The sequence below is a fragment of the Lepeophtheirus salmonis genome, chromosome 14, assembly GCF_016086655.4.
Source record: "Lepeophtheirus salmonis chromosome 14, UVic_Lsal_1.4, whole genome shotgun sequence".
NCBI classification, from domain to species: domain Eukaryota; kingdom Metazoa; phylum Arthropoda; class Copepoda; order Siphonostomatoida; family Caligidae; genus Lepeophtheirus; species Lepeophtheirus salmonis.
Window position 1 is genome coordinate 41,262,792 of NC_052144.2, and position 144,179 is coordinate 41,406,970.

A 144,179-nucleotide genomic window follows, 5' to 3' on the forward strand; every position below is an offset into this window, starting at 1 on the left:
AATTTCAGGATAAAGAAATACTCCTATTAATTATTTGCGAATAAGTACTTAATCTTATAAAAAATCATCTATTTTTATATTTTTTCAATTATGACTGTTTTACTTTCCTCAAAAACAAAAATAAAAAAAAAATTAACGACTACAAATTATTTAATTTCATAAAAATTGATGATCTCAATCCATTTTAAACATTAATGATTGAAAATGTTATTACATCTAAAACAAAAACAAAATATTTATTAATTTGAGAGGTCATTATTGAAACGTCGAAGCCAATTTGGAGGTCATTCTAAGTTATTAAATAAAGCTACATATTGCGACTTTTTCTTGAATTTTTGCAATATCAATAGTTTAAACTCTCTAGAACATTATTAGGTTTTTTATTTAATGTTTTTAGGAAAAAGTCATCAAATTGATGATTTGAAGATGTACTTATTTATGGCGTTTTATGCATTAAGACACTTCTTATAGATCAGCTGTTCGAGCAATTTAATACGGGGGGGGGAGAGAAAAAAGATTGGAGCACCCCCTCTTTTAAAAATACCTATATTTAATTGGAGTTAATTATATATATGAAACATTCCTGCTAATATTCTCTCTTACGTCTAGTTGAGTACTTCTTCACGTTCCTCCCTTCTTCCTTCACTATAAATACTTCTACACACACACCCTCCCTGCCTCTCTTCTTTTATAAAGGGGGAAATTTGTAACTTATTATTAGTTTACTATAATGGTAGAGAATATGGAATATCCAGTCCAGTCAAATCCTATTTATTGGTCCTTACAGAAGGAAAAATCGATCCCTCGTGACGTCAATGAGGGTATTTTTCTGTTTTTTATTCTTTCAGTATATAATAGAATAAATTATATAACTAAGTAACAATATAATATGATCGTATTATATTGTATATTAATGACAATATGATATTTTTTGCAAGATATGTGCAATAATATGAATAAATAATTTCATATATCTTATTTTGCTTAATATACTACGATATTTTTATGCCAAGGACCGATAGAATTGGTCCTAAGACTGAAATGAACCGATTAAAAACTACCGACACTAAGCTATTGATCGAGGCAATATAGATAAGACGAAAATTATTTGCGTATTATGTAACTGTATTTCTACTGCAATATCTCTGTAACTCGACTCCCTTCTGTACGCATACATTTTGAGAAAAATGTTCCGGGGTCTTTTTCAAATTTACAGAAGAAACAATGTATCTCCACCGATGTTTTTCCATATCTTTTTCCAAAGGGTAAAGCATTTGTTATAGTTACGTAAATGAAGCAATGCATTGAAAATTACAGTTTTTTACAATTTACGACATGCAATATTCCCTAGAGGGTTTTGTATCTGGTCAGACTCTCAAGTAGTAATTGGAGCATGGCGTTCGATAGAGAAAAAGAGTTCTCTTGTCCGAGGTTCGAAAAATCTTTTGAGGTCATTAGCTAGTGAAGTCCTATTCTCACCCCCGCTGTAAAATAGGTAACTGTAATGGGGCAGGAAATAAAGTGGCTGATATGCTAGCCAAAGATGGATTTATCTCCTACCCAAATTGTTGGAATCCTGCGGGCATCTCTTAGGGAGAAGGTCTCTGTCCATTACAGCGACAAATGGCAGATGCCTTGTTCAGACCTTGACTATTACCGTCAAAGCCGTGCGATGCTCCCAAGAGTAAGACTTGGGAATGGAAGCATCTCTTGAGTTTTTCGAAAGTAAAACTGAACTCATTGGTTCAGTTTATCACTTGCCATTGTCTCTTAAACCGACACTCTCATCTCATGCACCCTGAAGTTAGCCCACTATGTTGTGGGTGTGGTTTAAGAGATGACGAACCACTTCATCCTTTTTAAGAATACCCTAAATTTATGAGTGAGAAGACACAGCTTTTAGACAATATTCAACCTTTTCCAGCCCATTCTGTCTCCAGCTTCTCAAGTTTTTTAACGAATTCTGATATAAGTGGCTGGTTGAACAATGTACCATCCCTAGAACTCGTTCAGCACAGAGTGCAGTAGGATACTGTTGTACTTTGACAAGATTGAAAGACACAAACTATTCAGTAACGTGAATCCAGGACGACCGAGAGAAACAAGAAGGATGCTTAGAGGATTGAGACTAATAGGAATATATTATACACATCATTGCTTCATTGCTACTAAACATTACTCTGATACATACATGAGAGTTACAGCTATTTATACTAATATGATAAAAGGTAAAACAGTACTTTACATATACACAAATTAAATAAGAACAAGAGGAGGGGAAGAAAGAAGGAAAGAAGAACCTTTATAGTTTCTAAACACACTACCGATACCTTATCCAGCAAAATATTGAAAGAGCACCAAAAGTTAAAGTTATTTTATATGTGCCGTACTGATTGTACCTTTTATTTGAGGTGTAGCAATAAATGTTTATTATTATTATTATTCCCTTAACAAAAGCCTTTTCGCCCATAGATTTCCGTTGTTATTTTTATTATTGGCCACTGGGGCATTAGGCTTATTCAACAATTTTCTAATACAGATTACATTAATATAATAATGTAGCAAGTAAAATATACAACAAAAATACGTGTTCCTTCTCATAAACATTGGTAATCATATATTACAATGTAGATTTACCTTTCAATCACCAAACACCCTCTATAGTTGCATGACAAAGAAATAATAACTAACAAATAATCTTCGTTAAAGTCCTAAAATTCAATTTTAACTTAAATAAAATGTCATTAAAGTTATCGTCTCTTGTAATGCTCAATTTGTATTATATATTGTGCTTCTGTAATTATTGCGTCGATTTTTACGTCGTTTGCTTCAATGATGATTTGTACCCCACTGTCGATTTGGGTGAATCTGCTACATTTCCACAGGATGTGGTCGGTTGTTTCTCTTGTTAAGCCGCAGAAAACGCAATCTGCTCGCCCGTATTTTTAGTATTTCCCAGCCGTTTCAAGAGTACCCAAAATTACTCTGTACTTAAACGATTTTTCAGGAGCAGTTAAATACTTATTTTTCATGGCTTCGATGCTTTGCTATGGAGTTCTTGGGATTGTTCGACGGCTTCAATAAGCAATGAAAGGAGTAAGTATAGGTTGTGTTAGACATATTTCTAGATACCAGCTGGAGAAAGTACGGATCTTGATTTTAAAAGGAAGTATTGGTCGCTGCACTGGTAAAAAATATCCTTAAACTTACTTATAGATGGGGAAAAACAATTGAATTACATGAGAATTTGACTCTTTTAAATCTGTAGCTACTTTCAATGTCAAATCTCTAGTAAAATTGTAGCTTATGCAAGTTTTTAGAGGCATTTCCCATCCCAAGGAGACTTCAAGTTTTTCCATTACTTCCCATGACCCATCCCGAAAACTTTATATTATACCCGAAAATCAGTCCAGTTTTTCGAAGACTTTGGATAGGCCCGAGTATGGCAGTCATTGTGTTTAATTTCTTTAGTAACCAGAAAGTGGTTCAATTGGGCGCTCCAAAAGTGTTGTGTGTCCCACAATTTCCTGATCCAGTAGGAGTTGAGTCATTTCCAAAACTTAACAAATTATATCATGTTTAGGGCATGAACATTTTTGTGTGATGTTGATACTAGATGGTAAAATGATCTCCCATCTTCTGGCAAAAAAATTTCACTAAATATTGATATGATTGTCATTCTTTGGAATTATTGTCAGTGTTCCCATGGTTATATGTTGCTCAAACTTCTTGCTACAAATGGCTTTACATATACCTCAACCAATATAAGTGACAACTTGCTGGAGTATTTAATACAGAATTTGTATGAAAAACCTTCCAACCTAGGAGCCTTATTATTTTTGTGGGGTAGAATTTGCTGTACTTTTCGTTTTCCCCTCTCTGACACGTCAACGTCTAATGCGGTCATAATTGAGCATGTTATTTTATGTAACCCCGAGCATCCTCCCTGAGTAAGTCAATCAAGTTAACACCACAGTATAAGCTCTTGCAAAAAATATTCATTTGTTCTACCCTGCACAACCAACAATCATACATTCTCTCAAAATAACCCTAACTATTTTCCAATAAATCTTCTCTCTTATCTAAATAAAACTGTTCAAACTTTCATTTCCATTTTGGAGATTCCACTATTTTCAAATTTCTTGACACATTGAAAATAATTTGCTCTCTCGGAATATTAGACATACTTGATATGACAAGTGTGTCCATATTAAGTGTTAAACTGATATTTTGGAGGTTCTCATTGTCTCTCAATTTAGTATCTTGTATTTCTATGACCTTAACTAAATCTATAATTCGTTTATTTTTTCATGATTTAGTCTTACACTAAGTTTTATATATATTGTTGTGTCCAGTCCAATATAAGTTTAAAAGGAAAAGATGTAGTTTCTATAACTCCTGATTTTAATTTTCATGTTATTTCTTCCTTGATGTTTTTGATACAAATCAATACCTTACTTGGGGTAAACGCTGCTCAGGTTGTGGAGAAAATAATCAATTTGTTAATGTTAGTTGAAGTAAAAAAGAGAAGAAGACTCATCTGGTCTCTTCGTTCCACACGGCTGTGGGTGTCAAAAGCAGAGTACTTGCCAACCTCGAAGATTACCTGTTAAATTTCTTTTGGATATAAGTTCCATTGTTAAAAAAAATACAAGTATGTATGTAAAAGTAGTACCCATGTTAGTTTATAGAGGATGTAAAATTAAGATAATAAGCTCTACTTATTTATCAGTCTCTTTCGAACGTTTTTTTTCAATATAGTGAGAATTTGTTGTCACCAAAATTGAGGAACTCGTACTGGGGTTCAAGGATTGCATCAAACTGGCCCTAATGCTGTCACAAAGCTTGTGAGAAACCCAGAAATGTACGAAGATATAATTAATCAAAAATAAAGAACTGCTATTTCAGAGTAACCAGGAGGCATAATCAAGATTTTGTAGCCAGAGTACATATCATTGATGAAGCTAGACCTAATTTATAAAATGTAATCCAGTTCCCCTAGCGCATTGAAATAACTTCAAAATCGAACTAATTGAATGAGATACAGTTGAACGTACTGAATCTTAAGAATGGGCATCCTCAATAGTCACAGTATTGAAATAATAAAAAAATCTGCAACTGAGTGGACTACACTCAGACAATATTGCCTATCGTGAATAAACAACTATTCCCTCTCCCTCATCTGGACAAACTATTTGCAGGGCTGGCTGGAGCTAGAACTCAAGTCAAGTTCTATTATATCGGACTAATGTTGCATTCATGTGGACTCAAAAACAAATGGACTCATATTTTACTCCAACTCGAAAATTATGGACTAGATTCAATTTTTTATTACATCTTTTTCATTTTGATAGACATGATTTTTGAAGAGTAAATGCAATTCCTGTGTTTTAATTTAATAAAACTTTCAGTAACAAATTAAAATACATCTCGAACAGTCCATTTAATTCATTCAGTAGGTATACAGATCTGTGAATCAAATTATAAACTTTCATAAAATGAAGTAGACCATCAATGATAATATTTACAAAAAATCGTGTCACGTATTTTTCCGTTTTTAATCATGACATATGAGGCAATATCTATCGATTAAGGTCAACATTTTAAAAAGTGCCGAGCTCCATTTAAGTATTAGATTCCCTCTTGAAAATATTTTGACAATATGGAATAACGAATTTAGGTAATACAATGTATTGCGTTGGTTTTAACATCAATGAATAAATGTTAATTCTTATCCAATAAATCAAATACATGAACATTTTATTGTAATTAAAATGATAGATTACAAGTAAAATAATATAATAAAAGAAACAAAATTTGATGGCCTTCAACTTGATTGCCTCTTCGGAGAAAAAAAATAGCAAATTATTCAAATTTGAAAAAATAAAACAAGATTTGTATCAAATAAAACTATTTAAACAGATTTTTTTTATGTTACTTTAGTTAGTAGCACAGATTAAGCATATGAAAATATTACAATTACTCTATTTAACATAGGAACTGTCTTTAAAGTACATATACATTAAGTATATTTCCTTTTTGGGACTGGAATAAGTTTTTGGACCAAGAGTTGCGTCTGGATGCAATTCGATAAGAAAACCATATTGGTGCACAAAGTTTTATTATAATAACAATAAGCATATTCAGTTGATAACTTGGTTTCAATATTGCTACATATACTACTCCACAATGTATTTTACTTGGTTACACAGAAAAAAAAACAAAAAAACAAGAGTTATAACTGAGTAAATTTAACATAGAAAGGCTGCAATCTAATTTTTTTTGTAATCTGTTGGAAATTTGGTAGGAAGACTTAAATATGTACAAAGAACAAGTCCTGAAAAGTGCGGGTTAAAAAAAAATCCCTGGTCCCTACTGCACATTCGGTAAGCGTAACAGAAGTGTATACCGCATTCTCAATCTTTAGGACCTTTATTTACAAAATATATTTCTTGATAATCTCACACACACACTTAAAAGCCACAGTTAGAATCACTGGACTAAGGAATATGTGGTAAAATCAAAGGTTGAAATTGACTTATTACTGGAAAGACTGCTATACTTAATTTACTTTAGATTTGATGAGTACAGGTTTCACTAAAATATAATTTTTGTACCTATATTACATTTTTAAAAACGATTTAAAAAAAATACATAGTCTTAAACAGTCCGATACACGAACGGAATTGATCGTCAGTTCAGAGGTACTAATGCAGATTTTGTGAGTCAAATAAATGACAAAATTAATATAGGGTTTTAAACTTTCATTGATGTCTTAATGTCATAAAAAGTTTATATACCTATGCATAGTTTTTTTTTTTTTTTTTTGCATACAATGTCGATTTTTCTATATAGCATAAATAATTTAATTCCCTTTGACATTGGTTTCCATTGATTCAATCAAAAAAAAAAAAAAAATGCAAGCAAAGAACTAATTTATATTAACATTCATGATGAATCAGAGAACAAATGAAATAATGAACATTTAATTTTTCCATTTACTACAAATGTTAATTTATATATTAACATCAAAATATTCTTTTATAAAGGCACAGGGAAGAAAATAATTTGTTTGATCCCTTTCCAGGAAGAAAAATAATGAATATATCCTCAAGAACACCATGCCACAAAAAATGACGATGCCATTGCATCAGAAGGATGATGGTGGTACTGGTAAATCTTGGTCGACAGCCTCCTTTCCACAGCTGAAAATATATGGGTCTTTCCTCACGGAAATGGCTCAAAATATACGACTATTAAAAAGAGCAGTGGATCAAGAATAATCACATTAATGCCATTAAGGAGCCTCACTAGTCTCCTGAATAATGTTAATGTGTTAAATAAATAAATATAGTTATTCTGACAATTGGAAGAATTTTTTGGAGTAGAGAAGTTACAATCCCCTGTGACAAAAGAAAAGGTTTGGAAGGAAATAAATAACGAGATAGGCAAGAATTACTCTGATGTTGATCCTCCATTCTACTCTGAGTCAAATAAGGACTTGCAAGTATAACTCTGCAACAAATCTTCAAGGTTAATCTCCGTCTTTCATGATCACAGATGAATGTTAAATCAGTTTTTGATTATTATTATTGAATATAGCAGAAAAGGAAGTCCTTTTCCTTTAGCAATCAACATAACCTTAGTATTTGAGTTTGTTTAATTTGAGAGGTACTGTTTATATAATTTTTTATATAAATATTAGCAAGAAGTATCAGTCAGTTACTTTGCATATACAAAATTTTCTCCTTGTATAATTCAAAATCTTTATTAAAAAATCAAAAAAATTGTTATGTGTAATATTATAAAACGCATTAATGTTCTGTTGGAAAAATGATGGAATCATGCTTTAAAATTTCAATGCTTACACCAAAAAAATCTCACAAGGTAATGAATTGGAAACAGAGACAAAGTAGTTTATAACATTACTAAAATATAAAACGGCAACAATTCCAATAGAAAAGTGCTAATCACTTCTCCGTTAGTTATTATCACTAGACATGATGGATTATTTATACTACAAAAGACTCATGGATTGACGAGACAAGAGCATAATTATTTTATTATTTCAACAGAAAAAAATATTCAATGCATTATACTCATCAATATTACATTAATTTGATTTAGAAAATTCAAAGGGAACACCATATGGAAAATAATCACGACATATAAATCTTATTAATTTATATTTAATATCCTATAGCGAAATGGTTTAACCAAAAATTATAACAAAATAATAATGTTGCCTATTGGCTAGTATACCCCCATAAAAAATTGAATAACAAGAAAATGGAACAAGAAACTATGGAAATACATATTTTTTTTGAATATAACTTTTTTTAATTATACATTAAATATTTTTCTATAATATAAGCTATGATATTAATCATCACTATGTATTATGAATAAGCTATAAGGGTCTAAATTACAGTGTTGTTTTCATCTTTTTTCCCCCTTAAAATGAGTTCGAAACAAGATACAGAGTCAATAAAAAAACTATATAATCATAAAAACATTTTTACATAAGTTTTATTTATCTTACTTTTTTTGGGGGGGATTTCTTTAATGTGGAACGATATTAGTCCCGAATTACTATAATCCCAGATATATCAGAATTCAGATGACTTAGATCAGTTTTGGATTTTGCATTCATAGATAAATTCGATTATTGCCTTCAAAAAATCCCCTCTCTAATTGTTTTCACGTGTAATAAGAGCTTACATTTTTTTAAAGTGTTCATCATCAAAAACAAATTAGTTATGCAATTTGTCTGTAATTTTCAATACTTAACAAATATTTTGATGTAAAGAATACCTCACATTCTTCAATTGGGTAGAAAAAAAAAACATAAAAAAAAAAATTAAGAAGTATTTGTTTTAAAATACTTTTTCTTATTTCTTAGAGTAGGATAATAATTTATAACAAGAGATTGATTTATTTCTGCCCCCCCCCTATTTGGGCAGATATATTAGTGCCAATTAGTTTACTTAATCTTTTACAAGTAGATTGTACTATTATATATTCGGATGCTTAAAAATACGCTCATTTTCACTCCTCTAGGAAAAGTAGACATTATGGTATTACGATTAATACGGCTGACCTTGGAATGGTCTTACACTCAATATTCATGACCAGAGCAAAAATATGAAATTTTAAGATCTGCCTCATTTTGTAACAGCAAGACGAATAGGATTTTTTAATTTTCCAATCTTGTCTTGGCATTATTTTACTCTTGAATAGAAAACAATATATACAGTAACCACTGGTGCATGGAAGACGAAGAGTAATTCTGCAGATTTTCTTTTTGGAGTTATAAGTGCATGTCTTTGTTGACTCGGTGTAGAAGATGTTGAAGATCGACATCTTAGTAGCTCCTGCTTAACCCACTGCTATGTACACAAAGTGGAAGCTGGTGTTTATTTCAATAATCAGATAGCTGTTCCAACCTAATTTAATGAACCGTCATGACAGCCAAGCTGATCTCTTCCAAAGCCTTTTTCAAAGTATCAGGATCACCATATTTTATTTTAAATTTCTTATTTTTTAACGAAGTGCGTTTCAAATTATTTGAATCTCTTTGAGAGTGCCCAGGATTAGAGTTTGGTTTTAACACATTCTTGCTGTCGATTGTGGACAAAATATTTAAGCTATGACAGGCATACCATTAAAAAATATTATATTATTGTATCAGCACCAACACTTCAAAAATATTACTATAATTTTTTTTTAGTTGAAATGCATGTGAGATCCAATACACTGTTTTCTACATCATCTGTTTATTCAGCTATAGGTCGCTGGTATCTTTCTCCTTTTTTGTTTGTTTGAGCTTGATCGAAGAGTAAATAATGTTTATAGTGACGTGCCACGAGCTAAATTTTGCTGCATGTGTATTTTTCATCTCTTTTTGGTTACAAAAACAGTTGCTATCTAAGTGAATGGAAAAATGTAAATAAAGTGATAGATATAACAAATAGCTAATAGACAACATGTGAAAGAGAAATCCCCAAAATGTAGAATCGAGGATATTTATATATCAGAGCCAATGTTAGGTTTAAAGAAAAAAATGGATAGAATGTCGTCAAACAGATTACTGGACCATTTCTTTCTCGAAGCCATCTTTGAGGAGGTAAACTAAAAAAAAAAGGATAATAGATTGAAGTTAAATAAGAAACTCTTAGATGGAGGTGACGTCCTAAAAAATCTGAAAGAATGTGTGTAAATGATATAGAAGGACTTGGAAGGTGGACGGAATAATAAGTTGGCTATAAATAGGTTCTACAAATGTGCACAAAATTTTTTTAAAATATGTCGAATGCCGAAAAGCTAATGAGAGATGGATAAATAAGCTCAAATTAGGTAGTTATTGCAGGATGGAAATGAGAGTGGTTTGCTGTAGGAATTGGATGAGATAATGGAATTTAAAATGCAGGGACCAAGAGTTTGTGCAAGAATTTTAAATAACAAAATCAATTCAAATGATTTAAATCTATTAAAACACCACAATAATGAAACAATAAAGATAAACAAGATACTAGTGAATGGACATAAGCAACAAAAAGAAAACGATCGCCCATGTCTTTCGTGACTGCAAGCAACTTCAATTCATATGGTCTGTAATGTCTCATAGACTCACTCACTATCTAGGGAGAGAAAAAAATTCTGAAGTCTGAAGGAACGTAGGAAACCAATAATGGAAAGAGTACTCCCATATACTCAGTTTGGCTTTACAAAGAACATGCATACAGAAGATGTAGTAATGTCTCTCCAATCGTTTGCAGAAGCAGAGAGTGGATTTTAAAAAAGCTTTTGCTTCTATAGAACATTTACTTCTATTAAGTAAGAGGAAAAGTATAGGAATTTTACAATTATATTGCAGCGTAATTAAAATATAATGTGTAACGCAACATCATTCACTGATTTCGAAGGAGGCACATGGGTAGAATTGCAAAGAGGAATGCGTCAAGGGAATTCCATAAGTCACAGTATCATTAGTAGTGATAGTTCTACAAAGAAAAATGGATATATCATTGGATGAAATGATCTTGGGAAACGGTATATTAACGACCCTGTTTTTTACAGACGAATGCATGGTTATACTAAGAAGCCCCACATTTCGAAGAAGAAAGAACTAGCCTGGATATGCTCCTGAAAGAATATGGAAAAGAGTTGGGGTTAGTAATCAATGATGAAAAAACATAATATTGACTCGTTCAAAAAGCATTGGTCCTTGGCATGGTTGTTTCAATGGAGAACTGGAGATCCCAGAACATACATCAGATAGATCAGAGAATATCTCACTCAATAATAGAAATCCAGAAGCACAAACTTGGGGTTTTAAATAAAATAAAATGTTGGTATATGACAATCATATCAGGAACTAATTACATTCTTCGATGCATCCCTTTTGAAAAATTGAAGGCCCAACACAGGAAAATAAAGACCACAGAGTTGGCTGGCACTCCTAATTCAATCAGTCATCGGAAAATATTCTTACCAAAGGCTAGAGTGGGACTCAGAATGTTGGACCTAGAGTTGCACAGGGAAATTTTGATTTTCTCTTGGTACAACATAGCACAACTTGTGGATTCTCCGTGGAAAACACTCTATATGGAAGCATGCTGAGATTCCATGACGAATAGGCTGAGATCATCTTCATGGAAAGAGCTAAAGCAATGCAACAACATTTTCAAGGTATATTAGATTAGAGGTCAGTGGGTGCGAATGGCCCAAAACCCAGAAACCTAGAGGTAAAAATTGGTCTTCCTAATAAGTTCATTGAGGTGTTGGGTCCTAACATCAAAAAAGATATCATTACAAGGATAAAATCAACCATCCGATTGCAAGTATGCTACGTAATCCCCTCCTAAGGGGCTTCCAACCAACCAACACAAAACACTTTTTCTAACAGTAGCATAAAATATTATAATAAAACAATTAAGGAGTAAGTGAGAAAAAAAGACCCTCCACACGACATTTGCAACACTCTAAAATGCACAGTAATGGATAGAATGATCCAGACACAATATGTCAGGTCATTGTTCGACTGATAGACCGTATCTCACTCCTAAGCAGTCCAACCTGAGATACCAGGTCGCCTTTGGAGTGTCTTATATAGAGAGAGAGTCGCCCTGCAACGACTGCAATATAAAAGTAAACTCTCGTCTATGTCTGTCGTAACTGCAAGTAAGTTCGATATATATGGTCAGTAATGTCTAATAGAATCGCTCACTATCTATGGAGAGGGCCTACCCAAGAGGAAAAAAGTATGGTTTTAACGACGTGACTGTTCCGTTCAGAATTGGATCAAAATGTATTATAAAACATAGATGCAAGGTTCAATTACAAAAAATATTGAACTCCACACAAATATAGCCTACGCTGCCTTGAACAAACTTAGTTTTTTAAATCTGTTTTGTGATTGTTTTAATTAGACAATTACTTCACTAATTTGTCAAATCATGTTTTTTTATGTAATGTTTTTTATTTCTTTTCTCGTCTCCCTTTTTTCTTTTTGTCAATGTCTTATTTATAACATGTAGTGTTGTATCTTGGAAGGATCGCTTTCAGAAATGTTCTTTTGCAATTTCTGTTGCGATATAAAGATGAGGACCATTTGCGATACTGCAATCAGTGTTATAGAATATCGCCATTTCACAATTGTTGGCCGATCAGAAAAAACTCCAATCAACAATCCTGAATATATCACAATATCAATTAATTTCAATTCCTCCATCTTCATTAATTATTCAATTACTAAGTGTTCAGATTTTAATGGACAACCCAATATATTATTATACAATTGTGATGTAAACTTTGGTGCTATTAGTTGTTTGACGTTAGAGAATATATACCAGCTGTAACACTTCCATCCTGTAACTCTCCTGATCTCCCCATCTTCTTATACATCCTATTTAAGAATTCTAATAATCATTGAAAACTTTCTTGATGCATCACATGTTATTAATTACCATCAATGTTAAAAATAATTTAAACTTTTTGAGATGTAAGGTCTTTATACATATTTTCCTTATAATTAAAAAAATAATGAATAAGTATTTATAGTTAGATGTGGCTCAACAAACTTTGGTTTGTTGAAGAAAGGTTTTTCCATATAATGTTTTTTAGAGTAGGGAGTTTCAAACTTTTTACATTGCGTATTATCTGAGAAAATTGAGAAGTCAAGTGCCACTATAGAAAGTTTGAGATAATATTATTAAGAAAATTATATGATATTTTTCTCAGTAAACACAAAAGATTTATTACATGTTTTGGTGTTCAATAAGACTATGTAGTCGGAATCTGCTAGGAAGGGTCTAATAACTCAATTGCAGAGGCAACTAACCCAAAAAAGGGATGGTGTTGAATAATTTCATTCATACTTAATCGTTGAATCGCTGGAATTAATTTTTTGGATCATGTTTTAAGGGCTAAGAAGGTTGCAGAAGTGGTGCTGAAGGTTCCAAGTGGAGTCTGCACAGATCTTGGTTGTAGTAGCGAATTCTTTAAAAAGCTACTCTAAAATGGCTTCGAGAAAGAAATGGTCTGACAGTCTGTTCGACTAGATTTCTATATAAATGTCATCAATTCTACTTTTTGTTGAGTTTTTGGCGTTTTCTCTTTCACATGTTGCCGTATAGTTATTATTTATATCTGCTATGGTCATCATTATTTACATTTTTCCATTCATTTAGATACCCACTGTTTTTGTAACCAAATAGGGATATGAAATCAAACATCGGTTTCTCAGTCAATAATTGCTCCATCCTGGACTCATGCCTTTGTCGTATTGGTTTCCTTAATTTTTTCCCCAGTTGACTCCGAGCGTGTAATAACCCCTATCGAGTCTATCTCTGCTATTATGCAATGTTTCGTACGTCGAAATCTCATATATTGCAAAAAAGTTTCTGCGATCTGTTTGTTTATTTACTTTTCACTTTTAGCACTTTCTTAAATACTTTATAGGCTTTGTTGGTGTTGAAGGGAGTTTGGTTAGTTTGTCGTTCGAACACTCTCCACACAACAAAAAATCTATCGGATTCCGATCCAGCAAATTTAGACACCAAGAGTCCAGTGAGATATAGTTCTCAAAATTGTCTTAGATCCATTTGAGACTTTTGTCCTGCTGCCACATGGAAGGCCTCTTATTGGCATCCATCTCAATCAAGGGCTTCCCTAGAGTTTGAGCAGTTGTTATGTTGTCCCTGCCGGCGTAGATTCCAAGGATAACTCCGTGCCTTTTTCAAATATTTTGGACAACGAAGTTGTCAATCGATTACGATTTTTTAACTAGTGCAAAACACAAAAATCAACTACCTAAGTAGCCTTTTTCTCCCCAAAGTGAACGCACCAAAGTGGCTGCATATTTATCTTGTGCACCATATATATGAGATACTAACTGAACTCATTGACTTTTCTCGTCTATTGTTGGTTTAATAATATAACAGTTCTAAAGCTTTCATTTTTATAAATTCCTAGCACTAGGGAATCTTTTAAATGTAAAAAAGTTCAATATAAATGCATTACGAGAATAAATAATGCCCAGTACTTAAGCCTTAAACCATAAAATTTTTGTTCACAGAAAGTGATAAGGATTATAATTTAAAAAAAATATTACAACGCATTAATATAGTCAGAGTGATTCGGTTACAAGGAGTTAAACAAATTAGTGTTCAAACAAGGACGTAGATAAAGTGGGGGTGGGATATAACAAATCACCTCCATTATTTCAATTGGCGCGAGGTAACTTTCCTTAAACCATTTCGCAATAGGAAGTTTTGCCTTAATATATCAACTAAAGAGATTTATATGTCATTTGTTTATTTTGGTTGAAATTCATGGTCCCATACAATTTTTAAATCAAACTATGCAATGGGTATTCGAATAAAACGCATTAAATTGTTGTTTTCTGTTGAAAAAATATGATGTAACTATGCTCAAGCCTTATATTATGCTTGTTCATCAATCTTTGAGTTATTTTTAGAATGAATAATGCGTCTCTGAAAGACCGTTTTTGGAAATTTGAGGATTTTTTTCTTGCCAAAATGATTAAACATTATAGTATTTATACACCTCATCATTATATATTTCTCCTTAATTTTGAAAGTGACACAGATGTATAAATCGACAAAACGATGCAAGCATTAGTTTTACTAAACTCTTAAGATTGATGACAACTAAAAATGTAAAATATCATTGATATACAAAAAAAAAATCGGGCATGGAATTTAAGAATAGTTTTTAACTTAATTGAGCATGTTCAATTCAACTCTTATCCTTTTTCTATCACATTACGTTTTGAACTATAGGTGTTTATTCCACTTTCATGAATTTCAAGATAATTTTTTTCTAATATTGAGTAGTTTAGTAAATGGGTCGGATTATATGGTTTATTTTTCGGAAAAAACCTAGCTTTTATTTAGATGACGGCTACTTATGCCTTGTCATTGTAAAAAGTTTTAATAACAAATATTTGTTTATTTGAAGTATCCCTTCAGTTTTTGGGCCAGTTACCCATAGTGAAGAAATATATATACCAATATTCACAGAGATTTCAAAAAATGATAGAACAGATCTCCACCCACCTACTCCCAGAGATGGAGAAAATATACCAAATCTGTGTATTCATTCGACTTTGAATGATTTTGTTTGATATTTTTATCGACCAATAGAGTTTACTAAGCTGAAGTCCTCAAGACTACATGAGAATCAAGAGCTGAAACCCGGTACAATTATCTCATTTTATCGTATCAGAGAAGCAGAAAGCGTTGGAATTTTAATCCTTATATCCAGCTTGTCTGATATAGGGTGATTGGATGCTTTTTATTGATAGTTCCAAAAGAAGTTTGAAATATGTTCTGTTACACAACATAAATAAGAATAAGTCAGTACCCATAAGTCATTTTTTCAAAATTTAAGAGGGAATATAATAGCATCAAGTTTATTCTAGAAAGTTTAAAAAAAACATGTTCATCTTTGGTTAATTTGTGTCGATCTGAAAATGGATAACTTTCTTATAGGTCAACAAGGAGGGTAGACAAAAAATTTATATTTTTGCTTTTATTGGGACTGTAGACTTACAACTGAGCATTGAGTGGAAAAAAGGCCTACACAACATACTTGGCATCTGGCAATAAGAATTTTATAATTGACTCCAATGATTATTTTCTTTCCTACCTTGCACATAAAACTTTGATTAATGAAGGAGTTCGTCAAAGCTCTTGATCACAGTGTAGAATTCTTCATATTTAATGTTAACTTCTCCTCGTCTTAATTTTCAGAAAAAAAAGGCTGTTATATTTGATGGACCTCAAATAAAAACCCCTATGAGTGATACACATTTTATCACGTCAATGAATGAGAGAGAAGATATTGCATTTTGTAATGCGCTGAAGAGTTATCCAGGGAATAAGAAAAGAGACAACTATGAGGATATTGTGAAAGTGCTATTAATGAGTCTATGAAATCTTGGATGTAGAATAATTACGTAGAATACATGATTACGTATATTCAATTATATTAGGTATTTAATTATCTTGCTTCTGTTATTTATGTCATACCATTTATTATTGAATTAACTCCGAGCAATGTATTATAATGTATATAGTATTCTCACAACTCTTACTAATATTTAAACTTTTAGTTTTTGAATTGAAAAAGTGTAATTCTAACTGTGTTTACCTCAAGAAAAATGAAAATGATCTATATACCCAGAAATTTCTGATTTTGTAACATACAGAGTGCAACAATTTTATATATGATCAATAAGCTTCAATTATCCAACAAAATCTGATTTTTTTTTATGCACAGGAACAACCAATGCTCAACTTAGTACAGTTTGATCCCCTGATTCCAAATATGATCTTATTTTTTTTCTCATAGCCTCCTAGCCTTCAAAAAAGGCCATACATTTTTTTGTTATATTTAAGGTTCAAAGCTGTTTTAAGCCCTCAGTGTTGAAGATAAAGATAAATTATGTTAATATATTTTAAAGCCGAATGTTAAAAAACTTTAAAACCATTTTTAAAATGTCTGCATCATACTTTTAACTCAAAATATCTGTGTGTAAAGTACAAAATATGTGATTTTTTTTCAGAGGCTTATAGCTTCAAGACAAATGGATTCAAAATATTTAAAAGTATTTCATTTGATAAAAAACGCACTATTTTGTTGTCAATTTAAGATAAGGCCAAAACATAATTTCAAGGATAAAACTAATTTTTGAATTGATCTCATAATGAAAGTCCACCCGGGGCCGCCAAAGCTGAAGTTAGCAAGAGTGACAGACTACATTATGAATAATTGAATGTAGCTTTCAAATAATAATAAAAAATATGGTTCCATATCACTTCGTTCGTTCGTTCGTTTGAAATTTTTTTATTGAGACTACAAAAACATAAATTTTGGATTATTTAGCTCATTTTCATATTTATTTAGGTAAATCAATCCGAAGGTAAAACCAAGTAAAAATTTGGTCGACTACTGTGATCAATGTCTTCATAAATTATAAGCTATGCATTTGATATCTTTTACTTCTCCTTACTGAATTTCCATCATGTATTTTCTTATTGAACCTTCCGTTTGTGAACTGGGATATAATACACCACCAGATATATGAAAAATCTTCTTTTTCTTTTGAATCTAAATTTTATCGCCAATATTTTAAAGTATGATCCTTAAAAATTCAATCTGTGTATATCCCATTCTTTATTTATCTTGATAATGTCTGGTTTAAGATTTATTCATATGCATATTCATTTTTTAATCGAGGTTTTGTAAATTTAATTAACTGTTAAAAAAAAATTCTTTTGTATTTCATTTGGACTTCTTGGATCCTTCTTTCACTGAATGTGAGAACTGAGTTGTCCAACATTACATAGTCACAAAATTATATTGTTGTGGTTATTATTTAACCATAAAACACGGAGCCTAATCAGAAACTGATGGGTTTTAATTTGATTCCCAAAATTAGCATGAAGTATTTAATCGTTCATAGAAATTATTATCAAAAGTACAAATTAATTTTTTTACAATAGGATATACAAATTAGATCAGAATTAGTGCAAAATAGAAAGAATGAATAAAAAAATTGATAGAAAATAAAAAAAATATACCATATGTGTATATTATAAAATTAAATACGTTTAAATATCTTTGAGCTTTAATTTTACTCAGTTTATAAACCGCATTATAAAAGGATGTACACAAACGGAAGTTAAATGGCTTTTTAAAATGTTGTTGGAAGAGGTGATCATGATTCATGATGAGAAATTGCTTTATAATTTTATAGTATAATGTCAATAAAAGAGGAGGAAAGGCAAAGCTAAATATGTAAATATTGTATTTTAATACTTCTTCAGAAAAAGTTTATTTCTTCTCTACAAAATATACAAGTGTTTGAGAGCACAAGAGGCTTTTTAAGCAAAAGAGTAAAAGCTTACTTTTTTTCCCTTTTATATAAATGAATGAATGAAAAGCCTTGGGAATGAAATGAAGATGTTAAATATGTAATAAACCAAACATTAGTTTAATAAATTAGGTTGAACTTTTTCAATATACTAAAGTTGTGTACTGGGTGGTTCATGGAAATCTGAACACTTACTAATTCAATAAACAATTAATGTTGAATGATTGAAATTAATTAAAAATTTGCATATATGATTAGACAAAAACAAGAAAAAACAAACCTGAGCACTTTTGCTTACGTACAAGCCGAGAAAGTGACGCTTGAACATGATCGACAAATCTCCATTTACGCACTCCAAGCAGTTTGGTGTCTCCAAGACCACCGTCTAACCCGTACAGCAAGTCAGAAACGTTAGAAAAGAAGAAGGGCTCAGTCAAAAAGGCCAAACTTGACTTAAAGGAGTCAAAGAAAACAGCCAGGCCTATCCCACCAAGTCTATGAGGGACAATGCAAATGCAAGAGATCTTGAAGTTTCACACCAAACTGTCTAGAGGGCAATCAAAAAAGTGAGTAAAAGAGCCTTGTGAAGGTGGAGAGGCCACTTTTAACGCCAACAATGTAAGAACACTATCTCCTCCGTTGCAAGACTCTTTTTTGACACTGATGGCCCCCTACAGCCCTGATTCTAGCCCCCACGACTTCACCTTTTGGGTACATGTTGAGTGGATGGCCTGCAGTGTCCGTCATCCAAACACCGATGCTCTCAATGCTACTGTCAGCCGCTACTGGGACGCCATGACATAGAAATACATCCGAAGCGAGTTTCAAGCCGTCCACCGTGAAGCAAACATTGTGGCTAGATTGATGATTAAGAGGGCTCAGAAACACATCCAGTCATAGTATTAATTTTATTAAAATTGATTGTTAATAAATAAATTATATCTTTGTTTTCAAACTTTAATGGACAGCTCGGAATGTGAGTTCTTAAATTTTGAGTTTTCCAATATTTGATTATTCGTTGACGTCAAAATGTAGAATTGTGTGAATAATATTTTGTCGAAAATTTGTGACATACAGTTTGTATGAATAAATGATAAACAGTTAACCCTATCATAATCAAATTATTTTCTAGAAAATTTAAAAATATAATTTTTATTATTAATATGTGTCATATATTATATGACTGGGGTAAAATTCAAAACAAAACACAAATGCATTTACTTTTTATTAAATTAGAATAGTTTGTGAAAAGATGATAAAAAAACTCCTTCGAAATGTTCATATCTAAAAACTAAAAAGTAAAATATTATTTATTTTTTAAATGCCATGTCATATCACCATAATAAGTCTTGTACATACTTATAATTTGCTTCATCCAATAAATATTCACTATTACAAGGTGACAAAAACAACAATATTGCTATATCTTTTTCTTTTCTGTTAAAGTAATGGCTTTAAAGTAAATAGGATCTATAAATATAAATAGCATTTCCCTGACATTTTCGCCCCTACATTCTTTCCGCTGGTAATTTTTCGTCGATGAGATTTGGTAGCATGACATCTTCGCCGCCTTTTATGTTTTTCTATTATCGTTGCGAACTTTATTGTTGTATCTCGATCAAATTAATTATATAGCTAGGAGAAAAAGAAAAAAGGAATAATGGTAAAGAAGTAATCTGGAATCTTGTGCTGTTTATATATTTAATACTAGGTATAAGGAAAAGGAGTGGGAAATCATGGATTTGGGATGCTGAGTCTATTACGGAAAGACTTATTGACTTTTGGCATGTTCATGAATTTTAATCTCATCCTTATTTGAGGCTTGAAGAAAGGAAAAAAAATCTATCGATAGAAAGAAAGAAATATTTATTTATATATCATACCTCTTGTTCAAAGATGGTGGGTCACCTCTTATTTTTCAACCGTATCTAATTTTACTATCAACGAGATTAAATAGCCAGGTGAGTTACGAACTTATCTCGCAGTTCAAATTTGTCAAAGGACATCCATTCCTTAACAATAAATAGAGCAGGTCAGTCAGCAAAAGCATGTATTGCTGTATTAAATAATTTCCCACATTCTTTGCAAGGAGCATTAAAAAATAGACATCCTGTGGAGATCTGAAATTGCGAATTAAAACTTTTTCCATGATTAATTTTCATAATTGAGCTCCTAATTCTCTTGTTCCATGGTATATGTATGTTTAAAACTTTTAAAAACTTGTTGCTTATTTCTTCTTTAGCGTCTTCCTTAAAATTTGATTTGAACAACATTCTCAAATGCCAAGGAACATTAGTAAGATAAGTTATCTTTTCTTTTCTATAATTCTCTCTGTAAACAAAACTTTAAATCTACATGAGGAGTATGACGATCAAAAAGATGCCAAATTGGACGTTGTCATCGATCCTCTGATGTACAACAGTTAACAGAAGAAGATTCTTGTAACAAATATCAAGAATATTTGCCTTCAAATTTGTCCAATAGGTGACTTTCTGGCCGAGCAGAAGAAATTTCAATATTTTGAAAGCGACATTGATAGTCCCCTTCCCACATGTAGCTCTTTGACAAAACTACATCAAAGACATTTATTTGGAAATGGAAAACGAATCAACAAATGCTGTATTATTATTTCTAATTATAAATTCGACTCTACCGAAAGTATTCCTACCTCGAGAGTTTTTCAAACTCTTTTTTGATAATGAATTGCTTTGCCTGATTGTAGAACAGTCAAATTTATATGCACATAAATATATATCAATTGAAACACCCATTACCAAAGAGGAGCTCAAATTGGTCATTGAAATTTTGATTATATCTGGTTACAACCCCCCACTAAGTAAATCAAGATATTACAAGAATGTAGATGACTTACGTAATTTTACTATCTTTAATTAAATGTGAAGAAATATTTTCGATTATGTTCTTAAAAACCTTTATTTTAGCGATAATAGTTTATTCTACATTAAATACATATGAATATTGTTAAATTCGACCACTAATAACCCATCTAAGAATAATGCATGATGTATTTATTTCACAGAATTTATATACCATGATGAATCCATGGTAAAGTATTTCGGAAAGTCTATAAGCTGTAAACACATTAGATTAAAAAAACATTAGACGACATTAGTGCTAAAAAAATCGGGGATATGACTGTATTAGAATTTTACGATCAAATCCCCGGTGAAATAATTGTCCATTGACGAGATTAGACGAAATGAAAAAGACAACTCGAGGTCATACATCTAAAGCTATTGCTCATCCTGTAAATAAAGTTACATCCGTAACAAGGTAGAACCATAATTCCATTGTAACTGTTGCTTGAACGCTTCATATGGAAGATGACAATTCAAGTTTCAAGCATTGAAGTAAAGGTGGGTGGGGGGGGGGAAGAAATTAAGTGTAAAAATTCCAAAAGTATTTCATAAATATAATATCAATATGTGAGGCCCTTATCTGATGAACCAAAATGTAAATCGGTACAGGATTCTAAAAAGTTCGACACCATTAGGATTATCAAGAAGATTACAAAAAGTTATTCTCCTATGTTAATATCATTTTTGCCCTAATTATTTCAATTATGAGTCGAGGGATTCAAATCCCAGGCGAAGGAAATCAAAGATGGGAAAGTGAAAAGTCCGGTTTTATAAAATACTGTTCCTTCCATTTACTCTAACTTAACCAACTACCTATCCACTCCGGCTATCTCAACATGAAGGACAACATTTGCATCTACAGTTACTTCGGGGTATCGCTTTGAGAAGGAATAAAATCGGGTTATAAAGCTTCTTTCAAGGGTGAAAAATCCTTCCGTTTGAAACTGTCAGCTCCTTATTCAAAAGTAATTCATCAATCCAATTACTAACTCTGTTCGAAGCCCCCTTTTGTTTGGGTTCACTTGGTGATTCAAAATGAAAATCAAGTTTTCTCTTTCTTCATTTCAGAAGGGAAAATTTATCTACACAGTATACTGCAAGTTATTTTATTCTGTTCAAGCCCAAAATATATTCTCTCATTTCGTGACGGTGAAAATTGAACCTTGAGAGGTCTTTCCCATTGTTTTTTATCTTAGCCACCTTGAAAATGAGGCTCCTTGAGCACTTCACAATGCCCATAATCTCTGCCACCTCAATTTTGGCATCCAAAAGGTCGAAGATCCTTTGCTTTTTGCTCACACATGATGAAAGATTTGAGAAATGTTTATTATTGTTTACTTATGTACCAAAGGACAGGTGATTCGTAATATGAGGGGGAAACACACAAAAACTCTCTATTTTATTTACATAATTAGTATTTTTTAATATTCCACGTTTTGCTTCCGAACCCTATACAAAGCACATTTTTCAGAATTTTTGACGAAACTCATACACTCAAATCCATCTATAACAATTAAATAACCACTGGATTGTTTTTTTTTACTGCAGTTCTTTTCCCAAGGACAAGGGAACAACAAAATTATCTAATATCTAAGAAATATATAATAATTATATTATTAAAGGTACCAAAATTCATAGGCTACAAATGGAAAAATGTCTTGAACCTACAGCATTAGAGAAAACATATCTGCAATTGAATAATAAGGTATTGATTGAGAGTACATTCACCGTGCAAAAGTGGAATGCAGATCATGTCTCCCCTCATTTTTGACAGGTTCTTACTTTTTTACACAATATTAGAGAATAGTGGAACTGTGAATTTTTTATTATTATTATTATTCATCCGAATGTTTCAGCCGTTTCTATAAAAAATATTTAAAAAAACAAAAAATGATTACTAATAAATAGGACATAAAATAGATGTAAACAATAAAGAGACGTGCACACTTCCTCCTTGGAATGATTCTGTACTGATTCTGGATTTCTTTGAACCAATTTATTGATCCTAAAAGACCCTTTGTAAAATTGGGTTGTCACGTAGGAACCATATCCCTTCATTAAAATATCCAATTGATATGAGGTAAAAAGCCAGTCGACTTTTCAGCGGCTCCAAAGGCCTTGTACATCCATCCATTTTATTAATCATTATTGACTTTTTAATTAAAACTAATAAATTTTTTTCCCTGCCTCCATCCATAGGTGCGAAGAGGAAATTCCATGCCCTTTCCCTTAATCTTAATTTCGGAAGGATCTTAGATGCAAGATGCCTTAAGTCTTTCATCATTTCAAACGACGTATAAATTTGAAGTTGCGTGTCGATTTCACCACAATTTAAATAGCAAAGCCTTTCCTCCTTGGTTCTTCCAATAAAATTATGACATAAAAGTGTCTTGCAGTTTATATGAGCTTGTAGGTTTCTACCAACTATATCAACACTTTTTAAAGATTGATAAATATTTAAGATTGTTTCCTTTCCTTCTTTCTCCTCAGTCCTATAAAGTGACAGACATGAGACAGTCTTATTATGGTAAAATCTTTTAAACTTTAAAAATCTCTCAGCCCTTGCTACAGCTCTTATTAAGAATATATTAATAGATGTTGCCCATTTTTTTTAAATATGGATATTCAGCTTGTTTAGCATTTTTGCAATTTGATAGGCTAGGAGTTTATTAGGCCCGTCTTCCTTTAATTCGGCCACAAGATCATCATATTTGATGATTCCTTCCACTGCCGCCGTCCTTTCAACTGCTGCCCTCTCATCTTCGCCAAAATCTCCTCCACCCTCACAAACAAAGGGGTATCGTCTTCCTGCTCTTTTTGGGCCATATAAAGGATTCTTCCAAAGTACAAAATGGCCTCCTCTTCCCATCTCAACGATAAAAAAAATCAGAACCAAATAAAATTAGTCTAAAATAAAGTTTGTTTTTGAAATTTGTCATCTAAGACCCATCCTCTTGTAAAATTCGCAGAACCATATTAGAAAAGATATTTGCAATTATTCTCTCCGGAGAATTGAGCCCGAAGCTGCCCCATAGTTTTAGGATGTTCCAAATTTTTTAATATTCTCTAGGAAATACATTTTTTCTTATACTTTGGAAACTTTTCCCAATATTGAGGATACATTTCCAGTATCCAAGTTAGGTAGTATATAAACTTGGAGTGAATGAAAAAGAGAAAATACCAATACTAAAAAAAAAGAAGAGGTTGAGAAAAGCAGTTTAATTGAACTGTTTAATAGAAGAGGATTTATTACCCCTTCAAACTTGCTCTTTTTGAAAATTCGTTACATCAACAATTTTCTAAATATAATTTTGGTTGGACCAGATTTTTTTGGGACAAGTTGTTCAACGCTTCAATTACTCACAATATTTTCAATTTAACAGTATTTCAAAGAATTAATGTTGATAAATATGCATTCCCACTTTAGGATAAGAAATGTCAATCTGGTAACAAATACCAGGATTTATTGATGAATATTTCATATAAAGTCAAAAATGTCAACATCAGGAACCTTTTTTTGTAAAAAAAATGATAAAATGCGTTTAAGTATGAAATAAAAAAAGATACGAAATCTTATTGTAAAAAAGGAAGCTGCAAAATTAGCTGCAAGTCTTCAGGGAAAAACTTTTTAAATATTCTATATTTTGAAATAATTATTATTTGTAATTCATTTTTTTATCAATAATAATGCACAATCATCACCTTATGTAGTTAAAACATAAAGGGAATATACAAAATACTTCTCAAATATCTATTTATTTTTCATATTTAATTATTCAAAATTTTTGGTATTATTTAAACACTAGTAACTGTATAATTTTTGTTATTTTTAGGTACTGCACGATTAATGTAATAAAAAAACTACGTTTACGCTCTTTTCCTTACAACAATGGCAACTCTAGTCATGCTATATGAACTAGTCTCCTTCATAACATTAATCTAATTCTCAGGATTACCATTTTGATTTTTGGGCATTTTTTTTCTTTTACATATTGACTGGTTATATTTTCTACTACTCTATGTATCCCTCTTGTCTGCTGATGAGAAGAGAAAAAGAAGCTAGTTAAAAAGAGTATGAATAGTTATCATAGTATACTTATGTTTTTCTTTTTCTTCATAGTATGGGTTTCTACTCATGTATTATAAACTATTATTTTATATTCTTCACGTAGTCTCATCAAAAGTGATCATTTCTAAGTTAATGTTATTAGAGACATTTAGTAATTTTTTTCTTTTCAATAATGAAATTCGGATATTTTAACTATTTGATATAACAAATTGTAAATATGTAACTGATATTCTCGAATAAATATTGTTAAAATTAACTTTTGAAAAAGGATGTTTCTTTTTTATCATGCCTTGAACTGAACATATATATATTTTTTTAAATTTTAATTGATATTTACAATGGCAAAATAAATGAAATAGTGAACAAAATTTTAGAAATTTAAAAACTGTATTATTTTAATGAAAAAATTGTTAATGTTTTTAGACACATTTGATTATATACGCGGTGCATCAACATTAAAACAATGTTTTTTAATAAACTATTTGATTTTTTTTTCTCCCCCTTCCCCCACTCTAAATCCTTATTATTTTTCATCTCTAAATTAAGGGTACCCCTCGCACATTCTGTATATATTGGTTGTGGCATCTAAAACTACGATCAACACCCAAAAATTGATCAAAAAGAAGATTCTGGAAATCTATTTCATGTTTTGATCAGATGAAGTAGATTTAAACGCTAGAAAAAGTTGCTTTAAAAAATTAATATGACACCTTGTAGTTTGTATCGCATTATTATAAAAATAATTTATTTTTAAGAAAGCTTGTCTAATATAAATCATCTGTAGTCAATGCATTGTTATAACTTTTGATATAAATTTTTTAAATACTATAATATATGAAGTATTTCATTCTTTACCTTTTAAAAAAAAGAGAAAAAAAGTTTATACAAAATTCATGTTACAATTGAAAAGATTTATTTGGAAAATATTTCGTATAAAACTAATAAATTATACTTTTTAACAAAGAAAAAGTATTTATTTAAGGATATATTTTTATAAAAGCTTTGTATAAAATATATACAAAGATAATTAGAAAGAAACAGATACATAATTAGAATTGTAAAATAGACGACTATTGACGAACATCAGGCTTTTTGCAAACAATCTTTAGTACTATCCAATCCTGCTACCCTTACTTTTTGTTGGAGAGTTATAAGTGTAAGGTTTCGAAAGATTCGAAGTAGAATTGAGGAGTGACATCGGAATAATTATTTTTTAATATTACTTTAATTAAGTGGTTCCCAACGTTTGGTTCTCGACCCCAATTCCAAGGGGCCGTTTATTTATTTTGGGGCAAATGTGTTTATTATATAAAACACTTTAAAAACATATTTAATATAATTTAAATCTAATATGAATTCTTATGACACTTAGTCTAACATTTCCCTAAGTCAGTCAATACAACTTCTGAGCCAGTATTAAACATTTTGGTTTCTGTTTTGTTTTGGTGACGCTACAGGTTTGGTTATTTCCATCAGTATATACAAAATTATCCGATATTGGACTAGATTAATCAAATTTTACAGCATATGACCGGTTTTTTATTTTTTTTATTTACTAAAAAAAGTAAGAATACCGTAGGCATGGTGTTCGAGGCTGCTGGAAGGAAGTAAAAGAGGTTTGAGGAGAGGCCATTTATGAATCAAAAGTATAAAGTGTCGTGGAAGTCTTATTAATTACTTCAAACACCACGGTGAACGGGTGATTTTCATCTTCGATACAGTAGTTACAGAATGAATAGTTATCTCTTGTACAAGAAAAGACTAAATATATTTAATATTTTTTGAATTGGAGTCGTTTCCTGATAGCTTGTTCTAAAATGGGTCGCTTTATTTGAAAGGTTGAGAGCCACTGCCTTAATTGGTGGAATAGAGTTGCACAGATTAAGTATAGATAAATATTATATTATTACAATAACTTCATCTGATCGACCAGTTGTCTTTGAAGTATTTCCTTCTGTAGGAATGATCGAGTCTTAAACCTACGTCGTTCCATTGGAGTAATTCCTGTCTATGCTTTTAGAAAATAACTAATGGAGTTCGTGATTATCCCCCAATCTTCATTTTCTAATAAAAATAATTAGTTTTTAGTATATTTTTATTAATTTTTTACATTCTGGCTGTTCATATTTTTTCAATCTTTATATACCACACTTTCGTATGTACCACTAAAAAAATTTGATATCAAAAGATAGATTGAATTCTAGTGTGCCAGTTATAAAAAAGTTGAAACAAAGGGAAAATCATTTGTTTGGATTTACATTCTTGAAAATATATGCTACTGGTATTAATTAATGTAAATTCCTAAGACGATAGTCTATGTAAATATTTTTTAATAGAAAGTAACTTTCATTTAATTTTTCTTTGCTTTCAGCATAAAAATACGAAAGTATTTTGGAGAAAAAAAGAACTTTTATAAAAATACTAATTTCCTAGTATTGATAAGCAAGAAAGTATAAACATAATATGTTTCATGTTCATTTTTTAACCATTTGTCTTAATATTTTTAGCATATTATGAAAATATAAAACAGCCTTAATTTGAAACAAGATTTTTTAACTTTCAAACTGTGTTATGAACACTCCATTACAATTATTTCTATCCTAATTCAAGTAATTGGGGTATATGCCACCTAAAATTAAGAATATTGTAGCAATATAAGACTTATCATTGTGTTATCAAGTCTTAGACTTAATACCAAAGACTTTTCCACTCTACTTGTACAGCCAATATAGAAGCTTTCTTTGTTTACTTGTTTCCAAAATGTAAGTACAGAGTTATATTTACTTATTTATACTAACGAAACAAAAGATTTAAATACAATCAAAATTATAAAAGTATTAATGAAACTTTCCAGGTTACTTTTATAACGTCAGTAATAAAATGCGGATTAAATATTTTTTTAATCCGTAAGTTTATGTACAACAACTTTATATATATTTAATATTACAATTAATTGGATCTACACTTTCAGGGATCTTACATATGTAGCCAACTTTTTTTAACAAAGCCTTCGTTTACGCACTAGTCTATTATATTAGAACCATAGAGACTATAGTAATCTGGAAATGAATATAAGAATAGAGCGCAAATGATGGCCTAGTATATTTTGAAAACGTGGTCTTCAAAGTAGTACTCTAGAGACTTTGATGGAATTATATTTGATTATGGGCTTTAAAATAACAGTAAAAATAAAATTGAAGTTAGTTGTCATCTATTTCCAATGAAGAATGCTAAAATTGTGGACAATGCCAAGCCCATATCTATGTGGACAAAAGCTCCAGAACTCAATTTCTTATCAATAACACAAAATGAGTTTTTTTATGTAAAGCTAACTCATAAGCTTTCACAAGGTGCTTTTAAATCTAACCAAATTTTAATCATAGGTATAACATTCTTATCTTACCGCCAAGGCATTGTTTTTAACTCGGGGGTCAGATGATACCTACCCTACAGCCCTGATACCAACTCCCTCAAATTTGCTTTTTGGGGTGAATTATGAGGGAAGGCCTGAAGTATCCGTCATCCAAACACTCAAGTACTGGTGATACAGAAATATGAAATGTAAATGGAGTAATTTTGAAGTTATGGAATGTATTATTAAAAATATATTGAGCCATTATCAGAGGAGAAAATAAAGGATGTATAAAAACAGGGGTTGGGAAATTATAGGGTAGTTCACCTTTATGTGTTATTCATATACCGTATACCACCTTTACATCCTAGTGTTGAATGAAATAAAAAAATACAGCATGCCACTAGTTTGGGTTAGATTATATTTTCTTAAGTTTTTTTTTGGGGTAACGCTAAAAAACGTTACCCGACCCTTGTCTTAAAATCTTGACAAAGGATTCGTGTATCATGAGTCATATTAAGTGTAATTTATTTTTATTTTATAGTTGCAGGAGCACAAGGCATTCCTAGGAATTATTAAGTGCTAAAATTAAGCAAAAATTTACGTGATAGCCCTGCCCATTCGAAGAATGTTTAGACTAAAGAGAAGTTGAGCTGTAATGATACTTTATTAGATTAGCTGTGAGCAACCCTAAGGGTGTTGGAAAGGAAGTAAATACTAGTCCTACTCTGTATATAGTAAAAATATTGCAAAGATTACTTTGAAGTCGATTCTAAAATCGAGTCATAATCCAACAAGGACTTTTTATCGTAACCACAATTATACCTTCCAACCAATATTGTATAACCAAGAATAGTTTAAATGTTAATCCTTTGTTTTATTGAGTTTTTATCAAGGTTGAATGACTTACCCGATCTTCAAATACCAGGCCGTGCAAAATTATTTACCGATGATGTAAATATACTTTTTAAGAGGTTTTGTGGCAACCAATCTGATTGTTTCGTATTTTTACTGTTAAAATAAACAAAAAACCTTCCTGTGAGAGTGTAACAACTTCCACACGTGAGACCATGTCCAATCAGGAAACAAAGAGGATCGAAATTGCAGCCCTTCTCCGAGCGGGAGTACCTCATAACAACATTAAGTAACAGGTTGGGGCCTCGTTGAAGACAATTTACAACGTTTCCAAGCGCTTAGAGGCTGGGGGTGATCTCAAGCATTCCCCTGGGGCTGGCAGGAAACCCACTGTCTCAACAAGGCAAGTAAAGGCAGTGTTCAAGAGGACTCCCAACAGGTCCATTGCCGACATGGCCAGAAAGATGGGAACGTCGACATCAACTGTTTCAAGGGCATTGAAAAGGGCTGGAGGAAAGTCCCTGAGGCGTACTGAACGCCCCCTGCTAACTAAACGTCAGCAAGAAGTCAGACTTGAGCGTGCCAAGAAAATCTTGAATGATATCAAGAGCTCATCTGGACGCATCATCATTTTTTCAGATGAGAAAACTTTTACGGTCGATCCTGTTTTCAACAGGCAAAATGACCGTGTTGTGAGCTTTGGAGATGTTTGGAGATCCAACAGGAAGGCCATGAAGCCGGTATGGTTCCCCACTGGCTCAGATTAACAGCAGATGATTATGTGAAGATTCTGGCGTCCAAGGTCCTTCCGTGGATCAAATCCATAGTCGACAACTCTCCTTGGGGTTTTCAACAAGATGGAGTACCTGCCCACGCTTCTAAGAAAGCTCAGGAGTGGCTGAATGACAACATGAACTTTTGGCCCAGGACTACTGGCCCCCTCAGAGCCCAAATCTTAACCCACTAGACTTCCCTATCTATGGCGCACGTGGAGACCAAGGCCTGCAAAAAACGACACAAGAACATAAATGCCTTAAAGGCTGCTGTCAACAAGGCCTGGGCCTCCATGGACGCCAATTACATCCAGCAAGTCTGTTGCAGCTTCAGACGTCGCCTGACCAGTGTCATTGAGTCAAATGGTGGCTACATTGATTAAATTTGATCACAAACTATTTTATTTTCTAAAAATGTATGAATAAATTGTTTCTCAAGTCATTCAAATGTCATTATTGTCCGCGATATGTTCTGAACAAAAATCGGTAAATAATTCTGCACGGCCCGGTATAAAGAAAAAGATAATTTCCTGTATCAATTTTGCCCTAATAAAGACATGGGAAGAGTTGACGCTATGGAAACTTGATATTACAATATTAAATTACTATGTCCTTTAAATATTTATATCATACTAGCTTCTTAATTTCAAAATTGATTTTGCCAAGATTCAGATTCGATATTATGTTGAACGTCAAATAATAATTCCATTCTCATCACGAAGATTCTAAAATGTAACCTAAATTGTATAATTTTGAAGGATATTACCAAAGTCTGATTGAAAATGAAACAAAAATTATGTACGATTTGAATATATAAACTTATGTTAATAAAATAGCGATGAAATTAAAAGAAAATATTTCCATTTGTATAAAATAATAATGCGGATATAATATGTAGGTAGTTTCATTTTTTAAATGTTTTTATTTGAAGACTAACTGTAATTACAATTCCAACATTTCTTACTTTTCTGATGAATAATTCATATTAACATTAAATTTCATTAAATAATTGAATTATAAAAATATTTTTTATTTCAATTCCTTTTTTGCCGATAATCAACAAAGAAAGGCTTAGATTTATGGCAAGGGTTCCAGATTTTTGTCACATGACCTTTTTTATTATAGGAGCCAACCCTTTACAAAATTTTAGCTTCCACTACATAAGAAAATACATATTCACCATAATAACTTGAATTTTAAGTCAAATAATATAATTTAATCAGTTCTAAGGCTTTTAATTTTATGTGGGGTATGAACCAAATGCATGTCTCCTTCAACGTTCCATTCCATATTGATAATTATCCAAATCTTGTAAAGATAATTGAATTTTATAATTAAAAAGCCCTTTTTTCTCACTATGCTATCGCAAAGTAAATTGAGTTCCAAAATAAATAAGTGTTTCCAAATATTAAGAAAGAACTTGCAGGAAATTTAATCGCCTTGTGTTAGACGAAAATAAGTTTATTGACTGCAGTATTGATTGGTCTTCTGCCCCGTCTTTGTTAGGCTGTCCTTTTTAAATAAATTTGGAAGATGTTAAGAAGGCTGACAACAAAAGAAAAAAAAACATATATCGAAGTAAAAAGTCTCAATAAACATTTTGGCTCCGATTTCTGAGGTGAAAAACTAAATTTTTTTATCATCGAAGGTAAAGCTTATTGTATTGTCAAAAACCTTACTTGCTATTTTCCAACAATTTCATTTGTCTCACTCATGGTCTGAACAGCTTTGTTTCAATTACTTCTAAAATACAAATCGGAAACAAATATTCTGTTATCTAATTCTAAACGATTGACTCCTACGTCGAGGACTTCAATTCAATTTTAATGGTATGGCTAAAAGCAGTGATATAACCAATAAATCGAGATAAATAATGTTATCCATTCCCCAAACATAATACCTTCGTTATATAGAAATTTGTACACACAACTTAATTGTGTATTCATAATTATTAATTTCGCACATTCATTATAGATCCTCGTCATATTCAATTAATAATTACTCATTTTAAATAGTAAATAATAAATAAATAAAGAATAGAGTAAAAATCTATTACGTCCAATACTCATAACTTTATTTGAGTCCACTTTCAGACAGAGTCCTCATGCTCTGGATCCAATGGGAAAATAAGTAATATCCTGATCTAGTTGTAGTCTCGTCTAAGGCAAGAAAAATATCATTTCCACACGTTCTCCCTTACTATTTGACAATATAATATTATAGTTCATAGTTACACAGTGTAATAATTTATATTATATTAATATAGTCGTATAGAGCTTTATCTAAAATATCGAAATCGTGTGTTTAACTACTCATATAAATCAGGGGATAAAAAAAGTTGTGGAAATCTAGTTTTCACAGATTCCCTAAGGATGAGTCCCTTAAAAGGCAAATTCATAATTAATTCTACAACTGGCATCTCAGCTATGAAGACATTTATCTTGCCTCATTATTTGATTTAGAGAGTGGATCCGAAACACTGAGAGGGCCAACTTTAAACCCTTTAAAACTGCAGTTATATGTTCAAGTCACTTTGAGGCTCATTGTTGTAAAACTCCCAGGACTGAGGGACATTGCCTAAAAGATGATGTTATTTAAACCATTTTCAATGGAATTACATAACTTTTTCAAAAATAAATCCAGCAAAGGAGTTCAAGACGTTCTGAACCAAAAAAGGTTTTTATTTCTACACAGTAATTCGGATTGGAAATTAAAATTTAATACCAATGGCAATAATCCATCTTAAAATGTAGATATTGTAATTTTAATTAAATCAATCATTAGGTCTGACGATTGGGGAAAAAATTTTGCTCAAATAAACTGGGACATGCAAAACGAGAAAATAAGTAATAAGAATTATTACAAAATCTTTAAAAAAATGTTGTTCTTGATCATTTTTATTCCTTTGGTGATATTAAGACACTCAAAAGGAAGGGCCTGGAAAATGATGAAAAAGTAGAGAACTTGCAATAAAAGCTAAAAGCCAAGACTTATCAATAAAAGAAAGAGGCGAATTCTATAAAGGTAAAAAAATAAATGACTAATACTAATAGAAACTTGAAGAACAAAATATTTATTACTTTAATTATTATTTTAGGAAGTAATGGACGACTTAAGAGAGTAAAAGTATGTCAAGCAAGGAGCTGAGGTAATTTTGCAAGAATTTAATGGAACTGCAATTCCAGATCTACTTTTCTGTCACACAAAACTTTAACCTCATCATTAGCAAATGCAGCATAGTTTCTGAATGAATATATTCTCCTGAAATACGAAAACTTGAACCCAACTCTTACCTTGCAAATAGCATGAACACATATGAATATAAAGTTGAATACCTTTAATTTTGCGTTGATTAAAACCAAAAGATTTAGGAGGCCTTCCACTTTACATTTCAAGGCTCCGAGATGCAATTGGTAATACATATTTTTTATGATACTGAATGAGTCTTTATTCAATTGATTTTAATGTATAAAGCTGCGATTCAACCTGCTTGATAAAAAAAAAAAATGAATAATTCATTTTCAATTTTAGCAAAGTATTAAAATTTTTAGTAAAAAAAACATCTTTCGGTTTTTAATGTTCTTAATGTTAACATATGTTAGATAGAAATACAACGGACAATCACATTTTTGTATTGATCAAGAAGTTGGCATAAACTTATTCCAGGATCCAACTTTTTCATCAAGGGAGAGTCGATAATCTTTGATTGCCCTTGGAATATGTGAGGAAGACAAATTGCAAGGCAGTTTTTTCCGTGGACAATAGTTATAATAATTTCATTAAATACGTTAAAAGCTTTAATTTTATTTAGATAATTTTATTTAATATTATAGAGCGAAAGTAGCCCTTATTACATAATACTTTAATAATAATATCATAGATAACGAAACAATAATTAATATTTTAACTAATAAATATGTTTATAGGACCACCATTTAAAAAATTATAACAAAAAATAAAAATAAATAATACTTGAATGTCAACACTTTACTATTTTATGCACGTAGATAATTTCTTCTTCATTTCTGTTTCTCTTACTCTTCACTAGGCAGACGCGTTGCTCTTCTAGTTCTCTTATATTTTCTTTGGGAAGAAGTCATTGATTCAGGTAACAACTGCAAATAGAAGTTATAGATATGTAATTATCTTTTCTTTTGTAATATGACACGCTCAGTATCCCCCACATTCGTTGCTACATTGCTATTTTTTAGATCACGCTATCACGCAATTTCAAAGTATTAAGAGTACATTGAAAAATGAGGTGTGTACAAAAAAAAAAATGCTTTATTAATTATTTATATGTTGTAGTTAATCTTAATGTTTTAATTATTATTTCTATAAATTTTGGAAATTTGTTGAAATAATCTAATTTTGTATATTAAATATGCTCAAAGTTAGAAACAGCCTAGAGACGACAATCTTAGGATAAACTTTACTATAACAAGGCCCCTTATACTAGTAAATTTTTAGTGGAGGCCCCCTTGATACGAAACATTTTTCCTTTGTATGTGTAAACTGAAAGTAATTCACAATTCTCTATCTTCCATAGACTTGGAGAAATTTGGATGCTGGAAGTATTACAACCCAGAGTTGGAAACTTTTGATGTAACGATTTGCCCACATATCAAATACCATAAATAAATCTTTCATCTTCACAGATTTTAGGAAGTTGTAAATCATTAATTGGTTGTTCGATTGCATTTTAATCATTATTTATATCTTCCTCAATTTCACCTTTAAGGATTTGAAGATAAATTATATTGTCAAAGTATTGATAAAATTCTATGTAATCTTCTGAACCTGCTTTGCTCAACATAGGACCTAAGAGGAGATACAGGATTAGTATCAATAAATTTCTGTATTGGTGATACTACAACCTGTAATTTGTTGAAACATAGAAACAAAACATTGCCCTCCTTTCAGATCTGACGGGAGCATTTTCAACAACCATTTCTTCTGAGCCACTTATTATGAGTATCTGAAATCGATCAATGTCCTTTATTGCATTAGGATGAGAGTGGGTTCGTCCAATAAAGATTATTTTTGATTTAAACGAGATGTCAATATATATGGAAGGCCAATGTTATTTTTATGTATGGAAACAATGATTTTAACGATTTTAAAGAAATACTTATGCCCTTTTGGTAGGGTTTAAAGCAGATGACTTAGGCAACAACCAGTTCACCATTTTTATTTCTCTTAATTGACTTCATTGTTCCAATCAATTTATCATGCTTTGGAAAATACCTTTTCTATATCCAAATTTACTCTATAGGCACATCCAAAGCCTTTTTTTGATATTGGTCGGATCTTCATCTCATCAAAGCACAAGACAGCTAAGTTTCCATTAGGAATTTCGTTGGATTTGATGTGTCCAGCGATATTTTTTTTATATTTGATTGTATTCCAGGAGCTGTTTTAAAATTTATGATCCACCGTTTGAGGGTTATTTCACTAGGAACCGGAAGTAGACCTCTGGATTGAATGTAACGGTAGACTTTTGAGAAAAGATAATTCAGTATGAGTACATTAACAAGATCTTTCTCTTTCTATTTTCCAAACCTCTTCCCCCTGATAATGAGTTTATATTGAGATTTAGTAAATCTCTTTTCCAGTTCTCTTTTCATCGCTTCCTTAAAATTAGATTCAGATTTTAATAATCTATTTTCCGATTGAAGGAGCTTTTTGGGGTAAATCTGCATAATGTTTCCTTAGTGACTTGAGTTCTAGAATGAGTGGATCTTTTCTGGTATTAGAAGCCCTACTAATATGTATAATCCCGGATACAAATGCTTGATTAGATGTGTTAACCTTTTCTAACACAAGTGTTTGAGTTGATTTTACGTTGGTTTGAGATGATTTGTCTGATGTTTCTAAATATATTTAATTAAAATCTTCATCAAAATGGTCCATTATCTTAATTAATTTCGTTTTCCTTGGAGCTTGCTCAAATCATTCTCCAGGTATGATACCTCTGGAAGGGATACCATCTTCTTTTAATTTTCTTTAAAAAGTAGTCCTATCAATTCACCTTTTAAATCCCTTTTATAAGCAATTTCCTCAAAATGATTCTCACAAATTTTAGGGTATTTTCCCAAGGGACCTTTCGATGACAAGCACTTTCACCTTTTTTCCTCCTTGAGGGATCCTTTGGAAAATGATGATAAATTATGTTGTTAGGTATATCAAAAATGGCAAATGCACAACAGACAATTTCATTGCGCAAATAGATTATACTTTTACGGAATGGTGAATATGTTTTATTATCGTAATAATAATAATCAATGAGTAATAATATATAGATTGTAAAATGAAAATAAGATATCTATATTGTATATATAAGAGAGACTGTGTGTTTGTGTAGATGCCCTTTATACGTTCCCACACCGTTGAACCTAGAGGGCTGAAATTTCGTAAGGGCCCCTCTTTTGAGATTGGGCGTGCTAAAACGGGGGGGGGTCATTTAAGCGGACCTTATGCATTGCCCAAAACATAAAAACCATTTTTTGCAGCACATGGAGACTTGATAGGGGGTTGAGTTATTTATCAAAAAGAGATTGGCGTTTCAAACGACAACTATACGCATAACCACGTTTTCTTAATTTATTCAAAATCCCAATAGTTATGGGCAAAAAAGACATTGGTGAAAATATCAATTTTTTTATTTAAGATGCAAAAAAATGAACTTCCAATGTAATATGGGATTATTAAATAAAATTAAGTTTGTGGAAATTTGTCTAGAGATTGGTTTGCTTATAAATTTGTCAAATAAAAACTGATGTTTAACTGAAATATCTGTAATTATCAGAATAATTTTTCAATTTTTTATTTCCCCCCTCCTTTTTAATCAAACATCAATTTTCAATATTTTTAAAAGAAATACAACAAAACGATACATTTGTGACATAAAATTTAGGGCTCTACATGTTGAATGAAATATTTTCAATTTCCAGAACATTTTATTCCATAACTTTTGCAATATTTGCAAAAATTAACTAGTTATCGAGGGTTATTTTTTCGACAATAATATTCTTAATAACTTTCTTGTTTTTGCAAGTACAAAAAAATATTGGTAGGTTTGTGTTTCTTTTACAATTCCAATAAATGCTATTAACTTCTTTTTTGGCAAAATTAGTGCAAAAAAGTTTTTGCAATTTACTTTGTGAATTTCGATTTGGAAATTTTTTGAAGAAAATAGAAAATTGACTTTTCATCTAGACCATTTTTTAGATGCATATATGTTAGTATGTTATTTAAAGTTTATAACACATTATTTTTTTTATATTCATAATAATAATACCAAGGTTACAAGAGGTAATAATAAAGGGGGGGGAAGTTTGCTATGATGAGACGTTGTAAATTACTTTGCTTGACCGGATATATATAGTTTGAAGAATCCAGAGAATTAGAATTAGAGTTAACAGGATCTTTTTCGACTACAACGAAAAATTCATCTTATAATTATTATTATATAAAAGTATTTTTTGAATATTTTTTTTATTTTCTAAATTAATTTGACCATTTTCAATGAGATTTCCTCCTCCCGCGTTGCTCCTTACCCGAGTAACGCCGAGTAATCCCTAGGTAGTAATATCATATTTTAAGGATTCTGAATTTCTCTCATTTGGCCCACTAGGTAGTCCCAGTTCTTAATTTTGGCTTTGTGAATTTATACTTGGTACAGCAAGTCGGTAGGATACATCAAATTGAAAATTCTAGCCAGCCCGTACCTTGTACTTCTATTAACCTTGGGCACTACGAACTCTGCATATAAGGCAGCAGCGCCTCTTTTTGTGTCTAATAATAATTTCCTGGGCCCAAATTTTCTAGGGAAGACCCTTGTTTTAAGTGACTGTTACCAAACTGAGGCTGAAAGTAAAATAAACGTAACCAAAGATAGGAATCAGGGCTGAAACTGTTGAAATAAAAGAACCGAGACCAGTACCGACAGATCTTTGAATTGGACCGGGAAAAACCTTGTCAGGATGTATTTTAAGTATTCCTTATATTGAAAATTTTAACTTTTTTCAAATATTCAATCTTCTGAAGTGTTATTTGAAATATTTCTTGAGCAGATATTCCAAAGATCTTCCAAAATCATAAGATAATAGGCAGCTGATTTAAAAAACAAGCTTAAATACAGAGTAAAATATATTTTTCTGCTCCCCTTCACCCGAATGTCCAGTCTTGTCCATATATCTAGTAATACATTTTCATTTTTATTACGTGAAGTTTGGAACTATTAAATCTTTTATTTTTTATTTCATGCTTAATCTTTGATGCCCCCTCTTTCCCGGAAGTTCGTTATTTATAAGGACTTGTACTCTTTTTAAATATTTATTCTACTATTTATAATTATGTTAAAGTTTTTCTTTTCCATAGAATATATATTTTTGCTTACTCCTTTTTGATTTAGTGAAACACAAAAAATATATTCTTATACCTTCCTTTATTAATAATTAAGTAACAAATCTAAGCTTAAACTTCTCTAAATTCGTTTTAGCTCCGTTTTACAATTAACTTCTTTATAAATTAATTCAAGTTGTTAATGATGTAAACAAAGTGATAAATTGTTATATGATTTTTAATCTTATTTTTTAATAACTTGTAGCTTCTAATTATACAAATAAATAAATAATAAAGAGTAAATATATAAATAACACTACGTGTTATTAAAGTTATGCTTGAAAAAAAAAACATTCTTGAAATAAACAACCTTGCTGGTTAGGGGGAAAAAAATAAGCATGAGAATAATTATTGATAAAAATTATAATGAAAAATATTTAAACAGGGGCCGTGGAACTTTTTAACTTTGTACTTTTTGAAAAATCATATCTTATTTATAAGTCGGTTTTTAGTGTTATCACAAAACTAAGCCTGTTTTACGATATTTTTTAGATCTCAGAGGTCATTAAGAGCCTATTTTTGACTGAAATAAAACGTCCTTGGATTTTACTCTTCTCTTCTCCTCCTGCCTCTTTCTGTCTCTCTTCTTCTTCCGTCATTCATTGTTTAAATTCCCCTATATTCATTCCTGCAATGCAGGCATTCTCTGGCAGTATATATATAACCTAAACCTATTTTTGTAAGTAACTGTAGAACGGTTCGGGATATTTTTTGGTCTAAGTGCGCAGAAAGTCCTTTTAAAAAATATATAATTGTTGTTTTAATCATAAATTATGAAGTAGGGAAGAACGAAGAAAATTTCAAAACTTTTTGTTTTTGACTTTATTGAAATACGGTTAAATTACTAATCCTGGTAGTATGAAAATTGATACCAAGCTTTTTGATTCTAACCTGTTAGCCTATTATCATAAGATATTGAAATTTTATGACTTTGTTTAAAGGACTATATCCATAGTATATCCACAAGTTCAGGGCATGCTCAGTAACATGTTTTTGAAGTTATGCTAAGTCAGTAACCACGTTTAAGGTCGACGTTGACAAATAATTAATAAGAAATATTCGTATAAGGACATAATATACTTTCAAGTCACTACAAGTATCCAGCTAAAGTATATATTAGTTATTATTTGTAATACGGGTTTCTTTTTATTTCAAATTTCAGTCATTTACTCTGTTTCTCATCACTCATCATGACATTAAACTTTTTTTCACAGTACTGTTCTGGATATGATAGAATATCCCACCCCTTCCTTTCACTCCGTTCATTCCTTCAAGATGAATCCCTTAAAGGTGCTGGATAAGAGCAATTCCACGGCAGTCCAAGTAGCGAAAGGTACCTTCTAAGTATTCAGGAGTGTGATCACTTCACTTTCAGGATGAGGATGTCCTGAGTAAGAGGGCTAAAAAACGGAGAGAGTTCCGGAGCAACCACCTCACAAGCGTTATTTGACACCTTCAACAGTTGTTGTGTGTGTATCTTCAAAATTTCCAAAATGTCTGTCAACGTCTATGTTTAGGTGTTGGGGATAATATGCACAAAAATTGAATATTATTATTTCCATTTTATGGATGATGCATTGGGTCATTTGCATCATTTTTTTAAATTTGGAGTCGGTAATATCTCGAATAATGCCCCCAACCTCAGCAAAAATACTAAATGGCATTTACTTTTTTATTCTCTTGAAGAAATAAAATCAAAAAAGTTATTTGTTATTTCGTTTTACGAGTTTATAGACTCATACATTCAATATGTTTTATATTATCAGCTTTGAATAGCACCATGGCAATCATATGGGTAGAATTGATTACAGATCTAGAGGGGTATCTCCCCCCACTTTTTATCGAATTATGTACTAATGAATATATATTATGTACATTGATATATAAGAATATTCATTTTTTTCCTCCCCCCTTTTAATTCCGCTGGAAGAGGAGCTCTACATGTTTAAAGGGGGTTGGGGGTTATCTATTTGAAATATGAAGTGCATCATTATAAAAATAATATTGAACAAAAAATCAAAATAATGGGGAAATCCTAATTTATTTATTAACTTCATATATATACAGACCAATTATCAATAACCTATTTAAGTCAATTATAGGGTTTGTATACAAACTTGCTAGATAAGTTAAGATACATTATAATTTTGGCTATAGTATAGAATCTTTATTTTCATTTAAAAATCTTATATAACCCAGATTTGAAGTTAACTCTATCATTTTATCATTCTTTCTTAGGACGATCAATTTGGGTTACTTTAAGTGAACTTAGCTTCGCCTCCAAATTGAAGATATTTTGTCTAAGATTATAAATGTAGTCCACACTAAATTTTGAGAAACATAACTCTAGTTTACTTTGAATCAAAATGAGAAAGAATGAGGAAAAATTATTCAACATCCATCGGTTAGTAACACCAAAAATAATGCAGCAAATTCTCGGTATAAGGACTTGATGTGGGGAGTGAAAGCCTATTTCCTCTACCTATTTTACCAATCCATCACAAAACCACAGAGGACTGAGCAGTGAAAACATGTTTGGGATTTGAATTCATTGCATCAGTGAAGGACATTTGTCTGGAAAATGTTTACAAGCTTGTCGATGAGCATATGACTGATAGCTCTGAGCATACTAAATGATTTTTAAAGCTCTTGGAAGAAATGTACAATTTCAAAACAGCACTGGACAGATCTTTTGTATCCTTCACACTACACTTGGCCTCATTAGTGTAACCAATAAAGTTATGCAGATCCTGGAGGTTGACATCAAAAGGGAGCAGATACTGTAGACTTTTATGTTAGTTTTAAATGTAGATAACAAGAACACTAGTGTGGCAGGACGAGATAAATCGGTGGCTACTGAATATAATCAGAAACCCTGAAAATCATCTAAAAAAGATCATATAGTTCCTTGAGTAAAGTTATATTTGCCTATACAAATAGCAGACATGGTTGTCTTTCCAGAGGAGCTACATTTTTTTCTTTTTGTATCAATATACAAATGCACTGCATTATTGCTGTTAAGGGTGGCTAGATTCATGATTAAGAGAGCACAGACACACATACATTTATAGTATTAATTTTGTTAAAATTCTATTGTTAATTAATAAATTATATCATGTTGAAGTTTCAAATTCAATGTATATTGAGTAAAACAACCCAAAAAAATAAAACATATTTCATTACATGTTAAATAATTGATCGATACTAATAATTAATTAGATAATTTTAATTTTGTGTATTTTTAACTATGCCATCCTTCTTGCAATCGTAAATATCAATTAAAAGGCTTATAGTATGACTATAAGAAAAAATCAAGAAAATTACTAACTTGTTTAAAAAAAATCTTGACAACATTATAATATTACACTTTTGTATTACCGTTTTACATCTCAATCCTCGCATTCAAAAAAATCAAAAATCATAAGGAAAGCCCAAGGAACGACTTCAGAACTAAACAGTTACTAAAATTCACTAAACCCCCGTTAATATTTCTAAATATATTAATACGTTCTAAAATAGGCATTATCAAGATAATTACAAAATTGAATATAATCAGATTAAATGTTTTAGGAGGGTGCTGAAAAGTCTTCATAATAAAATGAAATTCAAAGGATAAGAAGCATTTCTTATAAAGCTCGGTTTTATAATATTCCAGCGAACTATCCGAGGGTTCAACAAAAAAAAATTATTTCAAAAAACATTTTTTCAACCATATTTTAACGCTGTGAAATCCATGTGCGTTGACATAAAAAGAAATTAATTAAGGTTATTCTCCCAAAATTTGCATGAGGCTCATAAATAGTTTGTTTGTAATACTTTCCACCAAAAAAAACATAATGTAGTCTCTTTATATATTACAATTTTTTATGCACCTTTATCAAATATAATCTACAAATGATGCATTGGCAATAATATACTATAACTCATTTTAATGGAACATTACAAAATAGTAAGATTTAAAATTTGCAAAATCGCGATAAAAATTACTAGTGGTATCTTTTTTCAAATGAACATATATTGAAGTGATTAATCTAAAAAAGCATATGATGTTTTTTTATAGCAAGAACTACATGTAATTCTTGTACCTGTGAACTCGTAATGTTAAAAATACAATAAAAACATGTACCCTATGGATAATTATCATAAGTGTCATTGGTTGGCACGTATATATCTGTACGCTTGGGATAATATACCAAGTGGTCCATTAAAATCTGATCAATTTGAATTATAAATTTCCAACCAAATTTTATTTATTTATTGACTTTAGAATTGTTTAATTGATGAGCCGTAAAATTCTTCTAATTAAAGTTATTCCACTTATTACTTTGCCGAACTTAATCACTGGGTACCATCTAATACTTTAATATATCGAAATATGAATCAATTTCAATTCCTCAAATTGAATTAATTATTGAAATAGTAAGTGTTCAGATTTGAATGGGCAACCCGGTATTAGCAAAAGTGTAGATTCAAAACTAAACATTTTTTATAGGCAGTTTTGTTTTTTATTTTTTCAGTCAAATTTTGATATCCAAATAAATGGCAGTTGTTTGCAATTTACAAAATTAAGTTGTATACTCTGTAATCATAGACGGGTACAGTTTAGAAAAGTATTATAATAATTATTTATTGGCTGGTACCCTTTTTTTCCGGTTATTTGTCATATATCAATATTGACATGTATTTTTAGAATATTTCCCTTTTTGCATGTGTAAGAAGTTTAAAGTTATTTTGAGTACATATATTGAAAAATCGCCCAATTTTTTTAAGTTTACAAACTATCTTCTCCAGAAGTGAGATCAATAATAAAAAATTTTATTACTTGTGAGACAGGATAATGGAGGAGTGCAAGCACATGCATTTGTTCCTCAATCCCATTCCGATATTACTGAACTTTTTAACTGGACTCCGTGGCATTCATTTATGTAAACAATAAAAATAAACCCTGTAAGAAGTGTCTCAATCTTCATGTCTTCGTCAGCTTCTGAAAACATCAAGAAAAACCAGTCCCTCTCCTTCACTTTTACTCCGTAGCTTTCCTTAACTCTTTCCTTGAACATCCCTCGTAGCTCCGATTACTCCTGGTAATGTACAAAGAGGTGAGATAACGTTTCCTCTTTATCTTTACAGAAACTACCTTTTTTTTCTTTCAGGAGTGTTCTGAATTCGCAAAGAGAGAGTCCTTCGCAAATCGGTATCGAAACAGCTTCTGATGCAAGTTTGTGAAGGAGTTATTTAAGATACGTTTTGCATTATTTAGAATAGAGTCATCAAGAGCACTGTGACTAAAAAATTATACAATAACGAAATATGCTTTCTTCTTTTAAATTATATTCATCAAATCTTCCACCTCGATTTTCTGAGTAGTGGCAGTAGCAAAAAAGTATTGATTTTTTCTGAATTAATAATTCATTCTCTGAGAATACATTTTTTACAAATTTCTGCATTGAAATTGCTTAAAAATGAAACAAACATATAAATTTTTTTTGATTATGCAGAGAGATCGCCCATCTCTATTATATATTTAAAGAAGTTCACCACTAGAGATTTATGTTATTTGAAGGATAAGTCTAAAATCTAGCGTAACTTTTTTGATGGGCTTTATTTATTAGTCTCCCCCTGAGTCGATGGTAAATTATACAAACATTTGATGTTCCACGTTTTTTTATACCCCTGATGACATTCAGACAATACAACGATATGGCAGACTCATAAAAATATTTTTTAAAGAGTGAAACAAGTCTAAAAAATTTATACCCACTTATCCATTTATAGTACATTGAAGGAAATTAAGTTATAGAAAATATGTAGGGAATATTTTGACGACTAACACAAAGAAAAATATTTCCTTTATTCCTATCTTTATTTTGTGTTATGCAGGATATGGCATAGTAAATCATTTTTCGACAAAGGAAATAAAGATAAAATAAAAATATTTTTCTGAAATTTAAATTTTTAATTGCTATTTAATTTTAATGCACATAATGTCTAGTAATAAATACAACATGATATTTGTCAGGCGGCACATCAACATAAAAATACTCTTATTTTGTTTTTTCTTTTAATAAAAGTTATCATTTTTTTTCTTTACTACAATATTTTTCTAAAAAGATAATCAAACCCAGCACATTCTGTATACAGGGTTAAATGATTAACTGGTCCTGGTATTGTGGCGTTTGCCAGCAAATGAGAAACATAACACAAGCAGTGAAGAGTTAATTATCTTGCCTATGGTAAAGGAAGCATTTAAGACCTTTAAACCAGTAAACACATACTCTTGGAGCCCCGTTGGGACAGGGCAAAGATCGTTTGCTGCTGCACCCAGTATCCCATGAACTTTGAAATACATTCAATACTTCTTGTATCTTTAGTATGTGACAATGATCCAACTTTCACGAATCTTAGCTGGAGTAAATTATTCTTTAATTTCATAATCATTTTTTTTTTCAAGTGTTAATCAAATTTTGTTTTTTTTAATTCATATAAGTTGAAGTATTTGCTTCAATAATAAATGCATAATTAGTATTCAAGCCGTGAGTAATCGGGTAAAAAAAAATCCAGGACTGTTTTTCCGTTTAATATATCAGAAAATAATGAATTTATTATTTTGTCAAAAATATAAAAAACATTTAATTGTAATTGAATATGGTTGAAAAATACTTAAAGAAAAAGACAAAATCTTGGGCACAAAAAGTCCATTTTCGAAACTTTGAGCTACCTCTAAAAGTTATCAAAATTGTTTAAAATTTATCATCGTTTTAAGCCAAATGTATATAATATAAGCTAATGAGAGCTCAATATTTCAAAAAAGAAGAAGTTAGAAACGGACCAATCTGCTGTGTAACGTACTTCTTTAAAATATAGACAGTAATTTTGTTTTACTTTTAAAGGTTATTAAAAAAAATGGAGTGCATTTAAAAGAACACAATTGTTGTTGCATGTTGATTAACAATATCTTGATAGATTAAAAATATATTTGCATCAGAGGAAGCTACTATTAATAAATTTATAATAAATATTTAAAAGAGAAATTGAGAATATTAAAGTTTTTTGATAAAAAGCATTATAGCATAAGCGAGATTAATCTAATATAATACAAAATACCTATAAAAGTCATAGGGGAATAGCAAAAACAAAAAAATTATAGACTAATTTTATTTACGTGTTGATAGTTATAGGAGGTCCAAAGTCTATGCATTTTATTTTTTCCTCAAATTAAAATAAAGAACCAGTTGCTCAACAAGGATGAATCGTGTGTATTTTTTGGTTTCTAAGAGAATTTGCCTCAAACACGTTCACCTCGCACTCTTTTTGTAGATTGCACTCGCCGTCAAAATTGCTGTCATACATGTTGGCCGTGCTACATACTTGCCGCTCAGCACTTTCGCCGTTAGAAGATATACTATAGATCTTATACAGTAAATATTGACATGTTATTGGTGTTCTTCTTCGAGAAAAAAATACTTCTTTGTTCTAATTAATTGAAGTATGAAATAACGAAATGAATTCCATAATTCCAATAAAATAAATAAATATCTTTATAAGTTTGAATTTTCTTTTTTTACCGTTTCATCACTATTCCAAGATACTCTAAATTAAGTCTCTAAAGAAGACATCCGTAATGAGTTAGAAAATTGCAGAATATACTTGTAAATGCACGTATATAGTTTGAAGATCCATACTTGTTTGTGAATTTGTGATTTACTTGACGAGCCAGACTATTTACTGTATAAGATTTACTTTATACCTTTTGACGGTGAAAGTGCTGGGCGGCAAGTATATAGCATGGGAAGCATGTTGGAGGCAAGTATGTATGCCGGTAAAGAAAGACGGCGAGGGCGTTTGAGGCAAAATAGTGTGAGGCGAAAAAGTTTGAGGCTAAGTTGCGTGTCACAGTATTTTTAGCTCGCCCAAATTTTATTTTCCTCTACTGTTGTCGTTATTATTTAACTACTGAGTATTAACCTTCCTTTCCTACTACATTCAATTATAATTTTCAAAATGTTCAAAAATACAAAAGATTTTCATCACTAATTATAGATCATCTCCTTCTCACACACCATATGTCATGTCTCCGAAAAGAGGGAAGAAATAAGCTTCAGTTGGTAAGTTGCATGCTAATTTCAAATATATGTTGAAATAATATATGGGATCATCCAATCTCGAGAAAATACAATTTAAATGATAAAAATCTCCATATTGTATGTATTTTGTTTGGAAGGAAACCACGCCTCGGGGTTTGAACTGTTTTTGGCAGAGGAATTCCTTTAAGCCCTTTTAAACACTGATTTACATTTACAAAAGAGTATTTGATTTTAGAAGGTCTAATTTAGCCGTAGTATTGATTTATTTTATACTCTATTAAGAAAATATTAAAGAAGATATGACAATACAATATTTAAAAACTACATTGTTGAATTATTTATTTCCTTTTTATACATTATAATTCCTTATCAGGGTAATTTAACTTCAGCACTTAAGTTCAATGAATTTATGCTTCATAAAAAAAATCAATCAAAGCCCCTGCGTTACAATAGAATATTCCTGTTCCCCTGTTAGTTACAAATTACATATAGGAGAAACAATATTGAAATTAGACTTGTAAGCTTACTGAAGAAAAAAATTGAATTATTTAAACTAAATTCTTTGTAAATTTGGGAACTTATGTTACCCTACTTATTTTACAATTGGTTATATGTTTTGTAAATAAGTATATACGCTTTTAATGGGTCTCTTGAATTATTAGTTTTCATTCCATATACAAAGGTTCAACTGTATAAAATTAATGAAAATGAGAAAATTAAATTTTGGCACAACTTTTCAGATGCAAAATGATCTTTTAAGCACTATATAAAAAAATGTAGTGATCATTAAAACCTTTTTATTCTTAAAGAAATATACATATAACATTTAAGTTGATATAGTACAGTATATAGGTCGTATAAAAGGTCAAAGATCACAAATAAAGTCCACTTCTTTTAATTTTTTGTTTTAGCATCGATAATAGTGTGTCTTATTTTTAGGTTAATCCGTTAATTAGTCTTTTGTTGTCTTTAAATGAAAAAAATATGTTTGTTAAAGTTTTAATCTTCAAAGGGCATTTTTTGACCTCTATAGCTATTTGAAAATGACTTTTTTAACGACACTTTCTATATGTAAAGGGATTCAGAAGCTTCGATTTTAGAGTTATGTTGCTGAATTAATGTAGAAAAGTTATGGTAAAATTATATTTTTATTTTTTTAAGAGTGCTTTAAAGATCATTTTTCATCGGAAAAGATGAGTTAAAATGGAATTTGATTACCCTCCTCCCCCTCCCCCTAAGTAGAATACAGCCCCACTGGAAAACAATTTAAGTATTCTTAAAACAAAATTAGGAGGCGTGCCAGACTTCAACAAACTAAGATACGCCATGCATCTTTTTACTTTTTTTTCTCCCCTATTTGAAAAAATGACCAATAATTGATATTAAGCAAACTTTGTTCACAGTTAATCATAATAATTAATAATTTATCACAAATTTTTTTTGCAATGATACCTTAAAGCTCCTGTGAGTTATATAAATTAAATTTGAAGTGTACAGTACTTAGGGTCCACCCTGTATCTATTTCAATGGAAATTAACATATCCTTTTTTTTATAGTTATCAACATACTTTATATTAACGTTTTTTTGTACCACTATAATTATGAATTATTATCGTTGTTTCTAGGGAGAGTATAACGTGAAAAATAATAATTAGGGAAGGATAGAATAATTTCAAATAGTTTTTAAAGAATATAAAATATATTTCTACTTTAATTGAGAAATATTTGTACCTAAATGAATGTATTTTGTCAGTAAACTTGTACAAAGAAACGCCAGCCTAATACCATTCATTCTTAGAAAATTATGAAATTAAAATATTATTTAAAATATATCCACATAACCCTAAAATAGATGTATATCCTAAGGTTTCATTTAAAGAGAAATTGATTGATTTCATATTAGATACATATTCAAGCATTTTGTTTAATTCAATTGATTAACTTTCATAAAATAAGTATAAAATAGAAAATTAGGGAAATACTGTACATTAGTGATAAATGACATTAATAGTCATTTTTTTGCCTTAAAAGTAATTCCTTTTGATTTCATAGATTCTGTTTTTTTATATGTAAGAACTAAGGCGCGTAACGATAGCTACAAAATTATAATATTGTAGCTGTTATTTGATATAATACATACATACACCTCATTCAAAAACTGATAAGGACTAATTGGATTCCCAAAAAATGCAAAAAGTAAAGTATTTTTCTTAGAAATGTTTATTTGGACATCAAAAATTTTTTGCTATAGGAATAAAAAATTATCAAACCTCCAATTCATGTTGTTAAGATTATTTTAATATAAAGATTTAGTTTTTATTAATGCCATATATTCGTGCAAGTACTTGTATCATTTTAATTAAAATTTACAAGTGCAAAAGAGATAAAATAATTAAACAAACAGTATAAAATTAAATTACGTAATTATTAAAGTCGTTCAACCATTTATCGGGTAATTAAATACGCCTTATTTTCTTGATTTCTTATTTACTCAGTAAAGAAACAGCGTTATCAAATGGGTGTTCACTATTGGAGGTTTAATCGAAGTAACGACTCTTTAAATCATATTATAACAAATCGTTAGGGTGGTTACCTAATTTCCCAATACTAATTTAGTTACACTCTTTAATCCATCTGAACTATTAATGCTTTATAAACTATCCAAAACTTCATATTAGAACATCCTAGATCTTATATTTATGCTTATATCCTTGCAGTACTGTTATCATGGTTTTGTTATTATGGAGCCTAAAAAGAGTGACTATAGAATATTCATATTTAATAAGTCAATTTATTTAACTAATGAAACAATTATTAGAGCCCAAGACTAATTATGCATCTCTTTTAAATCTATTTAAAATAACCAAAGTTATTACTTATGAGTGCTTAATATAAATGTCATTGAATAATAAAAAAAAGTTATATCTACGAGCCCAAGAATTCAAATGTATAATGCTTGTGACTACTTAAGAAGTGCATTCATATTATTTTGAATAATATGTGACATAACTTTTAAGTAATTACTGAGAAACTTTAAAAATTAATTTAAAAATAAAAGAGATTAATCATTTCATCGTTGCGTATGCAATTTTTTCATCTTTTGAATTAAATTAAGATAATGAACTCACGGTGGTTGCATAGTTATTTATGAAGTTATTTGTATAAGGTTTCAATCAAATTATGGTAAGATGACTTAAAGGGGATGCAGTTGCACCCGGAATTAAAAATCCTTCTCAACATCAGCAAAGCCTAATTTTGGTACTGCAGCTAGATAAGTAGAACACAAATACAAAATTTACCTCTAGCACAATAATAATTTCTAAATATATATGAAGAAAAAAAAATTATGGTTTATTTTTAAAAAAATGATTAAGAATAAAATATGTTTATGAAAATAAAACATTATGATATTTAATAAATTTTTTGGTGACTCTAATTTCCTTGATTGTAGAGAACAATAAGTGATCATGCCTAGACTGTTTACAAGATATAATATCCATTATTCATCTTCAATACAGGAAATGAAAAAAGGAAAACATTTCTTTTTCTTTTTTTGTCTAATTAATTATACTTTTTATCTATTACAAATTTAAATTTAAAATCGAATATCGTATTTATATTGTAACGAGAAAAATAATTACATTACAATAACGACAGTTGTAGACAGATACAGGTACTAGTACATATGATAAATTTTACAACGTAGTAAATAAGTTTTCATTATTGTGTTTCAAGTAGGTATTACTGAATGACGAATTTGTATTCACAGGGTACACTTTGTTCATTAGTAGCATTGGTCAATATTTGAGGGTTGGTTAATCTATTCTTTAGCCAAAGTCATTATTTTGTTGTGATATCAAGGGCTTATTTTATCCATCTCTGGATGATAGACTAGAAAAGAAGAAGATATCCTTCAGTTTTGCAAAACGTTGTCCACTAAAACTTTTGTTAGAGGGGATTGTAAGGAACTGGTAATCTTGGTAATTATCTACATAATTGAGGGAAAGGAAAAAGATTTCGACAGTTCAACAAACCTGGTGCCTTACAGAAAGCAAGGGTTGATGCTGAGCTTTTTAATGCTCGACAAAGATATAGTTCAAAAATTACCTAAGGAGGACTATATTTGTGACTGGAATACAGCAGAAACTAAATTGTTCTGTGCACTTTTTAATTTTTGGTTACTTATCTTGGTGGTTTGTAGCTCAAATTCCTTCAGCAGTCCCTTTGAATGATCTCAACTAATCAATTACTTGATCAGTTATATTTAAAAATAAAAGAGATAATTCATTTCATCGTTGCGTATACAATTTTTTCATCTTTTGAATGGAATTAAAATAATGAACTCACGGTGGTTGCATAGTTAGTTATGAAGACAAACATATAAGGTTTCAATCAAATTATGGTAATATGACTTAAAGCGTGTTCATCACTCATTAATCTGTACAATATGAAGGTTCTTTATAATTGATACTAAATAACTACTCTCGAGTACCAAAGTACTCTGTTCAACTAGAGTCTGAAGTTCAATTAGCTGGAATTTGAATAAAAATATTCTGTGTCTGTTCAGCTTGAAAAAAAACTAAATAAGGAAACCTATTTCTAGTTTGGTTATATGTAATAACAAATAATAACTCGCTAAAATAAGCAAATAAGCTCTTTTTTTGTCAGTTGTGTACTTTTTTACTTGTGTTATATATGTTGATTAGTAAAACTCTTCAAGTAACGACGATATATTACTACTAATAAACAAGAGTAAAATAATTAGACACAATTGTCCAACTATAATTTGACACACCCTTACTTTCCTGGGCATTTATTCACCCAAGAGGATAAAATATTCTTTTAATATTGTGTATTTATGATATTTGTGCGATCTCTTTCTTGTAAATTGTAAATTTATCATATTTTTTTTTAAATTCCAATATAATTTTTAAATCATAAAAACATTCTGGAATAAATTATAATGGTTTCAAAGATTATTTTATTAGTTCCTCTTATTTTTTATGTACTCCACTGATGAATAAAAACATATCTTATTACCTCCGCCAACTAAGTTGATCGGAGGAGGTCATTTAATCGTCTACAGATCAAAGTCACGAAAAACGTTACAAACGCACATAATTGAACATAACTTTTTTATCGAAATTGAAGTACATAAATCAAATAAAGTATCATTTTGTTGTTATAATATAATAGGTACTTCAATTGTGTAGGTGGGGATTTGCACTCTACTAAATGCACATTCTAGTTCTGTATAGAATATGTCCTGTTTGATAATAATTTATTGATGTAGACAAAATATGTTCTTTACAGTCTACAAAATATGTTCCTTACAGTCTACAAAATATGTTCTTTACAGTTTTTACATTATATCATTATTTTCTCCAGCTCTTATTTTAAATTATGAATTTATATACACTAAAATATAATGGTAAAAAAGTTTTTATTTTGTTCATGGATCCATAAATATTACAATTACCATGCGTAAATAATCCTTTAGGTATATTTTTAGAATATACATTACCATATTGGAGTTGATAAATATCCCAAAAAATTAATTGCATTAGAATTTGAAGTGAAGTAACAGAGTGTAATGTGTTTTTTTAATTCTTCCCTCAGGAGGAAAGGTTGAAATGTATAATGAAAATCACATCATGAGTTATTGATCCATTTATTTCCAGACAAAGAAAATAAATGCATTGATTATCTATAATTCGTATATTAAACATACATCTCAAATCTGAGTAAGTCTGGATGGGTTGAAAAAGTAATTTAAGACATTCTGTCTATAAATTGAATTTATAAATAATATTTATTACTTCGTGCAAAATATATTTGATATTTTATAGGATTTAGTACCTTACATTATTTATAAATTTATTTTTGTAGAGGTCTTTTATTTTATATGATAGTTTTTCTTTAAAAATATTGAATAAATACAAGTTGTGGGTTTCGGTCTGGAAATCCTAGACCGATCTTCTTTTTTTATTTTTTTTTTAAAGAAAAAAATCGGTCTAGTTTGGTCGCGAAACAATCGGTCTAGACCAATTTTGTAAATAAATTTTTAATAACATGACATCATTTGTATTTTCAAGTACAATGACGTCATACCAAGTTTAAGCAGAGATAGCTCGGATGAATTTACCTAAAAAAAGGTAAATAATGAAAATGGTCAACATTTCATGTCATATAGTGGAGCTGTGAACTCAAATTTAAAAAAGGACTTACGATTGTCTTTTGAATATATATCAGATGGTATAGTTAATGACTTTAAAGGATGGAAACATTTCTGTCTATTTGCTCAGAGATAAAATAAGTCCGTTAAGTAAAAACCAAATGCATCCAGGCAATCTTGCTTTAATTGCAACAGAGGTTTTGAAATTCAACCCAAATGACCTCATCGAGATGATCTGTCATCCTCATCGTCCTCTCATTATAACTAGAGAAAAAAAATCCAATGGGGAGAATCACGAAAGAGATTAGATTACCGGTTGAGATTGATTTTAAAGACTAAAATGACAATCTGTTCAAAGTTGTGCTGGATTGCCGCAAATTCATCCTTGCTAGAGATAGAGACCACATTTTTGACATAAAACTCAAGTTCGGCTATGGAAAAGTGTATGAGAAGGCATTGCAAAATATGCTAGAACCTTTTGTGATGTCAACTCTTTTTGCATTGGAAAGTCATCCACTAATTAAAAGTCATATTTGTAATTTTTCATAATTTCAGCATTTATGTTTGGGGATTATAGGTTTGCTTGCGAGGAAAAAACGAAGTCTGTTGGCTACTATAAGTCGTGGATGATTTCAAAACTCGGAAGATCCGAACAACGAGATAAAATCTTGTTCACCAAAGACTATGAACAAAATGCTGATAGTGATACTTCGCCGTTACAGTTAGTTGGTAATGGAACTCAAGAAAGTTACATTATTGATGATAATTTGGAATTTTCATCAACAAAAACAAGTGAAGAAAACTCGCTTATAAACGAAGAATCAACCTACATTTCATATGGTCGGGATAAGGGGGAATCAGAAGGTATTGATGGGAAGGTTACCTCGTATGCTGATGAGCTAAAGTCCTCTACGAACTTTCAAGACCCAATTAAGCTTAATAACTATCTTTAAAGGAGTATGTGGTTTCTTTGGTTCGAACCAGATCTCAATCATTAAACAAAAGGAAAAAACTTGATTCCATCAAGAATCCAATTTCAAACCTCGATACTTCGAGCCAAAAGAAGAAGACGAGATACGATTCAACTCATTAGGTGACTGATATTCAAATGAAAGGTAACGAACAAAATATGTATAGAGATTTTATTTGAATATCCCATGCCGATAAAATTAAAATCGGCATCAAAAAATTATTTCTTTAAATACCAGAGATGGAAAAGAGAGAAGAAGCAGACATGCTATGATGAAGAGAATCATCAGAGTTGCACCCGGCATCGTATATCTACAGGAAATACGTTACAATGTATTTTCAACTTACTTCGAGCCTTCTTCAGATCATAAACGTGTTCAGTTACAATTTTTTTCTGTTTTTCGAAGAAAATTTTCAAAACCCCTAAATGGTTGTTGCTTTTGGATGATTTTAAGACTTCTCCAAAAAGTAAACTGGTTCAGTCATATAATCCAGAACTTTCCTGTGCAAAACTTTGTAATAAATTGTTGCATGAAAAATGGTTTCCCCATAGTCTGTCAACTTCCAGCCTATTTTAAATATATCAAAAGCTACCTTTAGTAATAGTTTGTGTACCTTCTGCAAATTGCCAGATTAGACTTTTCTCCACTTCTTCTACGATTATCATCGGTTAAAACCTTTTATTGGACAATTAATGAAAAAAAATTTGAAAGAATTTCAAATCTAACCTATAATTACAAACTGACTCATATTTTTCAAATCGAAGAGCTTCAATTTAGAACACAATATTTTAAAGTTCCTTGCACAATTTATGCAGCAAGATTCCGACTTTTTACCACCTACACTAATAGACTAGATAGAGCGGAATACAGCTCTTATCCAAATAGTATAATTATCTGAAAATAATTCTAAAAATGGTATTGTTTACGAGCAAGTCAGTCGTAGAGTCGATTTGTAAAGCAATGGTATTACTCACCGCTAATTTAAATACGAACATAATATGTTTAAAACAGTGTTTGATATTTTTATTTTGTTAATAGAGACCTTTGGTAATAATAATAAAAATGTTCAACTGTTAAAAAAAATAATAGGTGATGAATAGGCCCATTTTTGGTATTTTATAAATAATTAAATGGGGATTTCTTATTAAAATAAATAGTTCTCGCGAAATTCCATTGATTTCTGGGAAAATGGGATCCCTAGAGTGAACAATAGACATCATATTCAGACTTTTTTTAAAGTAATTATCATAAGACTTATTGTGATACTTTTAAAAACCCCAGAAAGTATTTACGTCAGGATTTAAAGGGGAATCCATGAAGAGTGTCAAATATTTATAATTAGTTTTTACGATATTAAACATGATATAAATCTAATTCATGTCCTAAAATATATATTAATTCACATGTACTGTATAGAATTACATTCTATAAAGTAAGTTACTCAGCCTTTTCATCTTTTGTTAATAGATGTTGCAAGTTCGGAAGACCTGAAGGTGAAACTTGATGGATTGATTTTTGTTTAACTTCTTGCAAATGCATCCTACAAAGGTATATAAAATAATTCTATTTTAAAAATCTTCTTTTTTACTTCCTTTACTCATTTACTAAATATATAAATTAGATATGATTATTACTTCTTCTCTTAACGACACCATCAATTATTCAAATAAGGATGATTAATGATGTCCAATATCTATTGGAATACATGATATTTTTATACATCTCCATAAATGGCTTAATGGTACTAACATTTAGGTGTAGAAATTAATATTCAATCAAAGGCTTGTTTAACCCTTTCATCAAGGGCTACATTTCAAACAGATTGATTGTAAATTAGATTAATTTAACCCTGTAACAATAAATATTGATTGATATATCTGTATTTGAGTCCTCAATTTGAGCAGTTTGAGGATTTTTTGGCTTGAAAAATCTCGTTGATGTAAATATCAAAATTTTATTCAGGGATCAGTAAACAAGAAAAAAAAATCAAACTTTTCTTATGAATAAGCTTAGCATAAATGTTATAAAATTCCTTCTTTTTTTTCAAAAAAACGTAAGGTTATCTTTTATTTTACGAATTGTTAAGTGGAGATATAATTTGGTAAAGGAAAAATTCATCATATTTTCTAACGAAAATTTCGAAGTTTTCGTTGTCCTTTTAATTATATATACACCCTATTTTCAAAAAGAAGTACATTTTTGGACTACACATCATAAGTGAAGTGTGTATTTATTATTTAGAGGCTTCAAGAACAATAAATCTCACCCCTAGCGGAAAAAATCCTCCATAGCTAAAGATCCTCCAGGACAAAGCCTCCCAAAATAGGCAACTAATCTGCATGTTACTGTAAATGGAAATCGCCATCACTCGATGATAACTGATTTTGTTGACGGGGTATTCCAGCAGGATGGTGCACCTGTCCACATGTCCAAAAAGTTCCAGAAGTGGTTAGAGGGCATGTCTTTCTAGCCAAAGAAAATGTGGCTCTGTAATAACCAAATGCCAAACCCTTTGGCTTCTCTTTTTAGGTGCATGTTGAGTCCAAGGTCTGCACTGTCCGTCACTCAAAGACACTGTCAACCAACACTGGGGTGCCATGTCTGAGGACTACATCAGCAATGGGTGCAAGGCCTTCCATAGCCACCTGGAAGCCATCATTGCTGCCAAAGAGGCTATATCGATATTAAGGTAGCCAAGACATCATATTTATTATTTTTATTTCATTGACTACCCTATTACGAATGGTTGCTAAAATACATGTTAATAAAGTTCTAGATTGAAAGTGTAAATATTTTTTCGCTGCACCCGGTATATCCTACATACAGAAGACTGGTCCTTATATTTATATATTTTTTTTCGAAATATTAATGGAAAATCATTAGTTTGATAAGAAGGAAAAAATATTAAGTTTGAGTAATATTACTCATTTTTTAAAAGTTAGAACAAAGTCTTTGAAGCTGTAAATTTTAAAATTTGATGGAAAAGATTCGAAATCTAAAGTCATTATATTTCAAAATAGAGAATTTTTTTTACCATGACATCAATTTTTTCGAAAAAAGCTAGGATTTTATTTTTATAGATCAAAGTAAATATAATAATTGAATATTTATCTTATGGCATAGTCCGGATTCGTTAAATTATACTCCTTGTTCTTGAGTTCACCCAAGAAAATCAGTTAATTAACAATTAAACCTGATAATCATTTAACCACGCTCCTAGTATCATGCAAATAATATTATATATTTTAATAAGATGTACCCATATAATATATTTTATTTTTAATTATTTTATAAATGCTTTAAATAATTCCAAAATTTACTCAAACTTGTCGATAGACAATCATTTGAAAATTTGCAATTTCTTTAGCCATTATAATTAGAGTAATTAAAAATATGTTTCTCTCGCAAGAACTATGAAGATACATACTAATACTAACTCGCTAATCATTTTCCTCATTCCCTTTCCTATTAGTAATCAATATAAGTTCTCCCAATTTCTGTTACTAAAATAATTTCTAATTTTTTGGTGCATTTTCGAATCGACAGCCCTTACCTTAAAAAAACTTTGAGACACGAGAAATCGATCTTGCTTTATGGAAAAAAAACATCATCTTATTAGAGAAAAAGCAAACTTGCCAGTCCAGAGTCCAGAAACCTGGTCTGATCGGAAAAAAGCATAACTTCAAGTATGTAGCTCAGAATTATTAAAAACATTTTATTGATGTCTTAAGTCTCTATTTGTCTCCGTTTTTAAAATAAATACCCTATACTTTTTATCAGTGGTACAACTAAAATATTATATTTTAGTGGATCTATGTACATTACATATTATTATGGATATCATATTTTTCCATTTGGATATCCTAGATAGTTTGTGATGAACGGTCTACGCGAATAATTATATAACCTGGAGACTTTAATCTCAAAACTTATTTCCCTATTACCTGTGAATCTCTTTTGTCATTGGAAAAGAAGTGGAAGATTATTTTAGACTCTTATAAGTATAATGTGCCTCTCTTTTATGGATATTTTTGTCTGCAAAGTATATTCTATTCTTCCAATTAGTATATTTATTTATATATAAAATTCTTGCATTTAATTTTTGTAGATAGGTATAATTTATGTTCTCTGCTAATAAACTGTTTTATTAAATGTTAATTACTTCTTTCTTGTATCATTTTTTATTTTTAATTTGTCTGATTTTCTGCATAAAACTTTTATTAAAAAAAACAACAACTTTTATTTATAGTTTTTTTTAATTTCATTTACCCAAACTTGATTAACTCATATTTAAACTTGATAATACTTTGATTATTAAATTCACTATTAATCTTCTACCATCGATAAAGTAATAGCCATAAGTTTTTGATATATAATTATATAAAATATCAAATTTGTGACTTATATAGAAGAAATTGAATTTTTTTCATTATTTCTATAACTATATCTATCATATAAAAGTAATTTTATGTGTTTTACGAAGTAAATCAAGTATTTTGAATATTAACCCGTTTAACTATTTTATTTTAACTCTCTTTTAATGTTATTTGAAATATTTCTTGAGCAGAAACACGTCAAATTCTATCTTCCAAAATCATATCATATGTTGTACCTATAATAAATGTACTCATACCTTTTAAAATTTGAGAACCACTGATCTAGTCATACATTTATAGATTAATATCTGCAATTTTTCATACGTGCGTACTTAGTCTCATCATTTGTTTCACTTACAAAATCAAGTTAGAAGAAACAAATCAACAAACTTTTCTTCATTTAATTCTTTAGATTAATTAGGACATATACATACTGTATGAGACGATTAAGTATGTAAATACACGTAGATATATTATAACCTAATAGTACATACGCATGTTATTTATATTCTACCTATGATACTATCTTTGTGTGTGTCTTTTTTTGAAAACGTGACATTTTTTTCAAAATCTTAGAATTACAATTGGAGAATTATTAATCATGTTCTTCGTCTACAAATGTGTTTACAATAAATAGAGTGGTCCTTAGTTTCCAAATGTTCCAATGTAATGTAAGTCAAAATTATAAATTATGTAAATAACAACTATTTATAGATAAATAAACGGTCTTTCTAAATCTTTAATACAATTTTCTACTGAAATGATTTTTTTGTAGTAAAAAATTCCGTACCGTGTAAATCCTAATGTCTAAACTTCATAAAAAAGCGTTTTCAAAATGAAAAGACGCATATTTTCCACACAAATTATAGTACTCAAATAGATCATAAATAATTTAATATTATTATATTAAATAATAAATTATATTATACAATAATAAAGGTGGGTCAATATAGATCCCATTAATTTCAATCCAGGTGTTAGACATTTTTAGAAGATATTTGAGTAATATCATCACTTAATTACTAATTTACAAATATGGTTATGTACACACTTTAGATATTTTATTAAAGAGATACATTATCACAACAATGATTTGACAAATTTATTTATTTATTTCGACTTGTTGCAATAAGTGCCAGTTAGTGTCGAATATGACTAATGAAATTTATTGTATAATTTGAATGTATAAAATAAATTTGTAGAAGTGCAGTTAGAGTGAGCTAAATTGACTTATAAAACATAAAAACTGAATAACATATAAAAATAATCAACGACAAGAATAAAATGCTATAAATTAAGAGGATGGGAGTGAGAGGTAATGATAATTAAATCAAAAACAAAGCTATGAATAAGGGTCTTGAATTCTTATTTTCTGAAGTATATCTATAATAATGTCTTTCAAACCCTTATCATTATTCACGGTGAGGCTATTACAATATTTCATTACCCAAAAGAAGAAATTCTCCTAGAGTTGAGCATTTATTGATTAGAAAAGGCTCTATTGACCTAATTAAGAGATACTCTAGACATATAAGTAGGTTTATCATGCATTGAGATCCAATCATACACGTTGACAAAAAACTTCCCTTGATATAAACGATGAAAATTTGAAATGTACTTTGAAGTACTTTGTGATTTTGGGGTTAAATGGCTAACCTTTCTGAGATTCTCTTCGTAGGAGTCTACAATATATATTAATTACACAAATTTCCTTCAAACTTTCTAAATTACATCGATTAAGTAAAATTGCATTGAGGTACACGTCACATCCATACATGACATAGTTTAGACATATATACAACCCAACCTGGTCAGAGTATCCGTGCAGCGCAGTTTGAAATTCCCCTTGATGACTTTTAATACTTTGTTAGCTTACTTGATGACTTTTAGTTAGTGCCTTGAAAATTGTAAGTCACAAAACTCCAAATTAATTATAGTCCTATATTATTTTTAGTACAGAAAAAAAGAGGGTTTCTTGAGAAAGAAACGGAATAGTTTTTTTCTAGATTGATAGGTAGTTTCCAGGTTTTGCTCCATGAAATGAATCTATGAAGCACTTCATTGGCTTCCTCTGCATTAGAACATATTATCTTGTTGTAATATGTATAGAAGTATACGACATTTTAAAGGGTAAGAGCTAAATCGTTAATATAGTTTGCAAACAGATTAGGGTACAGGACACTGTCCATAGGAACAGAGGAGGTAATTTGAGGGAGGGAGGACTTCACAGAGCACATTCCCATACTTTGCATCCTGCATTGCTGTCATAATTTCGAATTTTAGAGGTTTTTGGAGGGCACTTCAGGTGGAATAGATTTTGAATTGTCTAAAAGAACAAGATTTGTGGAACATTTCAGTACCTCTCCAGCTCATAGGACAGGATCATGTTAAAGATAGTCTACAACCAGTCATGTTATCAGTTGCAAATTTTTGAGTTCTCTTATTTGTGATGTGCAATGTACTCCACAGAAGCTTCAGTTATCTCTTGGTCAAAATATATATATCTGAGAGGCTCAACATTACAGGTTCCTAAGTCTTTTCGAAACATTCAAATTATTAGCACCGTAGGGGATCTTGAAAAATGTAACGGACTTTTGGCTAAGATGCAGTATAAAAAAATCATTTTTGACATGACTATGAATCCCAATAAATTACAACTGAAAAAAGAATTTACCTTCAGAATTGCTCTTTCCTTTTTGAGAGTATCAGATGTGAGGTCATTGTGGAAAAGATCAGAATTCAAATTATTTGAGTGTTGGGAGACTAAGAGTTTTGAATGTGGCTGGAACGTCGTTGCAAAGGAGGTAGAATCATCTTTTGGAGGAAAAATTCTGAGGGACAATTTTTTCGCTCTGACATCCCCCAAAAAGATCCTACATCATGCCTTTATAACAAAAGTACAATATTACCTTTATTCACTTAAAGCAATTAATGACACCACAAATGTTCTGTTGAAAAACCTTTTGAAAGGCTTTATTATATTTTTAATCCTTGTTTAAAAAAAATATATATATAGATTAAGCTTTTAGTTTTTTATTTTGTTGTTTTTATATGATTTTTTTTATCGCCACGTGTTTATCAAGGAGTATTGACTGTTCTTTAGGTTTGTAATATTTTTATTTTGTTAAAGTTGTACCGAAATAAATGGTTATTTAAAAGAAATAGTATTTATCAGCCTCGTATCCCTCTTCTATTAAGCTCAGTCAGAGGTTCCACGTGAGGAACCTTGTCAAACGCTTTGATAAAAATCAAAATATACGACCACAAATTCCATATCAGCATCAACCTTCTTATTAATTTCAGACTAAAACGATATAAAATAAATTATGCCACATTTATTTTTTCGAATGACATGTTAATATTGCATAATAAACTATTTGATTTCCGCAAATCATGAGTCCATTCATTAATTAATCTTTCCATCAGCTCCTCCACATGAATAATTAGAGTTATCGTATATGTAATAAGGAACAAAAAAAAAGTGGACACAACAACAATTTTTCGTTTTCTAATCTCAAAATAGTTATTTATCAATACTTTTTGCTCAGTCTTAAAAAAGTGTTACTACACCTATATCTGGACAAAACAGAATAGATATTTAAGGAATGATACAGTGTGCACCAATGTGTATAGTTTAAGAATCCCTGGTCTAGATAGTAAACGTTTCGCTTACATAGACATAAGTGCAATGTCGGCTATGATTGCAATTTTTTTTTCTGAGTAATATGCCAGCGTTATTTAGTCATTAGTTTACTTTTATCTGAAAGCTTTGATATTAAGAAAACAATGATTGATGTCTGTTTGAAAGTATTTATGAAAGCCTGAAGGTAAAAAAAAAAATTGAACGATTAACGAAAAAAATCTCTGAACAGTGATTATTTCTGCGTTTTTTATCCCACATTTTGTAAATTGTGTTAATTGTAATAAGTGTTGCGATTGTTCTCGTAATATTTTCACATGTATTTTAATATGATCTGGTTTAACTATCCGAATCTCTTATTCAAACATGATTATTTTAAAACTATTTGAGCCGTTCCCTGCTCAGGCAGTTGTAACATATGACAGGTCGTACTCAAACGTAATTTGTAGAACAACTACTGTCTGATATAATCTTGCAATAGATTCAAATAATAGATGATATAGTGTTGTGTCAGTCGTCATTTAGGACCGAGCACCGGGATACAGTCCCCACCAGACCAGTCCCACTTGTCGGTCCTTAAAGAAGGTAAAATCGATCCCTCAGGACATTAATGATTTAAAAGTGTTCTTCTTTTTTTATTATCTCGTTATATAATAAAATAAACTGTATTACTAAGTTACAATTAAATATGTTCGTATTGTATTGTATTATAATGAAAAATAATATATTTTGCAAGATATGTGCAATAATCTTAATACATATTTAATATATCTTAATAAACCATCGACATTTTCTTTGAAAAATTCCAAAGACTGATAGTTTTTTTCATAGCTTCAGGGCTAGCTAATATTGTAACAATTTGCAGGTTGGATTTGAGGGCAATGATTATATATGCCTCTTTCAGATATGTTGCTTTTTTCCTAAAGATCCAAAACTTGGTGGGTGGCTCATGGGACTAAGCCCTCGATTTCATTACGTATTGTATATCATATTTCTTTCCTTATTAGTCTACCTTGAAGTCCAACATCATTATATATTTTGTAACGAGAAAGTAACGTCGTAAATTGAATATTTTATTTCAGTCTTACAATATTTTATATTTTTTGTATTTGAATAAATTAAATATTTTAGACATTTTTATTGCTTTGTCTTAGTTAGATGGACTAATTGATAAATTACAATGTTTATTTTTTCTTCTCTTAACATAATTTTTCCTAACATTTTAGAATGTAGAAAATTATTGTGTACATATATCATCAACAATATAAATTTTACTTTAAAAAAAAATCTCATAACTTAATAATCATCAAAGTAAAACATAAAACAAAGACTTCTATTTCAATAAATAATTTTTCAATTTAAAACGATTTATGGAGACTTTTACAAAGAATTAAGTAATTTATTTATACTCTTTTGACTTCATGATTTATTCGGTACATTAATCATTTCTTAGAATCATTTATAGAATGAATCTTGTTTTAATAAATATATTCATTTTTTATAAATAACGAATTATTGTCAGGTCAACAATTTTCTTTTAATAAACTTGCTAGATTGATCAAAAGATCTTCACTTTTTTTTATCATATTTAAAATCTATAGTAATGAAATACCTACGATATAAACAATTTTAGATTGTTTTCAAATAAATGTATTAAATGAGAATATAATCAATAAATTACAAATCAGTGTCTTTGTTATTATTAGGGATTGGTTTTCAAGATTTTGTCATATTTTTGTTTTGGAAATATTTCGAAAATTATACATATTTTCTGAGAGTGCTTTACTCATTAAGAGTAAAGCAAAAATTGGTCTACCAATAGTCTTTGGAAAAAAATTTGAACAGACTTCTACATTCCCAATTGAAGCACTTTTTTCCGTTTACCCATATTTGTGTATATACATTTTGAATAATAATATTTATATTACCTTCAATATTACGGAATTTTTGTTTCCTTGTTAGGTGTGACAGCTAAGATGTCAAACTATACATCATAGTTTATAATGATTCACCAAAAGTGTGTTTTGAATATTTTGTAAGCCACTGAATATGATGATATTAATAAATTTAATTTTATTAAAACCTTTATAAATTTATTTAACAAAATAATATGTTAATTAAATATATGGATACACTTATGGTTAAAATATTGTTTAATTCTTAGGTTATAAATAAGAAATTATTCATGGTTTATTTTTTTGTCTATTTATGAACTGATATATTATAGTTTGTTTTTTTGTTGTGCTGATGATTTTTAAATACATTCTATTGAAGTAAATATAAGTGTTTAAAAACAACCGATAAAATTTATTTATTTAAAATATAATATATGGGGGTTTAAATTGTAGTGATTGGGCGATTAAAAAGAAAACCGATACTGATGCAATTCTTGTAAAATTTACCGATGCCGATTTTGATTCTTTAATATTTTGAATGATAGTCAAAAAATAACATTCTGCTATCATAGGCATCCACATGATTATATTATAGAGGGGGGCTTAGTTTTTGGAACTTTTTTGAAAAATTAAAGTTAAAATATAAAATTTTCAAACATACAATTTTATATTTACTTCTTTTTCAACACTCACAACTATTTACAAAAAATAAAATTTTTGAAAAAAAAAAAAAAAAAGAATTGAAAAATACAAATTATTCTTTAAAAATTAAATTATTTGAAAAAAAAAATTCACAGCTCTTTACAAAACATAAAATTTTATCGAAAAAAATTTCAAAAATCTCCGGCTGTTCTACAAAAAAAAAAAAAAAGAAATTGTAAAAAATTAAATTTCTTATATAGATTTCAAACACTAATTTTGTCTGAAACCAGATTTTTTTTTTTGGACCGAAAGAGATTGGTCCAACAAAAAACCTCGGTTTGGAGCGATATCATTTAAAAACTTGTCCAACATCGGTCCATGGGAAAAAATGGGTCTATTTGGTAGCTGTCAGATATCTAAATATATTTATTTTAAGTACTTTTTTTATATTTATTGTAAAAAAGTTGTCTTAATTTTCAAACTCATAAAATAAAATCGGTGTAGACCGATTTTATAGATAAGTTATTTATAACATGACATCATATGTTAAGTACAATGACGTTATACGAAGTTTAGACAGAGATAGCTCAGATTAATTTTGATCCCGCCGTCTCTTATATGTACACAGTATTTGTTCTAGAACTTATCGTGTACTTTTGAGATTTTTTTGGAAAAAAATGAATAACAGTTGATCTAAATAATGGTCGCTCATATTATAAGAGACCGAAAAAAATCTGTGCATAAATTGAGAACAAAAAAAAATAGATCCATTAGGTGGAACCAAATCAAAATCGGTCTACAAATTGAGACTGAAAAAAAACAGTGCACGGTAGGAAACCGCAGTCTGGACCGAAAAATCAGTTTTTTTATAACTTGGAAAAGTAATCACTACTTAAATACCAATAATAAATAAGAATCGGAATCGTAAGTTTAAAAATATTTTCCCCATGTCGATTCCAGAAAAACACCCGATTTGCGATTTCGAGTAATCGTCCCATCAGTACTAAATTGTACTCTTTTTAATTAATTGAATTCCGGAGATGAATTAGATATTGATAATTAATTTTATTAATGAATTTATTTTTGAGGAAGAGATTCCAGCAATAAAAACTACTGCATTAAATTCCCTTTGAAACACGGCGGCAAAAATTCAAATAATTTCGAAGAATAAAAACAAATTCCAAAATGAAACTTGATTTGAAGTGGACTAAACTTCTCAAACGAAACAACAACAGCACGGCTCACTTGAACAGACTATCTCAGGGTACATCAATGAAAATACAGCTTGTTTTATAATGTTCAAAATTGTTACTAAAATACTGGTTATTAGTATTGTGGCAGTTCTTATTTCTAAGAAATAAAAACTACAGTTCCTTCCAGTTTAGTTTCAGTCGAGTCCAGCTCTTTCTTGCATATCAGTTCTAAAATTTATAAAGTTCGTTCCTTTATGACGTCACTCCACACTATTTCTCCTTTTTTTAATCAGTTCTATTAATGAAAGTCCGAAAGACTGTTCCTCAAACTCGAGTGTTCCAAATATAAGAAAACCTGATACAACACTACTGGATAATAATGTTTATGTTCAACAAAATAGCCTATACTTAACACTATACCCAAACGAAATGTGTGTATTCTGGCAGAGAAGATAAAATAAATATAATTTAAGTACTTGCAAAAATTTTCAATAATTTATTAGAGAAAATGCTTGAACAAATACTACTAAATTGTGTGCAACAGTAAACTCCAAAGAAAAATTGTCAACTACAATATAAATTAAGAAAACTTAAAGATACAATAAATATAAAAAAAGACTATAAAATAAATATATTTAGATATCTAACAATAAAAAGCTACCTTCAAGCCCAAATAGACACAAGTGTCCTATAAAATTTTCGGTAACCTAGATGAGCTAGAAATTTTTTATTAATTTGAATAATGTTATTATGATCCTTTAGATAAAAAACAGTCAATATTTAACAAAAAAACTTTTAGTTATACCATGGTTTTGAAAGAATTTGAAGAAATACTTATTTTATAGGAATTTTTTAAAACGATTTTGATTGTTTCTTTAATTATTGAGGAGATAAATGAAAGTGTAAAGTGTAACCATGAGTCTGTTCTAATGAACAAAGCAGATGCCTTTGCTATATGGGGGGGGGCGGAACTTCTTTATTTCCTTCTACTCAGAGGGGTATTAGCTCAGAGGGGTATTAACCCTTTCTCTCATAACGTTGCCCTGGAGCAACACTTCAAAAAATAGTCTCTATTATCAAAAAAGTATGATTGCTAGAATAATTGGATTGATATTTGTTTATGGAGAAATATTCATGTAATTTAGCATCAGAAATACCAGAGTTTACCTGTTTCACGATTATTTAAATCCTTTCATTTTCAATAACCTTTATATAGTTCTGTCAAGAAAATTGTAAGTAAATTATGTATTACTAGAATAATAGTACAAATGATGTTTTATGAAATAAAATTCTTGGTAGCATTCTTAACTTGTAATAAATATATTTCTAACTTAGACTTTATATATCATTAATGTAATATTTACATTCATATATTGTGTTAATTATGAAAAAAAATTAAATAATATATTTTTTTTTGGAGAATGTTTCTCATACTCAAAACCTTGCAAAAAATTAATATAAAATTGTATACTTTACCTATTTTTAATTCATGAGAGAAAGGGTTAAATATAACCGCGGTAGCAGCTTTTTCTAGTTGACAATCTAAACATGATTTATACTTTCCAAAGCTGTTACCATTATTGGAACATTCTTGAAGACTAAACATCTAAATATCTTGAGTATATATATAGGAAAGTAACAATGAGGGTTTGATTCGGAGAATTAATTCCTTGATATATACGGAGTGGGATGTGTCTTTATTCCTTTCCTTTCACGTTCCTCCCAAACATTCATCAAATTGTCATTCCTTTTTACTTTATTTTATTCTTAAATACCCGCAGAATATGCTTTATTCATGTTCTGTCATAACAGCTAAGCTGATCTCCTCCAAAATATTTTTGAAATTGTCAGCGTTACCATTTTAATTTTTTTATTCTTTACCTTACATACCAAGAATGCTAATGATTTACAACTCAAAGCATCAACACAGCAGATCTATAAGTGTGAATATTTAAAATGCTATAGTATAATGCTTCATTTTGAATATGATTTTTCAAAAGATTCATATATCCCATAACTCTTTTCCATAAATAAATTTGAGTTGTATTAATTAATTATTTGCTATGCACTTGGATATTTACTAAAATGTAGGCCATAAACAAATAAATAGATCTCATATGTTTGCTGTCATAGATTTTGCCAAAACAAGATTTTGTATAATTTTCAATCTGTAATTTATTCATCTTGAAATATATGTACATTTGTTTGCATTGCAACAACAGCGAAATTTGCAAAATATTTTGAATAAATTCGTATATATATTTTTTTACGGACGTGTTTGCTAATAATATATAAGAAATGTAATGATTTATTTAATTTATAATAGTGTATTGAATAGATTGATACAAAGAAAACAACTATACATACGGCATCAAATGAGTGTCTTTTATTGTAATTTTTTCTCTATTTTGAAAGGGTTAGGTAATTAGGATAAATTGTATTTGTGAAAATCAGGGGTAAACAAAGGAGTAGAACTAAAAAAATCTATTTTCATAACTATGACACTAAAAACTTGCAAACGAAGGACTGCAATTTGGATACACATCGTGAAACAAGATAGAAAATTGAGTTATCACTTAAATTCAAATCTATAAATAACTATTTCTCTCCTAACTTATATAATTTTTTACTTACGCTGGGAATTTGTATTTCTTTCATCTCTATACCATTAAATTTTGCAAGGGATGGTACTATAGAAAAAATTTATTCGTCAAGACATTGACGTACCAACAAAAAGTAGTTAGCTGCATAAAGTTGGTAATCCCAGCTACATCTATCTTTTATAAAATCACTAGCAACCTTACCAAGAACGACAGGAATTACACGTTTTGTCATTCCTAATATACAAAATGAAAAACATATTTATTTTAACATTAATCAAATTGACCTCAAAAAATATATTTGTTGAGTTATGTATAGATTGCTAGAAGGAGCTAGTCCACTATTGTTCGCCCGCTAATGGATATACTTTGTAAATCAAGAAAAAATGTATATAGGTTATTTTACCATAAATACCCCAACAACAGCTGACGCATTATCGAGTCAATAACAAGTTATTTGATAAAACTTTGTCACTCTATATATTTTCTTTATAGTTCCAATAGACAATAAAAAGGAATAAATGCTTATATCGTTTTAAAATAAACATTATCTGGAAGTGTTTCATGATCAATCTTCATGCACAAGTTACTTAAATCGATATGTAACATTTATTTTTATAAAATGCATTAAATATTTATTTTCAGTTGGAATAAAGATGTAATTATGCTCTTGTCTCATATCATGCTTCTTCCTCAAAACATGAGTATTTTTTACTATGAATCTAGCATGTCTGTTGATAATTACTATTAGCAATTATTATTTTCGAATAATTGCTGTATCTTTTTACTGTTTGTTTTCCTTATCATGCTACTTTTATTAACTAATTTATTACGGGCTGAATTCATTACATATTCATATTGAAATTTGGTTGGTGTATGCATTGATGGGCATGATTTCATTGTCATTTTTTCATTCATTATTCAAAACAACAATGTAATAGGTTTTATAGCAATATGTACATACAGTTAAGAACGAAATTATCCGCCCCCTAATAAAAATGAGGATTTTTCTTTATAATTTCAAATAAATTTTCTGTAACTATTAATATATTTCTGAGTATCTCGGATAAATCATTGACTCAAAAACCTGGAGGAGTTATTATCATTTATTTATCACAAATTAAATATTATAAAATAAAATTGTAAAATGCAGTGCACATAAATATTCAACGTCTTTAAAATAATCATGATAATCCATAATAACCAATAATAAATTTTAAATCCTTTTACGGCGAGCAGAGCTTCGAGACTCTTTTTGTATTGAAGCACCAGATTGGCAAATGTATTCACAGAAAGCTTGTAACATTCCTACTTGGTCAATGTTTCCAATTCATTTCAATTTTTGGGACTGTTAGCATGGACACACATCTTCAATTTTCTCCACAAGTTTGAAATTGGGTCAAGATCTGGACTCTGTGCTGACCATGCAGGACCTTAACCCCATTGTCTAGCAACCAATTTGTCACAATTTTAACATTATGTTGCTGGAATAACCAATATGGACCAAGGTTAAGTTTAGTTCCACTCTCTTTTAGATTATTTGCTATAATGTCAATGTAATTATCATTTTTCATAGTCTCATGTACTCGAACGAGGTTGGCAGGGTCATGGCAGAGAAGCATTTTCATAGCATAATGTTACCACCTCCGGGAATTATTCTTCTAAATTCTATATTTCCATGGTCTCCACTATCGTCAAGTATATAGGTACTAATGACATATAGTTCAGAACTCCAAAATCGATAGACATTGTTTCCTAAACTAGATCCTTTTTTTCTTACATAAGTAATCAGAATAGAACCACGGCCACCACGTCATTCAGACCCTCAATGAGGATGGAAACAAGTTTCTTCAGCGTAGTAACATGAGGACAATTGGTGAAAGTATGCACTGCAGTACTATTTATTTTATAAACTGCAAGGGAACTATACTTAGTCGTTCTGAAATTCAACACTATTGGGTATGAATAACAATATTTATTTTATTGATGGAATTGCAAAAAAAGAAAAAAAAAAGTTTGTTTGATTGCTTATTTCTATTATATGGCATTTTAATTTTAATACGATGCTTCACATGAATTAATAAAAAAAAAGTTTTCTCTCACCTAACATTTTGTATGAAATTATGCATCAAAAGTTTTACTACATTCCTTTCAAGAATATATAAGAGTAAATGTACTTTCTGAACTCAATTACTCATGTAAAATGCAAGGAATAAATAATTTATTTGTTTGCTATCCTATTTTTTTAAAGAATATCATTTATAGCTTATAATGAAAAAATAATAATAATTTCAAATAATGGCTTTACCTATTGTAATTATGGGAAATGGTAATTTTTATAACTATTACAACAAAATGTCGAATCTGTGTGAAAACTATATTTAGCATTAACTGAAACAGTTGTAATTGTGACATATGATCAAGTTCATTTACGCTAATGACTAAATATAATCCCAAATTTTTATCTATTATCAATATCGGTTGCTCAGGGCAAAATTCTGCTTTTCAATCTTATAGTTTTTTTAAAGATTCATATAACATTCAGTAAGGATTTAGGATTCATTGTTTATATGACAAAGATCAGGGATCTGCTCAGATTTTTGTGCTCTTTGAAGTGGAAAACTGAAGTTTCTATTATTAAGCATTGCCCCATCTCTTGTGTCAGTAAGAGTAAAAAAACTTCTTTTGAGGGTAACTCTATTAAGCGTTATCGGATCTTTCATATTTTTTAAATTGGGTTTCTTTGAAATATTGTGAGGTTGATAGCAATCATTTAGAAAATGTCAAATAAAGCTTCTTTCTTTATTTCCAATTTGATTCCTTTGCTTAGAAAATATTGTGTTCCTTCTTTTCATTATGAATAAGGCAGTGAAAGGTCAAACCACCCATGCATGAGTCCTTCGCTCACGATGAATCATCCCCTTCAAGCTGTCTGTCTATGTGCCATTACCTGTCAATCAAAAGAGGCCTCCGTATTTTCATCGAATTAAAGGGTATAGTCACTCCACTTTCAGGTGGTGGATTTGGTCGGCAAGAGAAATAACAAATGGAGAGAGTTTTGGAAATTCAAGTAACAAAACAATCAACTTCATAAGCATTACTTGAAAACTACAGCTGTACTGTGTGTATTTGAAAATCCTCCAAAATATATATCGACTCAAAAGTTTAAAAAATCAACATTTATAACTGCTTCATTTGCTAAGATATACAATTGAAAATCAGCCAAAATTCAAACAAATTAAGATTTTTTCCAAGAAATATTTATATAGACTTTAGTAATTTATGCATGAGGATTGGTCATGAAACACTTCCAGACAATATTTATTTCAAAACGACCTGGACTTTATTTTCAGTTTGATTGTCTATTTGAACCATAAAAAATATATAGAGTGACAAAATATATATTAAATAAGTTGTTATTGACTCGAGAATGCGTCAGCTGTTGTTGGGGTATTTATGCTAAAATAACCTATATACTTATTTTCATTTTTTTTCTTGACTTTCAAAGAATGTATAAGTTATAATTCAGCGGAGAGAATTTACATTTGACTACCGCCTTCTAGGAGTCTATACTTATAACCGTACACAGAGTTTGATTCAGAAAATTAAGAAGAAACATCAATTTTGAACAAAAATAATCAAAAAAGACATTGATACCTCATTTATTAAGGTGAAATATCCTTGAGACAAAATAGTTTAATGCAAATTTACCGGGCACCATCAAAGATGTATGATATTTAAAAAAAAATGAATCATTATTCATTTTTTATTTTATACATTTATATTTTTGACAATACTTTTTTCATTTTACAATTTATAGATTTGTGTCAATGTTTCTACATAAAAATTTGAAACAAATATGATAGTTTTGTAGTATGTGTACATAATTATTTGAATTATTTATTATGGTATAAAGATGTAATTAATGTAAAAAAATCCTGAGTCATCATTATAAATGTATCGTTTATCAAGATGTGTATGGATCATTCCATGGAAAATTTACAGTCGTAAGCCACTTTACTGATGTATATGTTACCGGCAAACTATGAAATCCAGGCATTATATATAATAAATAGGTAATGGATATAATGCCTGATGATCACAGGTAAACTATATAATAAATGACAATTTATACATAACCTGGGTATTATATATAATTTCGTGGTCAGATGTCGGCAATGTATTTAATACATATAAGTTACAGACTGTAAATAACAATACATAGTCAAGCATACTGCATAGGTACTTGTGCATTGTACGCCTTAACTTATTTCCTGTAATCAAGAAACATACATATATCAATTAAATACTCATCAAGGTGGCATGAACTAAAGCATTTGAATTGGACAAAGAGGGATTACTTTCAAATATAATAATAATTGCCACAAACCTTAAGATCTAAAGCATTAGTCCGTTCAAGAAATCCTGAGTGGTCTCCCGCTCAGTTACTAATTTTGTGAGCGCTCTCTCGCTCTATTAAAAACGAGCGGCGCTCATTTTTCCGCTCGTATAGGAGTATTTAAAGTTGACAACTCTTTATGTTTGCAACTAACTTCTAGAAATGCATATACTCGTTTGATTTACTTCAAAAAAGAAGAAAAGTAACGTACAAGAATAAATAAAAATTAAAGATCTAAAATTATATTTAAAATTAAAAAATGTATAAAATAATTTGATGAATTAACAAGAGTTTTAGGTTTTTTTATTCAAATTTTCATCTTTTAAACTCTGACATCTATCCTTCAAAATAATTGACTACAATCAAAAAATACTATTTCAACGGTAGATGGGGACAGCAATGTATAATCAGAGAGTAACATTTGTATGTATAGTAAATTGTGTCTTGAGGCAAGTTCAAGTGTTCCGTACGATTTGTGAAAAATTAAATTTTTTAATATAATCTCATCAGATGCAGAAACGGAAAAAGTAATACACATTTTTGTAAATAAGCAAAAATTAAAATGATTTGATTACTCTTTTAAAATGGAGAGCACGCTTGCGCTCTCGTTTGTTAGTCAAATCAATGACCGTACTTTTGCTCAGGTTTAAGAACTTTGAGCGTCGCTCACTAATTCTTTGGATCTAAATATATTCGAAAATGCAAGAAGGTTTAGCGCACAAATTGAAGTTTTTATTTGACCTACCTAGAAAATTGGGGCTTAAATCTGCTTGATATTTTTATAAGTTATAACTTATAAGGACAGCTTTTGATGACATCATCAAAACGTGAACAACACGTGAAGAAGTATTTGATGAGTTTTAAAATGATGTCTATCATTTTCCATCACTAGAAAATACAAATCGAGTATAAATAAAGGTTTCTTTTGTTTGGCGTATCAGAAAAATAAGATAATGAAGATAATATCTATTTTGTAGGTTTATCATTTTAAATGATCATTTGATTCAAAATAAAGTGTTCTAATCCCATCCTGTTAACATTTAATACTTTGACTAAACAGTTACTGGTCATTATATATAATACCTAAGTATTACATAAAATACCTACAAAAAGTATAATAAAAATCATTTAATATATTTTTGTCCTGACACTATGCCAAATTATACATTAAGATGGACCGTTTTGAGGGGTTAAACCACTTTATTGGAAATTAATGAATAGCTAGTGATAAAAGTTGATACGTATTGTTGAAAAGCAGTATGCTAAATTTCATGTTTGAAAATATTTTTTTAGCTTCCTACACTCGATTGAAATTTCCTACGTTTTAATTTTGCTTAAATGTTTTATTATATCAAGAAATATTTAATACAAAAAGATAAGTATCCTTTTTATGGGTTATTGTTGATTATATTCATAAGTAGATTCTTACAAAATCGCATTTATGTGAGTAACAAATAGAATCGATAAGAATAACGGCTTAAAGCCCAAATTTATCTAAAAGCAAATATTTTTCAAACTTTATATCTTAATAACCTTATATTTGTCTTCACAAGCAGCATTTTAGTGTTTTTTTAATAACAATTACTACAGGCAGTGCTGGGTTTAAGATGGTACTTGCCGTAGGCCTCGCGTTTTACGTAATATATAGGAACCTAACATTTTAACTTTAATTAAAGTCCTATTTAATGCAAAACCAGCCCTTACGACAACCATTTTAATGAAAATCAATCAAAATTAACTTATTATTTGTACTTTTTCGCCATTATAAAGAATATTAATAGAATATTAGAGTATGAGTTATTAGCTTATAAAGCTAATAAGTCGTTTTTGGTAGTAAGAAGTCTTCGTCTCAGCTATTCCTTAAAATAGAAAATCTGGATTTGGCTTATAAATTCTAGGTAATTTTTGGAATGATTGGGAAATTAATTGTTCTTTTTTATATTTTTTATATTTATTATCATATTAGTAATTTTATTGTTGCACTATTTATTCAGAAGATATAATGCATCACGTTAATTAAGAGCATGTTCATCGTTCAATGTTCCAATCATAATCTCTTGTTAACAAAGGATAAAAGCTGGTTCTTTAAGTTTATAATAAGGATTTGTTCTATATGCGATCGATTTAAAATAATATAAAATTATTAAGTTATTATTTTGTACTTTCTTCTGACACTTTAAATATATTTTCACATGTATTTGCCTTACCTGAGTATACTTGGAGATGTATATAAATAGACAATAGTTCGATGTTAAATATCTTCAAAAATAAAATAATCAAGAATGAAAAAGTAAATTCAGAATTGTCTCATTTCTATAATACTATTTTTTCTTTATATATAGTTGGGGTTATACAAATATGTAGTAGAACTAATTTTAATTGTCTATAGCCCAATGATTCTCTAATGGGGGTACGTGGAAAATTTCCAATAGATAGGTGAGGTTTACCAAAAAAAAAATAATTTATATATTTACTAAAACTGTTAGCGCTGGGTAGGGAATACGTGGTTGAAAACATATTTGGAACAGGGTAAGTCAATTAAAAAAGTTTGAGAACAACTGTTTTAACCTTTTGAAATTCTTTTAAGTAAGATAGCAATTAATGATCTAATAATTTATTTACTATTAAACTTGAATTTATTGAATAACCATGCAATGTTGGCTAAAAAATGAGATACCATAAAATAATATGATACATTGATATTTCAATCCCGTTTCAGCAGCTAAAAACGTTTTCCAACCCATCTGGAATTTGGCATGTACGCTTATTTTTATATAAAACATTGAAATTAACAAGCCATTTCTTATCTTTTTGGTTTTTGGCCACCCTATTATACATATTACAGGTTAAATATATTTTTACAATAATTTTTTAGATATTTAATGAGCTATGCAACCAAATTCTTAGTAAGAATTTAAGTAGGAATTTAATTTATTAGTGTTATATCTCCAGAAACTATTCAATGTGAATTTTTATTTATGTGAAGAAATTAAATGTCTCATATCGGTTGGAAAGTATCTTCTATCATTAAATTATGCTGCATATATTGGGTAATAATTGAGTGGTGGTGGCAAAATTTTATAATTGGGTCTTATTAGTGCCAATAGTGTGTATAAACACCTAAGTATTCAAAGAAATATACTTCTAAATTTCTTCATAATATTTAATTTTTTTAAACTATTTTATGCAAGAGACGCTGATGATAAATAATATAATATCCCTTTTTATTCTTCTTTAGATAAAAAGATATTAAAAATTGATATTTATGGTAGTTATTAAAAAAAAATATTGTGGGCCTCAACGCGTAAAAATACTTTTTATTATTTTTGTATTTTTTTTAGACATACCTTTTTTCTATTTTATTACATTTTATATAAGAAAATCCAGGGAAATTGTGGACAAAATTTAAGGCTTATAGATTTATTAATGTATCTTTTTTTTTTTTTTTTCATTTCAATTTTATTAAACTTGGACAATAATTTTTATTTTTTAGAGATGTACTATATTTTTATGTTCCATACTAAAATAAAAACAATTGAGGAATATGTTTAAACATTTTGAGGCATATAAATTATATTTTATACAAAAAGTTCCATACAAAGAAGTGTTGAAATGTGTAAATAATTTGTCAGTCTCACCCATAATGGGTTTATACAACCAATGTTAAGAGAAATTATTAGCTTTGTGTTACCAATTATAAGAATGAATATTAGATGTGATTGAATTAGTTTAAAATCACAATATTTATCAAAGTTATGCAAATAGAAACCATTTAATCTGAAATTTTAATGGTAACAAATCAAACCTTTCATATCACCCAAGCGAATATAACTTCTAATATGATCTTCTTTTTTTTTACTTGTGATATTCTTTTTTTATCTTTTTCTGATAATTTTTTTAATCAAAATCAAAGGATATAATGTTTGAGATATTTCAACCAAAAAAATGTAGGAAAGGATCCACGTAGCTCAAACGACAACGCCCTTGGGAGAATTTATTCTCTTGATCTCGATATACGTAGGTTCGACACTTGAACGTTCCTAGCGAAATAAATATAAATAATATATATGTAATACTAAAATGTTTATTTTTACTTAATCAACTCTGTAACTTCAATTTATCAATTAAAATAACATTTAAAAAAATATATATGGTCAAGGTTATAAAAATATTTTAGCCTCATCAACAAAATTTTATATTTAATAGTTTCTATTGCTTATAAAGTATCTTTCAAAAACAAATTATTTTAATAGAATCCTTTTGCAAAGCTCAATAGATATTAAAAAATTTATTATAATGAGTCATCCGTTAAGTAGTTTACGAACTAAAATCTAAAGCACAACGGTCTTCAAGACGATTTTTGAGAGTAGTCATCATGGAAAAAAGCTCAGAGTAAGATTGAGTTATGGATGTTAAATTTAATTTTTAAGTTTCATCAAATAAGGTGATTTGATTAAATAAATTTTCTTGAAATGGGGTAAAAAAAAAAGTTTGTTTAAATTTTACAAGGAATGGCTCATTCAAAATGCTGCTCAGTCAGAACGTTGAAAGACGTACAAAATGTAGAATGGACAAAACATCGAACAATTATCAAAAATACAACTAATACAACGTTTGTTCAGGTTAAATCCATAATAGCAAGTTTGAAAATTAGCTTGTTGCAAAACACCCGAGTATGTGGTGGGGTGTGATCTTTTTGGCTTTGTTGAACTTGCTGTTGAAATTTGCATTGTCTGGTGTTGCATTTTTCCTATGCAAAACCTATCTATTGTTCCTTTTGAATATAGAATGTTTATATTTTTTTACAGTTAATGTCATGACAAAAAAAAGTAATTGTATATAATGTTAATATTTTATTATGCCACTCAATGTCTTTCAAAAGAAAAAGCTTAATAAGTAAGTGTTTATTAAACAATTTGGTCTTAAGAAGTCTATAAGTAAAATGTGTAAATCTTACTCACTTTTTTTAATGTATATGGATGTATACTTTGTTTCCTAGTACACATATCAAAAGGACCAATTATGGTAAAAATATCCATTACAAATTGATAAATATCCTATGGGATAGACCCTTCTTCCAAACTATGAAATTATTATTTTATAATTGTTGAGCATAATTCACAACTGACCAAAATCTCCTTTTAATTTAACCAATCAACATTCAGAACACAAAAAAGGCGTAAAAACCAAAAACTCCACAGTTATCAACAAAATTAAGTGTAAAGTATTGTGTTAGTGAGGTACCGCCGTTTAATGTTTACTAACTAGTCCTTCAATGTTAAACTGTTATATGTTGAATAGTTAAAAGTTTGATGTACAATAAACATGCATATAGCTAGTTTTTACAGTTATCTATTAGCGTTACATAATCTTTCGTTGACTCTATTCGCTTAGTATTTGTACACTGGCATTCATCCAGTCGATAATTTTTTCTCCTTTGCGTTTTAGCACAATTATGTAGATATTCATAAAGTAACTTCCAAAAGTTCCACCTACTTTAACAGGTTAGAAGCTAGCGTTGAATATTGAGATGAATGTTTGGTCGGGTAGTTGGACTTTATGGAGACAGTCTAAATAGAGACAACCAATCAAATCATTTTATAGTAGTCCTAAAAATATTAATAAAATTGGTAGTTCGAACTGTAACTTTTTTTAAAAGGAAGAATTGGGGTAATCTAAAGGACTCAAGAACTTAAGTCATGCAGCTGCAGGAAGAAAGAAAGAGAAAAGAAGCAAAACAATAATACAATAACAATAATTTGAAATCGTTCAATTCAAATCAAATATTTTGACGGATTTATTTTTGTAAATCGGAACAGTCGTCATGTGATAGGTGGATTACGGGTAGAAGAGAAGCCCACTTAATTTTCACAGTCACTTCACCAATCTCTAGATCGAGATCAATTCGTCAAGAGTTCCCTGGATGTATGGATGAATAATCATTGTTTACTGCCTACACATGCAAGTAGCATGTATTGCCAACAGATGAGTTATGAACACATTAGTAATTTTCTGATCAAATAGAAAAGTTCAAAAGCAAGTTTTACTCAAATGAATTTCTATCCTCTGTCTCATGTTCAATTCGGATTCGTCTCCATCGGAAGATGCTTTGTTATGGATTGCATTCAAGCAGAGTTTCTTTTTATGAACACTAACTAGTGTGGATATATTGCGATGTAAATCATTTTGTTCATACCTTTTATAGGCCCTTGTGTCAAGCTTTGAAGGACCTTCACACTGCCTCAGGTGTCCACAAGGTTTCCCCAAATTTCCCTGTGAGATTAAACTCCCTTTACAAATATATAGTTTCTATTAAAATATTTTATTTTCAAATGACTAGAGGTTACAAAAATGGCATTGGAAGTTTTCAAATAAATCTTTTTCATCAATACATAAAAGAAAATCAGATTACTGAAAAACGGTAAACCCCGGGTACATACGTTAAGATAAAAAACTTGAGAATATTAAATGAAAACCAAATAATAAGCATGAAAGTGAATATAAAAACATCATATAATTTGTAAGGAAAATTGTCTAATTGTTTCAAAATCATATATTTATTTTCAGTTTTTAAAATTATAATTTTACAATGAAAAAATAGAATCTCAAGCCAATCTATTGTTTTATATATCCAGATACATAGCCTCTTCCATTATTAAGTTTTTCCAAATTGAAAATTGTGAACCTTTTTGATTTCTGAGAAATCAATAACTCATGGTGTGTGAATTTTCTCACGAAGATCGACATCTCATCAAAACTTATCAAGATATTGTTAATAGGGCTTCAGATTGATTATTATATTTAACTACAGTACATGATAGTCAGCTTTACAGTATGATATTCTCAGCGAACAAACTCGATAAATTTTATTGACGTCGACAAATCGAAGACGATGTTTTACAAAGCTATTTGTTAATCTTTTTAGAAATGGGAGATTCCTATCATACTATTGGAATGAAGTGTAAAAAATAACATCATTTTGCTAATTATATTGCTAATGTTGGATTTAAACATTTTAATATATCTAGCAAAAATATCATAAACGAGGCTAATAGTAGCATACCCTCTGGTAAAAAAGGGTCGAATTCACATGATGCAAGTTTTTGATAAAAATTACTAAATTATCTTCTAAATTTTGAACTTTCATTTTGTTTTACTAAATAAAAAATTTACTCTAGAAAAATTGTTTAATTCAGATCTTAAAATAATAATAAATGTAGTAAAAATATAGGTATAAATTAAAAAAAAGCAGGATAAATTATAAATAGTCAACTTTTAATTTTGAAGGTCTGTATTAATGATGATATTATTAATTAGATTATATTATTGTATTATCTGTATTAATGAGTATTTTTAAACTAACTAATAATTAAATATAAAAACTGTTAAAGAAACATTTATTAATCATCTTTATTAATGTGGAGATTCTAAATATTCCTGGGGGTAATATTCCAAAGTGGTGATAAACAATTTAGTTTCTTTTTGAAAATGATTAAGACTAACTAAGTTTCAAAATTGAAAGAAGTTAGGAGGTGATAATTTCTTATCACATAATCACTTGGGACTCAACAATTCACAACATCTATTTATACAGATATTACCAAAATATAATATGTATTGCAGATAAAAAGTATCGAGAAAAAAAGGGTGCATATTCATTGAGAGTCAAAGATTGACTTCTACTTTTTTCCCAAGGGGTTTCTGCATTATATAAATCAAAATAACTGAAGGGTTCTTAACAATGAAATATTTTTCTCTGAATATGAGACAAAAAAAAGACGACTTTGGAAGAAACAGGATTTCAGAGTTTCATCGAAGGATCTGTGAATGAGAAATGAAATTCTTTGTTCCTCACTGGGTAATTCATTCGGGAATTATTTCTTTTTACTCTCCAGTTCTAAATAACTATTTATGTATAATATAAGAATAGAATATGCATTGTAGACCAAAATATCCAGAAAAGAGAAGCACATTATCTTTACGAGTCTAGAATTATCTTGCACTGGTTTTCCAATGACAAAAGAGACTCAGTAGCAATAAAAAAATCAGGCGTGAGATTGAAGTGTCCGGGCTTTATAATTCTCTGTTTAGACTGTATATAAAAAATTCCAACATATAAATGGAATTGATATAAATGTAATGGAGATGAGTAATTTCTGCGTTATATACATCAAGGACACTGAAGGACTCTTAATAGAATAGTTTTCTTAGAGTAAGAGATAAAGCAGAGTTGAATTTCAATAATTTAAAAGAAGGAACTGTGGATGGAGGATGATAACTCTCTATATTTCTCATCGTGTCTTTTTGTCGTTTAATGGAACTCCATAGTTTTTATGTGTAGAAGTATACGATGATTCCGTAGAGGATCTGAAGGAATTTATGTGTAGGGATAATGATTAACGAGATCAGAAGTCACTATCACAGACCTTGACATGAAAAGCCACTTGCACAATCAACGATCCTTCCATTAAAGTGTGCAAGATATACTGACCGAGTGAAGCACTTGTTCAAAGGATCTTGCTTGAAGAATCGAGATCCCTTGAAATGAATATCAGAAGACGTGTTAATTGGATATTCTTAGGAACAGGAATGATGGATGGATGTAGATCCCAATATCCGATTGTTCTGGAGGAGAGATCTGTCCAAATGACCATAAATTAAATTTCTTTCCATGCAGATCAAACTCCTTAATTCTCTCATCTCCCTCCTTCTGCTGTCAGTTCCCCTTTATATATTCTCAAGGCAAACACGTTACAAGGCGAAAACGTCACTAGAACCCATAAATTCATCTAGCAAGCTAATATCACGATGAGTTCGAACTAGTTGTTCTATTTAAATAATCTGCTGTCTCCATATAGTCCAAAAACGGAATATATGGAGCAGAAAAAATATAGATATAAACTGTCTCAATATAGTCCGCTGTCTCCATAAAGTCTGGGAACTGTTTGGTAGTAGTTTATATAAAAATAAACTAACAGATAACGTAAGTATTCATATTTTGTAAAACTGCTTACAAATATGCTGGCATAAAGGCAACATTCACAAACTTATACCTTTATACAATGGAATATTCAAATTGTAAGGATTCAATTGATTATAAGTTCCGGTAAAGATTATTCCTCCATATTCAGTGATATCAACAATAGTCTATAAATAGAAAACACAGATTCTGGGAGGGTTTGCACATATAAATTTAATATAATAATCTGTAAATGTTCAAATATGTCACTTAATAAGCAGCCACTCTCATCATTTTGCCAACAAAAAGTCTACTTTCTTTATTCTTATAATGGTAGAAATGGTGGGATGAGCCCCTGTCAGACCGTGTTATAATCAATCTTTAGACAGAGCAATATATTTATTTTATTACCTGTAAATAATCTCAATATTACCAAATCTTGACAAGTCCGAATCAAAAGCGTACTTCCGTACCGGTACAGAACCAAAAAATGGTACGGATATAAAGATATGGAATCGTTTGAAAAAATGGTACAGGCATATTATAGACACTTCATCCAAATCTAGTCTGTACCATGTACTTTTTTTAAATTAGAAACTTATAGCTCAGTTTTATTATGACGATCAATATATTTCCCTATATTCATTCATTACTGGACCTGGGGCGGGGTGAAGGAAGTTCACTTTTTAATCTGTTATGGTACTGGTACGCCTTTTTTTTCATATTAAGAAGGTATTATAAATCAAATTTAAATCAATTAGTTTTAGTTCTTGGGCGTATGGGCAATTTTTTATTCAAATTCCCATGGGAAGAAATGCCACTGCAAATAATGCATATGATCTCGTCGAGCCAATGGTCCGTAGGACAGCTATGTCCCTGAAACCCACCAAGGAAACAAAGAGGTTTTTTTAATATAGCCCCCACTTCTCTGTAATCGATATGTCAGCGACGTGTTCTAAGTGCAAATAAGATTGAATAGTGCGGCTCAACACCAGTTAATTCTCCTATTGCACTGTCGGAGAAAGCATCTCTATTTTTTCTTAGAGCTAAAAGCCGAGGCAGGAAAACCTCAGAGATTTGATTTTTTTTATCATTTTTCATTATCATATTTTATTTACGGTTTTATTTTATCAAATTGTCGAGAAGCTCAAACCGAGGATTATAGAACTCACGTATCAAATTTGATACTTGTATCGTTAAATAAGTAATATGGGAAATAAAATTGGTCCCGCTCTGTCCCTGTTATAGGTACTTGAAGAATGTGCCATATTTTAAAGCGCCTTCTTCTACATGGCATCAGTGTCACCTTATACAATACTAAAGTGTATATGTCGTTATTACAGAAGCTTACATTGCATATTAACTAAATATTGAACTAGAAAATTAAAAGTTAGAATGAAAAAATCAATCAAAATTTAACTTATTTTTACAGCCAATCGTTTTTATTTGTAATATAAGGTTAATTTTAGTATATGCAATTGAAAAAAAAAAAAATACAAATAATATTAGCTTTCATATACGATTCATCATTTTACTTGATTTGTGTGTGGTTAGAACATTTTAGTAGGAACTTTATTTAAGAGGATTGAACAAATATTTTATCATTTGAATGCTGGAATGTTTTTTATCAATTGTTATTACCTTTAAATTTTATTTATATAATAATTTCATTTGGAATCATGAATCTCTGAATCAAAATTAAACTCCAAAACGTGGTTTAAAAAAAAGGCTAAACCTACAGCAATTGAAGGTTTTAAAGATCATTTTCGTTTTTCATAGCTTAAATAACAATAATAACTGTGGGTTTAGCACGCAGGCAAAAATGCTATTATATAGTGTTATAATATGATAAATTAAGAAGTGGTAAAATAATTTAACCTAATACTTGAGTTTAGAAGAAAACTTATTAACATTAAAAAGATTACTCAAAGATTATTGATTCAGAACATTAGTATCAGTTCATAAATAGGTGTAGTCACCACCCTCAGAAACTTTTATCCAATGCATTACTAATCAGAGATAGGCAAGTCCGTATCAAAAGTGCACCTCCTAACTTCCACACTGGTAAGGAACCAAAAAATGGCGCAGACATACGGTACGGAATTCATCCAAATCTATTCCATATTGCGTACTTTTGTTCAATTAGAAACTTTGTAGATCATTGAAGTGACACTAGTTTCTATAGTTTAATTAAAAATTGGATCTACGAGTCTCAAAATGTGTACATATATTCCCTTGTTATTCTTCTGATATATTGCTCTCACAATTTTGAAAATTTAGTCTTTGATGGAGAACTTGGACTTGCATTTAAAAAAGAGAAGAGAAAGAAGATTAAATTGATAATTTGATTTCTTTATTCATCATTTCTCATTATATATATTCCTATGTCATATTTTATTCATATTTTGTTTATTATTATTTAAATATATTTATTATTATCAATTTATAATTTTATTTATTAAAAGATAATGCAAAAAAGATAATTTTTAATTATTATCCTACTAGTTATTTTAAGTCTTTTTTAATATTTATTACTAGAATATCTTTGATTTACATTAAATTAATTGGTTCAGTATGGAGGTACGTATACGAAACCACCGTTTTTCATAGTACAGAGTAGCCTTGTGGCGGTCCTAATTTATTCGGTCCAGTCTAGTCTTATGACCAGTCGTATTGGTCCTTAGGACTGTCTATAATTGGGACAGGTCCTTAAGACTGCCGTCCTTGGAACCGGTCCTTAACTGTCTATTCTAGATTTTTTCATAAAATATCGATGGATTATTGAGATTATTCAACATATCTTGTAAAATATATAATTTTCTCATTATAATAGGAACATATTACATTATTGTTACTTAATTATACAATTTGTTCTATTATATAGCGGAATAATTAAAGAAAGGAAAAACATCCTAATTGACGGCACGAGGGATCGATTTTACTTTTTTTAAGGACCGACAAGTGGGAATGGATGGCATCAGACTGGATTGTAGCCCTAAATAAGGACCAACAGATTACTAGTACAGAGCTAAGGATATGGAACCAAAAAATTGATAAACTGCCCAGCTCTGATGATTACAATTTATCAGTTTGTATATAGTTTCCCTAAAAATATCGTTAAATACTTTTTTCTTATACAGGGGCTGAGAAGGGGGGCAGATAGTACATTTCTACGCAACTTTTCAAGAATTTACAATTATCATATTATGTTAGAGTGTGCATATTTTAATTTACAAAAAGTATATGTGGCCCAATTATTGTCAGTTTTAGGGGGAAGGAGGGCTCAATATTTTGAAACTTAAAAATAAGTTTTGATCATTGCTCATCATCATGGTTTTTTTTAATAAAATTTTGATCTTTCATTAAATTTAAATTGACTTTTATTTGATATTTTTTATTTTTACTAAAAATTCATATTGTATATTAAATTAGAAAATCTGTCTTCTTTTTCAAAAACATTTACAATTTTTGCATCCATAAAATAAGACATAACCTATAACAAACAAGATTTTTAATAAATTTATAAAATAAGTGCACTGAATGTTCTGGACAATTTGTAAGTCCAGGAAAAAAAGGACAATTGAATAGCATTTCATTTATTTTCTTCTTTCAAATTACAGTTATTGACTTTTCCACATTTAAAAAATGGTCTGTGGAGGGTGTTATAAACAAATTTATTAAGCATGAACAGTAAGGAAAGGTATCTCTTTTTAGATTTTATTCAAATGAGCCTTTTCTAAATGTCTTGGTTACGTATGTCTAACAATTGTGTATTAACTAAATAAAGCTACTTTTGTATAACTTAAAACTATTTGATTTTTTTCAATTATAATGGACTATTTGATATACTCTTATATCGATATACAGTATTGGTATTAGTAGACCAAATCGGGCAAAGTAGGAAAATTGATCAGTTTTATTTCCATGTGAATAAATAATGACCATTAGCTAGGAAATTTAAATAACTTTAAAAAAAGTAAAATTTGATTACTAATATAATAAATGAAAAAGTTAAATTATAATTTAAAGTTGAGATTTCTAAAAATATATGTCTATATATATATTAATATTGGAACTCGTGAAAAATTGTATTTAATTTACAAAATAGTATTTGCTTCATGTAGCAATAGTTGATGAGAAACATCTATTTAATTTTAAATTTCATGATGCAGAAATTGTTTTGGATTGATTTAGTAAAAAAACTGTATTGTTTACATGTTAATTCTTTTTTATCATTATTTTTCTTTTTATACAATATAATTCATTATCACGTAATTTAAAAAAAAATGGCATTTCACCATAAGCAATTTCTGCATCAATTAATGTAATGTAAAATTAATATTGCTACTAAATAGGGCCTGAATGAAGCTAAAGTTAATCATAGGATAGCTCTGCCATGGAACTGGCAATATCCTTACTAATTTGTTTTTATATACAAAACGTTTTGTACACAATTGAAAACATAAGAATGTTGATATTGTTAAATTAATGTTAAAGGACTTTTGTATTCCACCCAATTTTTTATGACACATTGTCGCTGCATACATCAGTTCTGATACAAATTAAGTAGAATACCATTAAACTATGTGACATTACTACTTGGATTGACAAAACTTCGAGAAATTACGGCTATAGGTATCTCAAAAGCAATAGAGTGGATCCTAGATTATTTTAAAGACTAAACTTTAATTTTTTTTAAACATGTACTTTTACTACATGATGAATTAAAAATAAAAATACACCTTTGGTGTTTCCTCAAAGAATAATTAGTGCCCATTTGAGAGCTTATGATTATGTAATCCACCTCCGCTAAGACGTTTCGTCTCTTCATCAAATAAAAAGACATTATCGTTCTCAAAAAAACTTAATTGAAGAATGTTAAAAGAAAATAATATGGCTCTACAGGGTGGACCATAAATACATTCAAAATAAACTTCCAATTAAACTATTATAAGTCATAGGAGTTCAGCTAATGTATTGATGCTCTATACAACCTCAGAAATGATTGGATTTTAGTTTCTAAAAACTCTGATTCTCTCTGTAGGATCTATTGAATACAAAAACCAGATTCAGTGATGGGTATGTACCCATCAGCTGTTCTGATTAGGTTCATACTTATATTTTTGACTAAGGTGAGATAATTAACAGCATTATGTAAGTGGGGTACCATCCTGGAGTTTGCAGCCATGTGCCAATTCAGGTAAAGCATTTATACTTTTGAACAGGATAGTACTCACTCTCACACGTCTAATATCTTGCAGTATGTGTTATGAGACTCATTTCTGTAGCTATTGGAGCTATAACTTTTATCTTCCATCTAGTCTAAATTTGAATCCGATTTAAATTTGTTTCATTTTGTAAGACAGGTTTTGCAAGGAGCCCCATCCTCATTTGGATGCACTGAAAGCCTCCCTATTTGGGGAATGGGGCAAAGTTCCCATGGCGATGGTCCTTGCCTACTGTGATGCCTTACTTAAAAACTCATGGATGTAGTTTCTGCAAAAGGAGATCACCTTGACTTTTTTATAGCAATTATTGATATTATATTCAGTAACATTCATGCAAAATATTGGGTTACTTATTATAAATAAAAAAGTTATATTTGATTATTTATTTTACAGTATTTAGGGTCTCCCATGTCTAACAAAAATAAGATGAGTCACCTCAAAATACCAAAGGTGTAGCCGAGATTAGTGCTGCAAAAGTAAATATGTTATACATTTGGCTATTTCAAATCAGCTTACGACATCTATACGCCGGCATGTAATAGAAGGACAACAAATGGTAGCGTAAATCTGATATATTTGAGCTCAAGGTTTTGACAGCAGCGGTTAGTTGGTTTATTTTATGTAAAGCGTTTTTGTATGAGTGTATAGTCATTGAAACGTTATCGTTCACAACATAAGAGTGAATCAGCTCACAATACACTTTTGGCTTTCCTTTGGTTAAAAAATGTATTTTGGGCGGCGAATAGAGCTTTTGCTTACATTGAAACGGTATGCTATTAATTATTAAGGTATACCTATGTCGTTGCTTATTTACTTTTCTCGAAATAAATAATCAATTCAACAAATTGTATAGTTATACAAAATCAATCAAAAAAAAGCCTTTCTTCTTTAGAAAATTAATAAAAAATGACTGTGGAAATGTTATTTTCCAACATAATAGAATAATACTTTCTTCTTGTTGAATCTAGTACCTACCTATATATATGTACGTTTATACAATTTAAGTTAGAAGACAAACAGTATATATACAGGGTTGATTTTAGTAAGTGGTACACTTAATTTAAATTTAAATAAATCGGAAATTTATTTCCTGATTATCTTCAAACTTGGTGAAACATAGGTATTGTGGCTCAAAAAAGTTATGTAAAGTGTCTACTCAATTAAAAATAAAATAAACAAGAACGAGTAAAATGGATCAGCAACGAAGTGAAATTTTGAAGGCCATATCCAAGAAGCTCGGACAAGGCATAACACTTTTTATCGTGCCAGAGACTTATTCACTCCAACTATGGTCTTGAGCGTTGTGGACAGCACATGCGAAGTCTGCCTTCCCATTTTTGTGCAGAGGAAGGAGCGGCTCTATGCAGATGCTTACATCGAACTTGAGTATAAGAAAGTGCTACTTTAGGCTGAATAAAAATTTAGGGACAACTTCGTTTTCAATCAAGACGAAGCTTCGTGTCATCGCACAACTAATACACAAGCCTTCCTGAAAATACAACTATCTAGCCTTTTGAGACCTCAACATACCCTCCTCTCCAGACGTCAACCCCTTGGACTCCTCTGTCTAAGTGAGTCTGGAGAAGAGAATGTGTGTTACTCCTCACAGGATAACAATGGAAGTAAATCCATCATAAACTCTTTAATTGTTCTTCCTAAAAACATTGATAAATGATATAATAAATACATGTATTTGAATTTTTAGACAAGGATTGAGCTCCAAGTTTTACATTGGTATAACTTGTATGTAAAAAAGTAATGTAAATGTTATTTCATTAACATAAATATAACCAAGCCTGTTGCAATGGTGAGTAAGGCAAATTGAATCCATACCCACCAAAAAAAAAATATTGACGCCTCGTGGTTGGTCTAACTATAAGTCTCTGTATAACTATTCTATACAAGTTACTATAATTTTTGTTATGATAACAATATGGACACATCTTATTTGATTTAAAGAATCATATTTTACAAATGTTCCATAAATAAATTTAAAAAACCTCACCCATTTATTTGCTGAAATATTTTACGTTTGGAAAATGAGTTATTCTCCAAAAAAAACCCGGATAAACTTACTTCGTTTCAAGATCTTTGAACTGAATTAATATATTTGGAGAAATCTACAACAAAATTACCTATATAATTTAGCTCAACACCAAAAGAATATTAAAAATTGTTATTTATATCTGAACTTAAAGAAAAACTGGATTTGAATAGCGTGTCAAAAGCTATGAAGCTTAAACATGAATTTCAATTATAGTTCTTAGCAAAACATTTTTCAAATTGTCAAATTGTGCGTAAAACTACCAAAAAATAAAAAATATTGTAAAATAATAGTTATTTGTAGATTTCCATTAAAGTTAAAAATACGCCCCGACCACAGGTTCTACAATTGAAGTACTGAGCTCCAAGATAGTTTAAACTCTAGCACCTCGCGTTTCGAAACATCAAGGACCTATCTAATATGTTATCATCAAAGCTGGGCTGTTTGGTCAATTCCATTACTGTTTTGAAATTAGAAAAGGAAAACAGTTGGTAGAATTTCCTTTTTATTTATTTATTCATTCTTTCTCAAATTATTGCTGTGCTCACATCTCAAAGAATCTATTGTTTGCAATGTACCTTTGAGTTTGTACAATAAAATTAGTGAAATGCCGAAAAAAAATCTCCCTACGCCTGGATTGAAATTAATGGAAGTCATGCAATTTGGAGCTCCTTCAGGACGACAACAAAATATTTGGTCGAATATGCCGATGTAAGTACTCTTACAGCCTCCCATCCAGAGTCAAACAACACTTAATGTCCTTGTTCTATATCAAGAATAAGAAAGCATAAAAACTACATTTGACACATGTTGATTCTGACAACTTTAACACCAACCTCTTAAAGTTGCTAGTGTCCTGTAATATACCTTTTTGACCGTGGAAAACCCCATTTTCTCAAAGTTAATGAAGAAATATGCCAAACAGAACCGTCCATAGTTGAAGGACTCTACATAGTTTAATAGAGGTTGTCAGCAAGGACATAATCTTCAAAATTGGAGATAAGGATATTTTCATAACTGTTGATGAGACTAAAGACAACTGGGAACGATCAATGACAGCTATATTGATGGGTCCTTTGAATGGCCATTTCTTGGGTTGTCCTTATCTAATCAACATGCGAGACATAAAAGCTGCTAATGCCGTTAATGTTGCATATTTTGTCCTTCAGAGACCTCAAAAGAAGCTACCTCCAATTGAAACATATTATTTGTGTAGCTCATGGCCTCTATAACGTGGCTGAACTTACACGTAAAGAATTCCCAAAGACAAACAAGGTCCTTCCAGATTTTTTTTTTTTTTGAATGCCAGGCTAACAAAACATAACTTTTATGCTTCTTACCAAATTCCCTTACCTCTAACACCTATTGTCACACGCTAGGGAAAATGTTTGAAAGCAGTTGATTAAAATTTCAATAACTTCAAAGTAATCAGGGAACATTTAAACAACCTTAATGAATAAAACACCAACGGTGGTTAAAGCTAAGGGTATTATAAATGATGAGTTTATTTATAAGGATTTGTCAATAATTAATCATAATCTCAACCCAATTACCGAGGTCATTATTGCATTATAAAGAAGACTCTCTTTACTTGTTAGCTTGACTATTGTTGAAAATTTACGCGTCGATATCAAGCTACAGCCTTTCAAAACAAAATTAAATACATTTTTAGATGAAAATCTAGCGTACAACAATTTGCGAGACCTAGCCAATTCTTAGGAGACAATTTACAGAAGCACACTATTTTAAACTGTGACTTAGGAAGGATTTTCAACGTATATATTCATACAAAAATAAGATCCTGTTTGTCATGAAAAAGTGCCAAAAAAAAGTTAATTATAAAATTGAATATTGAAATATTAGATTCATAAGAGTAAGTATTATTCAAATAACATTTTTAAGAATCAATTACGTGTATTCCTAAATACAATAATATGGTCAAGAACAACTGCATGAATGGTCTCAAAGGGGGTCTTAGCTTCAAATGGGGTGTAAATAGTTTGTCTAACATCAGTTTCTTCTCGTACAGACTTGGGTAAGTTATTATTAACGTATTTAAATATTCAAAAATTAATTAAACAAATATTTCTTCAAATTTATGATTAGCATATAGCTAATTGTTCACAATCTCCGAGATAACATATTAAAGGGCTACAGTAATATGGTCAAGAACAACAGCATGAATGGTGCTAAAGGGAGTCTTAGCTTCAGATGGCGTGAAAATAGTTTGTCAAACATCATTTTTTCGAGTAATTAATTTGGTATGCTCCATAGATTCAAAGATGTTGAAGTACAATTTATTTCAGATAAGTATAAGTCGTTAAAAATACTGAACATATTAATTTTCTTTTTATTTTCTTAACTTTACAAATTACTTAAATGACGAAAAATGTGGATTCTACATGGAATTTGAAGTATGATAGGAAAATAAACGTTTTTTATTTTTACTTATAATTAGTATATTTTTTTCTATATAAAAATGTCTCATTATTTTTGAATATTTATAATTTACATTTGTCCCAAATAATTTGTTCAATCAATTCATAATATTTAATTTTAATTACTTCAATTTCGTTTCATTTGTCCATAATAATTGTTGAATCCATTTGTAATATTTAGTGTTAATCACTTCAATTTTGTATGATTTGTACATAATAATTTGTTGAATCCATTTATAATATTTAGTATTTTTTTTATAATTAATTTGTTTCACAATCTGTTTATAGCTACAATTAAAATTTATAATTAATATTAATACTTTTTGTTATAGTTAATCATTTTTTATTTTACCCATACTTCTTTAACTTAATATCACAAAAATATGTTATAATACATTTATTACTACACTTCATATATAACATACAATAAGTACGGGCACATGTAAAAATGAATTTAGCTTTTGGTGCCCTCCCAATAGTTTGCCAAATTAGGTATCCTATTACAGTCCGTCTTGAAGGGCTTCTAGGGATGGTGCATTGTTTAGCCAGCTTCCAATATCAGAATTCATTAAATAACTGTAGAGGCTGGAGACAGAATTTCTAAATTTTCTAGTAACCTACTGCTACGGGTTAAGTGATTATCATAAGTCTTTGACAACTCATTGTATAACATATCATATTAGCGACTTTTATTAATATTTGTTAATATATCTATAATAATATATAAGTTTTTTCATGATATTCACGAAGTAAATTAGGTATCGCTGAATTTGAAATTTTCAACTACTTTTTATATTCACTCTTCTAGTGTAATATGAAATATAGAAGATTTTCATTTTTATACCAGCATCACGTGGTTTTCTATCCTCAATTGCCGTAACTTTTAATCAATAGTACCATGTGTCTCGCTCCCACTTTTTACACGCACTTGCTCGATGCCGAGCCCTAGGTATAATACACCCAGACCCGGGGAACGTTCAGGTGAAGTGCTGGGCCCCAAGGCAGGTAAAATTCCCTCTCCGCTGTTTCCTTGTGCATCAAAGACGTATTGTAATATCTAAAAATACACGCCGACCCTAGGTTGTGAAAGTTATCTTAACTAATAATCATTTATTAACTAAAATGAAAACTTACATTAATAATGGGTTAACTAGAAGACAATTCATAAAGAAGTTATAGCATTATTCATACGATATATAAGTTTTAGGATATAAGGAATGTTGAACTGACAATTAAATTTTTGCATCAAGTTATCTAGAGAACTAAACTGTATTATGGGATATTAAAAGGGGTTCTTGTTGCTCAGAGAAGCGTTTCTCCAAGAGTTTAACCTGCCGGGGTCTTTAGTGTATAAGATGAAATTTTTTAATCATTCTATAGTTTGCTTGCCCGAATATTAGCTCGCAACGATATTAACCCAACCTTTGTACCACAATAGTTTTACAAGGCACCCTTTTTGGGGGCAGCCTCGACACCCTTCCATTTCTATTCAATAGCAACCCTAATTCTTATGCCTGGAAGGTAACATTATACTATCAAGTAGGGAGTTTTGGAACAAGCTTGGAGGTAGAAGAGACTAATTACCCAAGATTACGAAAAAAAGGGCCCAAGATCAAGATAATATTATATATTTTTTAATCTATAGAATAACATTAGGAAGAGGGTCTTAAAATCTCTCAAACGTGTTTCATCCCTTCAAATTCATGTTCAGTGAGGACATCCAATTTCGAATTAGTTAAAGCTTCACTTTACAATATTATAATGCCTCTTCAGATGGAAATTTAGAAGTTTGTCCTTTTGTAGCAGAATCTTTATTATCAAGTACTTCATAGCCCTTAGTCTGGTGGCACAGTAGACGGATTATTTATCCTAGACTTGAAGAATTAATGGAAAAAAGACTATACATTATTGTTACATCTGTCCCGTCGGAACGTGTATTTTGCAAGATAGAACAAATGATCTCTGAATGCAGAAATGGTTTAAGTCCAACTAAAGTCAGCCAACTTGTATTTCTTAATATTAATTTGGATTAAATGCAGTTCGATCCGAATGAATACCATAATGTAGTAATCAATGATCCACGATATTTTTTTGTGTATATTTTATATATATTTTTAATAAATTTATATCTAATAGTTAACCATTTTTCCCTTAAAAACTAATCTTTCAAAATTTTCTTATATTGATTCAATACAGGTTTTTAAATATCACATTGAATAATTTCTAAAAATAGTAGAAAATTATTTTTATTAGAGCAAAATCCAATTGTATATTCGATAAATTAGTAGTGTAATTATTAATTTATTGTAAGGAAAATTATTAACAGTTGACACATTATTCAATCTTGGAACTCCGATAACCTTATTTGAATATTCTACCAATTTACCACTTAGCCTATAAAACCAAAAAAAAAAAATTGATGACGAAACATACTGCAATACATTGTAGTTATGATTATTGTTGTGACGGCCATTAATTTGGACTGACGACTAACGCCCACTCCAGTCTCGGTATACATTACTAGAGCCATCTAATTGAACAATAATATATTTATTTTTTCTACACTTAATGTAAAAATGAGAAATACCTCTTTAGAATTATAGTGCCAGAGACATCCTTGGGAAAGATCTGTGTAGATGATGACTTGATCAGTTGTGTACATGTTACATGGTTCATATGTATTTATAAGTCTTATAAAATGTGTACATTTGAGCTACATATTGTACTATAGAATAATTATATTAAAGTAATTTGTATTAAAACAGTCAAAAATGATACCATTAATATATCGATTAATGATCAAGAGCGTCCATTGTAACCCCAAAAATATATGTTGTTTACAAGTTGCAAATGAGATGAATAATTTTAAATGAAGGATTTGCAGTATGTAATATTATTCAATGGATGAATCCTCTATTATGATCATCATCGGTTATGACCTTTTTTTAAAGAAAGGAAATCATAAAAACATACTCGAATTTTTTGTAAATAAAAAGTCTGTAATTTTTTTTTTAAAACATAAATTTCAAAGTTGTTTTATTCAATTATAGGAAGAAGATCTATTAGCCTGAACTTGTATGTCTTCTCAGTATGTAAAGATGCAAATTGTTTAGTTGTAATACATTGATTTTACATAAACTATATGTATTTAACAAATTTTTATTTGATATATCCTCGTTCACAAGCAATAACAGCATTACCACTGTGGAAAACCAATAGTCTGCTATTAACAATTAAGGCCATGCACATGGCATGCCACGCTCTCATAATGAAAGCTCGGTGCAAATTTCGATGAGAGGAGCGGCAGACATTTTTCCCCCAACTGCCAAGTCCATGGCTAGAAGTCAGGGATGGGGGCAGGCCAGAAGTTAGCTATATTTTTGCTTAAAGAAATGTAAGATAATTAGATTCAGAATACAAATTTAATACGATTTCCATCCTTAATAACCTTTTTGATTTTGTAGGGAATCCGGAGAGAGATGGTAATGGTCTCTACAGCCGGAGAAGATCGAACACGTGTTGCCTCCTTTGTTATTGTTCAAATATTTTTACACTTAGATAATCCAAAACTTGTTGCTTCACCTGTCGTTTGATTGAATAATTCAACATGGTTATTAAAAATAACAAGGATAAAATCGAACTTAAACGGCGACTACAAGTTTTGAGTCTCCACTCTGTGAAAGTTATGTATATTCAAAGTTTTATAGAAATAACAATTATTGTAATTTACACGTTTTTTGCAAAAAAATAAAATATAACTTGAATATTCGGTATAAATCTAAGGTTTTGATATTTCAAGTAATGTACTCGTTCCATTTTGGTTTTGCAAATATCAGTAACTTATATCATTGAAATCTTAGATAAAAAAAAACAACCACCATATGGAGAAAATTAAGATATATATTAGGAAATACATTATTGAGTATGTTATTTTCTGTGCCTACAGAAGCAGAACCTTTTGTCAAAAATCCAATTCACCATTTTGGGGAAGTTTTACATGAGTTCCTTGAACCCTATACCTGTTCAAGAAAGTAAACTATAAAATAAAAAGTATTTTTAATTGGATTTCACGTAAAGAAAGAAAGTTATAGAGGCGACAAGATATTTTTAATAATAGTTTGGCTTCGTATGGAAGACATCTTTGTGAATATACAGCTTGAGTAGAAAAGAGTTCCCATGCTATAGAAATAGAATGTGTGGGGATATTTTTGTTTGAATAACAAGTTTGATTATTCGACAATAACCCCAATCATTGTTTTTTTACATCAGCTTAGTTTATGGAATAGATTAAATGATTGGCAAAAACAATATCCCAAAAGGAAAAAAATGCTTAAAACAAATTGAATGTAACTGGTGTTGAGATATTCAATCAATTCTTCGAAAATCTCATTCAAAATTAGTCTTTTTGTCCGGATTTCAAACTTTGCAGTCTTTGCGAGATGTTGACTAGAACTCATTATTTTTCGAAATTATGAACTGTTGTATGTTTTTATCCTCCACTACGACTCCAGGTCTGTATTTTTGTAATGTTTAATCCTCATTTGCAATATGATCCCATCATTCAATACATATTACATTTTGATTTATAATTTGCATCGTTATTATTGTCACCAGGCGTTAGACTTCCTTATGGAGAGCTTTTCACACTTTAATTTCATTTTATATATTATCAACTAAATGACTTTAATCTAAAATGTATTGAACATTGATATTCATACTCTTATTCAAGGTCTTAACTGTAGTTCTATTTTTATTTTTTAAATATAATGTGTATTCATAGAAATTTAATACATTATCATTATCTGTTTGACATAAATTTCGGATACCTTATGCCTAGATATAGATAAATAATAAAGTTTTTGTAGAAAATACACCTACAGTGGAGTCGATAACGATTTTCTTTATGAATCAATATACATAAATGCTGAAGTGACCCAAGCACTTTTAACAGAAACCAGCTTCATTTAATTCTAATATGCGCTGTTGTAGTCAAATTCACCTTCTAGAATTTAAGTTATTTTAACGATTACGAGACTGCACAAAGTCTCTATGGTAGCTCCGGTAGTATCCATCTTCATAGGAATACCTAAATGAAGACGATATTTATCACTTTGCACACAAAAATATAACATATCATTCTTAGGATCGCAGTCACACATAGATCCTTCGTTGGCCATAGCACATACTTTTTCAGAGTCCATATTCTATTTCTCCAAAGCTGTGATTATTCCAAGTCTGAGCCAAGTTGTGACCGAATCAGATGTAAGCCCAAGTCCTCATACTCAGAGACAAGTCTTTGAAAATATTAATGGAGACGCTATCCCCTATTTGTTACTGAATTCAATAATGTTTATTTTTTTACTTTGATAGTCATAACTCATAGCATTAAAATAAATAATTAATTCATCATTCATGGGTCAAATCATTCAAACAAATGACTTATTCTTCAATAGACATTCTATGGGACCAAAGTAGTATCTATTGCTAAGAAACGTAGAGACAATAATCATGACCACAACTCAATTAACTCAGATTATGGCTCAACCAGTGATAAAATAAAGAGAAAACCAAAAGGATCTAGATATTTTTGCTAGTTAAAGTAAAATATTAATATTATAAATGTGTGGGTAAGAACTATGAGCTGACCTTACCCTTCTTTACACAACTGTACCTTTGAAATTTTGATCAATATATTTCCCAGCTTGTCCGTCTATATATATCTTTCTCTATGGGATTTCATGCCATATCTAAATACGATATTGACATAATTTTCACTCGGCAGTGTAAAATTCAACGAAACAAATTTTTAATCAAATATTTTTATTTTGTCGATTATTTTTTTTTTTTTATCTTCAGATATGTAGAAATATTTTTTTGTCACTAGGAATATTTTGTATCCAGCTTTCGATATTGAACATTCCCATAAAACATTTCCATGTTTGAAAATTTCCAGAATTTTGCAAGCCTAAGCATCATTACAGGGATCGATCTATAAGAAGAAAGGATTTTTGTAGCTGCTCATATTTGATCATATAACTATTTTTGAAAAAAAATTTCTCCAATTCATTAAAGCTTAGAATCTGGAGTAGAAATTAAATAGAAGCTATTGCATCCGAAAAACCAATATAGCTCTTAAAGATGACAATAGTGTAAATATGGTAATATGGATGAAAAACAAAAAATGCTATTGGTGGGATTCAGTTCTAACCCAGTTGATTCGAAATGACGTTCTTCATTTTATTATACTATTCAATCCTTACAGTTTCATGCCATTGTTATTAATATACAACAATTATACTATTTAATTATGTAATTATCTTTATCGTCATAATTTCCCCGATTTTTCTTAATCTGTTAAAGATATCTCTGATATCCGAACTTTGGAGTACGGAAACGTCTCATTTTATCATGTGGAAGAAGGACGTAGAATTAAAAGTTCCCTCGAAAATGATTATTCCTGTTCTGTATGACACTTACATTAAGAAACAAAGCTACGTGATTTAAGTGTTTGAACAAAATAAGTAGAACTTTCTTATCGGTGAGATAAATGCCTTGAAATGTCTTCTTTTTTTCTATATTGAGTAAGTATTATGTCTATATTGCCCTTGATGAGGAAGATAAAAAGATAAAGATCAAAATTAGTAAACGGAGAATTTCTTGAAAAATGTGTTCGCACAAAAACAACCCAAGTTTACTGGAAATGAATATAATAATTTTTTCTGGAAAATCTAATAAAGGATCATGATAGTTTTGATCGAGGAATAGTTATATATTCTTATGATCTAAAAGCACTTCTTTTCCACAAGTCATTTGGAAGGGGGAAGTTGTATATAATAAAAAATAATGTTTGTGATCAATGATAAAAATAATTATTGCATTATACCAGTGTTTCCAAAAGTGGGGGATTTGGGGGGGGGCTTGGCATGGATAAGGATGCAGATTTTAACGTTTATTGCAAAACACAGAAGTTGAATGGCTATCAAAGGGAAACTTCATGAAACTTTTTTATGCATTGTTTGACTCTAAACCTGACCTGAGTTATTCTAAAATGGAATCTTGTATAAAAATGAACAATTAAATTGAATTATATTATTTCTAAATTCCTATTTAGCTAAAAAGAACTTCAGGTCCTATCAACACTCATACCCATTGACAAGTCTACTATATATTAGCTACATTTATTAGTTTTAAGACAGCCATGTATATTTTCAGGTATGAGTGTTATTAAATTTTACATTTTCTATTATAATTAAATAGTTTTATTTGACACCATAAAGATCTCTTTGTCTCTTATTAGATTGAAACTCAAATTTGAAAGAAAAAGGAAAATTTCTTGAGCCGAATCACATTCAAGCGAGAACACGCGAAATAATAATTTTATCGTACAACAGGGGACATATCAAGTTGTGAACCCCAAACACAACGACTTATCTTTTATTAATTTGTTACAGAGTCGGGATTAAAAAGGTGTCTCACTCTCCAGATCCAAATACCCCAATGGAAGGGCCAAGGAAAAAAAACTTCCGAAATTCAACTAAACTAACGAAACGTTATTAATGGAGCTCACTTCCTTCACTCAAAAAGTAGAGTAAGGAAAGGGCAGTACAAAAATAATTTGAATTGAATTTGACTCTATTAAGAAGAAAATGGCTTCAGTAGCCCACCCTTCTCTTGAGAGGAGAGAGATCTGAAGAGTTTGATTGCCTTTTAACAACGGACGATTAAATATGATTTCGGAAATTAATACACATCCTCACTTATTCTAACTCGAATAAAACCCACGCCTGAGATGTCATCATTCTTATTTATAAATAAATATGGTAACTAATAAGTTGTAATAAATATGCTCACAAACAGTTTCTTCTTATGATCAAACGTTACATGAATGAAGAGTTGATGAGTAAGAATGTGGAAGTTGTCTTTATCAATGTGAGTATAAATGAAATTGAAAGAATCATTATTACAACTTTAGTGATCCTTGTTTCTAATACATTTGAATTTTATTAATATAGAGAAAAAAATTATACGAGCACTTATTTGCAGGTTACGTATTAATACTAATATGCTTAACCATTTTACATCCCTAACAATGAGGCCTCCTTTCCATTTCTACTCACATAATATATTTTGATATTTTGGTTATTTATCCATTAAAGGTGATAATTTCTTAGGGTTGGGAAAAAGTCGACGGTTAAGTTTATTTATCTATTATTCAAATGAGAGAGTTATATTTTTTACAATTTAAAATGACCAATGAGGCTCGAATAGTGACCGATTAATTAATAAAACTAATGCAAGTATAAGTTATATTTAGATATAAGAATATGTATATAGTTTGGAAAAAATCATTTATTGTTCTATGAAAAATTAAATAAAAACTTTCAGATAGATTGACTTTGTATTCACAAATAAAATTTCATGAAAAAATAATTAATATATAGTTATTCAAGGAAGTCTATAGCCAAGAGAAAGGGACATATTTATTCTTCTTTATTATTTTTTCATTTCCATTCCAACAGAGGTGAAAGATTAGCATCTTATAAATGAGTACGTTATATATGTTATAAATCCAGTGTGGAATGGGCATGTTAAGAAAAAAGAAATCGAAAATCAGCACGGTAACCCTAACAAATTGATAATTGTTTTGGAAGAAATAAAAAATAATCATGATGACGTTTCATTAGAGCAGCTACAATCAGCTGTACCAAAAGAGGAAGGAAAAAAGGATATATAAAAGGACATTTGCTAGAATGACTCCGATTTCATCCCCAATTCTACTTTAAGTCCAACAAGGACTTACAATATAACTCTGCAACAAATCTTTAGGGTCTTTTATTGGCACACACGAACGTTCAATCAGGTTTGGAATATAATTGAATATATTTTGAAAAATATATTCCATACTCAGGAAATAAATAATAGTGTTGGTTTCGGTCTGAAAATCCTAGACCGGTCTGAGATCGTCAATTTTTTTGTTTGACCGAATTAGATCGGTCCAACAACAAACGTCGGTCGGGACCGGTCTAATAAAAAAATTCGGTCCATTTCGGTCTATAGGAAAAAATCGTTTTAGTTTGGTGCCAAAATAATCGGTCAAGACCAATTTTACAGATAAATTGTTTATAACATGACGTCATTTGCTTTTTTCAAGTATAATGACGTTTTACGAAGTTTAAAAAGAGATAGTCCGGATTAATTTTGATCCTGCCGTCTCTTATACGTATACGGTATTTGTTTTATAACTTATCGTGTACTTTTAAGATTTTTTTTGGAAAAAAATGAATGACAGTTGATTTAAAAAAATAGTCTCTCCATATATATGAAACCAAAAAACCGATTAATAAATTGAGACCGAAAAAAATCGATCCATAAGGTGAGAACGAATCAAAATCGGTCTACGAAGTGAGACTGGAAAAAAATCGTTTCACGGTGTGAGACTGCGGTCTGGACCGAAAAATCGGTACAAATTGTTCTAGAAAAAATCACTTAAGACCGAACCGAGAAAAAAATTCGGTGCTAGACCGAGTCTCAACACTAATGTTAATCAAATTATTTGAAAAGAAACGTCACTCCTAATCGCGTGTCTTTCCTCGTGGGAAGATGATGATTTCTTAAAATTGTATGTTTTAGATGAAATGAAGAACATTAGTTTTTACTGTGCAGGGAATATTTCTCGTTCACTTTTATTAGGGAACAAATGCTTCAATTGCAAAAATCTTCATACAAGATAAGGATGTTGAGCTCTCTGAAGAAAGAGATAATTCTAATTTTCTTACAGATTTAAAAGATGGAGGAAGACATATATCTTGTATTTTTGACTTCTCATGCTCCTGTAAAATTAATAGAAGAAATATTTCGGGAAGTAGCCACTAAAGTATTATTTTTTTCTTTTCAAAATCCACCGAATATATTAATTAGGTTTTTCTCTAACAAGATTAAAGAACCTGACGGTTTACAATGTTAATTTTGTAAAGAAGGTTAATCTTTTTATTGAAAAAATCGCTAAGAAAAACTTTAAATCACATTGCCAAAAACTTTGTATCTTCTTTGAATGACAATGTATATGAGAAAAGGAAATACGGAGTATACGATCCAGCTGCCAAAAGGCGAATAACAAAAATATCTGAATAAACTTTTGAATAAATAGTTGGTGTCTTATATTTTAAAATATTTATTTTTTATTGTTAAAATATATTATCAATAAATAGATAAATATTTCAGTATATGTAGTTGTTTGATTGATAGTTAAAGTTCCATTAAAGCTATTCTGTGAAACATAAGTCTAATGGGCTCACCTTCCTGACTCAGGCTTATTTTATTCAATAACATGCCTACTTTAGTTTCTTTTAAAATATGCAAAGAGTAGAGGCGATAACGATTTTTTTCTTTAGTTTATACACAGAAATACTTAGAAGACAAAATCACATTTATCAGAAGACTCCTTCATGTGAATATAATATACCGTGTTTTAGAAGAATCCCCTTTTTCCGAACTTAAGTTCGTCTAACGATTCCGGGATTACTCGCAAGTCTTTATGCTATCTTGTCTTAGTTGAGTATGATTCATGAGACACTGAGTGGAAGTCTATAATAAAATGAGACTAATGGGACAGCCCAGATGGTATCCAACTCGATTAACATACATGGAGACGATATCTATCACTTTATATACAAAAAAAAACACTTCACTATTATGTAGTCATACCATAACAGAAAAATACTGAGTGAAATGTCTGTTACACCGCTCTGAGATAGTAATTATCTCCTTATTCAGGCAATACATCCTCCATCCCATGACACATATATTTTCAGACGTTTATAGCACATACTTTTTCAGAGTCCAATTCACAATACTCCAAGTTCGATATGAGTCCAAGTCATGATACCTCTGAGGCCTGATAAAAAAATAAGGAAAATACTAGGCTCAAGTGATTTTTAGATGTAGAATAGTATAAGAATCAAAAGCTGAACTTCTTCTTTTAACCTCCATAAGTCTTGAAATGTCCCTTCGTCTAACTATAGATTTCCTAGCGTTATTCTTATTTGAGAAAATTATAGAATCAATGTAGATGTAGCCAGTGCATCTAGGATACTCAAATTTTGCATTTTCCTTACACATTTGCAACGTCAGAGCTAAGAAATAGACCTGATAAAGCGGATACTATTGTTGCCTTTTTTAACTTTCGCAAGCTGTTCCTTTCAAAAATAAATGAACATTGGGTCTTTCTGCTTCATTATTGGTTAGTATCCAAGATATCAACACTTCCTACGACCCTTTTTTATATTTTGAAACTGCCAGGTTTACATACGACATACTTACATACAGAACATGTTATTAATATTTCCATTGTTTTATAAATCTATTGTTTAAAATGAGTAAATATATTTATCCCTTAAAAAAAAAAGTTTAGATACTGATTTTCAACTACATTCTATCAGGGTTTCCCAAACTTTTCCAGTCTGTAGCCCCCTTAGCTTCAATTTAAACTTCTAGTACCCCCTTTCCGTAAATACAATATAAGTTTTTAAACTATCCCTTGTCATTGTCTCCAATTTCAAGATAGAAAGAGAAAGTATGACGTGAGGGTAAACTTATACAATGTACTAAACAACTTCATCGAACATAGTCCATAGCTCCAGATATCATGCCAAGATTTTTGGCTTAAAAAAAAAAATTATTTGACCTCTACCCGGTATTATGAAATAAGGTGATAATATATTTTATTGCTTTTCCAACATCAAATTTGGTAGAATGGGCCTTCAATCACATGAAAAATCTTTGAATTACCAACCATTGGATTCTACGTCTTCTTTTTAGTAAGTTTAAGCATGATATGAAAGAACTAATATTACTATCCCTATACCACACCCATTATTTTCATTTTAGAAGGAAAACTTTGATGTATTTAGGGAGCTTGCTGAAATTATATTTTGTAGCGAAGGGGGGGGGGCGCCATCTTGAAAAAGTTTAGAAAACCTCGCATTAGACTAACCTTTATTTGTCATTGTAAGACTATGTCTTCCAAATTGGGTATAATGGTATGACTTAGTGACGTTTGCTATATTTTTTATGATCATTTTTAAAAATTGGTATCATTGCTTGGATCATCTTTACACACTAATAATTTGGGTCACATTCAACATCCATGACAGCATCAAGAAGCATTTTCACTATGTCCTAACTGAGCACAAAGATTATAATATGAGGATCAAATACGAACAAAATCTGATACACACAAAATATTGATTTTCCAGAAGCTAAATCTACTCTTTACAAAATTCAATACAAGTGAATTAGAGGTATTACAATTATCTTTATAAAGTTAATCATTTTGTTATTGAGAATAAGGGATTAAAGATATTAAAATATATATAATATGTTTGACAAGGCAAAACAAGTATATTTCTAATTCTTACTTTCTCAGTCTTTGTAGTCACATTAGTTTATCAATTTTATCTCCGTGGAAGATACTTTCTTATCATATTTGATTAATCTATTAGAAGGGATTACTCCAAAATTTCCTTTACTTAATTTTGTAAAGTTTTAATCTACTCTTTTGCTATAATAGGTAGTGATGAAAATCGTTTGTATCATGGTCATATAAAATAAAATAAAATAACATGGTAACCCTGTTGATTTGAGGAATATTTTGGAAGAGGTCAGCTACAATCAGCTTTTGACAAGGGAGGAGCTGGAGAAGAAAATATAGAACGCCATTTACAAGAATTACTCTGATATCGATCCCCAATTCTACTCTGAGTCCAATCAGAACTTATAATTTTAACTCCTTAATAAATCCTCATGGTATTATGAGCACAAGCGAATCAGGTTTTTGATATAATTGAATCTATTTAAGAAAGGATGTTCACTACTCAGATATTAAACAATAATAACAACTGCTAAGGAAAAGAAAATCCATTCTTCAGATAAACAGTTCCAAAAATAACGGCCAGCTAAAAAAATCACGGGTTTTACATCACTAATTATAAGGCACATTATGTAACTCTATTATTATAAACACCGATTTATTTACATACTTTGATCCGGAAAGAGGACTTCCAGATGAATTAGAAAAAAGTATGTGTTTAAATCACGATGAATATAAAAGAATAAGTATTTTTGACTATTTGAAAGTAATTTGATTATTAAATAAATAGAAAAAAGATACAAAAATCTATATATTGCAAAAGAGAAAAAAACAATATTAATCAATTCCAACTTTTTCACATGCGACTTGATTTAATGAAGATAGTCTTTCATATGAGGAAATTTATATTTGAAGAGTCATCTGAAAAAACAAATTTTCTCTATAATTTGAATATAACTTTATATAGTTAATTTATATTAAAGTAAATTTAATTTGCAAAAACATGGGTTAGTCTGATTGTGTGGCAGGTACTTCTATTGACATTATTTATTGATGGAAAACAAACTTTGAATTTGATTATCAATTCATAAGATCCAACAGGCTTATAAATCCTATAAATAAGTTTTTTAAATTATTTTTATTAGCAGACATAAGAAACGTATTCATTAGTTATTAATATCAAAGATAATCAATTATAAATTCATTTTTTTAGAGTACTGACAAGTAAATTTTCTTAAATCCATTTAGAGGAAAATATTTAAAGAAATCTTCTAACTTCGTTACATTAATCAAGATTATAGTAGAGTTTCTTAAATGAACTCTAAGACTCATTTCTTCTTTTCATTTTCCTTGTGATGCCAAAATTGTGATTAAAAAAACGAGCGCTTTTTGGATTGTAGAAATAAAACACATAAAATATTATTTTATGGTCAAAACTTTATTATGAACCTAAAAAACAATCCTTTATAATTATTTGTAGAAAATAATCCCCTTCATATGTTGGCCGCCACTGGCCTTTAAATAGTCCATTCTTTCGCGCCAATATTCGATGACGCGTTTGGGCAATGTGACCGGAATCTCATGAATAACTCGCTCAATATTTGCTTCCATTGCTTGAATCGTCACTGGTTTATCCACATAGACTTTTGGTTTTACGTAGCCCCAAAGAAAAAAGTCCAAAGATGTGATATCACACGATCTTGGTGACCAATTCACCGGGGCAAAAATGGAAAATTAATTGTTCACCAAAATGATGTACCAATAAGTCTATTGTTACGCGCACTGTGTGACAAGTGGCTTGTTGGAACCAAATATCGGGGAGACCATGTGCTTCAATTTGAGGTACCAAAAAGTATGTTACCATAGCGCAATAACGTTCGCCTTTGACGTCAACGTGTTGGACTGCAGCTAGCTGTACGTGGCCTACCAAACGACAGGACATCCAAGCAACTTGCTGCCCCTACAAATTTTTCGATTATTCTGCGAATTGTGGATTCTGAAGGTCGATTATGTGGACCATAAGTTCGGCGTAATTTCCAAAAACTTCTTTCACAAAACGCTGATTTTCATAGTACAATTGAACAATTTGAACACGTTGTTGTGGTGTCTATCTTTCCATGAAGAATTGTAAAACAATACTGAGTAAAAATGACGTATGAATTTGACAGAATTCGCGCGCACCTGTCAAAAAATCTCTACTGGAAAAAACCGCTCGTTTTGAATCACTCTTGAATTAAGGCTATGTATCTTATAAAATATTAAATAATAATAATGAGAAAATATTAATTTTTGGTTTATTTTTTAATTTATGAATAACTTTTGTTTCCACAAAAGAATATTTATTATTTATATTGAGATTTAAATATGTAATTTTACTCTGTACTTTAGTCTAGATTAGTTTAGTAATGGATTACTTAAAATATGGATAAACTATTAAGTTTTTTAAATCATGCAATCTTTCTAATATAACCATCTATGTTTTGATTCAATAAGTGGTTATCGTTAATTCAAAATACAGCAATGTAAGAATAGGGTAAGTAACATCAAGGCAAAAAATTTAGAAGCCTCTAAATTCTATACCGGAGGACGAACAAGGCTGAAATTTGGGATTTTGAGTTCATGACTAATATTAAAATACTATAAATGACACCATAAATATTTTAGTATATAATTATAGTGCTGTTTACGATTACTTAGTCAGATCTACGCGTTTATTGTGTCTGAAATCCCTGTACATAATGTATATTTCCTTCTCTAGGAGGTACAAAGTAACGAATCTACGCGCATAGAGTTCAAAAAAATAAATATGTAAATCGCATAGAAAGTGATTATTCTATACTATTATATAGCGTAGTTCTTTCATATTCAACTGGTAAACCATCTGGTTGAAAGCTATTTTATAAGTGAATTAGTCTACATCGAGTGATCATTGATCTATGTAGTAATTAGTTATTCCAATTAAAGAAGATTAAATTGCATTCACATCTAAATATTCATAATGTTATAAATAAATACGAGGAAGTAAAAGTCAAACTCTCTGTCACAATGAATTATCAAAACCAATTTGAAATGAAAATAATCTCAATCCAACTTCAGTATGTGTAGTTAAATACCACAGATGAAAATGAGTACGTAGGTGGAGCAAATATCTGAATTTATATACCAAATATTATATCCAGTTTTTGCAATATATATGCTTGGTTTTTGGCATGTAGTCATAAAAATGAATCAAATTCATTTCTAAAAACTTATGGTATATGTTTATAATTTATTACAAATTAATATGAACATTTTTCATTTTTTAAGTGAACATATTGACCTCGTGACCGTAAGGGTAAAACTCACTTTGTTGGTTATACAATAAAATACAACAAAAGGATCAAACAATGATCTATTAAATGGGGTTTAAAGTTGATTGATATCTTCAAAACCATTCAAAATACAGCGATGTAAGAATAGGGTAGGTAGGGTCAAGGAAAAATATTTAGAAGCCTCTAAATTCTATACCAGAGGACAAAAAAGGCAAAAATTAGGGATTTTGAGTTCTTGACTAATATTAAAATGCGCCAAATTTGAAAAAAAAATCGTAGATAGTGATGTGAAAACTGTCCTTCTTCTGATTGATTATAGTGCCGTTTACGATTACTCGGTCAGATGTACGAATTTATTGTTTTTGAAATCCCTTTACATAATGTATATTTCCTTCTCAAAGAGGTACAAAGTAACGAATCTACGCAGATAGAGCTCAAGAGAATGATTTCTGCCAAGTGCATTGTTCGTTGAGTTACGTAATTCCATTTTGTATTTTCAGAATAGCGAAAAGGATTTTTCACGTCAACTTCTACTTCAATGAATCATGAATTGTGAACGTTACTATTATTGGATTTTTAACAACTCTAAGTGAAAAAATACCAAAGAGTTATTTTAAAATTGAATCTTGTATCAAAATAAGTTTTTTATGTTTATATGTATTATTATTTCTAAACTCCTCTTTACTTTGATAAAAAAATTACTACAGTTCCTATCAACACTCAAACCAAGTCACAAATATAGTATATATCACACTGTTAATTGAAACCTGCAATAATTATAATTAACTTGATTATTAACCCATTAAAGGTGATTAATATTTAGAGTTACAAAGATTTGGAGGATATATATCACTCATTTACTATACTAAGAGGAGACGTATATTTTTTTTTAAACGTTAAAAGACCCCTGGGGTTCGGTTAATTAATTAATTTATCGCGAGTATCAGTAAAATTTCGATGTAAGAAGAGATGCATGATTTTGAGACACAACGATTTATGATTTTGATACATATTTGTTATTTAATTATTGAATTCAAACTTGAAAAATTGAATGAACCTATTTAGATAGAATGACTTTATATTAAAATTAATAAAATTTGAATACAAAAAAAAAAGTAATTAATATTGTAATTGCTATTATTTGAGATGATTATAGGAATTATATTGATGTAGTTTTATTTTGCATATGGAACACTCAAATTTCTCATTTTCCTTATTTCTGGAGTTTCTTTCAAACTACCTGTTTTACATTAATATACCTTGTCATTTTCAACATAACACTTTCATCAAAGTTATTATCTTTTATTTTATATGAAACAGAAGAGTTCAAAATTAGTTTTAATCTCTTAATGTCCCTGGCAACACCAGACAAACTTACTTTAGTAATTATTAAAAGGAAATTATAATGTTTTAATAATGATAACCTCAAATTTGATCTCGTTGATACAACAATCTAATAGTATTAAGATTAATTTAAAAAAAGTGTATTTTTGATTCATGTTTTAAATTTATAATAAGTACACTATGTATCACGAAATAATATTATTTTGGAGTAACATTTTACTCAATTGTTTTTTTTTCATTTTTATTTAAATGCATTTTTTGTGCCATGTCTACAAATTATATCAAACGGACCTCATCAAGGGCGTTGATAGGGTTCGTTCCCCCTAAAATCAATACTGGTTACAAGTCATGAAATGTTTTATTAACACATATAATTATATTGAGGGTTTCGAATTAACCGCATCATTTTAGAAGTGGGCAACCTTGATTAAGCATAAACCAGCAATTTAATTGCGCTAAAAGATCTTGTATAAATATTCTACTATTTCATGAGCTCCCTTCATTTTTTTAAAATTATTATTTATATGAATTTAAGATAGAGCTAGTTAAATAATTTGATAAATGAAGATGTACAATAATGCCAATCATTTTAGCCCAAAAAAGATTAAAAGATAATAACTTGTTTATAAAAAGTACTTATCAAAAAATAATAATTTGAGAAAAACTGTGAATAGTGTTGGATCATTTTCCATAGTCCTGGTCTTTTGGGGAATTGTCAGTGTTTACTAAATTTTTTGGAATATCTCTGAAAATCGTTGGAATAGAGTTTAAATAAATGTTTGTTATTTAGAGAAGGAAATATTTCAAAAATACTTATATCATGCTATTATTTTATTATTGTTGAAACATTCTAAAGACTTATTTACTAATCCTATTAATTGGTATTTGATACTTCCAAGATGAGTATTTATCAAATGAAATATTATTTACTTTGTTTTTTTTTTTTATTTGATTTAATAATTACTTAAATGTGACTGTTACTCGTACTTATAAACATAGATACAGACATTGAGTATCAAATTTTTCTCCTCCCCCATCCCCCCCAACAACCGTAACTAGGGGTATTGCAGGGAAAAGAAAAAACCTGTCATCAGATTGGGGGTCAAGATAAAAATTAAAACACTTTATTTTTAGCATTTGACAAATTAGTAAATAAATATTTAATTAAAAAAATAATCACAACAAACATGATAAAAAGCGAAATTCATTAAGAGCAGCGTATGTTATATGTTTATGAAGTTTAATGTTTTGTAATTGGACCTTGCAATCATGTTTTGCAATTTTGCAATGGATTTAGATCCAATTTTCAACGGAAGAACCATGTCGTTAAAGCCATAAATGTTTTCCTCTTGCGTGGTTCCTCTTCCAAGGTAGTGAGTGAGTCGTTCAGGCATTATAAACCATATTCCTTCTTGATATTCACAGTCACGAAAAACATGGACGAGCGTTTTGTTTTTGTTCCAGTCTTTGCAAGGCTTTTTTCTATATATTTATATAATACACTCCAAAGGCGAGCCGGTATCTCAAGAAGGACAGCGCAGATCCCTATAAGAAGAGTTATGTCAGAGATTTCAGCACCCCCTTGTGACAGATATCAAATGGCTTAAAAAGAACTTAATACAATGAGTGAATACTAAAAAAAATAATTTTATTGAGCTGAATTATTATGATGTAATGACTCTAATAATAATTTCTTTAACTTACTTAATTTCCCATACACATTCTTCTTCTTCCGAAAGTAGAAGAAGCTATTTTATTTTCTTTGGTAATCGCAGTTTGCATTCGAAAATGTATGTGCATTCTTATACTAACATACTTAGACATAGTAAAAAATAAAATTTTAGGACGTTTGGCGAAATTTATACACGACTTAATTAATGAAACAGCTATATCAGTTATTGAGTTTTACAATTTTTTTTCATTTTTTTAATTGATTTACATAAGATTTGACTAAAGTCTCTGTTTTTGCAAATTGATCCAAACGATTTTTGGCACAATAAATTAATTGGACAACATATCTTAACTGAAGTGAATTCTCAATAGTTTATTAGATCAAAGGCGAATTTTGGAATGTAAAGACGTGCAACTTAAAATTTTTAGATGGCTTGAATTGAATACCGAACAGAGGCGCATTTTTAAAGACTTAAACTTTGATTCTGCTTCCCAAATTTTGACATCTTTCTCCTTCAACTACTTCTTTAATTTCCTTATTTCTGTTTCATAGACTCCACGTTCGATTTGTATATTGGTATTTATTTCGTTTAGATGTTTTACCGCAGGAGAAATATGTGTAATTAAAAATACAATTGTTATTTATTAACTATAAAGTTACTAAAACAAAAAAAATATATATATATATATCATTATAAGAAGTTTCATCATTGATTGTTGATGAAATTAGATTTATGTCAACTAAGTCTATTTCTCTATTTTCGGAAGTAGGAGGTTCTTAATAAGGAGTGAAGTATGCATGATCCTGAAATTGTGGAGACCTTATTTTACCTAAAATTCAAATTAAAAAGTTGCTTTAGATTTCCTTAATTATTAAATTTTCTTAGTATCAGCATTGTTCTCCCGAATGAAAATGGGGTTGTTGGAGTTTTTGGTGAGTCTTGGAACTTTATGGCTAGATGCTTAAACAATGTTGGCATGTCTTGAGAATTAGAATTCCTTATTTTTTCAAAATGTTTAGCGCACAATGGAGAATTATATTATGGTTTTCAAAGATATCGTTTCGTTTTATAACCCATTGCCTTCCAAGGAATTTGTTCCTTGCAAATGAAAAAAGTATAATCCCCTGAGCTCAAGAACGATTCTTGTAATCCACAGCGCACGAAAAGATGGCATACTGGGGGTATTTTTTCAAAATATATCGCCTTTGTAGAGTTCTTAACCTAAAATATAGTATTAAATTTTGAATGTTTTGGGCCGTGACTCAAACACATGAGGAAATTAGCTATCTTCAAAGCAGATAGCCCGGTGACGTAACTCCACTTACAGGACTCTTGGACTGCTTAGGAGTGAGATATAGATCTAATAAAGACATCACATATTTTTTCTGGATCATTCTATATTTTGTTTGTATTTTAAAATTGTTGCGGAGATCGTATGTAAGGTGTATTTTTCTCACTCCCTCCTTAATTGCTTTAATATTAATATTGAGTGCTACTCTTAGATGAAGTTTTTTCAAGAATTCCAAGTTTGTGCTTCTGGATTTTTATTATTTAGGGAGATATTTTCTCATCTATCCGACATATGTACTGGGATCTCCAGTCCTCCATTAATACCACATTGCCAAGGACCAATGCTTTTTGAACAAGATAAGTACCGCTAATTTTATTTATTTTTTCCCTGGAGTTTGTCAAAATCTGTGTTTTCTTATCATTAATTACTAAACGAGACTCTCATCCATATTCTTTTAGGAGCGTATCCTGTTTTTACTTAGTGGTTCTATAACACAGCAAAATCTTTAATGATTTCATAATAACAATTTGTTAATTGTTAATATTTATTTAGTTTTTTGAGATGAAGCATGACTAAATATATCAATCCATTTTTGTCTTTCCCTCTCGGTCAGATGATAGAACTGATATGCGTACTCGTAACAACTGTTTTTTTCTTTCTTTCCATAGACTTAACTTTTATTCCAGAGCCATATGCATCTTTTTCTACAGAAGCGATAGGGTATATACAGAAGAATAACTTCTTATAATTGCTTTGTTCACTGGGCAGCACCGCTACATGGATACGTTACCTTTGACGGATGAGACTGGGTAGAAGTGAATCGATTGTTAAAGGTATAGCAACCATTATTGGATTTAACACAGATAAAATGCTTTAGTGAGATAGAAAATTGTAATTAATGCATGTGATTGTGATGGACTTGAATTCAAAATATTACTTTTGGTTCTGAAATACAAAATCAAGTAACTTGTCAAACCACGTGTACATTTATGTACAACGTCATTGTTACGATCACTTTCAACAGATCTTATGCAAAAAAAAAAAAAAAAAAGAAGACAATAAGGATGCAATTATTCAATTGTTTGTGATTTTACATAATGTTGATGTTTGAAACTTGATAAATTAACCTTTCACTTTGGTAATAAAATACTGTTTGTAAAATACAATTCGTGGTTTACTCTTCACGAGTAAAACAGCTTCAGGAATTACGTAACAATCTCACAATATTTCTTATATGAGAAAATCTCCAGAACCAATCCCTAAAACTAACCAATACACTGGTTTATAATAAATCGACTATATTTTCATTTAATCCATTTATTTGAAAATAATTTCAAAAAGTTTACATCGTAACTACTTGATTGCTATAGGTTTTAAAAATGATACAAACATTGAAGATCTTTTGATTAATCTATTTGATGAAACTAGTAATTTTATAATCAATAAGTTTATAAACAAATATGTTGACCTGACAATAATTCATTATTTATAAACAATGAATATATTTATTACAGCAATCAAATTCTATATATGATTATAACGAATGATTTATGTACCGAATAAATCATAAAGTCAAAAGAGTATATATATATTACTCAATTCTTGGTAAATGTCTCCATAAATTGTCTTAAATTGAAATATCAATTATTTATTGAAAAATAAGTCTCAGTTTTAAGATTTAATTTGATGATTTTTAACTTATGAAATTTTTTTTTTAAATTAAAATTTATACGATATTCGAAATAAAGATTTACCTACTAATAAATAATTTTTATATGTCTTTTATTCAAATTATTTTTGATATATGTACACAAGATCTAAAATGTTAGGAGGAATTGCGTAAATAGAAGCATACATAAACTTTATAATTTAAAATTAGTCTACCTATCTAAGACATAAAAACAACAAAAATCATTTAAATATAATTATTATTTAATATTGTGAGACTGAAGTAAAAATATTCTATTGATGACGTTCATTTCCCATAAAAAACAATCTTCATCAACGTAGAAAAATATCGAAGGGAATTTGATAAATTTGATATATATACGTGATCAAATCAAGGGAATAGTCCAAAGAGCTACTAACCAAGCTTTGGATCTTCTGAAAAAAACAACATATCTTGTAGATCAATATATAAATATTGCCCTCAAATCTTATCTGCAAATTGTTTCACCATGAACCGATGAGAACTTTGTAACTTAAAAGAGCAAAATATATTGATCAACCAAATAAAATTTGTTACTTTAATTGAATATATAATGTCATTTTTTAACAAAAAGTTTTATATAATATTAATTTATGAAATGGAATTAATCGTTGATTGTTTAAGCAAAAACATTTTAAAATAAGATGAATTATAGCAATAAGTAATTTAAAAATAAAAGAATTATATCCAAAAGAGATGCTTTTTGTTAAAAGCTTACTTACCTGAAGCCAATTTGACTTAAACATTCCAAAATTTATCTTATCTATATTTTGTTTGAGTCTATTCCAAGATTAAATCAGACATTAATTTTTCTACAGATTGCATTTCTAAACAACCTGTCATTTTTTACAACTGTCTAAGCAGGTTAAAAGTTCAAATGGTTTAAAAATATCAAGTTTGAATAATAGGTTCGGATGGTTCAATCAGAGAATATTAAAATAAATATATGAAATGTTAAATATGGAAATATGATGTGAGCAATTGCAAATCTTGTTACAATTAATGCATAGGCTGAAATGTCCCATTCTTAAAATAAAAAAACACGTTTTTTTGGTTTGAAATTGGATTTGTTCATCAATATAGTCTCCATCAACAGCAGCACAATCATTCCAGCGACACTCTTACATTTACGATGCGTTATCCTGGTAAAATAGCACTTTTTTTTTCTTGAAATGGGGTCGTTTTCCCGTAATTTCGTATTTGAAACGCTCTTATCTTATATGTATAAAATTCAATGTATTTGTGCATTTTATGTGTACTAAAAACTGAGACTTTGGGTGGGCCCCTCTTTTGAACCTAGTCAGGTTAAGAAAGGAGTCCCGATTTTCAGGGAAGGGGTGAGTGTTATATAAGGGAGCTTATTCTTTATCAAAATACAAAAATTGTTTTGGGAAGCTCCAGGAGACTAGATAGGGGGTGGAATTATAAATCAAACGTGACTGATTGCACTTTTTTTTTTTTTGTGATTTTAATTATTTTTTTAAGTAAAAGTTTCTAGAAATTTGTCTATAGAATTGTTTGCATATAAATTTGACACATAAATTTAGATGTGATTGAAATTAACTCATATCTTTATATATTAAAGCATAAACAATTAGTTACAACCCGGAGCTGGACAAATTTCAATTCGGGTACTCCAAGTATTTGGGCATCAGGAACATCTTATACGCCGTCAGCATGTCCGAAACGTTGGGGGGGGGGAGAATGGATGTGTCAAAAATACCAAACTGGGCCTAAATGAGTTAAAGCAAACAGCTCAAGCCAATCCTGTCAAGTCTATGAAAGGCCATGCAAGAGATCCCGTAGTTTCACACATAATTGTCCAGAGAGCTATCAAATAAGGGGTTGAAAAGAGTCTTTTAAGGTTGGAGAGGCCGCTTTGGACACAATTAATGAAAAAAACCCATATTTTCCTTTACTAGACTCTTTTGAATAAGTTTTTCTTTTGAGTTCTTTGAACTCTTTTTTGGCACTTTTGGTCCCCCTAAAGCCCTCCTTCAAACCCCCTTCCACGACCACCTGGAAGCCATTATTGCCAAAAAGGAGACAACATAAATGATACACATCTGTTTATAGTGTTAATTTCGTTGAAACTCTATATTTAATTTATAAATTATATCGTGCTGAAGTTTAAAATTTCAAAGTGTTCAAATTTTAATGGACAACTCCGTACAGGTGCTACATTATAATACCTCTAAGAATACCATAACACTTGTCCGAGCAACATTGGTAACCTTTCGCTAGTAGCTCTATTTAATATTAATTGTTCATGGTATTTCCCTTCTCAAGGTAGTCTCTGAAGTTTCGAGACACCCATCAACATAGACCTGTCCAAAATGATTCAAATCCATGCAAATGTAGTAAGCGTAGCTTGGTGAGTACCAGTGCTTTTGGTTTTAAAATGAGGGGTATGGTGGATACATAGTTACCTAAAGACATCATAGATGCCAGTTTATTGTTGCTAATTGATAGGTTTAGTGAACATAGGTATTTCTTTTCTTAAGGAAACATTATTGAATTTATAAAAAGCTATAAAAAAATGTACAAATCGCCAGGAACATCCAACCTACCTTTCAAATTTTATAAGACATTCATTTTTTCAACTAGCAACAACACTAGAAGAGGTATATAGTGAAATCTGAAAAGTTGCCTTTATTCCACAATTTAGAAGTGAAGGAATATTGATGCTAGTACCTAAAAAATATAAAAATAGAACAAATGTCCTCACTGAATACTTCATTCAAAATGATCACAGGAATCTTTAACAAAAGACTCTGGTGAGACTCTTTTGTACATTATCACCAATTAACAGAATGGATTTTGGTGAATAAGGGAGCAGAGATATAAAACGTTCAATCCAAGACAAAATTGATCCATTTATACAATCTAAGGACGATTTTACTAATTTAGTTGTGCAGTATACAAATTTTTCTGATTGAGTTTCTCAAGAACATATCTTGTAGCACTGGAAAGGTTCAATAAACCTTCAGTTCGATACAAAACGCGATACACCCTTTATGGTACGCAGTCGGTACGATTTAATAGTGAAATTATTTTTTTAATAAAATGAATCTAGTTTTTCATGTTTTTTTGATATTTTATTCCTTAATCATTTTTTTTCTGTAAGTATAAATTATTTGTAAATATATTAACTACTTTAAAAAAACAAAGGTTGATATAAGACATACTCGAGTTATATTATATTAATATTCATGAATGTTATAAAGTTTATACAGATTATCTGGAGGTCTTGCCAACTGTATACCGTGTAGAAAATTTGAACAGTTTTACAGGTTTTTGTTCAAGGAAATAATATTGATGTGATCAAGATAGTTCTTTAGATCTTTAAAAAGGAAACGAAATTATTCGCGAAAAAATGAATAGCTCCTGTCAGTACGTAATTCAGTATGTGGTTCCACTTTTGGGTTAAAATGCACTGATAAGCTTCCATCCATTTAGGCTTAGGTGTAGTTTGACAACTGCAAAAGAAACATTACAGATTAGTCCCAATACTTTTTTTTACAATTAAAAAGGGCAAGAAAAATTTATCAATTTGAACAACCTGGTTTTTAGGCCACCGATTCCTTTTTGTATGGTTTTGATAACATAGAGTCACCAAAAATACGAAAATAATGAATGGTGATCTCTGGAGTCCCCTAGTTTAAATAATCCAGAATTGTTTCCACCTTTTAGGTTGTCTATCGGTGGAAAACTCGAGAAAAATATTTTGTAACCCTTTTTCAAGTTCGAGAGAAAAGTGGTTTCGATACAGTTTGGCTACATTGTCAATATTTGTCAATAAATCTTAGGAAAATAAATGTAAAAGATAAATATATATTTTTTTTTTTGTAAAATAAAAGTAAAACTACTCATTTTTATTTCACTGTTCAAGGATAAGATGCTGCTTTTGGCATTCTAAGTTTCGTAAAAAACATAATAAAGCCGAAGATTTTGTGACGAAAATCCTACTTAGCATCGATGTAGTACGCACAAATGGCTCTCCCATTCCAACGTCTCGACATACTTGTTTTTGGCATTGGGGCTCTTGAATTTTTTTTTGACTATTTACACATTATGGAGTTGTTGACAGTAAGAAGAGAGTATAAAACGGTTTTGTTAACTGTGTTGATAGTTCGTCATTCAAAATTCCTGTCTACTTTGATGGGAGTGAATAATTCAAAAAATTAAAATTGTACAGTATTGAATACTGGCAGCTTCAGTAAAGGCATTGCTGAGCTCTTAATTAATACTGTTTACATGTGTTCCAAATGTGTCAGGTCTTTTTATTAATCCCCTGTATTCTTCTCTTATATAAATTCAATGTAGGAACTACAAAGTCGTACCCTAAAATTACGAAAATTAATTATAATAATGGAAGAATCAATATCTTAGTGGTCTAATTTCATTTTGTATTATATTAATTCACTATCAATTCGTTGACCCAGTGCAAAAACATGCTATTTGGAGAACAAATTAAACTGAACTGACATATGTAAATTTAAATATTTGGGTGACTATCTCTTCACCAAGATTGAAGTTAAAATTAAATTTATGCTCTCATCCTATGTATAGTATAGTCTTTTTAACTATTTATGCCCGTTATAAATAAAAAATTTATAAATTGTATTTTTCAGTCAACAAAAAATGTTCTTTGATACTAGTTCATGTTCCTATCAAAATAAAATTTTGTTATAATTCAGCTTTTTAGAAGCTAATAGTATGAATTGCACGCCACTGCAGCTAATAGTCAGTGTAAAATAGTCACAATATATCTGAAGGAATGCAAAACTATATTTTAGATAGGATTTTTAAAGCCATATAGTATGGTGTTTCACTGAATATATTCAAAGCACATTGCATTTAGTATATTGTTGCTTCTGTCATATGAAAAAATATTTACTTACTGGTTAAAAAAAAATAGTCAATTCAAAATCTTCATCTATGGTTAACCCCAAAAATTTATAACAACATTTGTAAGCGAAGGTTAATGCTCTACCAAATGCCCATTCTTGGGCATTAAGTTTTGTTTGGGAAGTGTCATATTTCTTCATAAAGGCATAAAAATATGTTGAAAAGTAAATATGATCTAATGGACACATGTGGTATTAGACTTGAAGCAAATTGTCTCGTATTTTCAAATCGATTGTCGTTAGTATTTTACAATAATACAAATTTAAATGCTCAATTTAAATCTTTATATAAATGATTCATCCGTTTTTTTTACTTCAAGATTGAATGAAATATATATCTAGTTAGTTGTAAATCACTCAAAAAGAACGTACTTTTGAAAAAAGTAGAAGATATAAAAAAATTGCAAATAAACAAATATAAAGGAGTTTATATTTCAAGACGTTTAATGTACTTAATAATAATATTTCCGTCCTATAAACCTATGTTGTATCAGTTCATTGGCCTTTAAATGTATTGCTATGTAACGCCTACGCAAAGAAATAGCTTCTCTCCATGAAACAATTTATGTAATAAAATACATTTAGAAGCTTTAATAAAAAAATATATATTTCTTTATAGATCAGGTCCACTATCAATACGTATGTGTATCCAGGCAAAATTTTAAAAATCATGGGCTATTCTTTCATTTCCTTTTTTGTAGTTATTTGTAATCTTGTAATTTTATTTTTCACAAATTGGTGCTATATGTTATGTGTTTGTTTAAGCTCATTATCAATTTTGATTTACAATACTTATTTTTTCTGTAATAGTTTATTTTAAATTTTCCGCACATCAAACACTATTGTGAATTACTTAATGGAAATTTGTATAGTGTCTACTTTAAAAAAAAAAAATATATATATTTTACTTGCCTATTTTTAAAGGAAATAATGCAATGTAACTTAAATATTTGATTCATTCTTTCAATATTTAATATATGATAAGTTCCTTAAAATTAAAGTATTTTTATCTATTAAGCACTTGTCATAACTATAATTCAGAATTTTTCTCGAAGAGAGTAGTATGCGTCATGAGATCTAAACTTGTTGAACTTTCAGCTGATAAAACATATATTTTTAATGCATTGTTTTGTTTTTATTGAAGCGAAAATACAACTGCAGGTCATTTGTGAAGTATACAGAGTGCCTTATTAAGAAATACATGGATCACTAGTTCGAGTGTCATATTTTTGACACAAGTTACAAAGACAACAAGAAATAACAATATTAAAATCATTGAGTAATTGACCAATATCCATTTCAATTTTAAAATGAGCTGTTATTCTGATTAAAATATTGAATTAATCTAAGAAGTTTTTCATTTTAAGAATTGAAGGGTAGATTTATACCATCTTAAGTCATGGATATGGTTTAAGAAGAACAAAATTTTTGTTATATGAGCAAAAACCAAGAAACATGAAAATAAATGTTGAAAAGTTTTTTATTTATCGACTCGAAGGTGGGGAAAAAAAGCTGATTGATTATGTTGACTCAAAAGGTAGAAACCTTTAGATTTGATTTATAATGTTTTCCTTAAAAACAATGCAAGGAAAACTTTTGTTTATAATATATATCCTCAAGTGATGGTGGAGGGGGGTGTAACGTAAAATCTTACGAAAGAGAGTAAAGTGGATAGAGCCAGGGAGCTATCCTGACATGAAATTCAATGTCTAAATCTAGTAAATATGGCAATAAACTAATAAGTCTTATGTGCATACGTTGATATCACATTGAATTTAGTATAATGTCAAATGAAAAATCAATTTTATCTTTTTTCAAGGCAAAAATTGCCAATTGAATCTAAATCGAAATTTAAAGACAGTTACAGGGTGCATAAGCTATCTGTGCCACGAGCAATATTTTTCTTGCAAATATATTTTTCGCTTTATCCGGATATCAGATTATAAAAATAAAACCAGATTCTGAAAGTTTGATGGATTCTGAATTATTTTAGTTAATAAAATCACCTCAATCCTTAATTTCTGTCTTTATAAGAGGCCGAAAGTACTATAAAGCCTTTACCACTTGGCCCCTTGGTAAATCCTAGAATTCCTTTTGATCAAAAAGTGTTGGTGTAGTAGGAGATCAGTTAGTTTGTCGCTCGTTCACGAACCATACAAAAAAATCCTACAGATTCAGCAAGTTTGGTTCCCAAAAGTCTGGCCAGACGAAGATGTTAAAATTGTCTTGGATCCATTTAAGATTTCTATTTCGAGGTGTGGCAGGGAGCCTAAGCCTGCTGCCTCATATAAGACTTCCCATTGCCAACCAATTCGATCAAGGGCTTCGCCTCAGTCTTCAGCACGTCCCAGTAGGCGTCAGTGTTGACCTTGAGGCTTTGAAGAAACACATGAGGAGGTATTACGTTGCCTTCGGATAAAACAACCCCGACCACTATGACGTTTACGGGAACTTCGTCTAAATGGCGACGGGTACATCCTTGGAGCAGAACGCTAACCAGCTGTTGTTCTGGCTGTTTCCCTTTTGGTCCTGGAAAAAGTATGTCTCGATAAAGTGAGTGCTTAAAGCGGTTGATGAGCGTTTGGGAGAGCTATAATCTCTTTTCCTTTGTCTTTTTTGTCAATATGCGGCCCTTCCTCACATTGTATGAGGAATATCGAAAGTTTTCGTGAATGGAGAGCTGAATCAGTGAATTTGACGGGCCAACTTCTCGAACAATTGCCCTGGTAGACTTCCCTGGCTCTTCATTGACAACTTACTGGATTCTGGCCACGAATTATGCATCCGGACATAGTCACTTCAACCTTTGACATTAACCTGCATTGATGTTGTCTCAAAATCACCTTTACATACTTAAAATTCCCTCTTAACTTTGCGATCAAACGTTCCTATGAGTCCCAGAGTGCGATCAATTGTCATGTTGTAGCTCCTGGCGTTGATGCATATTTTTTTCAAATATTCGGGACGACGAATTTGTCAACAAACTATATTTAGTTTTTAAGTGTAAAAACATTAATTATTGCAATCAAAATTAATATGGTCGACCATTAATGGGTTGAAAGTAATATTGTCTTTGTAATAAATTGTACAATTATGAATTTAAACCAAGGACTCCAGTAATTTTATTAACTTTATAATTTGTCTTTTCTCTCATAATTTGTATCACCCTAAATTAAGAAAGTTAATGAAAGAAAATGTACCTTAATTTTTGTTCAAATGATATCATTTTATAATAAATATTTTCTGAGAAGTTAAATAAAATATTAGGGCCCATTCTAAAGTTTCATTTTTTCCTTTCCAATTAGTTTCATATATGTATTTTTTAGCAGTTTGTCTCATTTTGATCAAATACAATTGTATGGCTTCGAAGAAGAAATGAAAAATTATGTTTTTCTTATTTCACGTAGTAAACTAATATTTCAAAATTAAGAAATACAATTAACGAGTTCCACAAACAATTCCCGTCAAATAAATTTCATTAAAAATATCAGATTAAGGGAATATACTATTAATAGACTAAAATAGTATTACTAGTTCTAAGGATTTAAACTAAGCTTATAAATTATGATATTGTTATGCATGTTCAAGGAAAACGTATATATTGCATGGATTATGAGGTGTGGAAAGATACAACTGTATAGCAATATCTAATTAATATGAATATACTGAACCATTATTTGCCCAGTGTGGCGTATTTGTTGTGTTTTGTAATTTGTTATTTAGGACTGAAGACTACAGTACCGTCCTGTTCAGTCCAGCAGATCAGTCTTAAATCTCATAATGTTTGGTCCATGATAACCAAAAAGAAGTACAAAATTCAATGTAACCGTACAACCCACAGACAAAAAATGATTCAAATTCTGATAAGCTCAACGCAGGTTTCATTGGTTGATAGAGATTTTTTCGGAATATCCTTTTATTTCCTCTATGACAGTTGAGTTGGTACACAAACCCAGATCTTATTTTGTTTTTCCAATTATGTCATCCTTACCCCATAATCTTTTACATATACGTTTTTCTGTCAAAGTTCAAACTTTGTTGAGGTTATGATTATCAGTTCAAGGATACGGTATAGCTTAAAAAAAATTTATCAATCTGAATCTGTTGTTGAATCTATACAAGATTATCTTACTGCTTCGGTGGAAATTCGTATATTTTCCCCATATACTATTTGTACTGGTGTAAACTCACTATCACTCGTGGGATTCCTCTTCATTTGTAATAAACATAATGGAAGATTTTCATCCCATTTATCATCGTTTGCTTTGATTAAATCCTTTATTTTTCTTTGTTTTTCCTCTCATAACCAATCAAAATTTGGTTTGTAGAACAGATTATTGGTATGTTTGATGAAATTTTACTATTTCACATTTACGAACTGCCAACTTTAATTGGAATAAATTGTCAAAAATACTCCAAAATTTGATACCGAATAATTCATCAAAGCTTCAACTACATATTTCCTGGAAATTTGAGTTAGGATTGGTTCAACGCGTATCCAAATTAACAATTATCAATTATTTTTCATTTATAATTCCATACTTGGAAGAATTGGGGGAGGGGGACTCATTAATAGGGATGTAAAATTGTTGAACAACTTAGTATTAATTGGTAATCTGAAAGATGTAAGTGCTCTTATAGATTTTTTCTCTCTATTTTAAAAATTCCAATTTATTAGCAAACAAGGAGCACTAAAGTTTCAATCATAGTTCCAAACGTAAAATATTACTATTTCATTTATACTCACAATAATTTAGACAACTTTCACATACTTTTTCATCAACACTTCAGTCATGTAACGTTTGCTTATAAGTAAAAATTACTTGTGAGCGTATTTATTGCAACTCACAATTTACAATATGTACTTATGAATAAGAATGATGACATCCCAGGCGTAGTTTTTATACATGTTATGATAAGTGAGGGATAGTATTAATTTTAAAAATCATATTGAATCTTCAGTTGTTAAGAGGCCATCAAACTCTTTGGAGCTCTCTCCTTTGGAGTGGAGGGTGAGCTACTGATGACCTTTTCTGCTTAATATACTCAAATTCAATTAATATTATTTTTTACCGCCCTTCCCTTACTTTACTTTTGAGTGAAGAAAGGGAGCTCCATAATTACCTTTTGGTTAGTTTAGTATATTTCGGAAGTTTTTTTCCCTTGACCTTTCCATTCGAGAGTTTGGATCTGGAGAGTGAGACACCTTTTTAATAGAGACTCTGTAACAAAGTTATAAAAGGTAAACTGTTGTGTTTGGTGTTCACAACTTGATACATCCGCGTTGTACAATAAAACTATTATTTTGCGTGTTGTCATTCGAAAGATACAGTTCTCATGAATGTTATTCGGGTCAAAAATTTCGCTCTTTCCTTTCATATTTCAGTTTCATCTAAAAGGAGAAAAATATTTATTTATGGTTTTAAACAAAACTATTTAATTAAATTCGAAAATTTAATAACGCTTATACCCGAAAATATGCATATCAGTCTTAAAACTAATAAATTTAGCTAATATACAGTAGATTTGTAAATGGGTCTGAATGTTTATAGGATCTAAAGTCCTTTTTGTTTTTAACTTAATAGGAATTTAAAATAGTATTATTCACATGAATTGTTTATTTTCATACAAGATTCTTTTTTAAAGTAACTCTTACATATGTTTTGAATTGGAGTAAGGTTTAGAGTCGAGGAATGAATAAAAAAAGTTTCATAAAGTTTCCCTCCTACCCCTGTAACTTCTGTGTCTAACAATAAAAGTTAAAACTCTTCATTAATTTAATTTCAAGCTGTCGAAATAGTGTAGGATTAAGAGAATGTGCCTAGATCTTATTGTTGCTGTGATAACAGTATAAATTGATTTGTGAAGTCAACCCCTAAGATTTTTATGGTATCATACGCTGCTTTTGGATTACACACACCCTGCAAGTACACAAAGTACGGGTTTTTTAGAAAATGATAAAGCAATGATGACGGTTTATCATGAATGATGAACCATTTATTGCACCGCTGGAATTTTATGAAGTGGATGCTTCTTCTTGGAAACAATTATCAATGATAATGATATTTTGTAGTCACATTTTTTAAATTTTGCATATCAGTTTTTTTAATGAAATAATATGTAATCACTGCTTTTTTGCTCTACCGCCCCACAATCTCCCCCTTTGCCGCATAACCCACCCCAAGATCAAAGCACCACCCGCAAGGAGGTGGTATCGACCGCTTTAGGAAACGCTGGCTTAGATTAATCGGTAATTGGCCGAAAATTGATTATTATTGATATTTCAATGAAATAATTAAACTATTACTTTTAAAGAAAAAGTACACTTCCATTTATTATAGAAAACCTAAATATAGTCAACGTTGCTACATTTACTGAAATTGATTTTACTAACGATTAATGTTTTTCTACTTTAAAAATCATGTGTAAATATCGGAGATTATCTTTTAGAAAATATATACACCGCCTCGGACAGATGGATTAATATTCATATTTTGTGGAAAAGACAGTATCAGCTTCTGAAAAATATAAAACAGAAGCATTTCAATAATCTCTGGGAAAAAATTAAGATAGAAGAAGCTTAGAAGTTAATAAGGAAGATACTCTCTGGAATACGACACGGTATGAGAAAGAAAATAGTACAAGAGAGCGGAGTGGATTTTTTCCAAGAAAGATTTCAAGAAGTAAGACAAAATAGGACACTGGGCCCTAGTGGGATTAAGGTGTCTTTCTTTAAAAAACTGTTCTGTGACCAGACAGTACAGTTGGTATACCTAATAGAACAGGGAATAAGGTCATCTATCTTTAATTAATTAATAAGGTTTCTATTTTAAATCGCAAAATGATTACACTTATACCAAAACCTGATAGCTCCACTTCTGATCCAACATGCTTGCGTCCAATAACTCTACTTAAAGTTTTATACAAAATAATAAGTGGTACAATTTCTCAAAAGATAATGCCAATTCCAACCAGCATCATTCCTGGGGAAAAAAATAGATTCATGCCCAAAAGGCATATATATGACATAACGTTAAATACAGCAAGAATGATTAAAAGTGCCATGAATAGAGATACTTTTAGTTGCAATAATCGCAATAGATTTTTGTAAAGCCATTGATACCTTAAGTCATCGACTTGTTCTGAAACGAATTGAAGCAAATTTTTAGGTGCTCGTCAAGGTGACCCTTTATTTCCATATCTTTTTAATTTGGCACTTTTACCTTTGATGGATAAAGTAAGTAATAATAAAATGCTAGGAATTGAATTTGGTGAAAACAATTTTTTTGGTAAATCCTACGCTAACGACAACTATATTTTCATAGAGGGTGAATCAAAATAATAAATTGAGAAGAAAGCTAGATATTGTTGGCGACTCTATGAGTGGTTCAGGAAGAAATCTGGCCTTGAAACCAACAAGGAGAAGACAAAATTTTTAAATATTGGTAAGAAGGTTTTTTTCTCAAAATCAATGACAGGTTGTGTAGTCATAACCTCCATCAAACAGTTGGGAATATCGTTCACAAAATCAGACCCGGACACGACATATTTGGATGAAATAATGACTAAAATGGAATGACTGGCAAGAATGATGAACATGAACTACACCATAAGGTAGAATTTCTATGTGTGTTCAAAATTTATTTATTACTTTAACGGTGACTGGAAGGGAATTTCAAGAATTGGAAAAGGGTTTCAATATATAAGAAGATTTCTGTTTCCCAAAAAAACATTCAATGTTTAGATGTTTCAATGAGGTTTGAACTTACCGGAGAATATTATTTCCAAAACTTTCGGAAAAATGTTTGTCAGAATTTTAAAAGAAGATATTCCATGGATGATCCATTTTAGAAATACACCTGATTTTATGTTGTTTTTCTTTGGTTCGGAAAATTTAATCTTCTCGCCTGAATTGAAGGACGTAGATATTGGATAATAAGGAAGGAACTTATTTATGGGGAGATGATTTGAGAAGGAAGATCTTTTTTTATTAAAACGCATTGTACTGGGTTGGATGATAAAGAAGGAAAGGAAAAGATTGCAAACATTTATAGGACTTTAAAAAATGTTGGAGATGGATTATGTAGAAATTTGCCAACTCATATCAGCAACAAGTCTTTGTTGTGCAACTATTTTCTAGGAAAAAAGCACGGAAGGAAATTGTGCTCCTTAAAATGTTGAAAAAAAACTAGATACAGACCATTGCATATTTTTACACACTTTGTAAAAACAGTGAATTTTAGAAAACTTGGAACAAAGATTTTAGAGATTTTTAATTTGGTAGAAAAGTACTGGACTTTTCTTTTTGAGTCCGTCGAAGGGGTTGGAAAGGCAACTATTGGAAGAAATATGTTGAGTCAAATTAAAAAAATTATCATGATTTGCAAAATGGACGGGCAGATATAGCCCATCGATTTACTAAAGAGTCGTTTTATGTTTTATCTGTTATGTATCAATTATTTTAATAAAGAAATGTGCTTTTTAATGCACTCAACAATTTGACAAAGCTTTTTTACTTGCCTGTAACATCTGGTATAAAAAGTCTTACAGTGAAATGGTTATTTAAACGAGGAAGTGCAAACACCACTTTGAATGTTTTTGCTCTTTTAATGATCTATATTATATTTTTATTGTTTTGTTTTAAGAGTGTTTACATCGGGATGAAATAAATCAATTTAAAAAAAAAAAAACTACTATATTTTTACAAAAAAGTGTTAATTTAAAAATTTGAAGCAATAAATAAATTACTTAATATGCATATCGTTGACTATGTTTATTTCCAAAGAATTGCCCACAAAAAAATTATTTATATACAAATGATGCACAATAAAGTATGTATTTCTATTTTATGACTCAAGTGGGGAAAAAAGGTGGGAAACAATATGATGTCGATATACCTCCATTTATCTATAATTCAATAAATTAGTCTAGTTTCAATCATATGGAGATACAAAAAAAGATTATATTTGAAAATATCATTGCAAATTTAATGTAGCATATTTTGAGGAATATTTCTATAAAAAGATTTATATTTGATTTTAATTTATAGTCACGTTTCTTTGTTTTCAGCTAGATGTGACATCTAGGCCTAGGAATTTAAATGGATGAAGGTCACAAATTTAACACTGCTCACAATTAAGGATGCAATATCATTTAATATTGTTTTTGATTATACAAATAATACGGTACTAGAAAAACTGTCCTTGAGAAAATTTCCCATGGAAGATTGCCCTGGAGGAAAATTGCGAGTTAGGAAATTGGCAGTTAAGAAAATGACAAATATTTTGTTGATATTTAATTATAAATCATAATACATTATACATTCGCTCAATATTATTTTTGACAAATGTCTAAAAATACTTGTTTGTTCTATTCCTTCAAGAGTGAGCAATATTATTGCAATACAATTTGAATTCAAAAATAAGATTCAATCCCATCCTCCATGAAATTAATCGAGAGGATTGGTAAGGAGGGGAGCATAAATAGCTTACGTTTTCTTAAAATATAGTTGAATACTCTCCGCAACTATATTAGCCCGGGAGTAGTATGGAATTGCTGAAAACCACCGCCAATTGATCCAATACCTCCTAGCCTCTAGTCCCAAAAAATAATTTGAAGCCCTCGACTATCACTAGGTCTTTCGGGTACTTGGTGATGCATTGGTGGGGGTTTTTAACAATCTCACACTACCCCTGGGATCCTGGCCAACCCAAGGGTTTTAAGTAAGTTTGTAGTGTGACAGGGGTTCCTTGGATGTATTGGATCAATTGACAGTGGGTTTCAACAATCTCACACTACCCCCGGGACATTGGCCAACTGAGGGCGGGAGAGTAAACAACTATATTTTAAGCGGCCCTCAGCTAATAATTTCCGACACTTCTCTTCTTATTTGCAATACTATTAATCACACTTGAAGGTCATCCCTTGGGGGGGTGGAACAAACAAATATCACTAGATATTTGTCATAAATAATATCAAGAAAAGTTATAATATGCTATTATTCATCTTGAAATTTGAACAAAATAACGCGGAATTTTCCTCTCTGACAATTTTCTACAAGTCAATTTTCTCCCTTGTAGTTTTCAGTGCATGAAATAATATATATGCATAAATCATGTTTAATGTCGACAGCTTATTTTCCACCTTTTTCAAGGTTAGACCACTGTTTTCAAAAGAGGTTCAAATTTACCCCAAGGGGCCATCATAGAGATGTCAGGTGTTTATGTTATCAAACTACAAATTTCGGGGTTCTCATGTTTTAACAGGTCCCATAATTAGACAAAACCAAAATAACTTCGTACATAATCTGATAATAAATTAGATTTTGTTCTACGTTCAATATTTAAATGCCATTCATTTAGATTTTAAAACCAGTTATAGGCATGTTTTGACTATGGACATACCAACATGACCCAGAATAAAGCAACTGTATCCTCATCACGTGAAAGAAGAAGGCTTAATAATGACAATATATTAGTATACTTATACTCAGAAAACCAAAATGAGAACTATTCTTAAAATTTTTCAGTCTTTATTTTTTGTTTTATATTAAGCGGAAGAGTTTTAATTAATTTTAATTTATTAATATCCCGAGTAATGCCATACAAATCTACTCTAGTATAAAATAAATTTTTTAGTATAAGCTATTATAAAATGCAATTGAAAAGAAAATATGTAAAATAAATAGGTTACAAATAGGACTCTTTATTTTACTGGATTTTTGTACGAAAAGATACATTTTGAAGGAACATTCAAGAACAATATATAAAAAATGATATTTTTAATAATGGAAGGTTTGAAGTTTTTTAAATTTTATTTATATTTAATCATTTAATGTATATAGTTATTGCATTTAAAAATATGGCTGTTAATTGTAATTAATGTCTAAAAACGTTTATATTAAATGGTTTAAAGCCAAACATAATGCAATTAAAAATTTAAAAAATCATTTTCGAGTTATGTGTCTTAAATAACAACAGTAAATATGGGATTCCTCCAGTTGGATTTTCAATACTTGAATATTATTATATATTGTAATTAGCTTCAACAAAAGTGTCAAGGTTGACAACTTCATAACAGAATATTCTTATTATTATGGTTCAGTTGAAACTAGAAATACTAACGTCAAACTTTAAAACTTAAATTAAATGCAGATATGAATGCACTTTTATTTTGATTAAGGTACCTCTTTCACCTCAAAGAAATGAATACTTAAATATTTTCTATAAACTCGCCTACATTAAATATGTAAATAGAGTGAATAATATTGTGTCCAATAAATCATAACATTAGCTCATAGATAAAGGGTTTCATATTTTAAACCCACTCTAATCAATTTTGTTATGGATATAAATAAAATAGCAATTAAATAATAAAGTCCAGTCATAATTTAGTACATACTTTGTTTTGTATGGGATTAAAATATATGTAATTCAAATGTACAAAGGCTATTATTTAAAAGGATGTTGAAATATTTGTATATTTATGCTGGTTGTTGAACAAGCTCTAGGGGTTTCTATTTAAAGGATTAATTATAACTTTACAGAAGGATTTAAATGTAACCTTCTGATTATTTGAATATATATTTAGGTAAGGTTTTCTACAAACTAACAAAACTTTGCTATTGTTTAAAAAAACAGCAGACATATTGAGACTTTGACTGCGTATAGTAACGGAGAACGAAAACATTTGCAATACGGTACGGTTGAAATAAGCTGGGTTTGTCTTTATTTTTTTGAGCATACAAAACATATAGCCACATAATTTATATGAGAATTACATAATTATTGACAGAAGTAAAAGTATTCATTCTAAAGCAAATCTTCTTGATTATTCTTTCCACCAACATGTTGAGACAAAAAGGATTTTTTATGTTGTCAGAATTAAAGTCCCATACTTTTTTTGATGAAAAAAATATTTTTGTAGGCTATATTTTGTTTTGTTTTGGATGCACAGAACGTCATGGAAGTGTAGAGTACATGAAAGTTGATCAGGCCTGGTTTTTCTGTAAGATGATGACAAAAGTGAATAAAATAATAACTAAAAATCATCGGAGATAAATTGAAGAAAATAATTTTTGTAAGAAATAATATGGTGTTGCAAAAAACTGTTTTTCCGATGGATGGCCTAAGTAATGTGTATCTCACATGTTTTAAGTTTGATAGGTTTACACTTGATGGTGTTAGAAAGATAAGATTTGGTTCTAACAAAATATACTAGACAATTTTGTGATTTTTTGAGCGTGCGTCAAAGATGTACACCGGCAAAGAGAAAATACGCCATATTTTCTTTGATAAAGGCAAAAATGTGAGTCAAGCTACTGAAAATATGAATAATATTTACCAAATACATCGTTCAAAGAATTTTGCAAATTTCAAATTAGCAAAACACTATTGGATAAGTTATCATATTTTTCTATCTCAACAGCTGTCTAAAAATAAAAACAAACATAAATTTATTTTATTAGTAACCTAATCTATTGTATTGTTGTGCTGGAAAATTCGGCCGCCATTCACTATTATGAGATCTGGACTAGGGCAAAATTTATTACAGTTGTCTTGCAACATCTTTTATAATATTTATATGTTCTCAAAAACTCCACTGAATTCTTAATTTTTCACTCAAATTCAACACCATCTTTTATACAAAAATATTGAATAATGTACTGTGTACTATCACTCAATAAATTAAGGAATAAGCTCAATGGACAACGTTATCGGGGAAATTATTCTATTGAACCAAATGTGCCTTTCTTCGAGCACCGGTGGTTCCTAGAGAAGGAAATATAGTTTAGGTATATGGACTTCAAAGAAGATTCCTAGGTCGGATGGAGTTAATGTAATACTACAATATTTTTATGAGTGCAAATCCATCTGCCCAATTAAAGCAACATAAAAAAAACCATCATTTGTATCAAGTCGTAAAGATTGACAAGAAAGTATTTGAAACTCGTTTTTGATAATAATCAATCTTAATTCTTTTTGGGAAAAAAAATTAATATATATGACTTTTTTGCTATTGACTATCTTTAATTATTATAAAATATATGTATGTTATAATGATCTTCTGATAAATTTTTAGTCTTCAAAGATGGAGGTCCACTGTAATCCATATATAGGCTTATGCAATTACATATTTTCCAATCACCTACTTTTGCAAAATAATTATGTATATGGTATTGATTCAATAGTTGTTGTTTTTCAAAATTAAATTGAAAAATTTACAAATCGTTTATTCCATCATCATTTTTAAATAAGTATGAGGTGATTCAAGCAAGGACTTTTATATAGACATTTATATGTAGATCTGGAAAATTCTAGTTAGATATGGGTGGACGTTATTAAAATATCTTTACAGCACGTTTTATATTTAAGTGTGTGGATGAAAGTGATTGTCATATATTCTTCGATAAAATATTTAGTGTTCATAAAATAATAATATATTCTACTTTTATAACAACTAATGAAAAATATCTTTGAAACTAATAATTTTTCATAAAAACAATTAGGTTTAGAGAAAAAAAAGTCCAGTGCCATACATGAATTGTATTTTGCTCTACTGTCTATTATGGTAAAAAATCTTTTGTTTTAAACTCTTTCCTTTTCCTTTTTTTTCGACACCTTAGTATCTCCTTTTTGAAAAAGTGTGCAAAGATACATACCAACATAGAGCGGGAATAATTTTAGAATTTTAAAGTCTTTATTTTTGTGTTTTATATAAAGTAGTCGTTAGTTTATCCTTTTTAGAAAAATGAAATTTTAAGACCACCATGGCCTTGAAGTTCTAAGAAATTGTTATCAGAACCATTTTTGGAGCCATAAGAATCTCCATTAAAAATTAAAAGGTTTGTCTATGACACGCAAACAAACACCTACATTTGTATTTCTTATATAGATTTTAAACTTTTTGTTATTTTCCTTTCAAATTCTAATATGAATATTTTCCTGTGATTCTAAAATAAGTACCACAAAAAATCAAAGGTTTTTATTAATTATATTTTCTTGATCTCAATTTTTTTCTAAATAAGCAAGAATAAAAAGATTGAAATCAATAATGCTCTAAAAATAAATCGAATAAGTATAAAATTATTAACTATTCTAAATTTAAGGTTGCGCATTTTTTTATATTTTTTTGTAGAGAAATGTGGCCTCATTAGTTTCGGTCAGCTGGAGTTCCATCAATTTACTATAAGTAAATAGGAAAGAACGTGATCGATGAATTTCCATTTGTGCACTTTAATCGGAAAGTTCGGAACGTTGGAAAGGAGGAAGGGCTCTGTCAAAAAGGCCATACTTGACCCAAAGGAATTAAAGAAAACAGACCAAGTTAAACCCCTAAAGTCCATGATGACCCATACAAGAGAAATCGGGGGTTCACACTAAAATTTCCATAGATCTATCAACAAAGTGGATAAAAAGAGCCTTCTGAACGTAGAGATGCCACTTTTGACACCAACAATCAAAGAAACCCCATCTCCTGTATTGCAAGACTCTTTTGGACTATCTTTTGACCATGTTAAAGCCCTGATACCAACCCCCTCAACTACTCGTTTTGGGTGCCTATCGAAGGGAAGGCCTGTAGTGTCTGTCATCCAACCACTAAGGCCCTCAAAGCCACTGTCAGCCAGAAATGGATTGCCATAATGGAAGACTAAGTCTGCGGTGGGTTGCAGACGTTCTGCCACCAGAAAGCCATCATTCTCGCTAAGAACGGCTACATTAACGATTAATAGAGCTCAGACCCACATCTAGTTATTCTATTAGTTTTGCGTAAATTCTATCGTTTATTAATCAATTATATCTTGTTGAAGTTTAATTCAAAGTGATCAGATTTTAATGGAGCACTAGTATGACGTCATTTTTATGAAACTACCCCCCCCCCCCCCCCTTCCAACTTTTAAATTGTTTTTGATCATAATAAATACCTTTTTTTATGTTCCTTTAATTGGTCCGATTCAGCTTTACGAGAACTACAATGGCTGTTAGTACAATTCGGAAAGGAATATGGATTAAACATGAACTTATCAAAGACACAAGTACTTGTATCTATGGAAAATGAACTTATTGAGGAGTTTCTTTCGTATTCATACGTTGACTCTGTATCACTGTTGGTTAATATAGTTTTCTGTCATAGTGAGGAAGAAGAATTACAAGAAAACGGGGATAAATGGTAAGTATAATTACCAAAGCAGTCGATTGTGCATCTTCTGCGATATTCCTCGTTCACAGAAAGCATTAACAATATAATCACGGCAAAGAGAGAGTAGTTTCTATGGGAAGGTCAAAAGAAGTACATTTCCGAATCGAGATTGATTGCTTCAACCTCAAAGGAAGTTCTAGAACTTGTCGACCTGGTTTTTTGGAGAACCTTAAAAATTAACTGGCTCAAAAGAATTCGTAAAAGTAAAGATTTTTAGGCGATATTAATTAAGTAAAAGTACAAACAAACCAGAGGAAGAACTTTAAAGGAGAAGATATTTCAAGGGCCTTCAGACCTTCTTCACGTGACAAACAAGCTTAGTTGGTACTGGAAAAGAATGTCTCAAGGGTGGTCAAAAACCTTGGGACAAGTTAGCAAGATTCTAGGCCAAGAAAAACTCCTGAACTATAATCCAAAACTGGATACAAGTAATGAATAATACATATTAACTCCTCTATATTACTACCGCTGGATAACTATTGCTTTGGAATGAACGAGGAGTTGGCCTTCCCAACTTTATAACTCACAGGAGGACTACTTCACTTGTCCTCAAGTACAAAGGAATTTGGCGTTTTGGACCACCAACTCCTTTTTTCATAGCTATGGAGACAATAAAAAATTAAAGAATAAGAACGGAACTACTACGTCGGGGAGAACTCTCAGCAGAAAAGCTGGAAACCAAACAGTTGGACAGACTAGGTCTCCCAAGGGTTGACTTCGATACAAAAATACTATTTAAAAACCCTTTTACTTCGTCAAAGCAAAAATGGCTCCGCTATAGAATCACTACCTCTTCAATTTATACAAATAAGTCGAATAAAGAGGATCAAAGTATGAACTGCACATTCTGTAGCGAGAAAATAAAAACGCCTGCACATATTTTCTACGAGTGTAATATGGTGAATCCTTTGGTTAGGATGTGTCAAGTAAAATTAAAAGAAAAACTACAAGTCTCGACGTCAGAAGCTGATTGGTTAGTGGCCACCGAACCGAATCTCCCCAGAACTTTTAAGGTGGAGGCATTCATAAGTAAAGTGCAAATTCTAATACATTTTTGCAAATGTAACAAGAAACCCTTACCAACAAATTTGGAAGGTGTAATTGAGAAAAAACTAATTTTTCCGACAATGGTCGTTAATTTGGACTTTTTGGTACTAGTGTAGAAGAAAAAATGAAGAAAATAACTGTGATTTTTCTTGGTCGTTTTTCGTATTATTGTGTTTTCATTAACTTATATAATTGCGTTATATTCATTTAGAATTTTTGGTCAGAATTGTAAATAAAGCTTATCGGTTTTTTTTTTTTAAATGCTCGGATGGAGTTCCACCAATGAAGTATAAGTAAATAGGATAATATTACATTTTATCCATAACATACATTTCCTTCTGATGGAGCGTCAGTGAATCGAATCTGCTAACATCGACTTTGACAAAATATCTTTTTCTGAGTGTATTGTTCATTGAGCGACGTCGCTCCATATTATTCTAATCACAGCCTAACAAAATTAAATTTAATAAACCCATGAATAATTTGTGAATAACAAAAGAAAGTTAAAATTGGTTAAAAGGTTTTATAATCAGTCTTTCCTTTGTGGATATTATTTTTCTTTCCTATTTGGTTTTTTTTTAAAACTTTCTTTTAATATTGTCTCGATTTTTCTATAATAATTTTCTCTGACGATTGATGACTACAGTAGTAAAACTATTAAGGGCAAGTAAATCTTTATTTTGTTTATTGTTGGGGTGACCCACACCTATGGGATGTACTTGCATTATTATATGAAGAAAAATAATAGAGGATTGAATATACAATTATTATAAAATAGATACATATATACTGACAATAGAGCTTGTTCTATTAATAAATAATTGATTAACTTGCATTCAATTCAAAAAGTTAATCATACTCAATTACTTCTTAGTATTACAATCTACAGACTTTATATAGCATGAAATAAGTAAAGTAATTCTATAAATATACATAGGTAAATATATATTACCTACATATTTCACAGGAATAATCCTGGCATGAAAGAATAAATAACTTTCCATTAAGACGTGAATAATAGAATATTTAATATTATAGATTAAATGTATATTATCCTTAAAACTATTGAATTAATAAAAGTATGGAATACAATAGAACTGCACAACTGTAAATTTTTATTGCAGTAAAAGTTTAAAAAATTGAGATAACGGGTTCTACATCGAAGGAAAGTCAATGAGCCAAGTTGACTCAAATATATTTTTAGCAAGTTTTTACGAGCTGTGCTTCAATAACCACCGACTAGTGCTACATTACCTATGACACTTTTTTTTTTGGCTTCTTGAGTAAACACAGACCAGAGCTATGCCAAGAGCATATATTTCCCTTTCGTCATGATCCAGGATGTGTCCAAAGAAGTTGTAGTAGGTCGTTGTGAGGCAAACCGCTGGAAAGATTCGGGAAGTGACGTAAAGGTACGATCGTTTGAGAACACGAGGATACAAGAGGTATAAGTAATAAAAAACAGTGAAGCTTCGTACAGTTGGAACAATCAAAATAGAAAGATGAGAACAATGGTTTTGTTTTCTTCATTAACCCAACCTATTTCTTGCATAAAGTGTACGAAACAAGGAGCTTTTGTAAAGATTGAGTTAAATAAAATTGTATTTTTTTCTTTACAAAAAGTACATTCTTACATTACATAAGACAAAAGACGAACAGAGTGCAATAAAGATTTTTAAACCTATAAGATATCTACGTAATCATTTTATTTCTCTGTTTATACGTTTCACAGAGTCACTTTAGTCTCCCATATATGTACTCCTTAATATAGGAATACAGAAGAATCTACAAAAGGAACAGTCTGTCGGTTGTTTTTCTACAACAATGATTATCAGTCAATAGATCAATGGATAAATTCACATGTACGTATATTTTTGAAATTAAACAAAACTATTTAAAAATGGTGAAAAAGAATGCAATTATTATACACTTTTGTAATTGTTATTGCTGTACAACTCTTTCGACAATTTATGCTACTTAATAGTAATTCATGATTGACAATAAAACACATTATTTATTTATACATATATTTTACTTTTTAACGTAAAAAATATCCACAAATATTTTATATTAATAGAATAGAATATAATTTTTGTTTTGAAAAAAAACCAGAACTATTATTTGCTACCAAAAATAGTACGAATACCGTGAAGGTCATACAAGTACATATAAATATACAGGGTTCGGAAGCAATACGTGGACTGAATGACTGATTTGAGAAAAAAGCCAAAAATATTATTTTTTGATAATTAAATTTACACAACTTTGAGACACGACCTTTGTGAAAATGTTCACTCAATATGGCATCTCACAGCCTCCATGCAGTGGCGGAAAGCCTTGTAGGAGTTGATGATGAACTTATCGGACAAGTTGTTCTACTCCTTCACAATGACGGCCTTCAGGGAGTCCACGTTCGGTTGATATGACCGGTTAGTCTCCCTCTCTAAAGTACCCCACACAGCAAAGTTCAAATCCGGTGAAGATGATGGCCACATGTCGTTGGGCCTATAATCAGCCATATTGTCGGCGCAGAACTTCCGGCATTTGACCGATGTGTGTGAGAGTATACCATCTTGGGTCAACACATAGTTGTTCTTTTGGTAGGTGACCTTGAGTCATGGCAGTATGGTGAACCTCAGCACCTTTTTCTCCATTTTTCTTCTCGTCAGAGAAAATTTTTACTGTGGATACATTTGCCTTCATCCATGTGTGAACTTTCTTGCACCTTTGCAGTCTCCTGTCATGAAAGTGTCCGTCAACAGGTGGCGTTGAGTCCTTGTGTAAGAAGACAACCCCAAGTCCTTTTTAACAGACCTCTTGATTGCCCCCTCGTCTACGTCAAACTCGTTAGAGAGGCGATACATGGATTTTGTGGGGTCCTTTTTGATCTTTCTCTTCAGGTCCCTCAAAAACTCAGAATCCCTTTTTAAATTGTGTCCCCTACTTCCTTCTTTCAATGAGACGTCTTTTCCATCCTTTTTCATCTTTGCCACCTTGAAAATTAGGCTCTTGGAGCACTTCACAATGTCCTTAATCTCTGCCACCTCAATTTTGGTATCACAAAGGTATGAGATCCTCTGCCTTTTTGCTTCTTGCTCACTGTTGATGAAAGATGTCATAAATGTTTATTATGGTTTACTTATGCTGAAAGGACAGGAGATTTGGAATATGCAGGAAAAATTACAAAACCTCTTATTTATAATTACATAATTAGCATTTATTAACAGTCCATGTTTTGCTCCCGAGCCCTGTTAATAAATAATTTGCAGAGTAATTACTGGCACAACACATCTTTGTTTATGCCACACAAAAACGTCGATATATTGGGTGGTCTATTGTGAAAATAACCAATTTTATTATTGATAAATCAATTAAATAGATTTTATTTTAACGAAACAAATGTATTTAAGATTTTAAGTTTGCATTTATCTTTTGCCTTTATTACATACAAAAATGTATCAATAAAAAATGATTGCAAAAATGTTTTAGATTATGTTTAGCAAAAACTAAGTATTTTTGCAGCCATTCACTTCATATCAATTTAAAGAAGTAACCATACAAACAAATACATCAAATTAAATATTTACTCTGTAGTTATTATCTTAGTATTTTTTTAACTTTCAGGACTTCAAAAAATCATTTTCGTACAGCTACAACTGTAAATTGGTAGAATATTTGATTCGTTTTTGTAGAAAAATACTGTCCACACATATAGAAATCTGATCATTGACTAAGAATTAATTACATTAATACCAATTCGAGTGAATATTTTACCGCTATAAATGATGGAAGTAAATTTACAATGATACACAAGAAAAATCTTTAATTTTAAAGTATATTCTTTTCTGTTTTAAATCCTATCATATAATATTTTAAGAGATATCTCGGATTAGTACCTTAGTTTTATTCACGTTATTTGACAAATTATAACTGTTAGTCCTTGTAATATTTTTTTAACTTTAAAAATGAGTGTAATATTTTTACTAATATACTTAACCCTTGTTTCAACTTACTGGTCAAAATGACCCATTTTCAACTTTAACTTAAGAAAAATACATCTTATTGACATTTTTTAGACTTGAAACTTCTTGTCTTTTCCTAAATAGACCTCAACATAAGAAGAAGTAAAAAAAAATTGATCATTTAAATTTTAGGTGAAAATGACTTGTGCATAAAAATGGTCTGATGGGTATTTTAGCCTGGATTGAATAAATGGTATTTTATATTATCAAATAATTTTCTAAAATCATATACATTTATTGGAAACTCCATAGAAATATTGATGTAGGTTCTTGTAGATACCAAATATGATCATTATAGAGAAAAAGTAAGAGTTCTCTTACTGTAGAATCAGAAGATTTAGAGTGACAAAGATATTTGAAACACAATATGTATGTACCTACATAAACGCTCCCCTAAAGTTACATGTAAATTTTCCTTGTTGTAAAAAATTGCAAGATCTGGAGTTTGAAGAGGATGAGTCAGAAGATCTTTGGAGGAATACTTGACTCATCCTATAACGTAGACGTGATTTTTTTCCCTGTATGTGAGATTTTCTTGTTAAACAATGTTAAGATAAAATTGTTCTCATTGACAAAAAAAAGAAATTAAGGTAGGAATTATACTCTTAAGAATGACTCCTAGGCCTGCTAAATATGCCATAGACTATTTGAAGGACATCCATTCAACAATTTACCAATTTATCATTTCAAATATTAACGAATCAAATTGAAAATTACTCATTTGGAAAATTTTATATGATATGGCAAGAATTGAAAAACCTTTGATAAGAGTGACCTTCAAGCTTACAATGGATTATTGGCTATTTATCGAATCTTGTGGTGAGGCTACTCCTATTTTTTGTGACGCTGAGAGTAGTATGGCAATTTTTAAGGCTACAATGCCTTTGGAAGACTTCTAGATTTACTCAATCCTATTAATTTTGAATCTCCAATAACAACTGTCAAAATAAAGTTTTTCATTTACAAACTTTAAAAAAAATATATGTTAAGCCAAAACTAAGATTGAAATATACATATTTTGTCCAACATGTATATTCTTTTTTAAACCTTTTTTGTATATTTACAATTGGCTTTTTTCCTCCTATTTTTATTTAATTAAAAAAATATGAGAAACACTTTATGCAACCTAGATTTATATCTGCCTTTTTGTAGTAATTGTTCATATATAATTAATTAATAGTTAAATTTTAAATTAATTGTTATATTATTAATTCCTTTTATAAAATATCATTTATCTTCAACTTAATTAAATAAGGTGTTTTTTATTAAATATTTAAGAACAGGTCATTTGGATTCGTAAGGGGATGTATATAAAAAGTAAATCCCACACAAGAGTTAATGATGAAGTTTTTATTCAGATTCAACATTTTCATACGAAAAAAAGAAAGAGATATATACATGTACAGTTTGTAAACACTTTTTTTATGTTTTTTTTTTCGGGGAATTATAAACCCATATTTCCTCCCTGCTTTTAAAGCAAAAATTACTTATGTATTGCTTGAGTGATTATTAACTCACTTTAAAAAGAGTTTGTGTCCTATAATGTCTATTTTTTTTTCTTGCCCCAGAGTTCAGGTGGTATATGATCCTCTAGGTAAACACATATAAGTAACAACCGCACAATTACCTTCTAAAACCAACAATCAAACCAACAATCAAATTTGTTGTCAATTGTTGAAATGTTGGATACTCTATTCCCCTATAATCCAATGTTGTAGATACAACTATTTTTGCAGCTCTGACTATTTTTCAGCATTTAAAGATATTTTGAATGGTGTTTAAATTTTAAAGAGTATGTGTCTTCGATTCATTTATTTTTCATCCTGATTCAATCTTAAGGTTTCAGGTAGAACTTTAATTCTATGAAATTTAGTTCAATATTATCATAGGTACATATTGGAAGAGGGAATTTGTAAAAAAAATTGCCATACATTTTGATGCCTTGATGTTGTTTATTTCTCATGGTTTAGAATGATCGTATTTCAATAGTATACAATACTTGTCTTATTGTATCCCACTTGGGAAGGAGCACGTTATTGAAAAATAACTGGCTCCGTTTTAATGCCTATGATCGATTGTACTTTTGGTAAGGATGTTTTTAATTGCTTGATAGAAATCTTTTGGAACTTCCAAGCTCCTAAGTTCCCTCATGATAATGGAATGGAATCAAACGTCCTTGTAAAGTATTATCCTACAAGGAATATATTGTCTATACCCTGCCTGACTCCTAAATCATAAACTGCTTAGACAGCAGTTTCGTTATTCTTCCTCATTTTAGTAAGGCTACCCAAATATATTTTATACGCAACCTCTAGTAGGTTATTTTACCCTCCCTTTTTTTAAATTTATTTCATTATTTCTTTCCGTTACAAAATATAGCTATTAGGCCATCTTTTTCTCTTACTTACACTACTATTAAAGAAACAATCGTTAAGGAGGTCTGCAAGATATTTAGCTAGCTAGAAAAGTGCTTTGTAAAACTTAAAAGTAGGGCTCAAAAATCTTATTTGTTATTTCTTTCTTTTACAAATGATGGCGTTAATTGTTATGTATTTAATATTTTTACATGTTCTTAACTTCTTGTATATTCGTCTATGTATTATAAGTACTGTGTTTTACGTATTATAAATAGTCCCATATTGTGTAAATAAATTAGAGTATAGTTAGAATACACATGATCTTATAAACAGTGTTACATTATTCCTCCACGTGAATTCTTCTCCTCATGTCTCTCGGTCATCCTGGATCTCTCCTACTATAAATAAGCTTGTGTCTCTCCCTCGTCAAAACGCAACATTGGCGACGAGGATGGGATCAGGATCACGTGACCTCCCTGCTGTGGGATTGTCGGCGAAGCTAGCCCTATTGGTGTTGGGTAGCCCTTTTTCGTCGACAGGGAGAATGCTCGTTCGTCTGCGGAAGGTGGAGCAATATGGACTGTGCCTCAGTTTGGGCCTCGTGGAGGAAGGAAGAGAACTTTGGTCACTTACAAGAAGTGAAGTGTGTGTCCGGGTCAGGGACCACATAATTAAAAGTGGATTTAGTCCTACACAATTTTGGTTCTCTGCTGTTCCTACTCTCCCGTTCACATCATTGGTTAATGGATGTGGAACGGTCTTTCCTCTGGATCATCCCGAGTTGGATGAGGGTACATCGAGCAAGATGTCTCCCAGGGACGAGCAGGGTGCTCGGGTCCTTAAAACCTCAATAAGGGTGAACGGTATGTCTCCCAGGGACGAGCAGGGTGCTCAGGTCCTTAAAACCTCAACAAGGGTGAATGTTTGTCTCCCAGGGACGAGCAGGGTGCTCGGGTCCTTAAAACCTCTAAGAGGAGTATTGTCCTCCTTTCTCCGGTGCGCGTGCTGAGAGCACGGCACGTCTATGGAGATAAAAATTTTATATGCAAAAACAAATGGTTTGTCCGCGCCTGGACATGGATGGAGCGGATCTATAGGCTGCTGTTCATGGAGAGGAACCTGTTTAAGCACCGCCATGGATTTGGTGCTTGGGGGGTGATGTTATGTATTTAATATTTCCTTACATGTTCTTAACTTCTTGTATATTCGTCTATGTATTATAAGTACTGTGTTTTACGTATTATAAATAGTCCTGTATTGTGTAAATAAATTAGAGTATAGTTAGAATACACATGATCTTATAAACAGTGTTACATTATTCCTCCACGTGAATTCTTCTCCTCATGTCTCTCGGTCATCCTGGATCTCTCCTACTATAAATAAGCTTGTGTCTCTCCCTCGTCAAGACGCAACATTAATATACTCTATAAGATATTTTCCTTCTGTTTGGTGTAATTTGACTTATAAGTTTTCAGTTATGAATTATGAATATAGTTTGAGTTGTGATCTAGATTTTCTCTTTTCAACATTTCTTTCGACCTATTTGTTTCAAATCCTCATTCTTTTTTCCATGCATCTCACTACCTTTAATGTTCTTGTATTTATATCAAAATGTATACTTTTGTTTTCCGATTTTCTGCACCATCCGTTTTTGACTGTTTCCCATCTAGATATTGGAGTAATCATACTATTTTCTTCTTTTCTTCACTTCTCTATAAAGCCTCTTGCTTTCCTACCGTTTTACGTATACCTTTAAAACTTTTATATAAACGATCAATTAATTATCTGATTGTCCATCCATCTTTTACGTCTCTTTGTATGACCCTCATTGATTGGTTTGATATCTCTTTAATATATTTTATCTTCAGTAGATTCTCATTTAATTTCCATCAACTCCGTTTTTTTCTTTTCCAATAAAATTGACCCCAGTTAAAGAAAAAAAAAGTCCCTGCAATGAATTGGAAGTATACTTTTGCATTAGATAAGAGATGTAAATGTGGTATATTCCGTGAGTAGTAGTCAATTTGCCATATTTTATCGTACAAGAAGGTTTATAATTTCCTGTAATGACTGCTATGTCCAATAAACAATTTCTTTATCTTTAATTTGTTAGATATTTTAAGTCTTGATGGCCAAAATACAATAAGGCATCCCTGCCTTGCCTCTCTGCCCATTTGAAATAACCCACTAGGATATTGTTTTTCTGTTGAAGCTCAACTCCATAGTCCCACAGATAATCTTTAGAGGTTTGACTTCTTTTTTGTTATGAAAGAATTACCCTAAACATTCATTTAAATTATTTTCATAATTTGGTTGCTTATTACTTTGAAGAAGAAGCCTTACAGAGTATTTTTAATCTAAATGGGGGGATGAAGTATAATTTTACTTTTCTTAGACATTGATGGGAGTTTCATAATTTGTCGGGAGGAGATATCTGGATACTTTTTTCTGATTCATCCTTAAGATGCTTGGCGTCGGAATTAAACTTATGATTGATTATTTTTGCAATCATTAACTGATTTTATAACAAAATTTTCATCTGGATTGTTTATCTCCTCAGATTCTGAGGATGTCCTAACTTCAAGATGTTGAATCGTTTTTATGTACCATTGTCTGATTTGGTGGACTGATTTCTCTCACATTTACTAGTGATGACTTTTCATTATTTCATTTGCTAAAGATTGTGTCGTTATCTTTCGATATTATGATATCATTACTTTCCATTATCGGATGTGGCTAGGAATTTATTGATATTGGCAAATTATTCAACTTGTATCCTTTTCATTGGTCCTCATGAAGAGCCACCTTCAAAACAAGGATAATCCTATGTCATAAGAAATGTCTACAACATATAGTAATCACAATATAGTTTTAAACTCCCACTTAAATATATGTTTCTGATGTGACTTCCAATAGCCTTCTAATGACTTTTACTATTGCGTGTGGTGTATTTTAGTAGACCTTTTCGAGTAATTCTAGATTTCAATCTTTAATCATTCTGGAACATTTTCCCAACAATTATTTGCCCTGCTCTTCCATAAGCAGTAACTTCTGCAAAAAGTCAAATTGCGTGCTTTTCATGATCGAATGGAATCACTCCTTTCAATTCAAATACCCTTATTTCGAAGGTTAGGGATAATTTTTTGGTCTCACCAACTCCCTTCACTTGATCACAGCTGCAAATATTCCTCCTTGGTTATCACTCATCTCAATGGAATTTGAAAGTATTTCACACTGCAATATAGTGTCCATGTTTGTGTCTTATCCGTATATAATCCAGGTCATCAGGCTTCAAGCCTTGTACTTGAGTCTAAATAATTGCACGTTTGTATAGGTTCTGTCTTTAATTGCAAATCTTTAAATTACCATTTTTCTATAGCAAGAGTGTATCATGACCAAACCTTCTCATCAGTGATATCGTCGTTTCCAGAATGAATTTCTTTAATTATAGATATTAAGGGATTGTTTTCAGAAACTCCAGCATTGAGAAACTTGTTGTAGCTACGATGAATTTGAGTACCTTTTTCTTTATTACTTTCCATTGGTCGGACTGGACAGCTTTCCAGATCT